Genomic DNA, 144,179 nt, shown 5'->3' with positions numbered 1-144,179 from the left:
AAAGCAGAATGACATTTTTTACCTGAATCGACAGTGATAAGAAAGTTGTCATTTTAATACAGTTTGCATCTTTCATTTTCACAGGTGGTACAGGCTGGTGGCCTATCGTTGCTTCACTTGGTGGCTTCACGGGAGGCTCGGACACCGCGTTCGGAGAGTAATACCTGCCTGTGCGGTACTTGCCATTAGACAACATTTCCCCAGCGACAGTGGACAATACCGCGGATTTTCCCTGGATGTGCTGCAACCGCAACTTTACAATGTGTAATGTTTATTATTTATGTTCAATTGAAATTAAGATCTAAAATAAAACCCAACATATATTTTAACAATGGTTGTTTTGATTTTTTAAATGAATCTAGTGTGTCTCCATTGAATAGTCTTCCTGTGCCTTGTCTTGTCACACCACATGTCTCCGGCCAGCATCCTCCCTCACGCTGGCCGCCCACCTTCAATCCACATAACCGTTGAACCCATATGCAGCAGACATACATATGTTATTTTGCGGGTTGGCATCAAGCCTCCCGGCCTTGCCTCCGACCCCAAAAATACTTACCACACCACTTGGTTCAAGCGTTGGCAATAAAAGGAAGGCCGTTGGATTTTATTGATACAAAACATGGTTATAGGTAAATAATCAATATGGTTGATCATAATAAATAATCCTTTTGGGCACCGGGTACAGAGATGACCCCCTCTGGCCCGTGCCGCCTTGCCACCACAGGCCAGCCTGCTGCTGACTAACTGCCTAGGCATCCAGGGTCTCCAGGGTGAACTGCACCCATATATTCTCCTGGGAGGGTGAGGTATTTATAAACTCACCCCCCTGCCTTCCATGTACTAGATCCTGCAGCCTGCCTCTTACATGCAGTTAGATGGCCTCTCCTTGGTGAGGCCCTGCGGCAAACGAGTCTTGTCTGCACGACCACCGCCCCAATCCACCCCCCGCCCTATCAAAGGCAGTTCGCACCGGGGTACTTGTGCTGCCAAGTGGAGCTGTCAGGGAGCGATAAAGGCCAAGAGGTGCCAAAGACCATGTACACTTCAAAGTGGTCTATAGAGCATGGGTTGTTGTTCCCATGTCTACCGCCAGACCCCGTGTCTCCTGCCAAGCATCCCCCCTCACGCTGGACGGCCCCCTGCAAACCGCATAAGTGTGTCTCCATTCACGAGTCTTCCTGTGTCTTGTCTGCACGACCACCGCCCCAATCCACCCCCCGCCCTATCAAAGGCAGTTCGCACCGGGGTACTTGTGCTGCCAAGTGGAGCTGTCAGGGAGCGATAAAGGCCAAGAGGTGCCAAAGACCATGTACACTTCAAAGTGGTCTATAGAGCATGGGTTGTTGTTCCCATGTCTACCGCCAGACCCCGTGTCTCCTGCCAAGCATCCCCCTCACGCTGGACGGCCCCCTGCAATCCACATAAGTGTGTCTCCATTCACGAGTCTTCCTGTGTCTTGTCTGCACGACCACCGCCCCAATCCACCCCCCGCCCTATCAAAGGCAGTTCGCACCGGGGTACTTGTGCTGCCAAGTGGAGCTGTCAGGGAGCGATAAAGGCCAAGAGGTGCCAAAGACCATGTACACTTCAAAGTGGTCTATAGAGCATGGGTTGTTGTTCCCATGTCTACCGCCAGACCCCGTGTCTCCTGCCAAGCATCCCCCCTCACGCTGGACGGCCCCCTGCAAACCGCATAAGTGTGTCTCCATTCACGAGTCTTCCTGTGTCTTGTCTGCACGACCACCGCCCCAATCCACCCCCCGCCCTATCAAAGGCAGTTCGCACCGGGGTACTTGTGCTGCCAAGTGGAGCTGTCAGGGAGCGATAAAGGCCAAGAGGTGCCAAAGACCATGTACACTTCAAAGTGGTCTATAGAGCATGGGTTGTTGTTCCCATGTCTACCGCCAGACCCCGTGTCTCCTGCCAAGCATCCCCCCTCACGCTGGACGGCCCCCTGCAATCCACATAAGTGTGTCTCCATTCACGAGTCTTCCTGTGTCTTGTCTGCACGACCACCGCCCCAATCCACCCCCCGCCCTATCAAAGGCAGTTCGCACCGGGGTACTTGTGCTGCCAAGTGGAGCTGTCAGGGAGCGATAAAGGCCAAGAGGTGCCAAAGACCATGTACACTTCAAAGTGGTCTATAGAGCATGGGTTGTTGTTCCCATGTCTACCGCCAGACCCCGTGTCTCCTGCCAAGCATCCCCCCTCACGCTGGACGGCCCCCTGCAATCCACATAAGTGTGTCTCCATTCACGAGTCTTTCTGTGTCTTGTCTGCACGACCACCGCCCCAATCCACCCCCCGCCCTATCAAAGGCAGTTCGCACCGGGGTACTTGTGCTGCCAAGTGGAGCTGTCAGGGAGCGATAAAGGCCAAGAGGTGCCAAAGACCATGTACACTTCAAAGTGGTCTATAGAGCATGGGTTGTTGTTCCCATGTCTACCGCCAGACCCCGTGTCTCCTGCCAAGCATCCCCCCTCACGCTGGACGGCCCCCTGCAAACCGCATAAGTGTGTCTCCATTCACGAGTCTTCCTGTGTCTTGTCTGCACGACCACCGCCCCAATCCACCCCCCGCCCTATCAAAGGCAGTTCGCACCGGGGTACTTGTGCTGCCAATTGGAGCTGTCAGGGAGCGATAAAGGCCAAGAGGTGCCAAAGACCATGTACACTTCAAAGTGGTCTATAGAGCATGGGTTGTTGTTCCCATGTCTACCGCCAGACCCCGTGTCTCCTGCCAAGCATCCCCCCTCACGCTGGACGGCCCCCTGCAAACCGCATAAGTGTGTCTCCATTCACGAGTCTTCCTGTGTCTTGTCTGCACGACCACCGCCCCAATCCACCCCCCGCCCTATCAAAGGCAGTTCGCACCGGGGTACTTGTGCTGCCAAGTGGAGCTGTCAGGGAGCGATAAAGGCCAAGAGGTGCCAAAGACCATGTACACTTCAAAGTGGTCTACAGAGCATGGGTTGTTGTTCCCATGTCTACCGCCAGACCCCGTGTCTCCTGCCAAGCATCCCCCCTCACGCTGGACGGCCCCCTGCAAACCGCATAATGCCACGGCATATACACGTCATTCATTCACAAACACACCCCTGTTTCGAATTCTTTATAACCCACTTCATATTTCTAATGAGAACTTCTTTGCGCTTTGCTAGTCAACCCGTGAAGGTGCTGGTTATCTGCTCTTCGTCTCTGTGAACTTCCGTGACCACTTCGAGGAAACTCGTCAGTTTGCAACCTGTGAACTGCTCCCTGTTCTACGACAAGAAACTACTCTGATCCCTGCATCTAACTGTTTGCTCATCAAGGTAAGGCCATGTACCATACTCATTTTGCGTCCAATTTCTTTTCGTTCAAGACAGTACATGCAAGGAACTAGTCACATGTTCTGAGTTTAGTCAAATTATTTTTCTATTTTTTTAAAGTTATTCAAATACTTATCCGCATGTGAATAACGTGTATAGTTCCAAGAACCAAAACATACCTTGCATTGAACCTTTTATGTGTCATTTAATTTTTTAACACATTGGTATTCATAGAGAATTGTTGATCTTTACTTTTCAGAACTTTCCACAATGCCTGCCTGTTCCATTGGCGGTTGCCCTTCGAAGACCCATAATAAATCTGAAGGTACTATAATGCATGTTTTCCCTAAGACAATAGATCAGATAAGAGAATGGGTCCGATATTGCGGATATCCACCCTCTGAGCTTGAAAGTAGAGTCCTAGAAGTCTTTGCGGACAAGAGGGGTGATCGATACCGCATCTGCAGCAGGCACTTTACCTCTGACATGTACTCCACATCATTGCTAATAAAGAAGAACACACCGCGAGCGAGGCGAAAATTGCTCTCAACCGCTATTCCCACTCTATTCGTCCACATCCCTCCACTGGTGAGTCAAGTTTACGTATTTATCTCTCGGCCTTGCGGTAGTGTGTAGCATTAGCTAACAATAATTTCCCCATTTATGTATCCACTCAATATGAAGGCGGAAGATTCTCCATCCGTGTCGTTATTGCAGTCATCAGCCACTTCAAGCGCCTATCGGGTAATCTTACTTGGCTATTCTGCCACTGACTTGTTTTAGGCATGTAAATCAATAGTTTTAATTGATCGTGTAATTATTTTACCTAATGGTACACCCTTGTACTCGTCCTCTAGTCTTTGTTTTCAGTTATAATTATTGTTATCCAAAATAATTCAAGTACTGTCTTTCAGGGAGATGCTGAGGAGTCCAACGTATTGACGACTACCGTTGATGTCACTCAGATGCTCGAGGTACGTTTCAGGACAGTTCCATCGATGGAGATCATCAGATCTTGCATTCTTGTAGCGTGATTGTTACACACAATGTTTCTTTCGTTTTTAGCCATTGATATGTCCTTCTGTCGTCGCCCTCCTATGTGTCTTCTTTTTTCAATATTGTGTTCATTACTAATGAAAGTCCTATGTTTCAGGGAGTCGATGGAGCATTAGTCCAAGAAGAAGGGGGAGCGTGCAGTTACGGGTCGGCGCAACAGCTTGCAGAAGTGTGCACCGCAGTTACATCGTCCCTTGATGTTCTTATGCATTTCGAGGTATGGATACTGACAGTTCAATCAAGCGAAATCATATGACGTGATTACATCCGCTATACTTCCTTCTTTATTAACGCAAGTACTATGTTTCAGGGAGATGACGGAGCTTCTTCTACAAGAACATCACCCCTAGTAGTTGATGCAGATCTCTGGGTGGTGACACTTCCAACGATCGAGCAAATCGAATCGTATTTACATATCCATTATTTATTTTAGACAACTGATCATTTGTGCAGGTCTATTTAGATGAGCCGTTCACGCCTGCACAAAGTTTCTGTTCTTTTTATCAAAATAGAAAACCATACTAATGCAATTACTGTGTTTCAGGGAGTCACTGAAGCATCATCTTCAATAATATCATCAATGGAAGTCTATGAGGAGCCCGAGGTATGGATCTTGACAGTTCCATCTAACTAGATCAACAATGCGTGAATAATTGTCGTTTGAATGTTCTACACAAAGCGTTCATTCGTGTTTTGCTATTGAGATGTACGTGGGTATTGGTCCCCAAGTACATTTTGTGTTTTCGATATTATTATGCATACTAATGAAAGTTCTATGTTTCAGGGAGTCGATGGAGCGTCAGTGCGTGATGGATGTGCTTATCATGAAAATATAGTCGTTGCAGAGCAAGAGGAAGTGGAGACATGCACACACGAGTCGGAGCAACAGCGTCCTGATGTTGAAGTTCGAGGCAAGAAAGTTTCAAAGAAAAGAAAGCAAAAGAAGGTTAGTGTCCTGGTCACTATATTATGTTGTTTTTCACTGTTAATAGTTCAATACTGTAAGTTGTGTTTAAACTGAACATCCCTTTTCCAATCTGTCCTCTAGTTGCGAGTGGGTGTACGAACTAGATCTACACAGACAGTGAAGCGAACGAGAGATGTTGCTTGTCAAACCTTTTGGCAGGGACTTGAGACTGGAGATGCATCGTGCCAATGGGAAGAATATGAAGTGATTGACAACGGAGCTATACTACCACCAGCCATTGATAGTGAATGTCCTCCTGGTAGTTCGGATGCAGTCGGAGATCAATTCACAGAATCCACACCCGCAAAAACTAAGACAGCGAGAAAGTTGAAGAAATTGTTTTATTCACCCATCTCCGGAGAAGGAACAGATGTTGCAATGGAAGAGAATGAAGTGGACGACAATGAAACACCATCAATATCACTGAACATAGCGGAAGACGATATCAGAGATTCTACCTTTCATGTGAGTGACATGTCCTCAACGTTACAGGCCGAACCAGCTGGGATGCAGAGTGACAGTATAAGGAAAGAGGCCAAATTCATTGTATTCGATAGTTGTTTGATTGATATTATTATTCGGATGAAATGTGGGCATTCGGTTGGTGGGGAAGTATGTGGGGAGCCATTCATTAATGTGACTCGTGCAATTCGAGGCACTAACCTTAAAATACATGCCACCTGTACAAAATATCATCCTTTCTCATGGTCTGCACAACCTATGCTGGGACAACTGCCAGCAGGCAATCTACTTTGTGCAGCGGCTGCACTTTTTAGTGGTTCAAGTTTTAAAAAATTAGAGTCTTTCTTTCAGTTTGTGGGAATCCATTTCATTGCGAAAACTCAGTTCTACAAATACCAAACCGATTATCTATTTCCAGCCATTAGCGAAGCTTGGAGAATGGAAAAAATGTCTATTGATAGTACATTCGCGGGCAAACGGTTCAGGCTAGCCGGTGATGGACAGTGCGACAGCCCAGGATTTTCAGTCAAGTACTGCACCTACCACTTTCAGGACATGGAAAGTAAGAAAATTGTGAGTTCGGTGGTCGTGCAGGTGTCACAAAGTACATCCTCAGTGGCCATGGAGAAAGTTGGCTTTGTAGCATCATTGCAAGAACTACAATCGCGGGGAATGGTGATCGACCTGATAGCCACGGACAGACACGTTTCAATTGCCAAGACAATGAGAGAACAGTACAAAAATATAAATCACCAATTTGACGTTTGGCATCTTGCAAAATCAATCAATAAAAAATTGTCGGCTGCAGGTAAAAAAAAAGAATTGCAAGGTATTTCACAGTGGTCCAAGTCAATCAGCAACCATCTTTGGTGGAGCTCAAAAACATGTGGAGGGTCGTTGGAAATTCTACTGGAAAAATGGCGGTCAGTAATGCCACACTGTACGAACGTTCACCGATGGAACACGAACCAACATTTCCACAATTGTGAACATGGCCATTTGTCCACAGAGGAGGCACGGAAGAAGAAGTGGTTGATTCCTTCTTCACCCACTCACAAAGCCATTGAAAAGATTGTATTTGATAAAACTATAACAAAAGCTTTGAGGGGACTCACGGAATTCTGCCACACAGGAGATTTGGAGGTGTTCCACAATATGTGCCTAAAGTACAGGCCAAAACGATTGCATTTTGGCATGGAGGGCATGATAAATCGGACTCTTTTAGCGGTCTTGGCACATAACCATAATGTTGGCCGTCAACAAAGTAGGACGACCGGAACTTTAGGGACGCTTCGCTACAATAAGGCCTTCACTAAAAGAAGTAAACAATGGGTGATCAAACCAGTGTTTGAGGATATGCAATATGAGTTTATTGAGAAACTTATTGTTGACGTCCTAGATAGGCACATAAATGGAGTTGTGAACGAACCTGTGCAGGGGACAACTGCATTGCCACCCAACATTGCCTCTGTTCCATGTCCACCTAAAGAAGAACTCATTGAGAAATACACATCACGGTTTAAATGATTGTAATTTGATTGTCTGTTCTCTCGAGTCTCCTCATGTCGCAGGCCCATTGAATATGTGTAGCTATGTATTGTGTAAATAAAAGTGATTGCTCAGTGTACATGCAATGTGTCTCTCCACCCTTGCCCCTCCCTTCACCGTGCAGTAGTGCGAACCACCCGGGTGTCACCTGTGACTTTGCTCTGGAGTCTCCTCATGTCGCAGGCCCATTGAATATGTGTAGCTATGTATTGTGTAAATAAAAGTGATTGCTCAGTGTACATGCAATGTGTCTCTCCACCCTTGCCCCTCCCTTCACCGTGCAGTAGTGCGAACCACCCGGGTGTCACCTGTGACTTTGCTCTGGAGTCTCCTCATGTCGCAGGCCCATTGAATATGTGTAGCTATGTATTGTGTAAATAAAAGTGATTGCTCAGTGTACATGCAATGTGTCTCTCCACCCTTGTTCATTTGCGCATTAAATTAAACCAAACAGTAATATAAATCATTTTTCAAAAAATATAGAATGTCTCCGTATTTATGGTTCTGTGGGGCTGCAAAGCACGCAGACAAAATGCAAAGATGGAGTGTAAATTTCAAGTCCTGTGAGACGGCCTTACACTGAATGTAGCTAACTAGGAATGTGTGCTCGTTCAAAGTGAAGGTCAGCTGCTTTGATTTTTTCTAGGGTGCCAGAATGGCCCACGACTCAGTATAAGGTTCTATTGTTATTTGACCTTGACAGGCCGGGACCACGTAAGAAACGATAATGAATATAATTTCAGAAACGAAAGCCATTTCATGTTCGTTCATTAGAAGAAATAACGTCTGCATAGAAGACGCACAGACACAATGGAAAATGCAAATATAATGTAAGTAACTCTTTAGATGAGTTTATACCGCAATTGAATTACTATACAGTAGCTTTAAAGACGGGTTAAGTTGGACTTGTTCGTTCTATGTGGCATATTGTTTTGTACCGCGCACTATCTTGGGGAGAACCGTCTCCTTTTATGGAAGCACCTCAAAACCTTCCTCTTTGCTTCTGCTTTCTCTCTCCCTCTCCCCTGCTACAACTGGTCCACTGTCTGCGATCTCGGTCCTGGGCCCTTCCACTCTCCACCTGCACTCCATGTCAACCCCTGCACTGGGGGACTGTCTCAGTATCCTACAGCCCCCCCTTGACGTTTAAAACCCAGTTGCACTGTCCTAGCTATGAAATAATTTACCGACCGAATATATAAAATGAATAATTTTAATAAAGATCTGATGGTGAGACTAATTTCATTTTTTATGTTTTTCAAACAGGTACTTCACCCATTATTGTCTGTGTCACGAGTACCAGACACCGGCGGATGGCTTTTATAACCGCCAGTTGCTTCTCCGCGTGAACAACGTTACCACCCTGACCATTTTATGGGACGATCGCCAAGTACAAGTATGCCCTTACGCGGTACTAACGGCTAGATGCAACATACAGACCGCTGTGGTGGCCTAGTGCCTCGTTGTTGGAACAGCCATGCGATTATCAGTGCGACCGAAGAGCTTATGTTATCGTAAACCAACACCCTGTGTACTGCACACGAACATCGCTTGCCTCAAGACAAACTATTTTGGATCGAGAGCAAAGAAAAATGAAAATCGCTGAATATTCTCTAAACATTTGATGTCCAATAAATGTACTTTGCCAAATGTACAATCTTGCAGTTTGCTTTTAAACCACAGTTTCATATTCCGAATTGTGGCGCTGTATTGTGAGATGATCTAAGACCCTGTGTACAGCAAAGGAACATCGCGTGCCTCAAAACGAACTTTTTGGAACCTGAGCAAATAAAAATGCAAATCGCTGAATATTCTCTAAACATTTGATGTCAAATAAATGTACTTTACCAAATTTACAATCTTGCGGTTTGATTTAAAAGTACAGTTTCATATTGCGAATTGTGGCGCGCTGTGTTGTGAGCTGATCTGTGTTGGTTTCCGGGTTCTGTGTGGAGTCGCGTAGAAGACGCCTGGGCGCGTTTGCCTACGCAGCACAGTCACGTCACGGATAGAGGCGGGGAATATGAATGTTTTGATAAAGTCTGTTTCAGGGGCGGGGGATTTGATTTAGTGCCGCAAAAGCAGGTGAGCCAGGGCGATGGGGGGAAATGATAGGATTATCAGAAAATGGCGGCTGATTTCGAGTGCGTTAATGGACGAAAAGTCGGGTAAGGTCCATAGGAAAGTTTTCTACGATCTACCGAGTTATGCTTAAAAACACATGGCCGAACCGTAGGGACAATAAAAAAAAAGTCCCGGAACTATCCTTTAAGGAGGCCACCAGAATGTTCTTAGGGTAACTTAAATGTGTCTGTACAATTGTTATGTCTGTTTACAAATGTATATTCCATTATTGCCTCAGTAAAACATAACCTTGTGTTTTACTGGGAAACACGTGACATGCTTTTAGATGCCCAATACAATTTTCGGGGGCTCTGTCTATGCTCACACAATAATGTTTATTATTCTACAGACACTGGTGGAATGTGTTGAGTCAGCCATCATAGATTTCCAGGTTCAATATAAACGCCAGCATAAGAATGTGCTTTACAGGGGCACCTTGGCATGAATTGTGTAGCTGAAACTTGAACGGCATCAATACGACATTAACTGGAGCCTTGTAGTACTTGCTTGTCAATATTCATTTGAACCTATTAGTAACCTGGTATGAGATGGGAGCACCTGCAGCCAATTCTGATAGCATTTTATGGTCAGAACATTTTTATTATATTTCATTAACTGGCACTTTAAGAATGATATTCATTAAGGGATAAAACTGCTGGTGCAATGTTTTAAAGTGGTTTGATTTCTACTGGAATAATATCGACACCTGTCATTTTGCATGATTCTTGTGATTTAGTGGTGTATTACATATATATTCATGTTCACTGTGCATCTAGTGTTCCTATCAGGCACAATGTGCTTTGATTGTCAAGTACACTATTTCCTGCACCGCAATGCTCTTGCACCCCTGTCGACCTTGCATCAAAGTTTTAGGACTATTTAATGTGTGAATATACAGAACTGCTAATAAATAAGATGCCTTATTTTTTCCACTAATACTACCCATAGCAGTGCTGTAAAATGCAGACGTACTTGAGGGAAGAAGCCTCTTCTCCCATCAACACTGTGGGGTATGTTTGGTGGTGCCAATGTGGGCAACATACGTATGCCCAGCACCGTAGACGTTCAACAGGTTCCAAAAGTGGTAATTTCTTTTTATGAGTCATACCCAAAATACAGGATCTATGCATGCAATAGAACCACTTCCAGAAACAATCCCTGATCGCCCACCCACCTTTTGAAACTATGTAAACCTATGATTGGGAGCTACGCTATGCCTGGCAGAAAACTATCTGTAAATAGTTCAGCAGTTTGATAATTGTTACTTGCATCTTTGATGTGTTCCTTAAACAGATACGTGTATTCAACCACTAATAAGGAACGCTTTCTGAAACTGTTCTCCCTTGGTAAATAGGTACCCTTCTGAAGAGATTCGGTTAGTATAGCTCAGTGTCAACGCGCTCGTCTTGGAAGCAAGACGACTCAGAGCAACACTTCTGGGTCGGCACTTAGTAACCTCTTCGGTACTAAGCGCATTATTGTAAATATGTTGGTTGTACATCAGCTTCACTGCATTTTCCCTTCCAGATAAGTAGCCAGTCAGGCTTAGATAATCGGCCGAACAAAAAGAAAATGGTCTGTCTAGCGCCTAAAGGAAATTTACATGTGACCCATTGAAAAAAAATAGCCTTTTTCAATTATTGCTGGTATTTTTCATCTGAAGCATATTACACATTTTAATACATGGCATCTTGGCACCACACACCAAGTCTTTTCCCTGATATATTTATTTTAGCAGTGGAATTTGTTTTTCTCATTTCTTGATTTAAAACTGCAAAATGCACATGCATGGCCATTTTAGTTTCAGTATTTGAAAACCCTGCTTTTCATGTAGAAGGGGCCTTTGATTTTCCTGTGCAAAAGTGAATTAAAAGCTGCTTTTTCAGTTTGACTTTTCCCTTTGTAATGAAAGATAGGAATTTTGATATCCAGTCCTTTGCCATTCACATTGCATTTCCATTGTATCACAACGTTTCCTTGTTTTACTTGCAGAAACACACAATCTGCATTACTTGGCCCAATTTTAGTGTGGGCGTTTTTGAGGGATGGCAGGTCATTTTTCCAGTGAGCCTTTCAGATATATTTGTTTGGGCTGTGATTAAACCCCATACCCAGATTCAGCCCTAAAGGAGTCCTGGCTCACACATCACTTTAACTATCCCCCTACAGTTAAAAGCACATTGTAAGAACTCAACCTCATTTAAAAATGTCCATATTTCATTTATAGCATTCTTGTCCATAGGACTGGGCTATTGGTGGCCATTGAGGGCCTGGGGAGTGTAAGGGAGAAGAGTAAGAGTAAGTAGAAGGACTTTGCTCTCCTGTTTCCTTGTGCATGCAGTCAACATGTCCAGGCTTAAACGAACATAATTTCACCATGGAGGCTTAAAAGCTTAACCTCTGCTGAACCAAAGACATGCTCATCTCCTTAAAAATTTTGCACAAAAGGACAAGCAAAGGTGTACTGTGACTACTAATGTGGTGATTTTGTGCCGTATAAAAACTCTGTAGCATAACATAAATAACATAAAAAATAAAAACACAGACAATGGGGGTCATTATGAGTCTGGTGGTACCCGTGTCGGTAAAAATGGCACGGCTGCCACCAGAGTATTCTGATAATTCCTCATTGCCGGGTGCCGGAAAATATTACTCCCCATTCCCGTTCGAGTCCCATTGGACTCAATGGGAATGGGGAGGACGGATGCACCGGCATCATTCATGAATGGTGCCGGTGCATCCGTCAAGGTCTGTGGGCAGGTGCCGCTCTGCCTGCCAGGTCAGACCTGGTGGGTGGAAAGGCACCCGCTCACAAACCTCTTAGTTTACCGGTCTGGTGACAACGGTGCTGGTAGCTTACCGGCACTGTTGTTACCGTACCAGCAAACTTGTAAGGAGGTCCAATGTTGCCAAAATTGTTTATGTTCCTAATTCTTCCAGGAATTGTACAAAATGGCAATCTTGCATTTCTGAAAACAGCCACTCCTGACTCTTGTTATTAAAAGGGTTTCCTGGTGTATGAGCAGTCCAGAGCACCATTTCTCTAGTGTGGCATTTCGTGTTTGGATCACATTCACTTCTGTTTCATGCCAATCTGTCCCCTTTAGCTGGCTGGCTCAGGGGCCCTTTAATGCTGATCTCTGGGCACACTGGTCTTCATGTTATTGGCTTGCATTCTTAAAGGTTCTCTCCCTTTTCCTCATCCTAAGCTGTGGCATAAAGTGCAGCACAAACAAAGCATGCCACAGCCCTATCCCTTAAAACCGTCATAGCACAGCATAAAAGAAGGGGGCAGACTGTCAATGCACACAGAAGGACAGACATCTGGAAGTTTTCTTCCTACCCACCCTCGTTGTTGTACATCCATCTCCACCTTTCAAACAGACTAAGTAACACACCCAGCATAGGGAGATCTGTGTACATTTTCCCAGTACAGATGGCTACGTATTCCTATAATTTGATCGCCTACTCCCAAGAAAGGCACCACCCTGTCTCACTGCGAACTAAAATAAAATCTTGCATGAGATAAAATTGAACAAACAACATCCATCTAAATACACGGTCTATTCTTTACTATGACACACTTGACTCAGATTTATCAGTCACAGAATAGACATTCTGGAGTTTGACTAGGGATACATGGAACACAGACACCCAGGCAAATCAGCCAGTAATCTTCCCGGATTGCCTGCACCCTCATGCATCCAACATTCCATTGTGTACTACCTTTCAATTCTCCAAATCTGCCTTGGAAACACAACTCAATTATCATAACCCATTAGACCATATCCACATCATCCCTTGTGCAGCAGAATGGTTCACTAAACAGGACCGAAAAAAGAAATCTGCGATGCATCCCTCCATCCATGTGATTGTGGCATCTGCTTCCGGCCTTTTCATCCTTTTATCTTCAACTGGCCAATTTTGTTTTCTATTGCAGAGTAAGGCTTGCAAGGTCTGGATTTCCCTGGTGTGGGCAGACTAGTACATTCTACCAATCAACATAGGTACTCTGAAAGGCGCAGTATTAAAGCATATTAACATAACAGGGAACAGCATTGTTTAAGTCCCCATATGAGCCTGGCATGGACATATTCGCCAGAAGGTTCTTCAATTGTTTTGTTATACACATGTGTTGTCTAGCCACCCCAATTAATTCCCATGGTTTTCACAAAATATATCACGATCAACAGATAATAGGGATTTTTAGAGCGTTTGCTTTCAGATTAAAAAAAAATACGTAATGAAGGTAGGAAGTTAACTGTCTCCAGTGAGGCTGAATTTGAATGATAATACAATGTGTGAAGGGCCATCCTCGTACCAACTGCTACTCAGTCATTTGGACAAAATATGTGGATATCCGGTAGAAATGGCACACTGCAGATGGGTGCCAGTAAACTGCATGAAATTAGTGAGTTTACTGAGGAATAGAGCCTATCTTTGCCCATCTGATTGTCTGGTTCCCCTCCAATAGGTGCTAATCAAAGCTATATTCACTGACTATCGAGCTGCCTGTCCTTTCCGTTCTTCTCATGTTGACTTACTAGAAGTAGCCAGCAACAAGACATGGAAACTTGACTAAACTCCCTCTAGCTTTGTCAGCTCTTAAACACACTTCCACTGAGTATTGGCAAATAAATCAATCATCTTAGACTTCAGACATTCATTCAACATGCTTATTTCTTCAATTAACCTGTTGGGCCCTTCACTAAGATATAGTATGTGACTACAGAAGGCCAACTGATGGACTACTGAGCTAAACAAAACATCTTAATACATCTTCCAATCAGGATTCAGTCCAGCGCACGGCATAGAAACCACACTTTTACACATGAGGGAGGCTCTCCTGTCCACGGCAGACAAAAGCGCCCAAGCTTCCTGTTTGTTTTTTGACTTGTTTGACACCTGCGACACATCGACCATACTTCCCTGCTCCATAGACTACAGCACTCCCTTGACATCCAGGAAGTAGCGTTACAATGGATATCCTCTTACCTGCAGGGCAGAACCTCGTAGTGAGGCTCAACACCTTCGGCTCCAAACCCTTCACCTCTTCCTCTAGTGTTCCACAAGGCTCAGTCTGAGCTCCTCTTCTCTTCAACTGCTACATGAAGCCCCTGACTTGCTTGAGACCTTCAATACTCTTTGCTGATGATATTCAGATCACATTCAAGAAGTGAAACTCAGTGAATTCTGCAAAGGACATCATTAAGTGTCTGGTGGCCCTCCAATACAGTAGAATTGATAACCTCCTCTGTTCAAAGGCTGCACACACATAGACTATTTTATTTTGCGGAAGAATTTGCTGCATCCTCCCCTCTGCCTGTCCCGCCTTCAAAGGCCCTATTCCAATGCCTGCTCCTGAAGCTGGATCTTTTGGCATCTTCTTTGTCAACCAACTCCCCTAAAGGAAACATAACTGAGAACTCTCTAAACTTGTCATTTCCACCTGCATATGTTAAAACGGATCCTGTCGTTTTTGCCTATGCACCACAAAGTGGAGTTTTCCATAAAAACGTTGATTGGCAGATTCGACTACTGCAACAGCACATACTCAGGCCACCCAGCAGATTGTACCCACACTTCAACTCAATCTAAAGCACATGATCACATCGATCCAGCTCTGGATGCCTTGAACTTGCTTCCAATTGAAAAAAAGAACGACTGAAAATCCCTGTGCATTATCCATAGAGCTTTCCACAGCAAGACACCAACGTACTTAGTTGCTCCATTCTAAAGATTGCACCCATCAGGAACTTTAAGGTTCTCAACTACAAATAAACAATCGCCAACCACCTTCATGAAACAATGGCTGGGACAAAGAATATCAGCCTGAGAGGGTCTTGCTTGCAGTACTCTCTCCCAAAAGACTTACAACAAGACGAGAGCTTTGTAAAATTCAGGCGGAAAAATTAAAACACAATTTGCAAGCTAGCCTACTCACCAGAATTGCTCTCCTTACCGATGGTTGTCTCATTGCCGTCAATTTATAAACAGCTGCAAGACTGCTTCCGAATTCATTTGCCAACTTTAGGACTGTGTCTGCACCTGCCCACTGCTCCCCTCCTCTTTTGGCAGTACAGTGATCTGAATGTACCAAGTCCTTTGAGCAATCAGTTTATTGCTGTTTTGTTCCTTCTTCACCTTGTCCCCTCCTTCTTCGGGCACAATGAAATTATTTTGTATTGCAGTTGGCGCTGTATAAATCAACAATAAATAATTAAAATAAATATTAAATCCTCAGCTTTTTAGTGGCATACAAATGATAACATAACACAAGACGAGTCAACACAATGCAGCACACAGCACACAATAACACAAGGAAACCAACACAGCACACATGACAGCATGACATACTATTCTAGAGGGATTTATACTTCACATCGCTGCCATTTCCATGGTGTCCCGGCGCTGTGGCCGATCAGATATAGAGGGGGTGGGTTATGTTAGGGGGGAAAGGTGGAAAATGCAAGATAGCTTTGCTGCTGTATTGATGCCTGCAGATATGAAGTACCCGAAAACCCACAGTAGCATGAAAAAATATTGCTGTGAGCAACAATAATTTTTCGGATACTTAGCATCCATCTCAACATGTTCTATGACATGTATAATAATATAAATCAACTTCAGTCCTATAATATATGGAGAAATTACTGGATAGTTGAAGAAAATTGGTATTGCTTCCCCATCAATGTACTATCCTTTCGATATAATGACTGGATACCGGGTGGCTGTGTATGGTTCTGTTTCTAGGTGGTCCCTGTAACACAATACAGGTGACTGTGATGATACAAACACAGGGCCTCATTACAAGTGAGGTGGAACGGGTTAACAGGACCCGCTAAAGGAGGCGGACCCATTAAACCCGTTCCGCCTCATTACAAGCTCCCCTCGCGGGAACCGGTAAGTAACGCCTGGTCAAACCAGGCGTGCTTACCGGGTCCAGCGAGGGGAAGAGGGAGCAAACAACAGGCCGCTCGTAATCAGCCCGTTGTTTGCTCCCTCCCCATTCCCATTTCAGCCCTATAGGGGCTAAATTGGGAATGGGGAAGGTCCGGGCCCGGGTTCCTGGAGGGAGGAATTACCGGGCCCTCTGAACTCGGAATGGCACGGTAATTCCCCATTCTGGGAACCCGGACCCGATTTTGGCGGCAGCCAAGCCGCCTACAGCGGCATAGCTGCTGCCAAAATCGTAAAGAGGCCCTCTGTCTTATTTGCTGTTGGCTAGAGGCATTTAAATTAGCTGCTCTGGTTACATTAAGGGCATTTTTAGAATGCATCCTAGAGCTAGCTCAGAAAAGTGGATACTTCGCAGATTACATTCGATTTTTAGCATTTAGCAACTGTTCTCTTTCATCATTCAGACGCAGAGTGGAATTTTGGAAACTAGGTGTATGTCTATCACTTCGCTGGGTGTTCATTGTCTTAGAACATATTTTGAAGGCTCGTGATTGGCGTGAACTGCGTGACAGGGCGGCAAGATGGCCGCTGAGTCCCTTCAGCTGTTATCAATACCACACGGGGCCTCTGCCAGGTTTTACTTGAGGTCGGTCACCCCGAGCGATAGCAGAAATGTATAAAAACCGCGCCATTACATTTTGACACTTATAACAACCCCATACATCAGGCGAAACATAAGGTATGCAAATGCTAAACAGCAAATATAATGTGCGAAACATCCACTCTCCTGAGCGATCAGGTCCAGGCCTAGCCAGTCGTGTTATTAATGGGGCCATTCCCGTGTTATAAACGATTTCTATCGCCGAGGGCAGGAAACCAGCGCACGTCCTTGGACTTTTATTGGCCACGTGTAAACTACAGGTCAGGGAAAACATGCATACTAATGTGTAATAATGTATGCACATAAAAAAGGGCAATTTTATTGTTGTCCCAAACCACTTCTAATAAATCACTTAGAGGATGTGATAAACGTCGTTTCTTTTTTAAAAGGAAAGTTGGCTGGTACTGGCAAAGAGATAAGTTTCGCTGCTAAACCAAGGGTGTGTGTATCGCTTTCTTCAACTGGATGCCTGCCTTTGAGCATTGCAAATTGCAACATACAATTTCAAAACCACGGTTTAGTTCAGTAGCTTTTAACAGATAGAACTGTAGTTGTACCGTTTTTGTTCCTAGCGCGAGAAACTGGAATGTGTACGTTTTCTATCATGGATATGTTTGTTTGTGTGAAGCATAACATCACTGATTGTATTATAATCTCCACTGTCATGTGATTTTTTGATGGCAACAGTACGGGGCAATCAAGAAATGCATCCGTTGCTTTATATTACACACAATGCCGGGTTTTAGCAACCTTTTAAGTTCTTCATTTAACATTTTCAGACCATTTTCTAAGAAATGCAAAGTGCATGCAGGAGTCCGGCAACATTAGAACGTACAGGCTATGCAGGGCCGGCCTTAAGGGCAGCAGTGCCCTGAGCGAACTGGCAGCCCCCCACCCCCGCGCTCCCCTGGTCAACAGAATCAGGGGAAGAGACGATTAGAGGTGTACCTTGAACACTCCTTATTTACTAATAAAGCGTGCAGGTTTTCTGAAGCATTTTTAAATGATTTAATTCCTCTTTTATGCACTTTTGCTCTGATGCAGAGAAGCCTTCCGTACACTGGCAGACTCTGACAGCTCGTGTGAAGGTACAGCAGTAGGGGGTGCCGCCATCTATGGGGCACACAGCGGACATGTGAAGGGTGGAAGAAATGACCTCTCAGCGACAGCCTCCTGCCGAGAGCTTTGAGGGGATACATCCGGAAACTAGGCTTCGTGTCAGTGAAGGGCTGGAGATTGTGCTGCAACCACTTATTTTTTTACCTCCTCACTCCGCTGGCTGGCAGGGGGTTAATCACTGGAATACGGCTCATGAGTGCCCTATTCCAATGCAACCAGCCTCGCTCCCGAGTCGGAGCGAAGAGGCAATCATCTGAATAGGGTGCTCATGGCACCCTATTGTTATTGAATGTGCCCCACCACTGCGGGCCCAGTTAATAACAAAGGGGCGCCTGCAGCGCCTTCTCCCACTATGCCAGCTCGGGGGAGCCCTTGAAAGACTCCCCAGAGCTGGTGTGGCGGTGGCTAATCGCGCTCTGGGGGACATGGCGGACTGGGCGGTCGCCCGGCCCGCCCCCCAAAGGCCGGCTCTGATGCTATGTGGTCCCCTGCATGCAATTCTACAGATCAGTGTTTACAAGGCATGGTTTAATCCACCTGGTACGCCTGTATCAAAATCCCACACAGACGTACAACGAAGAGCACTCAAGAGATGGAGGAGCACCACACAGAGGAGATGTTATCCCCTCTCTGTGCCCGTCCCCCACCTCGCCACTGCTGAAAAATTGAGCCGAGTGGAAGTGGAGGTGTAAGAGCATATTATGATTTGCTTTTACACTTCTGTTTCCTGATTTGCCCCATTTACAGTGACGCCATTTGTGGAACAAAGTTCACCAATTCAAACCTAACCATGTGCAAAGATTATGGGGGGCAATTTTAAAACGAGCGGAGTGAAAAATGAAAGCGTAAAAGCAAGGCATAATGCTTGTACACATTAATATTGCACTCCAGCTATCTATTTTCCCCTTTCAAGGCATAGTAGGGGAACAAAGCACGTAATTGAAACGCCTCAAATTTCACATCTGCTTGAGATTTCCATTCAGACGTAAAATAAATGGATTTCTATGGAATCCGCCTCAGATTTGCACCTGCTAAAGAACAGATGGATTTGATAGGAATTCAATAGCAACCACCATCTGCAAAGTGAAATTTGCAGTTAGCATTTACTTTTTTTTTGTTTTTCCAAAGCAGAGGGTAAAACTGAAGAGGCAAGGTTATTTTGCTTGGCTTTGCTTTCATAAAATAACCCCGTAGATGTTTCTGAAAGTCAACATATTTATAGCTTAACATTTTGATGGCAAATTGTTAGATGAACATAAAATGGAAGCCAAAGTAGCAATTGGATTTGAAAAAGTCCCTAATTTGGCCACAGGAAATTGAGTGAGGGAATTTGAGGAATCAGCATGTTTATGAATACTACTAAGGCTCCACATATCAAAGTCATATTTTAAAGAAGCTTGAAAGATGCGATGGAAGACCATGACAATATAAGCAGTAGCTTAAAGCATAGTACGAAAGCATGTTCAAATTGAAAGTATGTCAACAAATTTCAAAAAACACTACATTTCTATGTAACGCACAGTATTTGGCGTGTTACTAAAATAGCATCCCGGTATGAGACATCCAAAAATCAATATTCACCTAATTAATAGATGTAGATCCTCAGAAAAGAGAATGCACAATGCGAGAGAAGACAGACCCAGGTTTAGCTGAGCTGTCCTGAAAGCTCCAAAAAGACAATAAAAGGTCAGCCCCATTGTAGGTGTAGACCTGTGCTGCATGCCAAAAGTCTTATAACATTGTGTGGGATGTATTGACCCACTATGCTGTGCAATGTGGCATCACCCTGCTAGTTATTGTGAAAGAAACTGCAACAATGGCGGCAAAACCCTTGTGTGCAGCAAAAACCTACAAAAACCGTGTTCTGCAACACAACAAAAAGATGAATGCACAACCTGCCACCCATGGTGCCCCCCATGGTGCATGCGTGGTTGGCTAGAGCACACACTGCAGAAAATGTGCCAGTGGGCTCTTAGACCAGCAAACAGAGTGCAGAAAGAGAAGTAGCACTCTGCAATTAAAACTCCAAAATGTGCCTACAAATGACATTTGCTTTGGTGCTAAAAACTCCAAAATGCCTATAACACAACAATTCTCAACATCCAAAATCTTGCTCGGCACTAAAATTCATGTAACCTTATGAAGCATTGCAAACATACAAAGTCCTAAATGTGAAGAACAAAATATTTTCAAAAATCTGGGTGCAGAACCATGGCTACCTGTGGATGACAGCTGTCAGAGGAGCCCCTGATGAAACTGCAAAGTATTAAACTAAAATGCTGCCGGCTTAGCAAACATAAAAAGGATTGTTGCTAAAAGGAACACATATCTTAGTTGTGTTTTTGATCCCACAGATTAAAGGCTAAGAATCAATTAACCTGGCTGAGCGGCAAGAACTTGAAAAAGCAGGTTTCTCCCAGGCCTCTCAGCAGAAACTCACTGGGAGATTCTAATTGCGGGTTAGCCTAGACTTTTGTCTACAGAAAGAGAAGGAACAATGGCAGAGCTTCAGCCCAGGAAAGGGAGGTGTGAAGGGAGTCGTAAACTGCTCCTGGAAGGGGCTCCCAAAGGAGGGGCTGTTCTTGGGCTGCAGGGAGAGACAAAGGGGCAGGACCGTTTGCTATCAAGTATGAACAAAGAACAATTTTTAAAGATGCAGAACTTGTGATTCAAAGTGGTGAAAAATATACCAAGGACATATCTCTTAGTCTAATTTTTGACTGCACGTTTTAAGAGGCAGCAGAACCGTGTAACATGTTCTGGACAGGAATGGCAATATATGTGCTTTTATGTGAAATGTATTAATATTAGAATTGTGAAAATTTACACACACATCCCCATGTTGAATGCGCACATTTGTAGTAATTTGCTGGAAATTTGGAAAATGTGTTCATGGTGAAAAGGACAACATTCTGTTAAAAGGTGAAGCAAGATCGTACAGCTGCGGGATTTTGAGGAAAAGCTACTACATAAAATATGGCATCTTTGTGTGTGATTTGTGTAAAAGTGACCAATGTAAAAATATGTAATGAGGATGAAATCCGATTTTGGTACTAGTAGCTAAAGGGAGGTTTCTTAGAACTGTAAAGCAAACCATAAAATGTGACATCATCTGGCTTTGATCTAATCACTCAGGTGCAAGGCGGAGATGAGGTTTTGATCCAATCCCAGCCCACAGGGGCAGGCTTAGTTAAGCCAGCCCATACACCCATTTTGTGATGTCATTTGAAAGGATAAATATAGACAGCTGACAACACAAAGGGACTCACTGATTCACTCACTTTCCTGATTCCTGCGAAGCACTCTGATCCAGCATTCTACATCCAGCTTTAACATCTTTCCAGATCCAGATGCCAAGACTCTTGCAAAGCAGTAGAGAACTATTGATTTCTGCAAGGCCTAAATCCTCAAACTTATTCTTTCAACACAGTGAAGCACTGTGGTGTGAGAAGGCCTTTTGAACTAGTATCCTGAAACTCTCTGGCTTGCTACCACAAGGCTTGCTGGAGGAACTCGCTAGCCAGCTGATTGAAATATCCACAAAAAAGGATGGCAGATTCCGTGCAAATCCGGTGACCAGCCTAGCTGATCCGATCCCGTGCCTAATGTGCTGTTCTTCCAAGACCAGATCCAATCCATGACCAGAACTGACTGTCCAAATTAATAACTTATTGTGTAAGTATTAATAGGAAGAAAAGTGACCCTAATATATCTGCATTGTCTGATCCCTATCTCAAACCCAATTCCATCTTTAATTCAGAACCATAGTATTGCTAGAACTATCTTTGCGCTGAGTCTATTCTCATCTGTGTTCTTAAACCCTATTTCTTATTGATTGATTAAGAAAAGTAATTCCCAAACCAAACGGAAAATAGAGTATCACACATTAACTGTTATGAGCGGTCGTGAATGACCTTCCTGTGTGGCATTCTCCTTTTTGTAGTTTTAATATAGCATAAGAAAACCTATCTGTCATTTCTAAGCCCGAATTTCTGTTTCCCATTCTCGTGACTATTTTACAAAAACAACCTTTACTAAAACCTCTATAACTCCCTCAGTGTTTGTGATAGAAGCGAAATGTCAACTCCTACTTGTACCTAGCATCCTTAGCTATCCATAAAACACAAAACCGTATTGTGATTCACCCGTTATAGCGAATATCGGGCAAGGAAAAGTTTGCTGTGAATTGAAATTCTGAAAGGTCTTTACATGAGTGAATTAGCTTTAAACTGCTTCCAACTTGGACTTTGAGATTTCAAATGTTTTCTTTTGACTAAATCATTGTTTGTGATTGTGCGTAACTGTTCAAAGCGGCTCCCATAGGAATTTATAATCATTTAAGTATTTTTGACCACATTTGGTGTTTTTACCCAGTCAATTCTAAAGGAAATCTCAAAGCCATACTGAAAGCTGAAAAGTCAATTCCGTTTTTTTTCTTGTGTTTGAAGGGGGAAGGTGGGAGTGATATTCTGTTTGATTTGGGCTATTCCTGGATACCTGCCCTCTCCTCACATCTATTCATTGCCTGTTGGGGGGTTGAGGGGTGTGGCAGGAAGAACCTCTAACCATAGCACCATCTATTCCAAACCAACTCAAAGTATTCTTTTCTGTGCTGCATTTGTTTTTGTGCTTATCATTTGATTCCTCATGTATTAAAGATATTATTCAGTGTTCTGTCACCCCATTGGTGATTGTTGTTTACCTATTAAAATATATTGGGATGACATAATACATAAATAAATATTTACCTTTGCAAACTAGCCTGATTCCTGGTTCAGTGTAACCGGGCGGGGGTTCCAGGAGAAGGGTGTGATACGAGTGGTATATCGTTCAGAATATTGAACTTATAGATACAAATAAATAAGGGTTTCAATTGCGCACTACATGCTGGGCGTGACTTGGGTGTGTGCCGGATTGAAATCACTTGCAGCTGGGAAAGTGATATTACCTGGATCTGCCCTCTTGTGTAGGTCTACTTAATACACCTTTTTTGCTATGACCAATTTACAACCACATTGGCTGTGAAAGAGTTTTGGTTCCAATACAGTGAACAAAGAATCAGAACGAGTGATCCTTGGGGAAATAAATAACATCAACAATTGTCTATCCCTGATTAGCTTCAACCTCTAAGACATTTGCAGCATAAAAGCAGCATACCTGACAGCGCTGTTTCTAGCGCCAGAAAAACACAACCTTTCAGTCCTGTGCAAATCAGGCTTTCGTTCAGGGCATGGAACCGAAATAGCACTCTAGGACCTAAAAATCCAAATGGATGAAATCATAGACAATGGATATCTGGCCATTCTCCTCTTACTAGAGCTTTCTGTAGCATTTGATTTAGTTGACCACAAAATCCAATGCCAACACCTCTCTTCAGCAGCCTTTTTCTCTCCCAAAGCCATACCCTGGATAGAATCCTTCCTCTCCAACTGAAAAATGAGGGTCTTCTCCAATACTGCTGTGGATACCCCAGCCCTGGTCACTTGTGGGGTCCCCCAAGGCCCCTGCATTTCCACAACTCTGTACAATATCTTCACAAAGTCATTCTTCGACTTACTGGACAAGCAGTGTCTCCTATGCCAACTACGCAGATGACACCTAGATACTCTTCTCCTTCCCATCATGGGTAACTACAACACTAACTCCTCTGCTCTAAGAAAAATATACCAAATCATCCATGTCTGGATGGCTCAACATGGAATATGTCTAAACGACAAAAAAACAGAGTTACTCCTTGTAGTTACTCAAAGATGACTTAAAAATCGAAATGACGACTACAAATCCTTCATCCAAGATGGGAACCCCATTCTAGTCTCCAAAGAAGTAAAAACTCTGGGGGTCTACCTGAACTCATTGCTATCCCTAACAAGACACAGGAACGCAATTGCCTCTGCAGCAGCGTACACATCCCCACTTATCAATGCTTACAGACTCTTCATAACCCCTGAGAGCTGTATCACACTAGCCAGAGCACTGATTCTATCCAGGATCAACTATTGCAACACCATCTTCGCAACCATTTGCAATATTTAAAAACTCCAAGTAATACAAAACAATGCCTTAAGAGCAGCCCTGAATATTTGAAATAAGTAGCACATCTCGCCTGCCAGACGGAATGCCCACTGGCTGCCGGTTCAAGATCGCATTGTGTTTAAAATTCTCTCACTAATGCGTAAATGTCTGTCGAACACTGCTCCCATATGCCGATCGAGCAAATTCACCAAATCACAATCCAACAGACCCACCTGGGCTGCTCACTCACACCTCCACTCTGTCCTCAGATTCAAGCTGACTAAGGCACGGGAGCATAGCTTCCCAGTGGTGTCTGGTAAACACTGGAACGCACTCCTGCTTGCACTTAGATCAGAATCATCCCTCTGGGTCTTCTGCAAAAGCCTTAAAACTTGGTTATTCATGCAAAACCCTTAAACTCCTGTAGACTACCCTGCCCTATATGGTAGGCCTGTTGCTCACCCATATAAATGAAAACTCCATGGGCCCGAGTCATGGAATAATCTGCGCTGAGAAAAAAGGGACATGGGCAAAATCGCCCGCAAGTCCCCATTTGGCGATTCATGGAACACAATGCGTGGGGCTTACCCGGGATTTGCGAGGAATCTGTGACGGTCCAACACGACACTGCGAGCCGACAAACGCCTTGCGTGAGACTCCAAAGGAAGGGCCAGCCAGGCCAGCGCAGCCACCTAAAAAGGGGCAGAACACATGGAAGGAGGAAGAACAAGCAATGATGTGGATGTTACGAGGGACGTTGCAATGTCAAACAATCGCACTGCCCATACATAATCAAAATAACCGTATTCATGGAATTGAACAGGGAACGCCAGCTCACGAAAAACCATGTGCAAATCCAGAAACACCTATGCCATGCCATAGTAGGTGTAAACGTCAACGTGGACTTTAATAAAGGCATAAAAAGCATGCACGATCAACACATGCACATATATACAGCCACAATGAATGCACCATTTGTTGCAACAGTCATCCTGGGACACCGCAGGAGGAGGATGTCCAGGGCCCAGATCTTTCACCCAAGGACCAGTCTTTTTGGGATGGCTGATGGCCAGGTTTAGGGCAGGTATATGTTCCCCCCATATCAATTTAGACTAGGTCACAGAGTGGGAAGATGACCTCACATCACCCACCATGTGCTCCCAAGCACAGAGCCCCTTGCAAAAGGTGCTCACTGTTCAGCATTTTTTGGCCACTGGCTCATTCCAGTGGACCGCCACCATAGTCAGTGGCATCTCACAGGCCACCCAGTTACGCTGCTTACACCAGGTTTTGGCTGCCATAACTGCACGTCCTTCTGTCAGCTGGCATATCTATATGGCCAGGACATCAGCAGAAAGGCAAGCAGTGGTCCAGGATTTCTATGGGATGGTGCACTTCCCAAAAGTGCTAGATACCATTGATTGCACACATGGTGCTCTACATCCGCCTCAAGCAACAGAGCATATCTACCGCAACCGTAAACATTGGCATGCCATCAATGTTCAGGTTGTGTGTGATGCCAAGGGCATAATTACTGAAGTGTATGTCAACTATCCTGGCAGCACCCATGATAGTTACATCTTCAGGATGTCCCCACTACACCGGTCCCTGGAAGCTGGGAAGCATGGCAACACATTGGTGAGTCTGAATGGACATGCACATGCAAGCATGTTGCACACAGACCAATAGATACTGTCAACAAATGACAATGACAACCATTCTCACCTCTACAGGGGACAGTGCCTACCCTCAGGGCACATACATGATGACACCCATACGCAGCCCCAGCACACCTGCCCAGGTAAGGTACAACACTGCTCATATTGCAACTCGGGGCATAGTGGAGTGCACATTGTGAGTGCTCAAGTCATGTTTCCGCTCCCTTGACAACTGTGGTGGTGTGTTGCTATATGCACCACCAGTAGTCTGCAGGATCATTGTGGCAGCAAATGTCGTGTACAATGTTGCTGCAGCACAGTGTGGCGTCCCGATGGACATGGTGTTGGCACCCCATCCACACACACAGGCACCCTGCTTGCATATGACTGTGCAAAGGGCACGTGGAGAGGCTGCACATACCCAGCTTGTGCAATCTTATTTCACCTAAAATCCTTACCGTGTGGAGTGCACACAAACACGCCAAATCCAAGGTGCCATTCTATGATGACATTGGGCCAATCCACTGTGCCCACAAAACCACCCTGAGAAAGTGCTCTTGGAAGTGCACATTTGTGTGCATCTCTTAGAACTAAGACAACATTTCTTTTAGTGTTTCCAAAAGAAACTAATTGAACAGTGATGACACCACTACCGCCATGCCAACCATTTGATTAAATCACCTCTTTGGCACCAAAACCATCCCAGGTGCAAATTAACTCTAGTGGTCTTCAGGTGATCTGGCGGATCTGACTAACTAACATATCTGTCAAATGTATAAGCATTGATGATTCCTGAAACATCATGTCTGACCTGCAAGCCATACATGTCCTCAACAATTTACATGGACACAAAATACAACAAGCACAATTTCAAATAGCTGTATACATGTCCTACAGATTGCATGATGTGCACAAACAAGCCCCTATTGTGGGGTTCAGAAAGGCAGTGCGGTATTGACTCAAAAGTTACTCAACATGTCAACATGTCAAAATGACCACAAACACCATCCACAAAAGAAATATTAAAGAGAGTTAATAGACAAGTGTGACAAAGAGTACAACCCACTGGAATTACCACATTCAGACATGCACCAAAAGTATCCATTCCACAACAATCAAGATAAATGCACATCTTACCCTTTAGCATGCAGTCGCCATTCAAATTTCATCACAGGAATTAGCTCTCATTCCCAGACGGAAGGATCTGCAGAAAATGAACAAAATTAAACTGAGTGCTGCTTACACATCCATGCACCCAAAAATTCAAGAGTCATGGGCACCGCTCAGTGAAATACAAATCATGCAAACAACAACTCACAAGATAAACATCAACATGTGTCCCAGCACACATGCAGAAACACCTGCACACTGCATGAAAATCAAACACAAAACACACACTCACAAACAACATCCCCCTCACTGCCTGTCCCCCTCAATGACATGCAGCAAATGTGCATGTCACATATCCCCATTCACTAGCCAATGGCACATACACAACACATGCATCAGTCAACATGCTGCATGAAGATACGACTAAACAATCTACCCACAAGAGACAAACTAGCGACGATACGGAAACTACCAAAAAGTGAAAGATACTGCCGCTTCTGCAAAAACACTGAGGTTCCAGAGACAATTCATCATTTAGTAATGGTTTGCCCAGACCATATGGACCAAAGACAAATCTTTGGCAATCATTTCAATATATCGGCTCAGCAGTTGGATGAAGATTCCCGTTGGTCATTAATACTGAATGGCCGAGAAAAAAAACACATTTTCACAATTGTGAAATTTTTAGAACATGTTAATAGTAAAAAGGAAAACTGATTGACTAGCTATTCTAGTTACTTGTAGAGTGAAACCAAGATTTTATTATTTTTTTTTTGTCTTTTCTTTCTGCTCATTCGTTTTTTTTTCATTATCTTTAAACTGTAAATAATAACCAATGAAAAGTTTGTAATAAACTAAATCATTTTAAATAAAAAAATAAAAAAAGAAAATGAGAGGACATCAGATATCACAACACCAAAAAAATACAAATCATTCAGAGCAAAACCCTAAGAGCAGCACTGACTATCCCAAAAAATATCTCAAACGCTAGACACACTGCCCATTGGCAACACGTCATAAACCGCATCAAATTGAAGACCCTCTCCATCACACACAAGAGCATCGCTAACACAGCCCGAAAAACCTCACCAACAAAATTAGCAAACCCCACTCTGAGAGATCCACCCGAGCCATCACCTCCCATCTCCTCACCACGACTAAATTCAAATGAGCTAAAGCAGGCAGCTTCCCAGTAGTGGGGGGCCAAACAATGGAATGCCTTACCCCTCTCACACAGATATGAACATTAGCTATACTGCTTCTGCCAAAAATGTAGAACCTGTCTCTTTACACAAGACTGGTACCTTCACTCCATCAAGCTGTGCCATCTCGGTCATTGTTATATTGAATTATGCCTACTCAGCCATATCATGCAATATGCCAGTGGACAGTTTCCCCTATGTACTGTAATATGTGCCTACATACCTCTGATTTAAGCGATCTCTACAACTGGAAATAAAATAAATACAACAAATAAAATGAATATGCAGATAATCGAGCACACAAAAAAGCAGAGACAACCCTCGAAGATTAACAATGACTTGACAAGGCATGCCATCACCTGCATAGTATTGTGACAGTGCACTGGACACAGTCATGGGAGCACATTTATCTATTCATCTATGTATTGGTCACTTGTTAGGCGCCTATACAATTATCAAAACTGTTTGAAAGCACACACAGTGTATCAGGGTTGGGACAGGGGAAGTTAGACAATGAATTACAACCAAGATAAATGATCGAATTAATAGTACAAACAAATCATGAGAATAACTGGGAGGGGAGACAAACATAGTGCCTTGTGTGTGTTCAGAACCTGCAAGTGTAGAAGAAAGAGAGGTAAGGGAAAAGCTGCTGAGGTGCACATGGAGATGTGCACGGGCTGGAGTGCTAAGAAAAGAAATGAAAAGCTAAGTCCAACCTCACGTGGTGAGGTTAAGCCTGAGCAAGTGCAGTACATAGACAGTGGCTTGGATGAGAGATGTGGGGCCCGAGGATTCATAAGGGCTCTGCACATCAGTCACGAAACTGTACGATACACAGGGAACAGAGAAGGAGAAGGAAGAGGAGAAGACAAAGGTCTTGAGGATTTTTGTGAACTTGAGGAGGTCCTGCTCAAGATGCAGAGGGAGTAGGAAGCTATTATACAGAAGGCAGTCCGCCGAGAAAACTGATCGACCACTAGCTCTCTGTTTAGCAAACCGCTTCACACGCAGGGACTTAGTGCCAGAGCAAGCCTGCAGTCTTGAAGTGGAGTATTTGATCAGGAATTGTGGAAGATAGAGTGGTCCCCAGCCCCAGATAGCCTTGTCGATGATAATGAGGAATTTGAAATTAATCTGTGCAGGGACCGTGATCCAGTGAAGGCTTGTGTAGGGCAGGAGAGATGTGGTGCCTGGGCCTGAGGCCAAGGATAAATCATGCTGCCCTATTCTGGGTAAGCTGGAGGAGTTGCAGGGTGGACAAAGGAAGACTAAGGAGGAGGCTCTTGCAGTAGTCTAGCCCATTGAGAACAAAAGCATGTGTAACATTGAGTCTCTGGCGGAAGGTGTGGAAGGGTACATTTACTTTGAAAAGGAAAAGCTGAAAGTGGCACTTATTGACAATGTTATGAATATGAGGGATGAAGGAAAGGGTGGAGTCGAAGATGTCTCCAAGAATCCTGGCTTCAGAGGAGGGGGCAGGGTGAGAGCCCATGGAGGAAGGCCAGAGGTATGGAAAGAAGTTGGGTGCAGGGGATCCAATAGGGAGATTCTAGGTTTTGCCGGCCTAGAAGCAGAGGTCATTTGCAGTGCACCACGCCTGGATGGCGCAGAGGCAGTCAGGGATGAAGGAAGGTGTAAGGGTGTCAGTAGGAATTTTGAAGAAGAGTTGTGTGTCATTAGCATAGCATTTTGGGGAGAAGGAGGCCCTGACATGTTCCAGCAGGGAAATGCATATGTTAATGAGCCAGGGCTAAAAATTGGTGCCCTGGTGTATGCCAACAGTGGAGGTGGAAGTTAGGGAGGTGAAAGGGCCAAGAATGGTTTAGGAGGAATGGTCATTTAGGAATGCGCTAAGCCAGTCCAGTGCCCGCTCCGAGATACCAAGTGGAACATGGAGACTTTTCATGAGGGTGCAATGGTTCACTCTATTTTTACCCTCATTCACCATGCTCCCCCCGACCACTTACATGGACGGAACACGCAGCCATCTTCTTCTCGTTTTTGACTCCAATCCCTCCTCTCTGCTTGACTAACACCAGTCTGTGCACCCATTTCCTGCTGTGGATCAGGGTCATAGTAACCCCAGACTTGGCTGACTCCCTGCTTTCCTCCCTTCCCAATCTACCAGTTCAGGGAAGTCTGCCCTCTATCAGGCATTTTGACCAATGGCTCTTCAATGCCCTCAAACGACTCACCGCCTCCAGATCTTCCTCCCACAGACAAGGCCCTTCCCCTAGATGGATCACCTTTTCTCTCAAAACTCTCAAAGCACTCAATCACACCCTGAAACGCAGATGGCAGGCCAACCGACATCTCCAAAATAGAGCTGCTTAAGTGAGTCAGATCAGAGTCTACAAGGCAGAAATCTGGAAGGCCTAAAAATTCTTCTTCTGGAACAGAATCTCTAACACCTGTAACAGCAGCAAGGAGCTCCAAAAGATAATCTCAGAATTCACGGCCCCTCACTGACCCCTGACATATCTTCTCTGCATTGTCTCCCATCTCTTGGCTTGAATTCCTCAAGCTACTTGCTAGCAGCTGCCGGTCTGCATCCTCAGGAGATTCTTGCCATCCTGCCCTCCTCAAAGATATTCGTTCTTCAACCTGTGCAGGCGGAATCGCAAGATCTATCATTAAATCCTCCCTGACATCAGGCACATTCCCAGCAGCCTTCAAGACATCACACATTAAGCCCCTCATCAAAAACAACTCCTTGACCCCTCCATCCAGCCAACTACAGACCTATGTCTAACAACCTTTCTAACAACCAAGCTTATTGACTGGTCACTCCCAGCTTTACCTCTTCACTGAATCCAACCTGCTCCTCAACCCCCCCCAGTCTGGCTTCAGACCCCTCAGAGGAAATGAATCATCCCTCGTCTCCATCTGGCATGACCTCAAAAGCACCACAGTCTCAGAAGGTTCTGCCATACTCCTTGAGCTCTAAGCAGCGTTTGACACCATCAGCCACAGCATCCTTATGGACAGGCTGCACTCGCTCAGCATAAGGGAAGTAGCACTAAGTAGGATTTCCTCATTCCTCGTCAACAAATCACAAATCACCCTCTTTCCTCCCTTCAACTCTGCCCCTTGCCCTGTCACCAACAGGGTTCCACAGGATGCCCCCTAACCTCCCTAGCTCTACATGAGCTCCCTCTTTGCTCTTATTCGCTCACATTACCTAACCTGTCATGACTATGCTGACGACACCCAGTTCATCTTCAACCTCCCTAAAACCTCTTCCCTACTCCATCCCTTCCTCACCTCTTGCCTCACAGAAATCAGCCTTTGGGTGACAGCTAACCACCTCCCTTTCAACTCCGGAAAATCTGACATCATGATCTGCAGGAAAAAGGCTCTTTTCCCCAAACAACCCCTTGGCCACCCTCCTACCGCATCCAACGCAGTAAACATCCGGGGATGCGCCATAGAGGCCGATCTGATACTTTTACACCACATTAACTATGTGTCTAAATCTTGCTATCTACACCTCTGCATTCTCAGATGCATCTTCTCTTACCTCTCCTCCCCTCACAGAGTCACTGCCCTCATGGCTATTGTTCCCTCCCTCCTAGACTACGCTAACAACCTCTACCTGTGCACACCGCATATCAACTCAGAAAGGTCCAAAGGGTACAACACACTCCAGCTAAGATCCTCCTGGTCCTTGGTCCCAAAGAGCACATAACACCCATCCTCTGTATCCACCCTTGGCTTCCTGTCGGGCAACAGGCCACTTTCAAAGCCATATGCACCATCCACCATTCCCTCCACAAAACAGGTCCAGAATACCTTCAACAGAAACTAAACCATTACCAACGCAATAGAAATGTGTGATCAGACACCACACTCCTGCTCATGATCCCCCTCTTTGAAATGACAAGAATAAGGGGATCATCCTTCTCCGTCAAAGCCCCTTCAATCTGGAACAAAATTCCCCTTAGCATCTGCTGCATAGAGGATCACCTTGACATTTGAAGGACCCTCAAGACCTGGCTTTTCCCCTCGCATCCTGACAAACCCATGCCACGCTTCAGGTTATTTAATCACTGTTAGGCACAATTAATTATATTCAGTACCCTTTGGGAACACCACACACAATTAGGACTACAAGTGACAGTACAAATTCACCTTTGGTACAAGCCTGTACTACACAGTAAAATGGTTGCGATGGCTGAGAAGCCAGGCTTATCTCAAGAGCAAGTGATCAGTATTAATAGTTACACAAAGGACAGCAGTTACTATGATTCAAACAAACACTGACTCAAGGTTTCTGAGTAAAAGAATATACATTTATTTACACATCAGTTGTAAAACATTTCACTTAAGTAAAGCAGTTCAAAAATCACACTCTTAATACACTATACCACACCCAGTAGATTCTGGACAAGTTAGGCTCAAAATGAAGTGTGAGCAAAATGACACTATAGAAATTTAAAAGGGAGGGAAAGACATAGTTAGACAAGAATTTAGCAGCACCAACAAGTAAGTAAGCAGGGAAATGTAGAAAAAGGAACTACAGTAAGGAAATAAATGTCAAGGGGCCTGGCCCAAAGTCAATGGACCAAAGTCTTTGCTCAAGATCACACAGTTCAGGGTAGTTTGTGGTTACGTCTTTGCCAAGAGTTCAGGACGAATTTGGTCGGCAGAAAAGTGATTTTAAAGAATGGAGAAGGACAAGCCCTCGGATTGGCAAAAGGTTTCACACACTTTCACCGCGGCTGGACGAAACGAACAACCGGATTTGAACAGTACCTTAAATGGAGAAGAAGGCTGTAGCTGAGGCGAACGTTCCTGGCAGGTCCTGTAGGCTCACGGTTGACACAAAGTAGGAACACTGGAGGGTCCAGCACTGCCCAGGGAAGAAACCAGCAGCAGAGCAAAGCAACAAATAAAAGGTGTGCTCCTTAAAAGACAAGCAGGGTCCGTTCCTCCTGTCTATCCGGTTCACTGTAGGTCTGTACAGCAAATTCGACCAGAGAAGGGAGGCCTGACGAGCAGTTTGGTAAACTGGTTATTCCAACCAGCTCAAGGGGAGAAGATTCCTTGCAGATCTTCCCTGTCGTTGGAGTGTGAAGATTCGGACCTGCAGCAGGGCTTCACCGGTAGGTTCAGTCATGGTAGGGGTCCTCTTCTGTCAGCTCCTCGTCGGTTCTCTCGTTCCAGTGGCAACTCTGCCTTTCCAGCCCAAGAGAGCTGCTTTTTATGCAGATTCCCCCATTCACACAGCCTGGCTGTCAATCACACAGCAGGGTGGCTGTCCTGCCGGGACAGGCACCACAACCAATCAGATCAGAGTGCGACATGGGTCTCCAAGGAGACCCTGTGCAGGGAGTCCTAAACCCCTCCCTCACATCCTGTCCCCCCCAGACACACAGGCGCCCAAGGAGGGCTTCTGTGCAGAAGCCCACGAAAGGACGGCGAACAAAGGAACCAAACTTGGTTTAGCACGCAGAGTAAAACATGTGAAATACTTTTACAAAAAGAAATGGTGACTAAACCCAGCCAAAACCGTATAAAAATGTATATGGTCTAGCGGGTTTAAGTTCGAGGCTACCAAGATAGCCTAAAACAATACCAGGGCTATTTAAGATAACCGCGGTAGGACAAATAGGGTAGTTACCACTGCTACCAGCCAAGTCTTAATGAAAAGGGAGTGAAACAATGCTCCAAGAGAAACAGACAAAAGGGAATAAGTATTAACCCTTTCCAGAACTCTATTTAAGATAGTTTGTACTGGGTCTGTGATTTTTTAAAGAGACTAATTAAGTCAATGGCAACTTTACATGTTCTGTAGTCAGTCCCAGAAAATGGAGTCAGAGTTAGGAAGTCAAAAGGAGAACCCTGTGTCACTGCACTGAAGGTGCTGTGTAACACACAGTAAAAAGAGGATGCCTATGGAGTAGGTGAGGCTCCACAGTCTATGAACACAAGAAAATGTTAAACACACACAGCTAAATACATGTAAGAGTGGGAAAAAAGGCTCACACTCTTATCAGGTGAAAAAAGTAAATCCTAGAAATCCAGCAAAGCGGCTGAGGGACTCAGTAGGTAAGGGAAATTAGCCATTGTGGAGAATTCTCCCTAACAACCACTTCTCAGTTAGGCCCTGGCAGCAAAAAAAACACCATGAAATGTACTGAGTGGGGAGAGAAACTCCAGCAGACCACAGAACAGAATCCATGCCACATCTACGAAACCAAGAAACCAGCCAGGGCACATGGGTACGTACCACACTCCATGCTTCTGGAAGATAGCAGAAGGCACGGCCACACACCAGCATACATCTGCTATCATACACTGCATTAAGACACATCTCGCAACACCTCTGCCATAAGTATGCAACTATCCCCCTTGACAAAAATGTGGTCTAGCTGGACACCTAATTAGTCTCCTGTGCTCACATACTTTGCAGACTACCTCATAGCTCCCAACCACATGTCAGCTCGACATGGGTAGCCTTGGCCAACCCTACCTACCTTCGTATTGGCTAAAATGCACACACGCATTCTAAACTCCTCTAATGAATTTCCCATACCCTGGAATTTGGTTCCCAGAGGGTGTTCAACTACAGTGCTTTCAGGCCATACCAATGGGAAAATGCACTATACAAGTGACAAATTACATTACAACACACTTCCTTCGTCCTTCCTTTCTCTGAGCAGTCTGTTATGCTTATTCACATTGAGGACAGCTTCCATCCTGACTGTAGCATGCATGCCCATTTTCATAAGGTGCCAATGGACACTTCTTCCTTGTGTCTGGCAGGTCATACCCTCCATTTTGCTTCTACCTGGGAATTCCAGTGTTGCCTCTGGACACACCTCTCCCACAACCTCTCATCTCCCTGCTCTGATCTTGCCACTCTTATTGGCCTCTCTTAGATGCTCCTCTCTAGGCTCCATCGAGAAGAGCTGCTCCTAATGCTTGCTTTCCTCCACCTGTCGATTCACCTCACCTACTCCAGCAGCAGCACTGTTGTGAGAATACACTTTCATGGAGAACAAGCTAGTAAACCTCAGAAATCTGCTGCCCCACATAAAAGAGGCAGCACCACTCCCACCCCTGCCCTTTGTAATGCCAGCCACCAACAAATCCCATTAGGTTTCCACTACCAAGCCTCTACCACCAATTCATGCCTGTGTCTGTTACCCACCCAGTGCCCTGGAAGGTACCACCAGGTGAACTCCTCTGTTACTGCAAGGCCATCTTACTTTCACTCTTGATTTGGCTAATGTGCTTGTACGCCCAACTTTCTTTTTTTAGCTTAGCCCTCTGATGCCCCTTTCAGTTTCTGGGCCAAAAATACTTAAAGCACTTACTATGTCTGCATGTGTCAGTAAGGTTTATAAGTCCTTTTCTGTGAAGGAGAAAAGCCAGGCGCAAGGCGACCAAAGTAAAGGCAATGGAAACCACCTAGTCAAAATAGAATATAGTTCCCTGGCTAGAAGTAATTGTGCGGAGAATAGGGGAAGTGTGAAAAGTGAGGTTGAAGGAAAGTCAGTTATGGGATCATGAGAAGAAGGAGCATAACCCTGTATTATGGTAAGTGAAGAGACAGAATAAGAAGTTAGGAGAAAACAAGACCAATGAGCTGAAACGCTCATCAGAAAAAGGAACAAAACAATGGAAGAAAGGTTAGAGAAATGGATAATAGAAAGAGACAGACAGAGAAGAGTATTGGAGAACCCAGAGAGAATTGCACAATAATTAATCCAAGTGAGAGGAGAGCAAGGGAGAATCCAAGATAATGGAAAACCAAGATAAACCCAGAGAGAGGGGAGAAAAAGTGAATCACAAAAGAAGGAAAGCCAGATGGGGAGACCAAAAGAGGAAGAAGGGATCAAGAAAGAGCTCCAGTGAGATAAGACCAATAGAGGGCCAGGGAAAAAAGAACAAAAAAGAGCCCAAGAGAGGGAAGAATATAAGGGAAGACTCAGAGTAGGGAACAAGGGAGAACAAATGAAAGTGCAGCAAAAAGGGACCAAGAACAAACACCAAATAGGAGAGAACAAAAGAGAATACAAAGAGAAAGAAGCTAGCAAGGACCCAAGATAGGGGAGAACAAAAAGGAACCCCAAGAAAGCGAACAAGGAAGCACCCCAGAAAGGGGAGTACCAAGCAGAATCCAGAAGCATACAAGAATCCAAGGGAGGAGAGCAAAAGAAATAAACTCAAAAGGCAGAGAGTGGAAGTGAACCCAAATAGAAAGAATAGAGGAAAGGAATAAATGAGCCAACATAAGCATCAGTCCACCAAAACCTCTAAAGGAAAACTAAGCTGCAGTCCAGAAAACGAGAAAGGAAGAAAGAAAAAAGCCCTTCGCAACCAAAGAAGGAGAGGCCACAAAGGAATAGTGTTCTTGGCCTTTATCCACCAGAAAAATCAAAGCTGTGTAAGGATTCGGATTCAAATGCTTAAGAACCATCCTGAACAGATTAATAAATCATGCTAAATAAGACTGCAACATCCATTTCATTTGTAGCGCATCATTCAGACCAGCCTAAATTGGATTTACACCACCACAGAGGTCACCATGGCCACAGTCAGTGCTGTACCCACTGTCACAACTGTAGTTACCATCAGCAGCAACTCCCTTACTGTCTTCACTTCTGTCTTTGCCCCATTACAACTAGCCCTGCCTCGCTGCCTGTCACCACTCCTGCAGTACCACTCAGCGATGCAGCCGAGGGGAAATATTTAAATCATACACACTGATGAAGCCACATGCCAGGAGTTCCTGGCTATTTCCTATCCCTTGATTTTGCCTCCCCGATTGCCAACCCCACTTGAAACCACCGGGGAGGATCTTACCTACATGCACCATGTGGAGACTGTGGCGGTGGAGTTTGTCTTGGAGGCTGAAGAGGTGTAGGTGGCCAGCATAAGTAGGAGTTCAGGACTCCTAGCACAAACCCCATAATCATGCACTTGTAGGTGTTACTTGTACTGACACAAACTTTATGGCTACATTCCACCACCTACAGGGTGAAGAGGGGCCAATGCCATTGCTGTCAGATGACTATCAATAGGCAGTGCATGACAGCTTTGCATGATGGAGTTGAACCACTATTACCAAGAGCATGTGCTAATTCTGAGGAGCATCAGTGGCATCCACATATAGTTGTGAGTTTGGAAAAGAGTGTGACCCAGGACCTCCCATGCCAGTGCAGACTATTGGAGAGTGCAATGGTGGCCTCAAATATGCAGAGCAGGATGAGGCAATCCAAGAAGTTCATGAACACCCCTATGTATTGTCCTGAATCAAGATAAGCCAAGCTCATCCAACTTTACCAATGAGGACGCCACCACCTATCAGCTGCCAACACCCCGCCACCCGCCCAGGTGCTTTTCCACTCATACCAGGAAAGACGCCAAGGAATCATTAGATGTGGATTTGGGGTTTTTCATTGTTACTCAATGGGGTGTTTTCAGTGACAAGGCAAGGGTTGGATTTTAGTTGGAGTTTGCGATTCAAGCTATTGTGATAGGAAAGAATCTTACACATGACAATCTTGTACTTGGTCTATTTACAGTGATTGAAGGCTGGGTTTGGCACCAGTGATACATACTGTCCTGTCATTGTGTGTCCCCATAACATTTCCTTCAAAGGAACTTGTCCACTACTTCTGACAGATAATTCTTCTATTTCTTTCATCACACTGTCCAGGTGAACCATTCTCCCCTACTTCTCCTCTTGATGACTTCTTTGTGGTTTACGCCAAGCTTGTCAGTAATCGCGATCAACTCCTCAGCATCCCTGTTGATGGGGGCAACCACGTGCATGTTGTGTTTTGGAGTGCTTCTTGTGCTTTGGACGTTCATACCCTTTGTGATTACCTGATTTGACAGTGTCATAGACATGATCCTGTCAGGGGGCTTAGGGACCCCTCTAAACCTCGTTTAGATGGCCTATTTGGGTACAGTCATAGCCGTTCCTACCACAAGAGTGGCATGTGGGAGTGCTTGTCTCGCCAGAGTGCCCGAATATGTAAAGGACTATTGGTACCAATGCACCTGCCTCAATACATATACGCCAGATCTCCTTTTCTTCTTTTTCAGAACGAAAGAGGATCTGTGAACCCCTAACCCCTGAGAAGCATAAGAGGAATCCAGAAGCCAAGTAAACAATACAAAGTTACGGGAGGATGGAACCGCCACAGTCGCAATGCAGCGGGACTCAAACGTGAAAGTCTGACCAGGAGCAAGGAGAATCGAGATGTGATCCGAATCGGAATGGACTGCAATTTTTCCTTCCCCAAAACGAACGAGGAACACAATAACCAACCCGCCAACCCCAGACAAATCCCAGGGGATTACGGGATAAGAACAAAAGGACTGAGAGTAGAAAGCAACTACAGAGGAACAGTGGAGACTGAGAAACCCTACCCAACCCTGGTAGGAAGCAAAACTCACCAAAACTTGCCGAGATTCCCCAAACAAATTTGCAGCATGATCACATAGCAACCTGAAAAAGTAGGGTGGTGTCAGATTAACTCCTCCCACCTCAACCCCAAAGAAGCATTGGCGAAAGGGAACTGCTGATGTAAAGGGACAATTGGAGCCAAGAGGTACTCCACAAGAGTGAAAGCTGTCAGTGGTGGCAGAGGAGGGTGAAAGGTGTTTGGTTGAGGTCGCAAGCAGAGGAGGTGGGCCAAGAGACCAGCAAGGAGTGTGTTTTCGGGTCAGTGAGAGTTTGACTTGAGGAAGGATAGAGTAAAGGGGGGGCATTCATAAGAGTGAGAGTGTGTGTGTATATATATATATAAAGTAGAGGCAGGTATAGTGGTGGGGGTGAGAAGTGTTTTAGAGATGGAAGACCAGGCTGGAGACAGGACAGTGGGGGTAGAGAGAGAGAGAGAGAGAGCAGCAAGAGCAGGAGACAGAGTGTGGGGGGAAGTGACAGAGGCAGAGACAAAAGTCTAGGAAGCAGAGCATAAGGAGATGGGAGAGACCAATTGGAGGGTGGAGAAAGGAGAAGTGGGGGAAGCTAATAAGATCAGTGTAGGAATGCGGAAAGAGAGACAGACAGAGTGAAAAGTAGGCGAGTAGTGAGTGAACGAGGGAGAAAGAGAGAGAGAGCGAGAGAGATAGAGAGGAGTCATGGGAGTGAACAAAATCTGTGGAGGCAATCATTAAAGGAAAAGTGACAGAACAACCAGGAAACTTGTTAGGTCACTTAGGAACTTCCTGACGGAGAGACTTAGGTAAGGCCAATGCCCTTATTTTTTAAATAATGTTTTATTGGTTAGAAGTCAAATATGTATAAAACAATCATCAACTCAGAATAAACCTTTAACATTTCAGTTCCAAATAACATCTACAAACTACATCGAAATCCATTACTCTAATTCCCAAAAATATTAATATGTCCAAACAGACAAATAAACAGTTAAAATCAGCATCGACCAACCAATATTCAATTAACCCGCACCCTCCCTCATTGCTCCCCCCTGATTGGAAAAGACAGCATCTTCATCATGGCAATAACCAACCTAGTCTGGTCACCAATTAATATCCACTTCTACCATTCCCCACATGTAATAGTTGATTTCATCCATAAGAGGTCATCTAGAAATAGTTATTGGGTCTCAATCAGAGCTTCACAGTTCATTACTAGATGCTTCGGGGTTTCCACATGCCGGGTACTCTTACAATACCGGCAGTTTGCATTTTCAACCCCTACCATTTTCCTCTTGAACACAATTTCACTTGTGTGTGAGATGTTCAGACGGCACCTGCAAAGCAGGTTACGGTATTTTGTCGAGGGGAATTTAATCATAAATTTAGGCAGCTCATTAACTCTCCCCCACTCAGTGGGCAGTGATTCTCTGGATTTTAGACCACCACATCGATCCAAAGTGGTAATCCAATCTCTGAGCAGCAGGTTCTTTCTCACACTCATTGGAATACACAATAACAAATTTACAGAGACATCCTTGTCCCTCAAGAAGACTTCTACCTTATTTCTCCATTGTTCAAATGGTCCTTTTGCCACCCTCTTATCCAATGCTAAGATCTGAAAAGGTTTCTCAACACTCTCCAAGCCACATTTCCTGTATAGTGACACCGTCTTCCAAGCTACCAATGACTCCAGAGACTGGAGTCTCAATTCAAACCTAATTGTATACATAGGAAGATTATTTTGCAGATTTAGTATTTTACGCCAAAAATGACCCTCCAATTTCTCCAAGCAATCACATGAGAGGCGGAGAACCGCCTCGGTCCCAGAGGTCAAAATCTGCCCCACCTTTTGCTTGTAAAAGGTAATGATAGGTATTAATGTGAATTTATCAAATTTCCAGTGGAGAACCCTACCCTGATTGACCAACGGGATCATTCTCTGCCATAGATATGCATAGTGAGCAGCCTCATTAGCATTTCTATTGACAATAACCCCCAAGTACACTATTGAGTCCACCGTCTCTAAGGGGATTCCTCCCACCCTCCAAGTGAATTTCTCTTTCCTCACCCTTCTTGCATTCTTCATTGGGAGAACCTTAGATTTTCTTGCATTGATTTTCATACCATTGCTTTTAAGGTACAGTTCAAAAGTTTGGAGATGGCAATGAAGCCCTATGGGAGTGCAATCCAGGAAGACCAGGTCATCCGCAAAGAGGATCCAAGGTACCTGGGCTCCATTGATTGTCCGTAGAAAGGCCCGAACATTCACCTGAGATGGTCATTAGTCAGATATATAGAGGCAAAACAGGAGCGGAGCAAGAGCACACCACTGTTTCAGGCCCCGTCAGGTAAAAATGTTACTGGATAATGTTCCCCTTGCACACAGCCTAATTCGAACTGAAGTGTCAGTATAGAGGGCTTCAATTGCTTCCACAAGGTCCTCTGGAGAACCCCACAAAGGCAATTCTGCCCACAAGTGACTCCTGAGAACACTGTCGAACGCCTGTTCGAGGTCCACAAAGGACAAGAACAGTGTTGATCCCTTCTCAAGGCTCTTTTCCTTAAGTAGGTTCAATAAGAGGAGGTTTAAGGAAGTACCCACTCCCCTCACAAATCCGGTCTGCCTAGGATCTAATATTCCACTTCCTTCCGCCCATTTTTTCAAGTCATGCAGGAGAAGAGTTGCAAAAAGCTTACCCATCGCATCCAAAAGTGCGATAGAACGATAGTTTTTAGGATTAGTCCTATCGCCCTTTTTAAAAATGGGCATGATCAAAGCCTCCTTCCAAGACTCAGGAATAGATCTATTAACCATGATTTGTCTGAACATCGTTAACACGACATTTACCCAGTGGGCTTTGTTCTTTTTTAATTCATAGTTTGAAATCCCATCAGGACTAGCCACGTGGGAAGTACTCAGTTTTCCAATCATAAGGCTTACATCATGGTCATCCAAAGCAAAATTCCATCTCCCCCTGCATCGGGCTTTAGAAACAACCAGACCCTCACCCAGGTCACACAAGGACTGGTATTGGTTAATCCAATCTCTCTTCGCCACCATCACCAGCGACTTCTCATGGCGGAAGACACCACCATTATTAATGAACTCCCATGTAGATCTGGAGTCCTTTTAACACACCGCTTGTAACATGCATTCAGCATCTTGCTGGAGACGCAAATGTTGCATACTTCTACACCAGTATTTACAGGTCTGACGGATTATTCTTATCCTTTCTTTTTTACAAGGACCAGAGTCTCCCCTTATCTGTTTCATTGCTTTGCGCATACCTTTTCTTTTTCTAACTAGATCACTGTCATAGACATGCTTTTTTGACCATGGCAGATCCCCTTTCAGTACACCGGGATTAGAAAACTTTTAAAGGAGTCCCCTATAATCAGTGTTCTCGGGATCAATCAGCAATTGACTATTGAAATCTCTATTAATCCTCCTAACCTCATACACTTTCAATCTTAAACATATCCCACAGCTCCTTAATTCAACCTCTTCCATTAAGTCCTTCTGACCCCTTACTCCCCAACCCCCAAAACATATGGTCAGTAAATCATGTTCACTGAGGGACTGGGGTCTAACAACAAAATTCTCAATACTCTCCTTGAGATTTTTAGAAATAAAACAATAGTCAATGCACAATGTCAGGGTTCCACGTGTCGGGTGGCGAGGGATATCTCCCTACTTTTGTCCATTTAACAAGTGCATTTCTCTCAACTTCATACTCAACATCCATTCCTTCTCTCTTTCCTTCCATTCCTTCTTATCACATACTTTCCCTGTTTTATCCAACAATTTAATATTGAGGTCACCACGCACCACAATCTTAACTCCTTTCACCTCCCAAACAGCCTCATCAATCAAATTAGTTATGGCCTTTGTAAAATCGAAATCCTTCGCCATATTAACACGCCAATAAACATTAATCAATACCCAAGAGAATTCCACCGCTTCTTGCTCATTCTTTAAGTAGATTGCCTGTATATAAGGATTTGGGCAATTGGTGGCAATCACTGACAATTCCAAATCATTTTTTATCATCATCAATAGACCAGAAAAAGGGTGGCCCAATAGCCCATTTGGAGCTGGGTTTAAGAACACCACATACCCATCACATTGAGGAGGCTCCCTTAATGAGCTTTCTTGGAATACAAGGATATCAAAGTCATCCAGAGCCAGCATCCCACCCGCAAACAAGCTTTGAAAACCTCTAGTGTTCCAACATCCTATCCTCAATCGGTTCAACTTCTTATCCCGAGGATTTAACACCTTCCGGCACGACACAATGCCCCCGCTAACCATGACCAGGACGAGGTGGCAGCAGTAGGAGAAATTAGGTCCTTCAACTCTCCATGATTAGCAACTGTAAACTTCTGTGAATGTACATCTTTCGTATTAACAGCCTGATCCACCACTTTGGATTGCCTCCAAGATCATTCGTTACCACTTTCTTTCCTCTTTTCAACATCCCAAACTGGATTTAAAGTGTTCGGGGCCCTTGTTGAGGTCGCCGTTTTCCAGTGCATTTTTAGTTGAGCATGAAAATCCATTAATTCAAATCTGAAGGGTGTGAATTTTTCTCTAAGGGCCAACAAGGAGTCCTTTTAAGCTTGGGAGGAAAGATGTAATATAATCCAATCTGTCTTTTTTTCTTCAACAAACTCCACAATCTTAATATCCTTCGTCACAAATTTGAGTATTAAACAGCCGCACCACATTTCCTGTATTCAGCAAAAACATCTTTGAGTCGCTCTCAGTGCTTTCCAAACAGACCTTCAGACTCAATTCCTCTGTTTTTTGTTTCCGCCAATGATTTTCAATCCTCGCCGCCCTCCTGACGACCTCCCATCTCAATTCCTTATCAGGGCTGTTGTTCTTACCGGGGTTACCATTCTTATTCCTATTACTGGCCACCAAGCCACCTCTTCTCATTTCCTCCGAGGACCTCAATCTGAGATCCATTTCGTCTATAGGTCTTTGGTTGGCTTTGTCCAATCTCTCCATAATTTTAGAGGGGATACTAAGTACCGCCTTCCTTCTTTGTTCAAGAGTTTTGAAGAGCCCCAGATCCTTTTCCAACTTTTTCACACCCTTTTTAAGTTAGCTGATGCATTGCTGGGCTTCAATTTTTCTGCTATATTTTGGCCTAGCAGCAAACACTTTTCAGGGGCAGCGGCCACTGGGGACTTTTCATTTACCACTGGATCTGACAGATGCGTCCACGGCACCCTCAGTTCTGAGAGGCCTTCCATTGTTTCCCATTCTGAATTGCATTTGGCGCCCTCATCCGATCTTTCAAGTTCTTCCACTAGCAGACTCAGCTCCCCAGTGGAGTTGTCCGGTAGAGGGGGAATATCACACCTAGGTTTCTTAGGAGCCGGGAGGCTAAGCTGCATAGGAGAAGATCTAATGTTCCTAAGAAAGACTCAAGAGCCCTTCGCCTTTCTTCTTGCATTCGATGGCATATTTTTGTATTTTTTGGCCACTTTGGATTTTTGCTTCACCAGTAGCACCCCCGCGACACTATCCAAAGAGCCCTTTAAAGGGCCTTCCTCAGTTACCACCATGGTTTTAGGGTCCTTCTTTGTATTGAAAACAGAGAAGACATTCTTAGCTGCAGAGATGTTGTTAGCCACTGTCAGATCAACTGTTTGCTCTGGCCCCACTAGCCCTGATGGCGGTACCCTAGTGGGTCCGAGCCCACTTTCTTTCACGGGGGACGACATTCTAATCACCCCTTTCATCTGCGCCCTCATCCACTTACAATCTTGTAAGAGGGCTTCCATCATGAGGGTCTTATCCACTGATTCTCGACTAGCCAACTCACATAGTCTATTTTGCCAACTAAGCAAGGTTTCTGCTTCTGTATCAAGTCTCTTGTCAACTTTCATCGCTTCCAGGTTTTGCTTTTTTTCTAGGAGGACGCCAATCAAAGCCGATTGGGTTTGGAGGGACTCATTCAGATTCACATACAGCTTTGTGAAGGGCCCTAAGGATATGGACAAGGAGGCCATCACAATCTGCTGGAGTTGCATCTATCACCCCCTGTCCACCATCGTCGGCTCTTCTCTTTCTTCTTCCCCGTTGTTCATGAATACTGGGGGCATAGTCGGGAGACATACTCCACAATGATGAGGAATCCGATGGCACCTCACTTCCAGAGACAGTCAGCCGTAATTCCTTCCTAAACGGTGGACTATTTACATCCGGGGGTATATTTGGACTATTAATAGAAGTATCCACAGCTCCCACCTGGGCAGCTTTAATTGATTCTTCCCCTTCGGACTGCGCATGGCACTCCCCATCCTTTTGTGAGCAGAAGGAATCCCCTGCAACCCATTCACCAATCACATTTGACTCTAATGTGCCGTCAGCCTCCCTGTCCACCAAGTCCTCTGCTTCAAGGAGGGATTTATCGAAGAGTCTTAGACATTAATTCATCCGGGACAGACTTAGTCTTTTTTGCTTAGCAATTTTGACAGTGAGGTCACAGAGATCGTTACCCAGCTTACTCGCCAGCTCCTCATTAGCCCCTCTCGTGCCTGATGGGTGGCACTTAGGGCCGCTAGTTGCAAACAGGACCTAAACCTGGGGGCAGTAGCAACAGACTCCAGAGTCGCCTCCACAACCCTCAAGCTTCCACTACTCTTCTCTACACCATTCCCTTCAACGGGGGGCGATTGGGCTTCGAAGACACTGGCATTTTTGGAGGCATGTGATTTTAAAACAGGGACCTGAGACCCGGCCCCGAACACCAAAAGCCCTGGCTGACCACCCTCACCATCTTTCAAGGGCATCAAGACGTCCCTCATAGCTGATTTCATCATGGTATAGATGTTGGTTAATTCATTCCCTTACATAAACACACAGTCATCCACAGGAGGCTTGGACCCCACCACACCTCTCCTTACCTGCAGCCAGGTTTTCGCACAATGCAGGGAGGAAGATCTTAATTTCTCCATCTTTTTTATTTTTTTTATTTTTGGTAGTTTCCAGGAGTAACCCACCACTACACCACCTCACGCCAACTCCCACTAATTCCACTTATCTCCACTTCGCTCTGCTTCGCGGAGGAAGAGAGATTAAGTAGGAGTAGTACTTCCTGTTTGGCGGGGGGAGTGGCGGACATAATTCACAAAATCCTTAAAGTGCCAGCAGCAGTATATTTCACCAAACTCCAATGGCAGCAAAATCCAGCAAGAACCACACGGGCAGGCAGAGGAGAATGCAGCCTTTCCGCCCGCTAACTCCTTTTATCGCCACTTTGCCAGACAGTAGGGGGTCACATGGTGATAGTCTAACAATATTTGAGAAACAATGTGGTGAATAGGGAAGCTTTGGCTAGGGAGGAGGGAGCTCGCTTGGAGTTTGAGGTAAGCTGCAGGAACCACACCTAATCTGATTGCAAATAACTATTTATTTTCTAATAATAAGTTGCAAATTAGCCAGTGTCATGAAAATCTTAAAGCACAGTGTTTCACTTCACTCGATGCTTATTTTATGTCTCACCTGCTAGTTTTTAGCTTAATATGTTCTTTATTGCTTTGTTTATTAAACTCCATTATCTTTCAAATGTAATCAATTAAGTATGCATTTTTGTGTGTAATTTGGAGGCACACTATTTATGCATGGCAATTGTTAATTTCTTGTGATAATATTCAGTTTTCCAAGAGCCATTTGTAACCACAATAAACGGACACCCTGATATTGGCCTTTGCGGCAACTGTAGCAGCAACTGTACCTAGGTGGGCTATTTTCCAGAAGATCCTAGCACCAGCTACAAAGGCATCCAGCCTTCTAGACCACTGTAGTCATCCACACAAAGCTCCAAGCAGCCTCAGAAACTTCTATGTTGCCCTCTTCAGAGGAGCCACATTTCAAAGACCATCGTCACTTCAGAGTATACCTTGTTCTACCCAGCTGTCCAATCTAGTGAACTTGTCCTTTTCATGGGTTGGTGTTTGAGTTTGAGTGTATTTTATCTCTACTGTGGGCATTACCAGAGCCTAGAATGTCCCCATTTCTCTCAGTTGAGTTGAGGTTAGCACCATGGCAATTCTTTGCAAGGTTAGGAGAGGTCCTACCAATGCCTCATTCAGCTTGGACCCAACAATATTTCTTATGTCTGGATTTTCCAAGTTATTCAGGTAGGAGAACTGAAACTTAGATTCCGTCCATCCTTCCATCAAGGTACTAGGTCTTACTAATAAAAGAAAGTCTAACTATTTTGATCTTTGTCAAACTATACATGAAATAACCCATATGGCATTCAGACAGTCAAGACAGTCTTCTGTCACAAAGCCTATTGGAGTGCCCAACAGTCAGACACAGAGAAGTATAGTTCTACTAGTTACTGTATGTTTAATAGGGGTACTTAGTATTGGGCCAAATAAATGATGATAAGCAACTTACAGCATTGTCGAACAACAAGAGTCTGACTTATCCTTGGTTTCAACAGTTCTTAATTTAGCAAATCTTTATCTGGGCTCCCTTCCAGAAGAGGGTATTACGTTCATAGTCACTCACAGTCATGTTGATTTTTTCTCTTCTCCTGGTTTCTTCCATTCTAGTCATCCACTCCTTACCCATGATGTTGCAGTGTTTTTTTTCTCTTAATACCCACATGCAGCCAACACTAGGATTTGCAAGGAACAGATACTGAGGCTAGTTAAAGACTGGAACACCCCAGAGCTTCCACCCTGGAATGGGTAACATGGCTAGCCCTGCTTTGTCTTGCTCTCTTTTTTCCAGTCCCATAATCCTACCACTGCACCTGGTAGCCCTACCATGCCCTACCATGCCTTCCTCCTCCATGATTCACAATGGTGCTGTTTCTAGGGAAACCTCTCTCTTCTCCTCTGTTCTTCTTCCCACACTCCTGTCCTTCCTCCCTCCTGTCCCTTTTTTGTTCTGTTCCTACCACCTCCGTCACTGTGCCCATCCATGCCTTCTGCCTGATTTACCTTTCACCCTCCATCTTGATGCACTCTTATCCCCGTGCACAACCTCTTCCAACTCTCTTTGCAATGTCTGCTATCCTCTTCTACAATGTTCTTTCCACCAGTATCCTCACAACTCCTCGCAACCTCTTTCTCATGTCTGTGCCCTCCTCTGTACCACATCGGCTAACCTCCTCCCCATCACAACTCCTACTACTATCCTCCGCTTGAAAGTTCCCATCAAGTTCCCATCAACTTTTTTCCTTATTCTCTTACCTCCCTCTTGCCCCTTTTCTCAGACAGCCTCCTATTGCCATAGTCCTTCTTGTCTAATTGTGGCTACCATCTCCTCTTCTCCACAACCTCTGTGCTTTTTTCTGCAGCTCCTATCACTCACATCCTAATGCATGGGTTTGTTTTTTTATGGACCCCTTGATCTCCTCGCCAGCCCTATGCACTGCATTTCCTCTCAACAGGTCACCTGTGATCAACAATAGGTTTGGATAATGGCTGGTTCACTTAGTGGCTTGGTTGTGTACATATCGAAAACCTGCAGACTTGTGGGCTACAGCATAATGTGATCCAAGCCTTCATGGAGCTTCTCTTCCTTCACAGATCTTGGAATTGACATGTGTGGTTCGAGTGATAGCATGGAGTCAGTCCTCACTGAGCACTCTATCTCCAAACTGCTGCAGCATACACACTGCCATCTATCTTTCTGAAGTGGACTCAGACCTTCCCGCCACCACAGTGAGTTTTGTACTCTTCTATTTCACACGGCTGATCAGAGTAAGAAGTGGTGGCGCACCCGATATCAGAACAGTACTGCACAATATATACTGTGGCATGTTTCAATGGGACAGGTTCAGCTTGTGCATGCTTCCTATGTAAGCCCACTCCCACAGAACCAGGGTCTGATAGCTCCCTATATACTGACTGCGGTACCAGCATCACACCGCATGTAATTGAACTCAGCCCCTGTGATCACCCCAATGACAGGCAGTGACTTCATCACAACCTGCGAGTCAACCTGGAAAAACCTGTGGATATATGGAATTTGCTTTGAATACCCTTAGGTCGCACAGGACTGAATATAAAGGTTTTATGAAGCAAATAAACTGGCTGCCAAAGCAAACATATGAAGTGCTATGAAATAAGCAGCTTTGCAGAAACATCAGTTCTAGGATTCAAGAGCATCAGGATTGTCTGATTTTGTTCCTGTAGTTGAATACTACATAAATGCTGAGGAATAGCCATTACAGTGCTGCAGCCCTTCTAAGACTGGACGAATGCTTGTCATTTATATATAGTGACAATTCTAGGAATGGTGCCACTTCTCTCCCAGGGGGGAACCCTCACCTGCCAGGCCAGGGTGGTGTGGATGCCACCCAATAATCCCCTGGGGGCGGTGTAATGCTGGAGGATCTGTCAGGGGAGGATTCCCTACTTGGGAATAGGGACGTATATTCTGGGTCATCACACCCTTTCCCGACACACTCCCATCTACTCTATGCACAATTTATCATCTAAGACCTCTTTAATGATTCATGACTCCACTTCCGTCCCCGGTATTCTGGAAGAGGAAATATTACATCTGAGAAACGACGAGAGACTCAACCTTGTTTTCAACCCAGCTCAGGTATAAAAAACAAGAACAGATCAACATGGCCGACCAGCTGGCCTAGTCAGAAGCAGAAGGATGATAAAGATGGAATCTGTCAAGCCTGGCGTGTGAGAGGCCAAATCGATCTGAGGTTGGTGGGCACTCAGTACTTGAGGACTGTTAACCGGTACGGTCCTGCAGCAGCTGGACCGATAGAAATTGCAAACCTTAGGCGAGGCAGCGTGAAAGAGAACGACGGCGAGGCAGTGACATGACCACAGGTGTAAGGTGTAAGGTGGATGGACCCACATGAAAAACCAGAAAAACTTGCATTTTGTTTTCCTTGGGGTCTGGATTAGCAAAAGTGTGAACCAATTTGGCCCAAAACCAAGTGAAAAAGAGGCCAGGAGAAGGGAGTCATCCCCATGGTGTTGTTAAACTGTGAAACTAAGTACAAGAGAGACCAGGGGAAGGGAGGCATTCCCCCTTATGTAGTTGAACTGTTAAACCAAGTAATGGAAAGGCCAAGGGGATCATTCCCCCTGGGTGTGTTGAACTGTGAAGCTGAAATAACAGGAGAAGGGAGTCATTTTCTTGGCAACCCAATTCTCCCTGGCAAATCATGACCAGGACTGTGGTAACTGGTCCAGGAAAAGGGAGTAATGCCCCTTGCCCAAAAACATTGACACAACCATTAGTTTAGTTATAAGTGCAAGGAATAGAAGCAGGGATTTTGACACATGATGTTGGATGATCAATTTTCACAGATATTCTGATGACACCCATAGTATATTCGTTGAGTCAGGGAAACCCCTCTTAAAGATAGGGAAAGGGTCTGGCCACCAGGGGGCGCACGGATGAACGTCCTCTCCGTGTGAGCACCGCCCCCATGGTCCCAAAATAGCGGCATGAGCCCCCGCTAACGGACCCCCCCACTCCGAAAGTGAGAAATCTCGTGGTCTGAGGAGACCCCCCCGCCGCGGAGACGAAACCCGCCGAAAATTGGGCCCGTTTTCAGCGAGAACGAGGTGTTTCCAGGAGCGCCCGCCAGCTGCATAACAGGAGACTCGAACGCGACGGCCTCTGTGACGGGCCTCTCTGCCGGCGACGGTTCGCACCCCGGGCCTATGGAAAAGGCCAGCCGCGGGACCGCAGAAAGGTGACACCCCCCAGGACCGGCACATGAGCACGGGGTAAGTGAGGACCCCCACCGCGAGACTCCGCGGCGCCAGCGCCCGTGCCCCGGCGGCGCCGCATGACACGCGCACCTTCCTCACTGCTGGAGGTGCGTGCGGGGAGTTGTGCCCCGGGAACTGGACACGCTCCTTGACACGCTTTAGAGAAAGCAGGGCGCCGACCTCTGCAGCTGCTGCCTGCTGGACCCGGACCCCCCATACTGGTGCTGCTGCCCCCGGCGCCACCGGGGGTAGCGAGGTGTTTCTACGACACGCTTTAGAGAAAGCAGGGCGCCGACCTCTGAAGCTGCTGCCTGCTGGACCCGGACCCCCCATACTGGTGCTGCTGCCCCCGGCGCCACCGGGGGTAGCGAGGTGTTTCTACGCACCGGGCTGCGCCAGATCCCGGCGGTGAACCCTGAATCACGGCGCACGGCCCCAGACCCTCCCTCCTTGCTGCTGAGGTGCGGACGACCCCCCCGGGGGCTGGAAGGCCGCGAGACGCCACATCCAGGAAGGACACAACCCATAACACAGTCTGCATAAAAGACTGATCTTTACATGATCATTGCCCATAACTGCTGACTGCCCTGCCATACGCTCCCTGCGCCAAATGCCACACTGAAGGGACAAGGGTAACCCGCTAGCCCAGCACTACATACGGAGCAACCCCCGCCTAGACACGCTTCTGGACCATGTGAATCCTGCGTTGGGGACACCAAACACCGCCTAAACGTCGCGCTCTACGTGCAGCGGACTCCCAGTAATCCGGCAGGGAAGGCCTCAACAGAGACCGCCTAGAACGCACAAGTGACCCCAATTCTGGGTGAGCATAGCAGTAATACCCTACCCCGTGACCCCCCACATCACACGAAGTGCCGAGAACAAACGATAACACTGAGCCTGCCACCTGTGCATCCTCCCAGAGGGTAGGGCCCCCTATCCAGGGGCATGTGCCTCCTCTAACCCGGAAATCGGCGCATGGACCCGCGCCACAAACTGGCCAAATTTTCCTACGGACCATCCCCCGCACCCTCTTGGGCCATAGACACCATGGCCACGGACCCAACGGAGGCAGGTGCTGCGGCCACCAAAGGAGACATTGCCGCCCTATTGTCCGAAATAAAAAACATGAGTGCCAACCTTGGCGGCAAAATCGACAAAATCACCCAGAGAATGGACAGCTTCGAGGAACGATTGGAAAGCGTGGAGAATAATCAGACCTCAATTGACATCCTTGAAACTCAGATGGATGTACGAATCCGCAACATCAAAAAAAGGGAGGTCGAGGCAAGGCTTAAGATGGATGACCTAGAAAACAGGGAAAGGAGAAATAACCTTCGCTTTTTCGGCATTCCGGAACGTGATGGTGAAACTGAGAAAGACCTCAGAGACACCATTCACGACATTATCAAAATACTAACAGCTGATGAAGACATCGATGAACCTAAGACTGAGCGCATACACAGAGCTGGAGGACCGCCTGGTGGCCCACGCTCAGTACTGGCCAAATTCCACCGATACCAAGACAAAGCCAGAATTCTTGAAAAAGCCAGGTCTGGTGGCCCGCTCACGATGGGAGGCGCGCAAATCACCATCTTCCAAGACTTGTCTTCGCTGACGTTAGCCCTGAGACGCCTCTGCAGCCCCCTGACGAAATGGCTGAAAGACCAAAACATAAGGTACAGATGGGGATACCCTTTCTCGCTTACCTTCGAACATGGCAGCAAGAGATTGATCCTACGCTCCGAAGAAGAAATCAAAGATTGTATCGCCGATCTCCTTGAAGCGAATCAGGGAAGCAAAGAGGGTGACGACGGCGAACGCCCGAGAACGCAGTGGGAACTCCAGGGCCCTAGGCGCAAGAGGGTAAAGGGATCAAGAAAATATAGGCGTCCCAACAACACACCAGAGCAGGCCTGAGCCAAGGGACCCAGGCGAAATTTGAACCGACCACAGCATAGCCACAGTAAGCAACGCTGTCTCCCGCGGAGATCGTCACATGGCGGACCCCGCCGAATGGATGCCGCCGCTGGCGGGGCATCCCTCCGGACCGAAAAGTGATGCGAACTTCTGCGGAGGGACCAGTGCACCACACGTAACGTTGAAATTTCTCTCTTGCTTTTTGTCACTGTTGTTGAAACTGTAAAATGTTTGGGGGGGGGGGAGGAGATGGGGGCTCACCCTTAAGTAGCGATGGGAAATCTGATTGGGACCGTGGGACGACGATCCCCACTGATGGTCCGCCAACGGACCATACGTTTCCACCTAATCCGTTCCGGACGCCGTCAACGGCTGCCGACGCAGCATACCCTGTTCCTACGCTCAAACGAACGCCACCGACTATGGTGGGACACGAGAGAAGGGGAGAGAGGTAACGAACACTTGGGAAATGTACAAATATCACTGCACTCGCTTCAGGTTGTCGTATACGCGATGACACAGGGTACCAGCAGGTCTTTCCAGACTCTGGTGGCGAAGGATTCCAGTCTACAAACCACCAATGGCATCACATGAGAAGGTCAAGGGCAAGGGTCTTCTCAGAATTGGGTCGATCAATGTGAAGGGACTGAACTCTCCTACCAAGAGGTCGCTGGTAAATAGAGAATTCCGAAGGTCTGGCATAGACATTCTCCTCATACAGGGGACGAAATTTGCGAGGGGTGAGGAGCGGACAGTTCTGGGGACAAGGGGAGGCACGGAATTTCGGGGCTCTGGCCCGCTTAGAAAAGGAGGAGTTGGAATCCTCATCAAGAAAGGAGTTGGGTTTGAGTTAGAGAAGTCCTGGTCTGACGTGAGCGGACGAGCCCTCTTGATTGTGGGGAAAATTGCAAGGATTCAGGTCACGATTGCCACCGTGTATTCACCCAATACCGGACAGACCGCATTCCTCAGGAAAACGATTCCCAAAATAGTGCTGGAAACTGCAGGCCATCTCGTGTTAGGAGGTGACTTCAACCAGTGGATGGACCCATTTGTAGACTGGAGACCAGGTAACCCCGACATGCGGAACCAGCACAGAGGGGCCCGCACCGAATTCGCAGCCCTGATGGAGTTGTACGACCTACGTGATGTATGGAGAACACAACACCACGACGAAAAGGGCTTCACTTTCTACTCGAACCCTCATGGCACATTCACGCGCATAGACTATATATTCCTCTCGTCTGATCTTGCGAAGTCCACAAGCCACTCCAATATAGTCCCGATTACGTGGACAGACCACGATATGGTACTGGCTGACGTCGATTGGGCTGACCTGCCTGTCGCCGGAGGATCTTGGCGCTGCAACGAGTCCCTTTGGACTGATGTGGTGTTCAGAGGAGAAATGGAGACCGAGATTGAAGAATATTTCAGGACAAATGACAATGGAGAGGTCTCCAAACAAGTGATCTGGGAAGCTGGGAAGGCTACGTGGAGAGGTGTGCTAATACGCGAGGGCTCCTCTAAAAAGAGAGAGCGGAGGATTGTCGAAAACAAGCTACGCAGTGAAATACACCAGCTGGAGAGCGAATTGAGAGATGAAACAGAAATAGACTCCACCAAACTGGACATGGCCCACCGCAAAAGGGAAGAACTACGACTGGTTCAACATGGCTAGGTGGTGCGGAAATTGCAATTTCTGAAACAGACATACTATGAAAAAGGTGACAAGGCCGATGCACTCTTAGCTGCCAGGCTCAGAGAACGGAGAGAGGAACGCAAGGTTAAGGAGATATCAGAGCCCACTAGCCCCACGACTCACCTACCCTGCTCAATACCCGAGCGTTTTGCCACCTTCTATGAAAATCTTTATACCTCCGAGCTGTTATCGGCTCATTCTGACATAGCGTCCTATCTGTCCCCAATTACCATCCCTACAGTAACGCAAACGGAAGCCGAACTCCTTGATAGTCCCATAACTGAAAGCGAAACGAGAGATGCAATCAAACGACTTAAACTAGGAAAGTCGCCGGGCGAAGATGGCTACACGGCCGGCTTCTATAAGACCTTCGCCGACCAATTGTCACCATTCCTCACGGAACTCTTTAACGAGATAGTGAGCTCTGGGACTGCCCCAGATTCCTTTAAGAAAGCCCTCATATCTGTCATCCCTAAAGAAGGTAGAGACCCCAAATTGTGTGGATCGTATCGCCCCATTTCCCTCCTCAATCTGGACGCGAAGATCTATGCCAGGGTATTGGCCGCCAGACTAGAAACTTTAATGCCCAAACTAGTCCATTCCGACCAGGTCGGATTCATTCTTGGCAGGCAGGGCGCTGACACCATGCGTAAGACTCTGCACCTTGTCCACGCCAGACACAGTCTTCCAGACGACCCGGCCCTCCTTTCGATTGACGCCGAGAAGGCTTTCGACAGAGTGGAATGGGACTTCCTGAGTGCAGTCCTCCAGAAAGTAGGAATAGGCCCCAAATTCTGTGATGGGATACGAGCACTATATGCCTCTCCCAAAGCGTCAGTCTTCGTTAATGGAGAATACTCCAGGTGGTTCGAAATGCAAAGGGGAACCAGACAGGGATGCCCGCTCTCAGCGATCCTGTTCGCACTTTCCCTGGAACCTCTGGCACAAAAGCTCAGAGACGACCCCCGAATAGAGGGAATACGGCTGGGAGAGACTGAATACAAAGCAGCGTTGTACGCTGATGACATCCTCCTTCATCTAACCAGACCTATGACCTCAATCCCTCATGCCATAGCCCTAATAGAAGAATATGGTTGGTTCTCCGGATTCAAAGTAAATATGTCTAAGTCCATCCTCTTCCCCCTCCAAGGTATCCCGGTTGAAAATGAGGCAAAGTTCCTCTCCCTTGGGCTTAAAATAGAACACGTGACATTACAATACCTAGGTATAAAGATTACTAGAACCCTAGATGACCTCTACGAGGCCAACTTCCCCCCGCTTCTCCGAAGCTTTGAAAGAGACCTTGAGAAATGGAGTAAACTGACGATCTCATGGCTGGGGCGTATTAATGCCGTCAAGATGGTGTGCCTCCCTCGCTTTCTATACCCCTTCCAGATGTTGCCGATCGTGATACACAAACAATTCTTTGTCGAGGTCCGGAGGACCATGCTGCGGTTCATCTGGCAGGGGAAGAGACCGAGGGTCTCATATAACACGCTTATTCTCCCCACAGAAAAAGGAGGGGTGGGTCTTCCTGACTTAAGGAATTACTATAAAGCTGCCCAGTTGCGCGTCCTAATCCCACACCTTAGGGACCACAAACACCTGCAATGGGTCCAGATGGATAACCACTATATGTCCCCCGCCACAGTGGCAGAATGGCTTTGGTCCCCATACCAACGGGTGCAGAGGAAAATCAGACAACATCCAATATTGACTACTATATGGAGCATATGGCGCACTGGGAAAGAGATGCGAGAAGTCACCACCTGGCCATCCCCGCTCAGTCACCTATGGTCCCCTGGCATAAATGACCATATTCCGAACCTGGAGCGATTCCAGTCATGGTATGAAGCGGGCCTTGAAAGAGTAGGACAACTTCAGAGAAAAGACTCGTTCATTACACTACCGGACCTGACAACGGCGCTGGGGATAGGTACCTTATCGACATTTCACTTTATCCAGCTAAAAGGGGTGTTGACAAAACCTGAATGGAGAGTAAAATTGAGAAGAGACCTCACCGCCTTTGAGAAACTTCTGGACTCCAGATCAGAAATGAAAGGCCTCATATCCGTAATGTACCAAACACTCCTAGCAGCAGAAGGTGGCAACACGGAACCCCTCAAAGCCAGATGGGAAAAAGACTTAGGTGAAGAGATACTCCCCGACCACTGGGACCTGATGTGCAAAGCCGCACCCAAATCCTCCATCTCCAGCCAGTACAAACTCCATGCAATAAAGCTCCTACATAGATGGCATTATGACCCACTACGTCTCTCTAAAATGTCCCAATCCATGAGCCCGAAATGCTGGAGGAGGTGTGGAGAAAATGCCAACTACTGGCACATGTGGTGGAGCTGCCCGCACATCAAGGTGTTCTGGACTGAGGTTTTGGGATGGATTAAGGAAATAGATGATATTCACAGGGAACCCGACCCACACCTGGTTTTGTTTGGCCTTGAAAGAGATGAGGAAGAGTGGCTCCGGGTGAAAGGCCTGGCTCCCCAGCTGTTGTTGGCGGCAAGGGCCCTCATAGCGACCAAATGGAAGTCCCACCTGATCCCAGGGAAGGCCGAGTGGATCAAAATTGCTACAAATATTTATGTGATGGAAACGCTCACCGCCTCCTTGCACAATAAATCTGCGAAATGTGAAACCCTATGGATGGACTTCAAGAACACGTATATCTCACCCCCTATTGACTCCCAATCAGAGGAGCCTCAAAACCCGCCCGAATGATGCCACGTCCAAAGGACAATACAAAATACAAAAAACGAGCCACCTAAGCCCGGCCGCTAACATCTTGCAATGCTTAGCCCTGTGCCAACTGCACGATACCGATACTAATGTTTGAGGATTGTATTTGTGATGTACAATAAACCAAGTGGGGGCGGGGGGAGGGTGGGAGGGAAGTACGGCAAACAGCCAACGAAACATACTCAGGTAACTGGGACTGTCGCACGTCAATGAGACTATTGGCATCTTGTTCTGATTTGCATCTCGTGCCCGACTTGCCCTCCTGAGAGATGTACAACTGTGTTTAAGTAATGTTTGCATTTTTCTGTTATTTGTAAAACCAATAAATATAAAATTTAAAAAAAAAAAAAAAAAAAGATAGGGAAAGGTAGGTTTTCCATTTTTTTCTGACTAATAAATATCTCTAATAATCACGCTGCCACCTGTGTGTAAGTCTCCTGCTTCTGCACCCTTACAGTAGGCAGGATATCAGAATTCAATATTGAGCCATTTTAAATAGAATCTGAATCAAGTGGAGCTTGAGCAGGTTTCACATTGCAAATATTTAGGTTTGCTGATTAAAGAAAAGTACAACCTTGTATTATGGCTTTCGTATCTCATATGCAAAAACTGAATCTTAACTATGTTATGTTTTCTTTATGCTCCATTTTTCAAAGCAAAGAATATTCCTGCACTGTTGTACAGAGCTGAATTAAATTACCTTATCTTTCCTTGGTCTACGGTGGAGGGGACATTGTGGAGGCACTTTTTTTATCTACCTCAAGTGGTTCCCATCGCCACCATAAGGTTAGAACTTACCCTCACAAACATGCAAGCTATTGTTGATTGGACAACTTTATCTGTTACCTCCAAATTATTGACTCCCTTACCAAACTCTTTGTTTGTGGACTTACTTAATTTCGGCTCAACAGTGATCCTGTGTAGTTTTAACTACTTGGATTTCACACTGTTCTGCATTATTAGATCAAATCATTACAACCACAGATGATTGTGTTTCCATTGCGAATAAAGAACAAGTTATGGCTGGACGGCTGGATGAATACTTCTTTGAAGAAAAACCAATATAAACTGTTCTCTCAACTTCGCCATGAGAATAAGAGATTGAATCAGAACAAGCCCACTTGCATCTAACAGTAGCTCACCAAGGGATGGTGAAAACTCAGACCTAAATAATGCCTAGGTTCTATTGGCTAGGTGTTTTTTCTGATGTTAAGAATTGTATAGCCACTTGAGAGATATGTCGGAAGACTGCCAACACTCCTGTACCTCCTGCACATTACAAACTTTACATATATTTGAGGTCCCATTTTCCGAGATTGACATGTACATACTGGAACCCCTAGGGACGTGAAAATTTGGGATTTGCTTCATTCTTGTCTTCCTGGAGTATACAACTCGGTATCCAGAAGCCTTCCCTCTGCATAATAATATTACGCAATAACTTTTGAAACGCCTGTTAAAATTGCTCTCCAGAGTAGGATTCCCAAAATAAATCTTAACAGACCAAGATAGTACCTTTATGTCTAATCTTATAAACGAAGTAAAAGAGATATTAAACACTAAAACTTTAAGAACATCAACGTATCATCGCCAGACCGACGTTTTCTTAGAGCACTTCAACCAAACCTTGAAAATAATACTAGGGAAGCTTTTTGATGACACTCTAGGCCCTCTTTGCAGTCAGGAAGACTCGCCAAACCTCTTTGGGAAATTCTCCCTTTGAGCTTCTGTATGGACGAGAACCACCGGATGTCTTAGATACGCTGAAGCAAACCTTAGAGGGAAGGGAGGAAGCCCTAATGCCCATTTCTCAAAGTGCCCAGAAATTGAATTCTCGCATGAAGGCAGCAAGAGAAATTGTCAAAAATCATCTAGGACACACACAGGAACAACAACAGTCTGCCTGCAATAGATGTGCAGTCACCTGTACTTTTTCGGTTGGACAGCCTGTATTAGTACCTCTGCCCACATAAGAAAATAAAAGGATTGCCAATGGTATGGTTCATATAAGATCTTAGAACAAAAAGGACCACATCATTATCTTATACCAGAGCCATATAGATAGATAGATAGATAGATAGATAGATAGATAGATAGATAGATAGATAGATAGATAGATAGATAGATAGATAGATAGATAGATAGATAGATAGATAGATAGATAGATGCCATAAGACCTTGGTGTATTATGTAAATTTACCTAAGGAGTCAAAAGTAGATTTAGGCGAAAACACCACTGTTACCATAGCGTCCCTCCTTACTGACTTTCCTAGTGAAAATACCTTAATTCGCTCTGAACTGACACCCTCCCAACAGGCTAAAATTAGGGATCTGTTAGAACAGTTTCCCAAAGTATTCTCAGAGCAGCCCGGGAGCGACACTAACTGTTTCTATTTCATTAGAATACTAGCAGGAAAAACCATAAATCTCGCACCTAACAGACTCCCTGTGGCCGGAAAAAAGATAGTCAAACAAGAGGTATAAAACATGCTTAATGCCAACATAATTGAACCCTCAGAGAGCCCTTGGTGTTCCCAGACACTCTTAATAGCCAATCCTGATCAGCCTTGGTGCTTTTGCATTGACTTCCGAAAACTAAATTTCAACTACTGATGCCAACAATAGATGAACTAACCGAAAAATTAGGGTAATCTAAGTACATATCCACCTTGGACATAACTAAGGGATTTTGGCAGGTACCATTGAAACCCACAGATTCAGAGAAAACAGCCTTTTCAACACCACAGGCCCTATTTCAATTCAAGCTCCTGCCTTTTGGCCTTCAAGGTGCCCCGGACACGATTCAGCAGTTGATGGTCCAACTACAAAAACCTTATTCAGCCTTCAGTGGAGCCTATTTAGATGATAAAGTCATCCATAGCGCTGGTTGGTCTGACCATATGTTTCATCTACATGAGATCACTCCAGCCTTGAGAAAAGCAGGCCTCAGAGACAACCCAAGGAAATGTCATCTTGGCCAGTGTGCAAATAGACTAATCCAGTCCCAAATTGAAAAGGTCAAGGTGGTCCCAAAAGCACCTATTCCAAAGACCAAGAGGGACCACTGTGCATTCTTGGGTCTGACAGGTTACTAAAGGAGATTTATTGTTAACTATTCAAGCTTTGCTGCCAACCTGACAGACAAGTTGAAAGATGTCCAACCACACAAGCTGATATGCAACAAAGAAGATCAGGAAAGTTTCAATGGCCTAAAAAACATTCTCTGTAGCAAGCCCATACTTAAGATGCCCGACATTAATAGAGAGTTCATATTACAAATGAATGCTTCTAAAATGGGGCTAGAAGCAGTAGCCTCACAAGAGCATGAGAGTTGAACATCCTGTATTGTATACAAGATGGAAACTTTTCTCCAGGGAACAATCATATGCTACTGTGGAATTGGAATCCTTGGCCATAAAATGGGCTGTCACCCACTTATAGTATTACCTCACTGGCAGAACATTTTTATTAATTACTGACAATACTCCCCTGACATGGATGAGCTTACGGAAAGAAATCAATGCCAGAATAACGAGACGGTTTCCTGGAATTGCAATCCTTCTGTTTTTCAGTCGAACATCAAAAAGGGCAAGAACAAGGAAATGTTGATTTCCTGAGTCGCCTTCCTATCAGTCCAGAAGGGGAAGCCACAGAGATAATGGGGGAGTGTGATGAATCAAGGTAATTCGTCCCTTCTCCCCCTGAGCCCACTCCTCAACACCCTCCCTAGAAGTTGAGGCAAGTGGGACCTCACCAGGAGAGACACCCCTTTGGGGACAAGGACTCCTGTTCCTGTGAGGAACTTCCTACAGATGTCCACATCACGACTTATTTGAGATGTTCCACAACATCAGAAACTTGCAAGTCTCACAACTGGGACCCAGAAACTCCAAGGAGAGGCCAAAATCGTACAGGGAAGAAACTTGTTAAATAACTGATACTCGACGTAGCAAAACAAAAGAGGCAGAGTCAGCACAGTCTGCCAACCCTGCAAATTTGAAACTCACCTTGACCGGGAGACAGGAAAACTGAGGACGAGTGCAGCGAGAGAAGTCACAGAGACCCAGAGATAAAGGCTGGGATGCCAGAGCCACACCGCCTAGCCAGCATGAGAAATCCAAAGAGGAGACATCTGGAGAGAGAGACTGGGATGCTAAAGATACTGCACCAGCCCAGCGAAGGGAAATCTGCAAGGCAGAAGCCCAAATGAAGGTGGTGGCGAATCCACAGTAGCAAAGTCGTGGACAGCCCGTCCCTCCAATATCGCTGATACCAGTGTGCATCTACAGAAGCAGGGTGTCTGACGTCTCATGAAGGGACAAGGGCATCAAGGAGAGAGAGCGTACGGAGAAGTACGATGCCGGACTGCAAATTACAATGGTCGGGGACCTGAGAAGAGGTCCCAAAGAAATACGTCTCTTAGGAGCTTACCCCCCTTGTAATAGAAGTTGACAGTGAGAATGGGCATAATGGACATCTGATGTGATTCTTGTCACTTCTATCTCACAGAGCCTATCCTCCACCCCCAGCGCCCCGAATCCCCCACTAGGAGCTGTGGTAGTAATAGAGATAGATAAAAGCATATACCTGTCACTGCGCATCAGTAAAGAGAATAGGCAATAATTTCCTGCAGTGGGCAGCCATTCACATTCCTACGCACAGGAATGGCTTACTAATGTCACATATTTTATTGATGGTCAACTGCTCAAACCTTCCAGTAACCCTTTGTGTATTAATGACATCCACCTTATATAACATATCAATACACAGTACTTCTAATAGATGCCCCACACATAATACTCATATTCAAATGCTTCTGACAAGATTCTCATAAATAAACACTCAAAGAATGTCCTTACACTCTTGTGTATAGTGCAAATCTTTTAAATTATGAGAAATAAGTCATGAAGAAGAATTGCTGCCTTTATAGTCACCATATATAACATACTTAATATGCAAAAGGTTATTAATGAATAAGCAGCTACGATTTTATTAATTGTTTTGCTCTATGTCTCTCGATCAATCAGTCATATCAGAAGCATAATAACCAGTTCAACAGTAACTGTCTACCTCATCAGATCTCATAGAATGGCCTGCCCTCTCAATACCTCCCTCTCCTCTTTCCCAGTGTGATATTCAAGATGGTTAAAACTGATTCACAAACTCACTACTATCCTTAGAAGGTGGAGAGATGAGAGGTGGAGACAGGATGCCCTGAGGCCTGTGGTCTGGACAATCCTGAACAATCTAAAAATATTGACTTCAAAAACCACCTATCAAGATCACCATGGATAACAAAAAGCAGTAACAAATAAAGATGTTGTAAAAGGTTTCAGTGTCAAATGGGGTTTACAATGGTGTCATAAATAGTTAATTGTGAATAGGTGGTGAGCTGAGTACCTTAGACAGCATACAGCTCCATTAAAAGTAGTAGTTTTCAGAAGCGAGTAGCCAGAGTCAATTGATGACTCAAATGCCAACAATTCAATTTAGTGGCTTCAAAGTTCAGGCAAGGAAAAATGAGGAACTTCCCCATCCCCGCTCCATAGGAAAGAATGATTCCAGTGCTTCTCGGTGGGTGGTCCTCCCAGCCTTTATCTAGTCTGCCTCCTGTCTCTTCCAGCCCTGCCAGAACAGCTTCCTGACCCTCCCCAAAGCCAACCTTTTTATAGTCTCAGCTAACAATCAGCAAGAGCAAGATGCAGCTTAGGTCATGTCACACTATCAATGTTTTAGCATGAGCGTGTTGCTTGTCTATGTTAAGCAATGCCAACAGCAAGTTGCCTAAACCTTTCACCCAGTTATGAGTTGCCTCCTTATCGTGCCACACCTACTTCTCTCATATCCAGGGTCCCCGGAAACATTGTAGTTCATTGTAGTTCCCTAAATAATTGATATTATTAGCTGGAACATGTAGATTTGTTAATTATAGAAAACTGTGGCAACTGATACACTTCCCAGACTGTTTGGAGTGCATCCCAGAAAGATTAATTTGCGATGTGCTGCGTGTTTCATACCAAAGATAAGATTGATGCACAGCCCAGAACACCAAAGTAAACATATGTCTCTATTCTTAGTTGTGAATTTGCTCACAATGCCTGAATACATTTCAAATGCATTTCACTATGTGCTTGCCTTCGAGACTAGACAACTTGGAATATGGCTCAGTCAACATGCCCTAAACATGGCTAAAACTAAAAATACACATCAAGGCCAAGAAGGGATCATTATATTAAGCAAATAACTTGTCTCAATAGAAAACACAAGATAAAGTTCCCCTAGGAGAACATTTACATAACCTATGGGGATATAAGAGATAAGAATGATATAGAGAGAAAATAAGTGTGCATAGCAATACCCTGGGAAACACAGAGAATCATGCAACAAGGTGTACAAGGAAAACAGAATATCCAAAGGAGATATTATTGCTGAGTGTACAGAAATTAGACAAGTAAAGCCAAACAAGAGTCAAGATGACCAATTTAAACTATGCCACAACTGGCCAAGATAAAGATACTGTTCAGAATATAACGTCTTTCCAGAAATGTTGGAATCAACAAGCAGGCATTTAATACTGACATAATAATCCCAAAAGAGACTTCTGAAGAGAAGGCACAACTACAAAACACACTTGAAGAGTTACAGAGACTGATGCATATTGTCAAGAGAGACTATTTGAGGATCACCTATCACTAAAGAATCCCACAGACTGATACTAGAAGTATCTACCATAGAAGGGAATAATTATCCACCTATTAGTTAGTTTTCATAGTGGTAGGGTCAGTTAGGGTAGTTTTTGGACAACAGGCTTTTTTTTTTCTTTTGGACATTCACAACTGATGGATGAGCTCCTTAGTTAGAAATATAGGCAAAGGCCACCCATAGCGATAAGGAAAGGTAGGCCTTGTTCTTACTTTAATCCAAATATTGTGAATCATGTCCTTGAAGTGTCTGCGTCCTTCTTCTCACCTGCCACATCTATTACCTGAGGCATAATAGACTCTTACTACACAAGAAATGATGAATGATTTTGTCCATGACATGATATGATAAGTCATTTATAACGCACCTGTACACAAGTGTTTCTAGGTGTGACAAGACAGGGAAGGGAGGACAGAAGGAGGACAAAAGAACAATCTTACTAGGCCTTCTGTCATTCAGATTGCGCAAGTGCAGTGGGGCGGTAGGGGGAGAAGTGCTGGGGGGAGTGCAAAGTAACTCATAAGTGCAGAGAGTCAGGAGACTGTAGGGTTGCAGATACAGTTCCTTAACTGGTTGGGAGGCCTGGAGGCAGTACAAGGGCAAATGGTCATGCAGGAGCCTGGTCCTATAAGTTCAGTGGGTGGCCAGGTACCCAGTATGCGTAGCAGATAGGAGCATCAGCAAGGGAGAGGGAGAGAGAAAGTGGAAGGTCTTGAGTTGCTTCTGGAACCTTACGTGGTCCTGCTCAAGTATGAGGGAGGCAGGGAGGCTGTTCCAGAGTGAGGCCCCAGCCGAGGAAAGAGATCTACCCCCCACATCCTGCCTGGAGAAGGGTCTGACCCTCAGAGAGTTGGAGGTGGATGAGCAGAGGGCTCTAGAAAGAAGATGCTTACGAAGAGAATGTTGGATGTAGTGTGGTCCCCTGCCCCAGAAAGCCTAGTAGAGGATGCAGAGGGTCTTGGACCACACCCTCGCTGCCAATGGAGAGATTTCAGGGCTGGAGAGATAAGATCCCTGGGCTTGAGGCCAAGGACAAGTCTTGCTGTCCTGTTCTGGATAAGTTCTAAAGAGCGTAGAGTAGAGGCAGGCAGATTTAGAAAGAGGTTGTTGCAGTAGTCCAGCCTAGGGAGGACCAGGGCTCTGGAGACAGTGAGCTTCTGGGGAAAGTGAGAAAAGGAAGAATACCTCTGAGGAGGTGCAGCTAATAGTGTGACTTCTTAGAGATGTCAGAGATGTGAGGAGAGAAGGAGAGGGTGGAGTCGAAGCTGACCCCAATTTTAGCCTCACAGGAAGGAGCTGATAGAGGGCCCAGGGTTGGCACCAGTCGGAGAGAGTGTAGGCGGGAGCAGGTGTCCCAATGAGGAAGATCTCAGTCTTACAGGCATGAAGGCAGAAATCATTGGAGGCACACCATTCCTGAATTGCAGACAGTCTAGTATGAGAGATGGAGCAGAAGAGGCAGTGGTGAGCCTAAAGGAGAGCTGGCTGTCATACGTATTACAGTGAAAGTTAGAGCAGAAGGTATAGATGCAGTGGGCCAGAGGTGCCAGGTAGTGTTTAAAGAGCCAGAGAGAGTTGTTAAACCCCTGGGGTACACCACAAGTAGAGATAGAGATAACAGAGAGGAAAGACCCAAGTTGGACCTGGGAGGGTTGATCAGTGAGAAAGGAGGTCAACCAGGCAAGGGCCTGACCAGAGATACCCAGGATGTCCAAGAGACGATTGAGCAGGATGGTGTTGTTAACCATGTCAAAAGCAGAGGATAGATCAAGGAGAATGAGGACAGAAGGAAGGTTAGAGTCAAGATTGGAGAGCAAGTCGTCATAGGTGTTCAGGGAACATTTTCCATGCTTCTGCCTGCTCTGAAGCCATGCTGGTGGACATGGAGAAAACCGATGGATGCAGTGTGTAGATGAAGCTTGGAGATGGGCAGCTTTTCCAGTAGTTTTCCCAGAAAAGGAGTGATGGAGATCGGGCAATAGTTTGCCAGAGAGGAAGGATCAGCAGAGTGCTTCTTAAGAAGGGGTTGCACAAGGGAGTGCTTAATGGGGGAGCGGAAGGTTCCAGTGGCAAAAGAGCGATTGCAGAAATCGGCCAAGGCTAAACTAAACTTCCTTTTCAGGAGAGATTTGGGGCCTGATTTACGAAATGTTTTAATGTGGGGAAATCCTATTGAAAACATTTGTGTAAATCAGGTCCTTGGTGCCCATCTCGTGATAATCAACGGCTATTAACCCAGTATTTGCCATGATAATGTATGCACCCCACAGGTGGCTCGGACTTTTGTTTTACACTCTAAGCAAGGGGGCCCCCAACCGTCATGTTGAAATGGTCACAGAGAGTCTCTTTCCACCAGTCCAGAAATCAAGGCACTTCACTGGGACATCTCACAATTCCTGCACTTTATGTTTTTAATTATGCTGTATCTCTAGTACCCTGGTTGCCACCCTTACTCTGGGTGTGCTGTTTGTTGTGCATAGGTTGCCATTTTATTTGGTTGTGCATTGTGAAACACTTGTGTACGAGAGCGATATAAATAAAATATCATTTAATTTCATTTCATTTCATTGCATTTCAACCAAGTATAAGAAGTGCCTACCTGAATACACACGTGCATGTTTTTATTCCTGTACTGCTGCCAGTGGCAACCGTAGTGGGAAAGAATGCATGCCAGTGTGAAGGGGCAGGTGTAGTTTATGTAAGTGTAAGTTGGATGCATACATTTTCGTCCCTTGTGGCCTCCCTTTGACAAAGTCCTTACTGTTAAAATGTTCTAAGTTTCATATTGCAGTGTAAGTGTTCATCTCTGATTAGATTCACAGGCTAGTTTGGGCCTTTAATTAAGCAATATGCCACGAGCGGCGGGGGAATTACCGAGTCAGGTAATGCCCTGGGCCCATAGTTATAGGCCCGAGCGAAGCGAACCTGACTCAGTAGTGCCCGTGCCACTCGGGGCATATTGCTATTAGTACCCCAGCCCGCAAGATCTGCGAGACCAGCGTACTAAAAGCATTTTTTTCAGTCCCGAAATGCTGCAGAGTTTTGGTACAGAAACAAATTAATTACTGAGAAAATGGCCGCAGGGGAAGGGAAGGAGTCTGTTTTTCCTTTCCATAGTGGCAATCGGGAGCGGATGCGCTCGGAACACTTCTGTTCCCAGCATGTCAGCTCCCGAAAAAATTACGAGAAGAATGCAAGTGAGGTTGGGCGGTAGAGAGGGAGGGAGGGGGAAAAAACAAAGAAAAAAAAAACATATCTGGGTCCACGGCGGGCGACGATGGAAGCCACCAGCTGTGTGGAGGATTGGAGCGGGGTTGGCCCTACTTCAAGCCTCCTCATTGGCTGAGGGGCTGCAACGCCTCCGCCGGGGACAAAGGCATAGAATCCAAGTGATTCCCCACTGGGTAATGGCCCAACAAGGGCCAATCAGAATGGTTCTTCAATTCTGATTCTACCTCGCCGGGTACTAATCAATGTTCCTAACCCCTTCTGTGAGTTGTATTCTAAAAATTCAAGATGTCACTTTCTATTCTTGAACAAAGAAATTATAAGGCATACACCTGTTAAGATTACAAAACCTTCCGTCAAATATCTCAGCAGTGCAGTTTCGGCACTGCAAAGGTCAGCTTCACCCCATCTTCTGAGAGGAACAGACATTCACCTGCCCCCAGAACTGAAGGGGACATGGCCTTTCTCACTCAGAATTATCCGTCGCTATCTGACCTATTGCAGTGTGCTGATGCCCTGGCGAATAGGATCACAGAATGAGTTGTTCTTATTGGATATGGTTTTAAAACCATCAATTTGTCATTTTTATAATGCATCTTAATGGCAGTTTGTCATGTAACAGAAACAGGTGCCAAGTGTAATCTACTTGTCACAGTGACTATAACAAAACAAGAACACAGTGTGGATAGGAAAAATCAACTATAAATGACAATTTCAAAACAATATATTAAAACAGCTGCCAACAATATATAAAGTTAACATGTTTGCAAAACCTCTGCAATAGATGTTAACATGCACACTTGATGTGTCCATTAGTAAAAGTAGAAAGTAAAAGGTACAAAAATGCAAAGCTACGTCCACGCTTCCGAGCCTTTAAGAACCGAGGATCGGACCCTCTGCAGCAATGCCCTCGCAGGACGAGGCTGCGGTGTTGAGCAATGCAAGTACGCAGGAGATGCTGCCCGGCGATACGTAGCATGCAACGCTATGTCCATGCTTCCGAGCCTTTAAGAACCGAGGATCAGACCTTCTATGGCAAAGCCCTCGCAGGACACTGCTGCAGTGTTGAGCAATGCAGGTGTGCAGGAGACGCTGCCCGACGATATGTAGCATGCAACGCTACGTCCATGCATCCAAGCCTTTTCGAACCGACGATCGGACCCTCTGTGGCAAAGCCCTCGCAGGACGAGACAACACTGTTGAGCGACACAGGTGTTTGGTGGCAATGGGGTAGCAGCACAGATTATGAGCACGGGTGACTTCACCATCCATTCTGCGACCGCACGTTAGGAAGGTGTGGGGAGGGTATGTAACAATGCTACACTACACGCAACCCCCTGACCTTGCACATCTGTCCCATTTTCCCTCTTGCACACGTGTTGTTCCCCTGCTACTGTTCCACGCTTCCCTGACCCGCATATCCACCCTTCACCCCTTCCCATGCTCGCACCCTCACAACTTAGGCCTGCTCCCCCTGCCTTTCATGACACGTGTGTGCCCTCGCAACTTAGGCCCACTCGCTACCGCTTCTTTTTGACTGTGTCCCCATGAAACCTTTCACCACTCCGCCGGCCTAATGAATCCTTCAAAGCACTGCTCCTGTCATAACCAGTCCCTGCTCCCCGGATCTAGCACATCCTTCTCAGCACTGCTCCCATGCAACTTTCCCCGCTCCCCTGGCCTAGTGCATCCTTCTCAGAGTTGCTCACCACGCAACACAGACCTGGCTCCTTCCTCTCCTTCCTCTTCAGGCTCCCCTAAGCAGCATCCAGTTTATTGTTCCCTGCCTGTGTCTCACATCCTACACCCATTGTTTTGTGACCATTGTATTGTCACTCCACTGTACTGTATTCACTACTGTATTGTTAGTCCACTGCATTGCCTGCATTCCTATTTCTTCCAGGTTTCCTTGGACTACCAGTGTTTGTGTATTTTGTTTGTTGGGTTACAATTGTATTGTATATGTGCTGCATCACTTGCATTTCTTTCTTGCCCTCTAGGTCCCCTTTGACTTCCAGCTTGTATTCTGTACTGTACTTGCATTCACACGCCTTTGAGTTCCATTTTAGTGTACATTTGTTGCTTGCACTGTTTTTCTTCACTCACGCTAGAACCCTGCAAGGCTTTGGGAACTCTTGTTCTGTGGTGTACTTACTTGCTGCCCCTTTTTTGTGTGACCCCTGTGTGCCTCCCCCTGTTTGCACCTAGCACTTGACCCCCCCTCCGGCTTGGGCTGCCCCTCACTTACTCTCCGTCCACACCCTCGATGGTGCTCTCTGTCTCCCCTATCTTCACTAACTGCTATTCTATCGACTATTCTATCCCTATCACTAAGTCTGGTAGGAAGAAGCTCAAAAGGGACATCCGGATCTCCAACCCAGCCTTCCCTATCGCTGATACCTACACCAGTGCTTCCTCCAGACAGACCCTCATCGACATCGTCTTTGTCGTTCCCTCGCCAAGCCTATGGACCCCCATATGGTCTCTGTTCTCTCTCCTTTTTCCTCCTCTCCCATTAATGGTGGCACCCAGTGAGAGGCCCGCCTGGCCACCTCCCACTCCTCCAAGACCATTATTAATATCTACTTAAATTATATCATCTTGGTCCAGGGCCCTAAGGCCAATATCCTCCTTTTCAATAGATTCTTCCTGTGTCTTATCAACATCCGTTCTGCTCCTGCTACTCCTATCTACCCCTTTCTGGCTCCTCTGCTGCCTCTGTCCTCTGCCACCTCTCTGGCACCCTTTGTTGCTTCTCTGCCCGATCTGCCTCCTACTCCCTCCGCCACCTCCCAGACACCCTCCCCTGCTTTGTGGCCACTCTGCCTTCTACTCACTCTGCCACCTCTCCGGCAGTCTCTTCTTCCTCTCTGAGTACACTGCCTTCTCCTCCTTCCTCCTCTGCCCATTCTCTGGCACCTCTAACACCTCTGCAGGGCATATCTCATGCATCTACCCCTCCACAGAATTCTTGCAAATGTGGTAATCGGTTCCATGTCACTACTCTTAACTCTAGCTCTGCTTTCAAACACTCCTCAGACATCTGCCATCTCCTGGAATAGCTTCATTTGGATGTACTCAGTCTCACAGAGACATGGTTCATGGCCAGCTCTGTAAAGAGTTTTGATTCTCTCCTCCCTGATGGCTACAAGATCCTCCCCAAACCCAGAACCAACCGTCCTGGAATTGGAGTTGCCCTGATCTTCCTAGAGTGGATCCCTGCTTCTGTCATTCCTAGGCAGGGCTACTCCTTCTTTGAATGCCTAGTCTGCAGGCAGGGCTTTAAGTGGTGTAAGAAATCGAGGGGGGCCCTCACTTGGGGGCGTGGCCTAAAAAGTACGCAAATCGTAGGGTATTCACACAAATATATATAAAGTTATATATTTGTGTGCGTACCTTACTATGGTTTGTGTACTATGCAAGCCATATTTTCTAAACATAGAAATATGTAACATATTTCTACGTTTATAAAAGATGGCTTGCAAAGTACACAAACCATAGTAAGGTACGCACACAAATATATAACATTTATATATATTTGTGTGCATACCCTACGGTTTGCCTAGTTTTCAGGCCATCTTTTTTAAACATTTCAGGTTTATAAAAGATGGCTTTGAAAGTACACAATTCAAGCCATCTTTTATAAAGCTTTGACTACGGACAAAATTGTCCGTCGGCAAAGCTTTATAAAAGATGGCTTGAAATGTGTACTTTCAAAGCCATCTTTTATAAACCTCGAAATATGTCGAGGAATCCCCAGGTTCGCCGAGGGTTAAAGACGCCTCGGGGACCTGGGGAAACAAAGGGACAGTAACTGCCTCTGGTGACCTCTCACGTGAGGGGTCACCAGACGCAGTTACTATGACTGACTGAAGTAGCAGCCAGTCACAGCGTCGCTGTGGCTGGCTGCCACTTCTGTCAGCTTGCCTGACTTCATTGCAGGTGCATCATCCCGTCGCGGCTGCGGCCGCGACGGGATAATGCATCCCGCCAATGTTGTGGTAGGACGGGGGGCCCCGGCAGGGCCCCGGCTCAGTCACACTTTTTGGAGACTGCCGGGGCCCGGCCCCGGCAGGCCCCTGCCCACTTTAAGCACTGTCTGCAGGCTCTCTATCTCTCCTGGCCTCACTCTCACTGTGGCCACCATCTAGAGGCTGCCTGGCCAGGTCACCCTCTTCCTCTCCTAGTGGGTTGACCTCTCCTCCTCCCTCCTTGCCTCTACCTCTCAACTTCTCCTCCTTGGAGACCTTAACATCCACTTGGATGCTACTAGCCCCTCCTTGGGTCTCTTTCGCAAGCTCTGCGACTCTATCTAAATTCTACCCTCTGCCTGACTCACCCTGGATGTTCTGATCTCGTCAGACCAACCCCCTCTCCAATCCTCTCACCACTCCACTCTATTGTACTGACCACTTTCTTCTCTCCTCTCACCTTTCACTCTCTGCCCCTGAGGTTAAGCCAACCCCAGCACTGCCACCCACCTTCTTGGTCATCCAGCCCATGAAGCGTGTGTCAGTGGAGGCTTTTGCCGAATTCTCTTCCCCCTCCTACACCTCTGGCTGACTCACACTCTGACACAGCCCTCTCCAACCTTCATCTCTCTATCTCTAACACTCTTGATGTCCTTGCCCCTGTCACAAGGATCTGTTTGAAGCCAGCATCCAAGTGCAACTCTTGGTAAGATTCTAACCATGCCACCCTTAAGCACAAATGTAGGGTGGCTGAGAGGAAGTGGAGGGCATCTAGCGCATCCTCTGACAAGCTGGCCCATCGCCTGCTCCAAAGGCAATACAGACTCTCTGGGCCTCATTACATGGTAGGCGGTAAGGGTTTACCGGTACCGGTATTTTACCGGTACCGGTAAATCCTTACCGCCCTACTACGAGGTCCCTTTGCGGGTTGGGGAATTTAACGCCTGCTTTTTGCAGGTGTTAAAAACCAACCCGCAAAGGGACCAGTGGAGATAATTACAGTACCGCAATTTGCGGTACTGTAATTTGCGCCTTCCCCATTCCCATAGAGCCCTATGGGGCAAAAATGGGAATGGGGAAGGGCAATGGTGGAAGGGGGAATTACCGCTCCGCCAACCTTGGAATGGGGCGGTAATTCCCCTTTCCTCCAAGGCGGTACCGGTAAATTACCGGCATGAACCATGGCGCTAATAGCGCCATGGTTTACCGCCTACCGTGTAATGAGGCCCTCTGTCCTCTCTAAGAAGAGAGCCTACATCCAAGCCTGCAACTCAGCGACCTGTAACAACTCGGCCGAATTTTTCAAAATCTGCAAGGAGCTGGCCATTCCTGCTGGTGTCTCTACCTCTCCTGTTCTCGGCCAGGCACTTTGGATGCTTTGGCATTTCATTTCACCGCTAAAACTCAGGACATCCTGTCCACTCTCTCTTCCTCTACCTCCTCTCCCTCTACCAATCCTGGCCTCTCTGGGGCTGTTTCTCCTCTTCCTTTCTCCTCCTTTGCCCTGTTCACTCCCAACAATGTTTCAAGTCCAATCTATGAAAGTTTTATCAAAGCAGGTGCTTCTTTGCTCCTCCAGAACCATTAAGGACCACATCGACACCGTTTATCCTGCCTTGGCCGATTTCTGAAATCACTCTTTTGCCACTGGAACCTTCCGTTCCCCCATTAAGCACTCCCTTGTGCACCCCCTTCTTAAGAAGCCCTCTGCCGATCCTTTTGGAGAGGATCTTGTAGTTATCAGGGAGGAGAGTATCAAAACTCTTTACAAAGCTGGCCGTGAACCAAGTCTCTGTGTGACTGAGTACAGCCAAATTAAGCTATTCCAGGAGATGCCAGATGTCCTAGGAGTGTTTGAAAGCAGAGCTAGAGTTAAGAGTAGTGACATGAAACCGATTGCCACATTTGCAAGAATTCCGTCGAGGGGTACATGCATGAGATATGCCCTGCAGAGGTGTTAGAGGTGCCAGAGAATGGGCAGAGGAGGAAGGAGGAGAAGGCAGTGTAGTCAGAGAGGAAGTAGAGACTGCCGGAGAGGTGGCAGAGTGAGGAGAAGGCACAGTGGCCACAAAGCAGGGGAAGGTGTCTGAGAGGTGGCGGAGGGAGTAGGAGGCAGATCGGCCAGAGAAGCAGCAGAGGGTGCCAGAGAGGTGTTGGAGGACAGAGGCGGCAGAGGTGCCAGAGAGGGGTAGATAGGAGTAGCAGGAGAAGAACGGAAGTTGATAAGATGCAGGAAGAATCTATCGAAGAGGAGGAGATTGGCCTGACGGCCTGGGACCAAGACGATACCATTTAAGTAGACATTGATGATGGTCTTGGAGGAGTGGGAAGTGGCCAGGAGGGCCTCCCACTGGATGCCACCATTAATGGGAGAGGAGGAAAAAGGAGAGAGAACAGAGACCATATAAGGAGTTCCTGGGCCTGGAGAGGGAACGACAAAAAGGATGTCGATGGGGGTCTGTCTGGAGGTAGCACTGGTGTAGGTATCAGTGATAGGGAAGCCTGGGTTGGAGATCTGGATTTCCCTTTTGAGCTTCTTCCTACCAGACTTAGTGATAGGGATAGAATAGTCGATATAATAGCAGTTTATGAAGATAGGGGAGACAGAGAGCACCATTGAGGGTGTGAGCGGACAGTAAGTGGGGGGCAGCCCAAACCGGAGGGGGGGGTCAAGTGCTAAGGGCAAACAGGGGGAGGCACACAGGGGTCACACAACAAAGGGGCAGCAGGTAAGTACACCACAGAACAACAGTTCCGGAAGCCTTGCAGGGTCCTAGCGTGAGTGAAGAAAAACAGTGCAAGCAACAAATGTACACTAAAATGGAACTCAAAGGCATGTGAATGCAAGTACGGAACAGAATACAAGCTGGAAGTCAAAGGGGAGCTAGAGGGGAAGAAAGAAAAGCAAGTGATGCAGCACGTATACAATACAATTGTAACCCAACAAAGCAAAATACACAAACACTGGTAGTCCATGGAAACCTGGAAGTAATAGGAATGCAGGCAATGCAGTGGACTGACAATACAGTAGTGAATACAGTACAGTGGAGTGACAATACAATGGTCACAAAACAAATGGGTGTAGGATGTGAGACACAGGCAGGAAACAATGCACTGGACGCTGCTCAGGGGAGCCTAAAAAGGAAGGAGAGGAAGGAGCAAGGTCTGGGTTGCATGGTGAGCAATGCTGAGAGGGATGCGCAAGGCCAAGGGAGAGGGGACAAGTTGCATCGGGAGCAATGCAGAGAGGAATGCACTAGGCCAGTGGAGCGGGGAAAGTTGCATGGGAGCAGTGCTGAGAAGGATGTGCTTGATCGGGGGAGCTGGGGCAGGGTACGTAGGAAGTGAGGCAGAGCCAAGTGCGCTATGTTAGGTTGGGGTAGCAGGGACAAGTTTTGTGGGAAGCAGTGCAGTGAAGGATGCGCTAGAGCTGGGGCATGGGATTTTCTGTGGGAGCAGCGCTGAGAAGGATACGCTGGGTCAAGTGAGCGGGGACAGGTACACGGGAGTGACGCAGAGAGGGATGCACTAGGTCAGGGGAGCGGTGACTGGTTATGATGGGAGCAGTGCTGTGAAGGATTCACTAGGCCGGGGGAGTGGTGACAGGTTTCATGGGGATACAGTCAAAAAGAATCGGGGGGGCGTGGGCCTAAGTTGCGAGGGCACACACGTGGCATGTAAGGCAGGGGGAGCAGGCCTAAGTTGTGAGGGTGCGAGCATGGGAAGGGGTGAAGGGTGGATGTGCGGGTTGGGGAAGCGTGGAACAGTAGCAGGAGAACAACGCGTGTGCAAGAGGGAGAATGGGACAGATGTGCAAGGTCAGGGGGTTGCATGTAGTGTAGCATTGTTACATACCCTCCCCACACCTTCCTACCTTGCGGTCGCAAAAAGGAGGGTGAAGTTATCCGTGCTCACAATCTGCGTGGCTACCCCATTACCACCAAACACCTGTGTCGCTCAGCAGTGTGGCCTTGTCCTGCGAGGACTTTTCCGCAGAGGGTCTGATTGTCGGTTCGAAAAGGCTTGGATGCATGGACGTAGCATTGCATGCTACATATCGTCGGGCAGCGTCTCCTGCACACCTGCATTGCTCAACACTGCAGCCTTGTCCTGTGAAGGCTTTGCCATAGAAGGTTCGATCCTCGGTTCCTAAAGGCTCGGAAGCGTGGACATAGCGTTGCATGCTACGTATCATCAGGCAGCATCTCCTGCGTACTTGCGTTTCTCAACACCACAGCTTTGTCCTGCGAGGGCATTGTCACAGAGGGTCCGATCCTCGGTTCTTAAAAGCTCAGAAGCGTGGACGTAGCGTTGCAGGCTACATATCATCGGGCAGCATCTCCTCTGGACCTGCATTGCTCAACACTGCGGCCTTGTCCTGCCAGGGCTTTGCCGCAAGGGGCCGATCCTCGGTTCTTAAAGGCTCGGAAGCGTGGGCGTAGCGTTGCATGCAATGTATCGTCGGGCAGCATCTCCTGCACACCTGCATCAATAAACACTGCAGCCTTGTCCTGCAAGGGTTTTGTGTGATTAATGCTGGACCTATATGGTCCACGCAACTAACTACTCTTTTTTTCTTATTCCGTTCTAAACAGTTTTATTACCTTTTACTTTCTACTTTTACTAATGGACACATCAAGTGTGTATGTTAATATCTATCGCAGAGGTTTTGCAAACATGTTCCCTTTTTATATTGTTGGCAGCTGTTTTAATATATTGTTTTGAAATTGTAATTTTGTAGTTGATTTTCCCTATCCACACTGTGTTCTTGTTTTGTTATAGTCACTTTGACAAGTAGATTACACTTGGCACCTGTTTCTGTTACATGACAAACTGCCATTAAGATGCATTATAAAAATGACAAATTAATGGTTTTCAAAACATATCCAATGAGAACAACTTGTTCTGTGATCCTAGTCGCAAGGGCATCAACACACTGCAATAGGTCAGATTGCAACAGATAATTCTGAGTGAGAAAGGCCACGTCCCCTTCAGTTCTGGGGCAGTTGAATGGCTGTTCCTCTCAGAAGATGGGGTGAAGATGACCTTTGCAGAACCCAAACTGCACTGCTGAGATATGTGAAGGAATGTTGTGTAATCTTAACAGGTCTATGCCTTATAATTTCTTTGTTCAAGAATAGAAAGTGACATCTTGAATTTTAGAATACAAGTCACAGAAGGGGTTAAGAACATTGATTAGTACCCGGCGAGGGAGAATCAAAATGAAAGAACCATTCTGATTGGCCCTCGTCGGGCCATTACTCAGCAGGGAATCACTCAGATTCCACGCCTTTGTCACCAGCGGGGGCGTGGCAGCCCCTCAGCCCATGAGGAGGCTCGAAGCGGGGCCAACCCCGCTCCGAGCCTCCACACGGCTGGAGGCTTCCATCCTCCCCTTCCGGGGACCCAGATACATTTTATTTCTTTTCTTTTTTTCCCCTCCCTCCCTCTCTACCTCCCAACCCCACTTACCTTCTTCTCTTCATTTTTTCGGGAGCTGACATGAAACGCTGTAGCATTTCGGGACAGAAAAAAATGCTTTTAGTACCCCGGTCTCGCAGATCTTGCGGGCCGGGGTACTAATAGCAATATGACCCGAGCGGCGGGGGCATTAATGAGTCAGGTTTGCTTCGCTCAGGCCTATAACTATGGGCCCGTGGCATTACCTGACTCGGTAATGCCCCCGCCGCTCGGGGCATATTGCTTAATTAAAGGCCCAAACTAGCCTGTGAATCTAATCAGAGATGAACACTTCCACTGCAATATGAAACTTAGAACATTTTAACAGTAAGGACTTTCTCAAAGGGAGGCCATAAGGGACGAAAATGTATGCATCCAACTTACGCTTACATAAACTACACCTGCCCCTTCACACTGGCATGCATTCTGCCCTCCTGGCAGCAGCACAGGAATAAAAACATGCACGTGTGTGTTCAGGTAGGCACTTCTTCTACTTGGTTGAAATGCAATGCACAACCAAATAAAATGACAACCTGAGTATAACAAGCAGCACACCCAGAGTAAGGGTGGTGATCAGGGGACTAGAGATACAATATAATTGAAAACATAAAGTGTAGGAATAGTGAGGTGTCCCAGTGAAGTGCCTTGATTTCTGGACTGGTGGAAAGAGGCTCTCTGGGCCCATTTCAACATGACGGTTGGGGGCCTCCTTGCTTAGAGTGTAAAACAAAAGTCCGAGCCACCTGTGGGGTGCATACATTATCATGACGAAAACTGGGTTAATAGTTACATTTTTGTAAATCAGGCCCAAATCTCTCCTGAAAAGGAAGTTTAGATGTTCAGCTCCCTGCTCGCAGGTATTTTATGATTAGTCCTTCTTTGTCAGAATAGGTTGATGAAGACAATAAAAGGGCTGAAGGGCTCCAGCTTTTAATGTGTGCGCTGCAAAGCACACTTTTTAAAGTTCTGAATAAAAGGGGAAGATTGCCGTGTAATAAAACTGCCAAGTGCCAAAATTGGGGCAGCTGCTGGGGCCCACCAGTGGTCTGGGGCCCCTTTGAACTGATATTGTTGAAAGGCCCTGACGCCATCCCTGCTTGATTTCCAAGGTGTGTGGGTAGAGTGTGTGTAGCAGTAAGCTGGTGTCTTCAGTATATCATTTTTGGTGGCCACTTCAGAAGTGTCACCACCTTATTTTTCATTTAAATGCAAGGGAAACCATTACTCAATGGGTGCTGGGGGCCAGATCTCTCTGTAAGTGAATGGGTTGGCCTGACTTGGTGAAAAATACGCATTTCAGCCGTGACCATCTGGAAAGTTCAGGAGTGCAAGTATTTATTTGACGTCACATCTGCCTCGCCTTATTGACTGTGCTGGTCAGCTACGAACTGCTTCTTTTTGAACTGAGAAACGAATCCTTATTTTTCAAGAGACAACGGAAATTGTGGGCTAAATATATTAATGCTGTTTTTCAATATGCACAAAGTATTAACACAACAGTTTGTGAAAGGTATTACTGAGTTTATTTTGGGAGAATTACATGTTTTAATACAGATGTTCATCTTTTTAAGACAGTATCAGTATGCACCTACAATATCATGCTAAGTTTAGAAATGTGCAGAATAAAGCAGTAGAATAGGCCATTTCTCCGGCATGGGGTCTGGCATGGATTCACATGCTTATGAATATTCCCCGTCGTCAGGCTGGGAATCCTCGGTAAAGAAAAAATCAGTATCAGTTTCGTTTATGATATGACTTTCGTAGTAGTAACCAATCACTGATCTCTGCGTCATACTGACCACAGCCAATGACTGCCCTCTCCATAAGCCCCGCCTCTGGCAGCCATCTTCAGATTTTTACCGCACGTTCAAGTGTTGGGATCCTCGTGCTATTGCTCTCGAGCTTTAGTGCGTTTTTGCGCTTTTTTCATAGGAAAATTCTCTCTTTTTTCGGTCAAAAGAGCCTCAAGCTCCACCGTTTCTATATCCGATCAATGGGGACCCGTGTCGGATTCGTCTACGCCCCTCAAAGGTGAAGATTTCGTCAAACCACGCTTTTGGAGGACTCCAGAAGTTTCTCAGGCCCATCTCGGACATGGCCCAGGAGAAGGGAAGCTCGATGCCCGGAAAGCGGTTCAGGGTCTGCCCTGCATGCCAGCTTCAGAACGTCTTCAAGGAGGATGAACACTCCCTTTTCCTCTACTGCCTGCATGAGGACAAGACGCACGTGGAGAAGGACTGTGCGTTTTGCGGGAACATGTCGGAGTGGACCATGAAGGACCGCCATCTGCGTCGCGCCAACTGGCTGGAAGGGAAGAGCCCGTCAGGCGAGAAAAAGAAGAAGAAGTCTGAGCGGTCTTCTAAGACCTTTGAGGGTGCCCCGGCGACGGGGGCCCAAAAGAAGGCCAAGTACCGCGAGTCCGCGGGCACCGGGAGCGCCGAACGGTCGGGCTCTTTGGTTGCCAGGCAGGGCGCAACCTCCCCGGCGCCATCAACCACGAGCCAACGCTCTGGCTCGGGTAAGAGGAAATCCGAGCACCCGGAGAAGCTTCTGGAGAGGCCCCGGTCGAGCTCGAAGGCCCCATCGGAGGGGGAGTGAGGCGGTGATCCCCCCTCCAAGGAAAAGGCAGTGAGCGCACCTAAGGTGGCGAAAGCCTTTCTCCACCCTGCCAAGGCCTCTATCGAGACAGTCGCGGCGGCCCTGGCTCAGCCTGTGGAGGCTACACCAGTGGAGGCGACCTCGGGGCCCAGAGTCTTCCTGCCACCGCGGAGGGAGTCCTCTTTCAAGCCCATCGACAGGACCCCTGTGAAACCTCCGACGGAGAAGAAAAAGGGGGGGCTGGAGGCCATCGTGGATTCAGCCTCAACCTCTGAAGAGGAGCTGATCGAAGTCTTAAGCCACGGCATTGGCGTGGAGGAAGACCAGCCCATCGGGAGGGACCCCGACGAAGGAGACAACGAGAAAGTTGAGGGTACCGACGAGGTTCCTGTCCGCCCGTCGGAACCCCCTCAACCAGTGCCGCAAGACAACTCGACGGCCATTTTGTTGGCTATACAGTCCTTATGCTCGGAGATAAGGACGAGATTGCCGTTACCACCAACGGAGGAACCGCTCCCGAAGGGAGACCCGGAGCCAGGCCCTTCTGGGAGCCCTCCTCCTAAGAGAAGAAGGATTCATCCTCCACCTCCTTTTCAACCATCGCGCCCTTCTCAGCCCTCCTCCCCATCCATGACCCGGGGGGATGACACGGGGACGGACACGGCCGCGACGGGTACAGACGAGGAAGTTTACGGTGAGGATCTTCCGTCGTCACCTCCTCCCCGGGCTTCCCCGCCCGACGAGATTGGATCGTTTCATGCCATGATCGCGGCATCCGAGCTTTTCCAGCTCTGCCCAGAGGAGAAGAAGACAGAAGGCTTCCTTCATCAACGGCGCAAGACCAAGAGGAAGACGGTCCTCGCTGTACCTCTACTGGATGATATCTGGGATGAGGGTCTTGCCCTCCTCAAGAACCCATCCACAACGCCTGCGAGAAGGGATCGGTACGAGAAGAAGTAGCGGGTCCTGGACACGGCCCCCTTGTGCCTTCGGGCACAGCCGACCCCAGACTCGGTCGTCTCCGCGGCGGCCAGGAAGAAAGCGGGGGGGCATCGGCCTCCACGTCAACTTCCCCCCCGGACGGCGAGGGAAAGAAATTGGACACGATGGGACGCAGAGTCATCTCATCGGCAGCGATGACGATTAAGGCTGCCAACGCCTTGGCTATCGTAGCCCGCTACGACAGGGAGTTGTGGTACAAGATCGCCCCCCTGCTGGACTTCCTACCGGACGACAAGAGGGCGGAGGCCCTAGAGATCTTGCAGGAAGGAGAAGTAGCGTCGGACCACGCCATTATTGTAGCGACTGACATCGCTGATACTGGTTTTCGCCAGTTGGGCAACGGCGTGTGCCTTAGACGGCGTGGATGGCTCAAGGCAACGGACTTCCGGCAGGACGTGCAGACCAGAGTTTTGGACATGCCGTGGGACGGGAACAACCTGCAAGCCATCAAGGCGGACATGGAGACGGCCCGGGCCCTTGGTGTTCTCCAGCAACGACGGCGGCCCTTTCGGAGCACCGGAGGCAAGCAGGGTGCCTCCAAAGGTTCCGGCGGTGGATATTCCACCTACCGTCAAGCGGCCCATTCGTCATCACAGGAAGCCTACAGGGGACGAGGCAAGTCGGGCGGACCCTGCCGTCGTCACCAGGGAGGACAAGGTGGCAAAGCCTCGTCGAAGCAGGACTGAACCGGCCGTGGGGTCGGGCCCCCACCGAAGCACCCCGGTGGGAGGCCGGCTGGCGAACTTCATCGGCGTGTGGGAGTCCATCTCTACTGACCGTTGGGTGCTGGACGCCGTGGCCCAGGGTTACGCGCTCGAGTTTCTAAAGAAGTGCCCGTGCGTTCCCCCTGTGGCCAGGAAGGAACATCACGTCCCTCAACTTCTCTTGGAGGTAAAGGCGATGCCCAAGAAAGGCGCCATCGAGCTCGTCCCAAAGAGGCTTCGGGGCTCCGGAGTTTACTCAAGATACTTCCTCGTGAAGAAGAAGACAGGAGGATGGCGTCCCATCCTGGACCTACGACGACTGAACAAATTCATCAAGGCACAGAAGTTCCGGATGGTCACCCTCCAGCACGTCCTGGGTCAGCTGGAGGAGGGCGATTTCCTGTCGTCGTTGGATTTGGAGGATGCTTACTTCCATATCCCCATCCTAAAGGGACACCGAAGGTTTCTCAGATTCGTGGTCCAAGGGCGGCACTACCAGTTCAGAGCTCTTCCCTTCGGATTGAGGTCAGCACCCAGGGTGTTCACCAAGTGCCTCGCACCGGTGGCGACGCGGCTGCGCCTGGAGGGGATCCACGTCTACCCCTACCTGGACGACTGGCTCATCCAAGCAAAGACAAGGGAGCTCACGCGGAACACACGGCGAGGACCGTCCAACTACTCACGGACCTGGGATTCTCCATAAACTACGCCAAGTCCCACCTGGTGCCCGCGCAAGACGCATTGTTTCTGGGAGAGAAACTCGACACAGTGGCGCTTCTGGCCTCGCCGTCAGAGGAAAGAACGAGGGCCATCTTGGGCAAGGTGCAGCGGATGCTGGTTGCGGACGCGGCCAAGGTGAGGTCCATCAAATCCCTCCTCGGAATGATGTCTTCTTTCATTTATCTCATCCGCCTGTGCAGGCTTCGGATGCGCCCGCTGCAGGAGTTCCTGGACGCTTGCTGGATCTAGACGACGGGCAGCTTCGAGGACGGGATCACACTCGACGAGAGTTTCCGACGAGCGATCCGGTGGTGGGGCACCCGCGTGCATCTGACGGCGGGCATGGACTTCCAGACCCCGGGCCACCAGAAGACAGTGACCACGGATGCCTCCCTGGAAGGGTGGGGAGCGCACACCGAAAACCTGCACGCGAGAGGCCTTTGGCTTCCGACGGAGAAATCCCTCCATATCAACGTCCTGGAGCTCCGTGCAGTGTTTTGGGCACTCAGGTCTTTTCTTCCATCCCTCAAGGGCAAGGTGGTGAGGATCTTCACCGGCAACACCACCACCATGTTCTACATCAGGAAGCAGGTCGGTACCAGATCCCCAGCCCTGTCCAAGGAGGCGCAGGATCTGTGGCATTGGGCCGTCGCCCAAGGGATGTTTCTGGTGCTGATTCATCTGGCAGGAATAAAAAACACCATCATCGACTCACTCAGCAGAGAGCTGCGCTCGTGCCACGAGTGGGAACTACGACAGGATCTAGTGGACTGCCTCTTCCGACGGCGGGGCACACCCCAGATCGATCTGTTTGCGACGGCGACAAACTCCAAGTGCCGGAGGTTCGCCAGCAGGTTTCCCCAGCCGAGGAGCATGGGCGATGCTTTCTCGTTCCCCTGGGAGGGCCTGTTTCTATACGCGTTCCCTCCTTTGCCGTTGCTGATCCGGCTCATCAACCAGCTCAAGAGGTCACGGTGCAGGATGATCCTCGTCGCACCTGCGTGGACGAGGCAGATATGGTTCCCAGACCTTCAGGACTTGTCAGCGTCCCCGTCAATCAAGCTGCCGGTGGACACGGATCTTCTCTCCAGGGAAGGAGGCGCCATCCTCCATCACGACCCGAAGTAGCTGAACTTGCAGGCCTGGCTCCTGCAGCGCTAGAGTTTGCAGGTTACGACATACCGGCCGACTGCAGAGAGGTTCTCGCAAAGGCCAGGGCGTCCTCAACTCTTAAATGCTACAGACACAAATGGAAGAGGTTCTCTGTCTGGTGCTGCGCACAGAAGATTAACCCTCTACGGATTACGGCTCCGCAAGTACTGCCGTACCTACTGACGCTGGCCAAGGCTGGACTAGCGCACGCTTCCATCAATATTCATCTTGCTGCGATCTCCCGATACACCAGAACCACGGGACGGACGTCTTTGTGGTCTCATCGTCTGGTGAAAGAATTCATGAAGGGACTGTTCAGATCGTTCCCGCCGGTGAAGGCTCCGGCCCCGGCGTGGGAGCTCAACGTGGTGCTGACCAAGCTCATGGGACTTCCGTTCGAGCCTCTGCACTCAGCTTCGTTGAAGTTCTTGTCGTGGAAAACAGCGTTTCTTGTGGCCATCACCTCCGCACAATGAGTGGGAGAGATCCAGGCCCTTTCCTGCAAGCCCCCGTACTTGACTTTTCATGACACGAGGGTAGTGCTCAGGACGCACCCCTCCTTCATGCCCAAGGTGCCGTCGTACTTCCACCTCAACGAACCCTTGGTGTTGCCTGTTTTCTTCCCGTCGCCTTCGTCGCTGGCTGAGAGGACTTTGCACTAGCTGGATGTGGCTAGAGCGCTGAAGTTCTACGTGGACCGCACAAAGAGTTTTCGGAAGACGTCACAACTTTTTGTGAACTTTGGACCTGTCAATCAGGGGAAGGCTCTCTCAAAGGCTTCCATTTACAGATGGCTCTCCGGCTGTATCATGTACTGTCATCGGTTGGCAAACCGACCGCTGCCCGGCCGTCCGAGAGCCCATTCCACCAGAGCGATCGCAGCTAACACGGCGTTCCTATGTGGTGTGCCCCTGCTGGACAACTGCAGGGCTGCTACGTGGAGGTTGACGCACACCTTCACGAAATTCTACTGCGTCGACCGGGATTCCAGGGAAGAGTCCAGGGTCGGCCAAGCAGTGCTGCGCAACCTGTTTGCCTAAGGTGAGCCTGGTGAGGAGGTAAGAGATGCTTAATGTTGAGTTGTTGTATTGCTTAATGTTGAGCCTATTACCACCTCCCGTGGTTGTGCATGTGTGTACGGCTATGTATTCTTTTATTCATGAGCATGTGAATCCATGCCAGACCCCATGCTGGAGAAGGAACAAGTTACTTACCTGTAACTGTTGTTCTCCAGCATGGGTCTGGCATGGATTCACGTGCGAACCCTCCCGCCTACCCCTCTGCGGCTCTTCACTTGGTCATACTGCCACTTCACGTGCTACCAAATCTGAAGATGGCTGCCAGAGGCGGGGCTTAGGGAGAGGGCAGTCATTGGCTGTGGTCAGTATGACGCAGAGATCAGTGATTGGTTACTACTACGAAAGTCAGATCAGAAACTAAACTGATACTGATTTTTTCTTTACCGAGGATTCCCAGCCTGACGACGGGGAATATTCATGAGCATGTGAATCCATGTCAGACCCATGCTGGAGAACAACAGTTACAGGTAAGTAACTTGTTCCTTCTGTTGACAAGCGCACGTCACTGTGAACCTTAGTAGCAAAAACCTGGAAGATCACCTCCATTTCAGAGCCGCATATGTGTATGCAGCCATTAAATGAACACTTTGCATTCGTGCTGCCATTGGGATTAATAGGATACAGTTGGATCAGTGCAACACCACCAAAGCGCGTTGGCCCACGAGGAACCAGCAACAACCCAACCCCCATGTATACAACCCTAAGGGAACCATAAGTACCGGAATCAGGATACAGACCCCACTAACCCAACCTCAATCTTCTGCATACTTAAACCCACACAACCATCTCTCTCCCAGCAATCCACACGCACTTTAACACACTGCATCAACAACAGGCCCTCATTACAAGTCAGGCATTAAGGGGTTAATGGCGTCGTCAGCGCCGTTAACCCTTAACGCCTGATTCACACTTTAACGCCTGCTTTTTGCAGGCGTTAAAGTCCAAGGCGCTAAGCGACCTTGGTGCTAATTACGGCACTGTAATTTACGGTGCCGTAATTAGCGCCTTCCCCATCCCCATTATGCCCTATGGGGCAAAAATAGGAATGGGGAAGGGCAAATGGTGAATGGGGAATTACCGCCCCACTCACCTTGGAATGGGGCGGTAATTCCGCCATCCACCTGACCTGTAATGAGGGCCATATACTTCACCCACAGCACTCGAGGCCTCGCCCGATCCAATACTAGCACCAAAGCCCAGTGCTCGGTGTATACCGAGCTGAAGCTGCCAACAGCACACCACTTCTCCCACTCTCTTCTCCCCTCTTCCCGACTAACCCTACCCGCACTTCCTGTTTACAGATCCGCCAGAGCGCCTTGGGACCAATTCCGTTGGTGACGGTGCGCTATACAAGTACCGTAACATAAGATTAATGTGAGGCCATATTACAGAACCTTTGCATCAGTGCAAATGTAAATGCCAAAAGGGCAAAACGTGTTCTCGTGCAAAAAAAGGATTCTTTCAATGCATTTTGCACCAAGGGAAAGGCCTGGGACTATGGCACGCATTCGTGCAAAAAGGCATTGAAAGAACATGTGTTTTTGAACGAGAAGCATTTTTTGCCCTAATGACAATTGCACTTTCACCGAGGCAAAGTTACTGTCACGCCGTCCGCAGTCTTATACGGCATATCTATTGTATACGTTATACTTATCATCCCAACACATACTTCTCTTAAGAGTATTAATATGGGAATCTGTGTGTTCTTAACAATGATCATAATGTGCATAACAAAAATTGCCAAATTAATAAAAATGAATATGCGCAATAAACACACGAATGAGGAAAAAGCCTCAACATCAAAAAAAAAACTAGTATGTCAACCCCATGCGTCGAACGTATACTGTCAGCCACAAGGATTCGCCAACCTCTCCACCATGCCTTTCTGGAAAACGCTTCCTTTCACGTCAGTGAGTGACAGCGTTGTCTGTTATCATCCTTCCTGAGTGGAAAAGGGCAGCTTTGAGCTTAAGAGGAGGCACGCGTCGCACGTTGTCATTGTCGATGCGCTGACGCATGTCAGACAACTGACTGACAGATTCTGAAAAGGAAGGTCAGTGCGCAAGAGCTCTTTCTAGGTTTATCCTGAAGCGCATCTCGCGCACACTGTCCCCAGCAGGGGTTAGGACATTCATAGGCAAATAACTTGTAAGAAATGTCATTTTCTGCCTATCTTGGTTCCTTGATAAAAAAAAAGAACTTCGAGTGGCGTTCTGATGTATGTGGTGGAAGCTTCATTCTTTTGTATCGGTCTGAATATCAGTGCTACAAATAAGCCAATCCAGTGCAGCCGCCCACTGTAATACCGCTGCCATTTTGGGCCTAAATACATCAAATGTGACCCCAGTGAAAGTGAGGAGGGCACCAAAAGGGCACATTGGACCTCATTATGAGCTGGCCGGTATTGAATGAACGTGCCGGTATTAAAGTTTACCGGAACGTTTCAGCACCAACCAACTACAAGTTTGCCGCTGAGGTGGCGGGATGACCTTTAGCTAAGCTGGTGGTTATTTCGCCCCGCCACCTTACTGGTAAAAATTGCTGGTATTACAGGTGCCGGTAATACAAGCGCGTTTAATACCGGCAAACTCCCCCATGGAGTCCTTCCATGGGGAGATCACCGTCACCGGCACTCGGAATCTGGTGGGCATTCCAACAGACTAAGTACCAGTAATGGTAATACACTTTACCGGTATTCTTGCAGATTTACCTCCAGGATACCGGCAAACTTGTAATGAGCCCCAGTCTGCTGTTGCATCGTTTACACTTGCACTGACCCTGGGTCCAAATTAAAAATATGTGTATCTTTCTAGCCTTATATTAAGATATTATAGAAGCCTATTCCTGTGAAAGAACATTTTCTGATAGACATGTTTGATTTCACATTTAACATTTTATGTGGGTGCAAACTGCTAGTCTGCAAGCCTGGTGCTAGCCAGCAAACTCAAAAGTCTTTAAATGAACAATGATTTCATGTTTTCTTAGACACTGCATTGTATACTAAACACAACGGGCAAATGGTGCACATTGGCATCACGTTGTATCATTCGTAGACTATTGGAGACTTAAAAGCATCAGCAAACACAATGGCTGGGAATGATGGCTTATCAAAGCAGTCACTGAAACGAAAAACACTAGCCTACACAAGTTAGAGGCCCACATAGCAAGACATGAGAGGTAATTATGCCCACACATGAGAAACGGCCCAATAAGCATCGTTTTAGCAAAGCTTAGGTAAATATCAGAATTGACATCGTAGTTGGGCATCATCACTTTTATACTAGTGATGTAGTAAAAAAGTCAATAGGTTTGCGAGCCAATAAAAACCTCCTTCTTTAAGTCGATCTGACTAAAGGGAATGATAAGTGTGGAGAGGTATTCTTGAGGAATCATGCAATAGCCTTAATTTAAATCCATACTTCTTTACTTATTGTATTGATAACATGAATGATTGCCTTGTTGCAGTCAGCGGTGCCGGGAAAGGTCACCTGGCTTTCATCCAGTATTAAAGAGGAGTTCAGAGGGAGCGTTACAAAGTAAGAGCGAGAAATGGGCCATCAGTGGTTGCCATGATGTACGAAAAGCAGCACCCAATGCACATTATCACAATTGCTGGTGCTGGTGGACCACCACATAACATGATATACTCTTTAAAGACTAGGGCCCTGATTCATGGAATAATCTGTGTGCAAAAATCGGGATTTTACATGCCAATCTGCACGCAAATCCTGTTTCATCGATTGATGGAACTACCAGTGTAGGACCTTTCCGGGACTTGCGTGGAGTTCGCGCTGGCCCGGCACGTATCTGCGAGTGGACAAGCGCCTTGCGCGAGACTACAAGCAGAATGTGGGCCAGGCCTACGCAATGACCCAAATAGGGGGTGAAACATGCCGAAAGAGGAAGAACACGTGAAAATGCGGGCATGTTGAGGGGCGGGCCACAGCTAAGCAATCGCACGGCCATTCCAACGCAAATCCAACCGTATTCATGGATTTCAACACGGAACGTCGCATCATGAAAAAACACATGCCGACCCCGTGATCCATCTGCCACATGATAGCAGTTGCAAAGTATAACACGCATAGGAACCAATGAAGTCCTACTCGTGACACCATATGTGGGAAACTCATGGTGGCAACAAGTAAGACAGGCACAAGTGATCACAGTTCAGGGGTATTAATTGAACAATGACTGCTGTATGCAGGTTGGAAAAACACCTAAGCTAAACCTAAATCTAAGATGGGAACAAGTGTCAACTCTCAAATGAAAAATGAGACAGTCCCAGTGGCGTTGTGACAAAATAAAAGGGCCTATACTAAGAAATCTATTGCCAAACCTTACAACTAATACAAAAAAGGGAGTGGGATAGTTCTCAAGAAAAGAAAGAATTGTTCTCAAATAATATGTCAAGATGTGGTAGCCTGGGTCTACTTCCCCACGTTTTGAGCATGGGGTAAGGTGAGATCTTGGAGCACAGTACAGTCTCGGGCTTCTCCAGCATGAGACGATAGTTCTAATGGCAGCTATCAGGACCGTTGATGGCCAAGTCTTGTTTCTTTGAAAGTCTCTTTCCTTCGAGGACCGGAAGTCTTCAGCTAACCAAAACAAAAGTTCCTTTAACAAATAAAAGTTTGTTTCCAACCTTTGCTGGGTGCGGGGTTCACCCCTCGGTCCCCCTCTTCTGGGCGCTGACCCTTCTCAATTGTTTACCCCAGTTTCACCTAGGGTTATGGCTTCACCCCTTGGTACCCCTCTTTTGGGTGCTGACCCTTCTCTACTGTTTACCAAAATGATGTAACAATTTTTTTCTAAGTGACCTTTTGGGTGATAACTTCACCCCTGGATCTACCTAAGTCGGGCTCGGAACCCTGTCTTCTGCCAGTCCTTGGGTGATTGTAACGCTCACCTGATTCCCGCAGAGGCGCCGGTCTTGACTGGGTGAATGCCGTATCTTCAAGGGTGATGTGTAACACACGGTTGGCTCTTTGGGCTGGACCTCTGTGCACTGTATGTCTGACTCGAAGAGTAAGATGTCTGCAGATAGAAAATATGGGATTACTGAACTGGGGTTATTGGGTGCCTCTCTCCTCTTCCCTTTCTCTTCTCCTGTAGAACCCCAAAGGTTAACGCCCTCACCTTAGGTAAGTGAACGCCGAGCTCTCCATCTGCCTCGGGGCAGGGTGCCGTAACCAGTTTCTTCACTGGATAAGGGTGCAGGCCTCTTGACCTCAGAGGACTGCTGTCCGTCGTTAACTGCACGAACGGTAAGTTCTGGGCACTTCAAATGTCTTAAAAGTCTTTTGTAATGATATCTCTTGTTTTGCAGGGTTCCGGCGATGGCGGATGGCGGGCTGATCAGAGTTGAGGATCGAACCCGCGTGAGGAATAGAAGCGCCTGAAGCACGTAAGTAAGCGCTTGTAGCCTGCTTCACGATGCGCACTAACTGTCCCTTTTATCTTGCAGGTACAAGTTCGGAGCTTTAGAGAAGCTGAAGGGTGCTGGAATACCCACTGGATTCGGCGTGGGAAGGAGTAATGGCACGTGAGTAATAAAGTTGCCCAATGTCTTTAAACGCACCTTCTTTTGTCTTTCAGATGCGGGATGCAGCGCCGAAGGCCTCCGGAGCGTGCGAAGAGCTGGTAAGCTTTTGTCTTTCAGATGCCGGAATGCAGTGCGAAGACCTCCGGAGCATGTGAAGAGTAGGTAAGCCTTTGTCTTTCAGATGCCGGAATGCAGCGCGAGGCGTTGGTGACAGCCGATGGACCAGGTAAGAGATGCGCTGCCACTGAAGACCGTAGTGCTAACCTGTTCTTTCTTTGTCTTTACAGGTGCTGCTGAAGACTGGATTCCAGGATGGTAAGCCTTTGTTCCCTTAGGCCCAGGATCAGAAGCAGAAGACACGATGAGCGTTCTGCTGCAGAGAATGCAGAATAACGCAAAGCAAGATTCATCCATCGGGTGTGGTTTAAATAGCCTCCTGTAGTGCTTAGGTGTCTCCTTCCACAGCCACGCCTAGGTAAGAAAAGAGTTCCTGCTTTCCAGAAGAGTTCCAGTGTTCTGAACCTAGGGAGTGGCTCCTGTCCCACCCAACAGGAAAAGTAGTCCCAAACAGAAGAGGATCAGGGGTTCAACTGGCAGGTAAGTAAGCAGCATGGTCTGCTGCAGGTAAGTCCACCCAAGCATTATGAGCCCGGCGCTTCCAGCGCTGGGACTGGGCATCTTTATGAGCCTGGTGCCACTGGCGCCAGGACATGGTCCAAAAGGTCCCAATTGGGACTGGCTGGCACTCGGAACCGGGGTTATGGGTCTGCTTCCAAGGGAGTCGGGCAAGTCCTGATCTTTTGGAAGCAGAGATCATGACAGCACCCCCCCTCAAGGCCCCTCCCAAACCGGGCTTCTCCGGGGGTTTGGGCTTGTTAGGAAATGTTCGATGAAATCTTTTGATTAGACGAGGCGCGTGGACATATTCTGCAGGTTCCCAGGATCTTTCTTGGGGACCGTAGCCTTTCCAGTCAATCAGGTAAAATAGTTTAGATTTGGAGATCTTGGAATCCAGGATGCTTTTGACTTCAAACTCGAGTTCTCCATCAACTAGAATAGGTTTTGGAGATGTAGTTAGTCGGGTTTGAGGTTGCACGGGTTTTAATAGAGAGACGTGGAAGACCGGATGTATCTTCATGTGAGGGGGCAAGTCCAACTTGACCGCTACTGGATTTACTATGGTAGTGATGGAATAGGGACCAAGGTATCTTGGGTTGAATGTGCGTGGTCCTTTTAGAGGTAGATATTTGGTGGATAACCAGACTTGATCTCCTACTTGATATTGGGGGGCTTCCTTCTGATGTTGGTCTGCTCCTTTCTTGTATTGTTCTTTAGCCCTTTGAAGGTGAGAAACGGCTTCCTTAAAGGCTTGGGTGATTGTAGAATGCAGGTGGCCTACTGCTGGTGTTCCAAGATCTTGGAGTGGATACAACTCCGAGGTTTGAGGGTGACTACCGTATAAAAGACAAAACGGGGTCTTCCCAGTTCCCGAGTGGACAGAGTTATTGTAGGCATATTCGGCTATCCAAAGGATATCTTTCCAAGTTTTTTCAGTTTGTTGTAGCATGCAGCGCAAATACTGTTCCAGAGTTTGATTGGTCCTCTCGGTTTGTCCGTCGGTTTGAGGGTGGTGGCTGGTCGAAAGTCTCACATCAATTTGAGCCGACCGACAGCAACTTCGCCAAAAATGAGAAATAAATTGACTACCTCGATCCGAAATTAGAACTGAAGGAAAACCGTGCAGTCGGACGATGTTTTCGAGAAATTCTCGGGCCAGAGTTGCTGCTGTTGGTAAGCCTTTGAGTGGAATGAAATGCGCCATCTTGGAGAATAGGTCCACGATTACTAGGATCGTATTGTATCCGGAGCATGGAGGTAGATCGGTGATGAAGTCCATAGAAAGCGTATGCCAAGGGCGAGGCGGGATGTCAATAGGGCGTAAGAGGCCGGCTGGTTTTTCCTTTTGACTCTTGTTTTGGGCGCATACTCCACAGGACATTATAAAGTCTCTGATATCTTTTTTCCAAGACGGCCACCAGAAGTAGCGCTTGATCTTTTCCGAGGTCTTGGTCATACCGGGATGTCCTTCCATTAAAGAATCGTGATAACAAGAGATTACCTTTTTCTGTAAATCTGTGCTGGGCAGGTATAACCGTTCTTGGAAATATAATAGGTTGTCCTTCACCGTAAAGTCCTTTCCCTGCAGATGCCAATTCTGTATGTCTGCTGGAGTTACCAGTAGCCTGGCTTTATCCTTAACTTCCTCTATGGATTGTGTGGCGATTACACCTAGAATTCTTTGTTCGGGAATGATAGGTACAGGTTTAGGATTGATCCAATGTTCTTCCACTCCCATCCGAGAAAGGGCATCAGCTTTACCGTTTTTTGTACAAGGTCGATAGGTAATTATGAAGTCAAACTCGGCAAAGAATAGTGCCCAACGGAGTTGCCTAGAGGATTGAGCTTTTGCGGTTTTCAAATATTGCAGGTTTCGGTGATCTGTAATCACAGTAACGGTGTGTCGGGCCCCCAGAAGATAATGCCGCCAAGCCTTAAAGGCGGACTTGATAGCTAGAAGTTCCTTATCAGTAATAGTGTAATTGATTTCAGGAGGCGAGAATTTGCGGGACCAAAATGCCACGGGATGCAACTGATTGGTTACTGGGTCCTTTTGTGATAGAACTGCCCCCATGGCAAGGCTCGAAGCATCAGTTTCAACGATGTAGGGTAGTTCTGGGTGAGGATGTTTTAAGATCGGTGCAGAGATAAATCTAGTCTTCAAATTCTGGAAAGCTTGTTCCGCCTCGCTAGACCATTAAAAACGTTTGTTTTTCTTTAACAAGGCGGTGATGGGCTGGACTATTCGAGAGAATTCGGGGATAAACCTGCGGTAAAAGTTAGCGAAGCCTAACATGCTTTGAACACCTTTTACGGAGGATGGCGATGGCCATTTGAGAATTGCATCGACCTTCTTTGAATCCATACGCACTCCGCTAGGTGATAATATGAATCCCAAGAATTCAACTTCAGTCACGTTGAAAACACATTTTTCCAACTTAGCGAAAAGTTTGTGTTGACGCAATCTCTCGAGGACCATTTTCACGTGTTTCCGATGTTCAGTTTCCGATGAAGAATAAACGAGGATGTCGTCAATGTAAACAACAACACACACATCTATGAGCTCTCTGAGGACATCGTTTATAAAATATTGAAAGGCGGCCGGGGCATTGCAAAGTCCGAAGGGCATGACCTGATATTCAAATAGCCCATACTTGGTGCGGAAGGCCGTCTTCCATTCATCACCCTCTTTTACTCGTACCAAGTGGTAGGCTCCTCTAAGATCCAGCTTTGTATATATGCATGCTTTTCTGACTTGGTCCAGGAGTTCAGGGATCAAAGGTAACGGATATCTATTCTTAACGGTGATCTGGTTCAGAGCGCGATAATCTATACAAGTTCTAAGGTCCCCTTCTTTTTTTGGAACGAAGAACAAAGCTGAGGAAGCAGGGGACTTGGAAGGACGAATAAACCCATTCGCTAGGTATTGATCCAGGTATTGTCGGAGGTGAAGATTCTCAGGCTCGGTGAGGGCATAAATTCTACTACAAGGAGGAGTAGATCCAGGTATCAGGTCTATCTGGCAGTCATAAGACCTATGAGGAGGTAGAGAGTTAGCCTGATCCTTCCGGAAAACATCTTGGAATTCTAGGTATTCAGGAGGTAACTGGAAAGCCTCCGAGGAACTTGCTGCCAGTGCAACACCAGGTCGAGGGTGACAAGTAGAGACACATTCTGGAAACTGAACCGTTCTTGCTCGCCAATCAATCTGAGGATTGTGCTTCTCTAACCAAGGAATTCCTAGAATAATCTGGAACTGAGGGGCCTTGATCACATCGAACACGATCTTCTCATGGTGTCCATTTTGACTTACTAGCATCACTTCTTGGGTGGTATGCGTTACTGGTCCGGAGGCTATGTCCGTACCATCCACCGTAGTAATGACGTCCTTTACAGCCTTTGGACAAAGAGTCAGATTCATCCTCAAAACCATTTCATGATCCACATAATTGCCGATGGCACCGCTGTCGACGTAAGCTTCAATCGCATGTAATCGATCCGGATGTTCAGGGCTAATGAGGACCATAGGTATCACGAAATGCGAGGTCACGGAACTGGTTTTAACGCTCGGCAAGAGGACCTCTATTCTTGTCGGGCGAGGTCGTTTCCCTGCTCAGAGTTTGTGACCCTGGTAACTGCAGCTCCTACTGCCTTCTTGGCTGGTTTCACCGGACAGTCTCGAAGAAAGTGCCCCGAGTTTCCGCAATAGAGGCATAATTGCAGCTGTTTTCTCCTTTCCCGCTCCTTTTGTGTTAGTGGTCGTTTCAGGCCCCCTATTTGCATGGGTTCCCCGGAGTCTACTCCTTTGGTAGGAGTTGGTGGTTTGGAAAATACTCGAGCATCAAACTTGGAACGATCGGCCTTCCTGTTCTGCAGTCTGTGGTCAATTTGAACGACTAAGTCAATATAGTCCGAACAGTCTTGCGGGGGATTCACTACTTGGGCTAACACATCTTTGAGCTCTCCACGTAGACCTCTATAAAACAGCGTAATCCTTTTGTCCTCAGGCCATCGAGTTTCCACTATCAGTCTGTTGAAAGACTCAATATAAGCCAAAAGGTCTTGATTACCCTGTCGCAATGAAAGGAGCTCATTGTCCAAGGCCTGCCCCTGTGAATGTCTTGCAAACAGTTTTTCCATACTGAGCTGAAAAGCTTGAAAATCATGGAGAACCGGATCATCTTGATTAACTAGAGGGATCGACCAGTCTGCCGCATTGCCACTAAGGTACGAAAGCACGAAAGCTACCTTAGCTTGATCAGTTGGAAAGGCTGCTGGCCGGCATAAGAAGTGCAACCGGCACTGGTTAGTTAATACTGCAAACCTCTTTGGGTCACCAGAAAATCGTTCGGGCGGAGCCAGAGGTACATTCCCAGGTAGGTTGATCTGCACTGGGTTCGTAGAGGATGTTGAAGGAAGATTTGCCCCTGATGCGGGTAACGGAGTTTGTCCGGCTTGTGACTGTAGCAATTGTCTAGCGAGATCGTCTGTTCGCTCCTTGGAAATAATCATTTCCCTTCTTAGAGCATTCGTTTCTTGACGGGCTGCATGCACTTCTGCTCTTAGTTCCCCATGTAACTGGGCTAGCTGGTCGGTATCCGAGGTTTCCATAGCGCCTGGGTGGGAGTTTTGCGGTAGGCTTTGCGTTCTGTAACGCTCACCTGATTCCCGCAGAGGCGCCGGTCTTGACTGGGTGAATGCCATATCTTCAAGGGTGATGTGTAACACACGGTTGGCTCTTTGGGCTGGACCTCTGTGCACTGTATGTCTGACTCGAAGAGTAAGATGTCTGCAGATAGAAAATATGGGATTACTGAACTGGGGTTATTGGGTGCCTCTCTCCTCTTCCCTTTCTCTTCTCCTGTAGAACCCCAAAGGTTAACGCCCTCACCTTAGGTAAGTGAACGCCGAGCTCTCCATCTGCCTCGGGGCAGGGTGCCGTAACCAGTTTCTTCACTGGATAAGGGTGCAGGCCTCTTGACCTCAGAGGACTGCTGTCCGTCGTTAACTGCACGAACGGTAAGTTCTGGGCACTTCAAATGTCTTAAAAGTCTTTTGTAATGATATCTCTTGTTTTGCAGGGTTCCGGCGATGGCGGATGGCGGGCTGATGAGAGTTGAGGATCGAACCCGCGTGAGGAATAGAAGCGCCTGGAAGCACGTAAGTAAGTGCTTGTAGCCTGCTTCACGATGCGCACTAACTGTCCCTTTTATCTTGCAGGTACAAGTTCGGAGCTTTAGAGAAGCTGAAGGGTGCTGGAATACCCACTGGATTCGGCGTGGGAAGGAGTAATGGCATGTGAGTAATAAAGTTGCCCAATGTCTTTAAACGCACCTTCTTTTGTCTTTCAGATGCGGGATGCAGCGCCGAAGGCCTCCGGAGCGTGCGAAGAGCTGGTAAGCTTTTGTCTTTCAGATGCCGGAATGCAGTGCGAAGACCTCCGGAGCAAGCGAAGAGTAGGTAAGCCTTTGTCTTTCAGATGCCGGAATGCAGCGCGAGGCGTTGGTGACAGCCGATGGACCAGGTAAGAGATGCGCTGCCACTGAAGACCGTAGTGCTAACCTGTTCTTTCTTTGTCGTTACAGGTGCTGCTGAAGACTGGATTCCAGGATGGTAAGCCTTTGTTCCCTTAGGCCCAGGATCAGAAGCAGAAGACACGATGAGCGTTCTGCTGCAGAGAATGTAGAATAACGCAAAGCAAGATTCATCCATCGGGTGTGGTTTAAATAGCCTCCTGTAGTGCTTAGGTGTCTCCTTCCACAGCCACGCCTAGGTAAGAAAAGAGTTCCTGCTTTCCAGAAGAGTTCCAGTGTTCTGAACCTAGGGAGTGGCTCCTGCCCCACCAACAGGAAAAGTAGTCCCAAACAGAAGAGGATCAGGGGTTCAACTGGCAGGTAAGTAAGCAGCATGGTCTGCTGCAGGTAAGTCCACCCAAGCATTATGAGCCCGGCGCTTCCAGCGCTGGGACTGGGCATCTTTATGAGCCTGGTGCCACTGGCGCCAGGACATGGTCCAAAAGGTCCCAATTGGGACTGGCTGGCACTCGGAACCGGGGTTATGGGTCTGCTTCCAAGGGAGTCGGACAAGTCCTGATCTTTTGGAAGCAGAGATCATGACAGCGATGGTTTCATTCCTGGATCTCCCTTGGTCCGGCTCGGACCCCTCTTGACTGTCAGTACTTGAATGATGGCTTCACCCTTGGATCCCCCTCTTCTGGGCGTAGATTCCTCTTTCACAAATGTTCATGTATTTTTAAACAGTTCCAATGGACATCCCTCCGCCGGGATCACCCTTGTCAACACACTTTCTTGGGACTTTACACTTTCCCCCTTCTCCTCAGTATCCCTCAGTCGGGTTCACTCTGATCAACTTCACATTCATAAATAGTGACGGGATTCAATCCCTTTGCTTTCTCATCTGGCGGGATTACCTTCACTTGCTTTCTTATGTGACGGGATTCATTTCCCTTGCTTTCTTTATCATTCGTAGATCAAAGACTTTCGACTGTGCAGGGATTTTGCTCAACCTACTGTATGACCATTTTGACCTAACTTGGCGGCTCTCCTACAGCCTTCTGGTTTCTGTAGTTTCATTCACATGGGGATCGACCAGAGTCTCTCGAGTTAACACCCACGTGGTGTCCCCTTCCCTCTGCAGCTGGTCTCCCCTTTAACACTAGTTACAGTTCTTTTATAGTTCATTGAACTTGGTTCACATTTGCCACTTTGCGATTCTCAATCATCACAGCCCAGCTCTCCCACCGACTCACCGGCTGTGTTAAACCACTTGGCTTTCCTCTTCATTGGAGTTAAGGCTGGTACCACGGTCGCAGGAGCTCCCCTCGCTCCTGCTTATCGGCATAGGCTTACCCTGTGTACCGTTGACATCTGCTGCAAGACCCTTGCACTATTATTTGCAGTCTTAGGCTTTCTTCCTCAAAGGTTCTGCGGGTCTGGGATGAAAACGGCAATGTCACTTCTCTCCTCACCTCCCTCTCGATTCCTGACACCTTTCTCCTTCGCTTGAACTGCTGTGTCTGCTTAGCCGTCTCAGTGTACTGTCTGCCATGCTCACCTTGCTCATACTGTGCTCTCTTGCCCCAGCTTTTATCCCTATCGGGAAAGGAAAGGGCCATCAGGTGTGTGTGATTCTGATCAATTACCTGACTTTGCCTGACCCTTGTATTGGGACAAGTCAGGTAAACGGCTATGGTGTTAGTCTGTTCTCTTGTGTGTCGTGCGAAAGTGTGTGTGTCAGAAAAGGGGAATGTTTGACGGTCAGAACATCCTACAGAGTCAGAAGGTAAAGAGGTGTTATACAGAATCATATTCTTTGTATTGGGGTTTCGAGCGACCTCAGAAGGGTAGGTTTTGGAGGGTTTGCTAAATGGACAAGAATTACCTGGATGGTGAACAGAACAGAGGGGATTGTGGGAACAGTAGTGTTCTGCCATAGTGGATTGGGTGTTTGGAAAATGATAATCAGATGGACGGGATTTGGAGGGTTTGTGGGGCAAATGGGAATAGCTGGCACCATAAAATAAACAAGAGGGATTGTGGGAACTGTAGTGTTTTACCTGAGTAGGTTGGGAGGGCGGAAAATAATAATCACAGGGACGGGAAGAAGAATGATTGGAGTATTCGGACAAGGAACAGGAAAACAGGGTTTCTGGTTGATGTAGTTTCCCACGGCACTGGGTTTTGGGTTCTTACAAGGTTTGGGAAAGACAGATGGTGTATTGGCTTCGGCTACAGAAGATTTATTGGGAGGGGCGAGGCAGATGTATTGTAACCTACGAAGGCCTCACAATCGTGTTCTCTTTTCCCTCCTCGGTACAGTACAGCCCCTCACCTTGGATATACTCCCAAGCATAACCCTGGTCTCCTTCACCCAGGTGATCCTCCCCCACTGCTCCGCCCCCAGGAACTGGATCCAACAGCGATGGCTGTGTCCTAGCCACCTGTATAAGAGATTCCTGGGCTCTACCCGGTAGAATACCTTCTGTTTTTTTTTCACAGTAGTTGTTGGCTAAATGTGGGCTGGTTGGTGTTCATCATGTAGCCTACATTCTTTGTATAATTAATGTTGTAAGTGCAGAGGCAAATAAACCTTGCAGATTTGTAGTGTGGAACAGACATATACAGCAGCTGCCACTGACACTGCCATAAATCCCTCACGTAGAGATCTGTTGTGAGTGTTCCAATTAACTGTGATAGCATTGCACTGCTAGCATAGCCTGTCCAGCGTGTGCAAAGAAGAGTTCCCATGGGTAGACACAGAGGTCTTTAGGTTGTGCAGTGTCAACTTGGGGTGCACTTGTAGCTGGCACAGTGCATTTTTGGTATGATAACACTAGGTGAAATGTAAGCTGATGCTCTTGGCCATAGCAACCGTATTTCCCAGGCTCACAATTGCTCTTAAAGAATGTCACCACTAGTTGAAGAGCATGTGCAATGCAGTGGTGTGCCTCGTCTTGACAGCTGATAACGCTGTATGTACATGTGATCCATTGACTACCTCAACAAAACCCAAATGTAAACTACAAGGGGCGTAGTCACTGCGCCTCCACCTTCTCCAACTTCTTCCGGGTATCACCAAACCTTTTCATTCACAACATTGCCTGTTGCTGAACTGCAAACAATTGTTGCGCCGTTGCATTACTCAGGATTCCTCTTGACGCGCAGAGGAAGGAAACAGCAATATAGCCAATACTGTATTTAACCACTGGTTCACATGACCATGGTTAGGTGCCTTTTGGCATCTCCTGCACTGCATTATTTCCAGCTCCTCTGTAGTCATAACCTCACCATGCAATTCTGGCATTTCTTTGGGAGAGAAACAACTGTGGCCAGGAACTTTCCTGAAGTGATCGGCTTTACCCATTAGATGTCGAAATCCAGAGGTTTCAGCAAAAGCGTAGGGCAAGAGGTGCATTGCCAACATTATCGGAAGGTTAGCATTAAAAGGCAATGTCTGTCATATCATCTTTGATCATTTTGGCCATGCTCAGCTGACTCCACAGAACTGGCACTGGTACTGCTATGTATTGCTGGCATAGGAGGGGTAGAGCTTGATGTCCCAATCCCATGTGCTGACACAGCTGCAGTATTTTCAGGGATAATTGTGCAGAGAGGTGGAGGTATTCTGGATGCACCTAAATCTTTTAACATATTCCCATTTCTACCGATAGTGATATAGCATATGGACCACATGGAGGTGGAACACAAGTTGGTTTCTGCCCTCCCACAACACACTGTTTTCTATGAGATTGTGTACATTGACAGATTAGGTTTCTTTGTATTTTGTGTGAAGTATTGTCACACTTTTGGCTTTAACAGCACACAGGCTGGGCTCATCTGAATATGATGGTGCTACTAGTGGTGGTGGTGTCCTAGGTGCCAATGAATGATGTGTTAAACTTTCAGATCTGTTACAGGTAGACTGTTTCTGGAAGCAGCTGTACAAAGGAGGGGGTGAGCTACTATTACCATTTGCATCTGGGATGTCATTCGCCTCTTCCTCCATAACACCACTGCTGCTTTCCAGCACAAGCACTCATGCCCATCTCGACTCTTCTGATCATCACCCATCTCATCTTCATCATTATTGTCTGACTCATTTGTTGATGGGGTCGGGAGGCGGGAACCTCTCTTGCTGTTCAACTAGACAGTGTGTTGCCCTTCCCTCAGCTTGGGTATATAAGATCTGCCTTCTCCTCTTTCTGCACCTGAAATAATGGAAGGGTCTGGCAGACCATGTCATCTGTAGGTCTTGGTGATGTTCACTGCAGCGTTTCAATGCCTGTGCATTATTTGACACACTAACCTTATCATATGTGTTTTCTCACAATTCCCTTTTACAATTCGTTGTAATTTATGGTTTATGTATTGTTTCATGAGATTATGTTTTCCAATTATTTTTAAATCACTCTTTTTCACCTTTTCAGCCAACAGTGATACAATATAAAGTTCAAAGATGGACACTCTCTGTAAGCAGGGACTTCATTGTCACAAGTAGGGAACTTTAATGTGATTCATTTACAATACCAAACCAACAGCTGCATAAGGTATTTGATACATAAATGCAATTTAAATGTTTTACAATCTCACAAATAAGGAACCAGAAAACCTTGTCCTGATGAGAGCAGTAGCTCGAAATACATATTGGCAAGTTATTGAGTAATCAATGTTATGTTAGTAAAGGTAGTAAGTTATGAACATAGCCATGTTTCCTTGATAGCAATTTGTCAGGACAGATAGGCCACAAGCTACAAATAAAAACATGGCTTTGACGTAAAAACATACTGGCATTGTGTTCCACAATTACAGCCATGTACAAGTTGTTTTCAATTTCACCATTCACTAATGTGCCCTCAGTCATCCACTACTAATGGCTTCCCATTTACAAAACTCTGCTTGAGAAAGAAAGAAAGAAAGAAAGAAAGAAAGAAAGAAAGAAAGAAAGAAAGAAAGAAAGAAAGAAAGAAAGAAAGAAAGAAAGAAAGAAAGAAAGAAAGAAAGAAAGAAAGAAAGATGTTCAAAAGATATTTGACAGATCTTGTCCTGCCATTTCATTCTTTGAACTTGAAATGCAACGAAAAAACAAACAGAAAATCGGGAAAAGAAAATGTAAATGAGTGTCAGAATGGTGATAGGAAACAGATAACCCTGCACTCTAAAAGCTGTGCAGCTTGGGCAGTCGCCTGCTTTTGCCCTCCCAAGAACCGGCTCTGCATAAGTGTTAGTGTGGTGTTGATCCTTGGGGTTAGCCTATTACTCTTGTCTTAGGGAAACAGGCAGGTTGTTAACTGTGAAGGTGCAGGTCCAGCAACAGGAACCTACACTGAAAAAAGGGAATTTTCATAAATGCCCCATGACATTACAAAGGCGCTTGTCTAGTTTTTTTTTCTTTTGCACTATGGGAGAGGGTTTGCTTTCCCTATTCTATATCTAGGACTTTAAGTCCAAAAATGCAAAGCTGAAATATGCACACATGAGCATCTCCGAATGATGACTTTAACTGGCAAAACATTTAATAAATGTATAGTGATTTTCTTCCAAGAGGATCTTATTAGAATGTTGCTACCTGGAAAATGTGCATCCAGGTACTGACAAGGGCTAGGTGAATCTGTTAAATTCTGTTCCGCCTGGCGCGGAAGCGAAATCTGTAAGATTTCGATCCGTTTGGACCCAATCTGCCGTTCCACCACCCCTGCTTATAGAAAAGTGTGGTGCAAAGTTTCTTGTGCGGTCACGCGAACCGAAACTAGCCATGCAAACGTTCTTGTGACGCTGCTCAAACCAAGCTGGGATCCAAAAGAGTGTTATGAAGTTTATCGTGACGCTGTGTGACGCTAACACAGAACGAAAAGAGGTGTATGAAGTTTATTGTGCCGCTCCGTGAACTTTGCACGAATCAAAAAGAGCTGGATGACGTTTCTCAGGCCTCTTGATGAGGAACTTCTAGGAATTGAATAAAAAGCAGAGCAAAATTTCTTGTGTTGTTGTGCAAATCTTGTACAAATCAAAAAAGCAGCACAAAGTTTATTGTGTCACAGCGCAAACCTAGTATGATTCGAAGAAAAATCTGCCTGAGGTTTCTAGTGCCACTACGTGAACCTAGCACAGCTATCAAAATTGCACAAGATTTCTAGTGCAGCAAAGCAAAACTATCACAGATTGGGGGAAACCATACAAAGTTTTATGTGCCGCAGCACAAAACTACCAGAGATCGAAAAAGACCCGTACAAAATGTCTCATGTCTGTAAGATATTTTGTCTTCTTGGGGTAAATTCGGGATTTGGCAGTATTTTGTTACTGTACAAATATTGGCGGTAATTGGGTGTTGCATTTATATTGGGTTTGGTATCACACTATTTCAGTGACCATACCTTGTTAGCTTATATTGGTGGTGATTTTGCACTACTGAACAGATATAAACCTCCCCTGTATACTTTATATATATATAAATGAATTCACAGATGCAAAAATGACACCAAAATCATCCCATTTGTTTTAATATGCACTTATTATATTATATCTTATTCACACATCATTAAGTCTTACCATGGGTACATTGCATCGTCGTCTGGAATACAAAAAAAAACAGAACAAGCAAGTCTTTTGAAACATGGATTAATGAACATGACGAAAAATAAACATGCACTGACTTCCTGCACTGTAATAACCTCAGCCACTCATACGGCCCTCACTTAGCACATATCTCACCAAGATTAGTATTTCTTTGAAGTTCCCAGCATGACCTTGCTATATTCGCAAATGCAGGCCCAGTGTCAGCCTGAAATGATTCAGTAATCTCATGTGGGGAGCACCAGCGAGATAGCTCTCACAGCCAGCGTTCTAACCCCTTGGAACACCGTCAGTCTTCCCATCCCAGCCTGAACTAATTTTTCTCCACATTCCTTGTCCCAAGAAATCTCTTATCCTTCCCCCAGACGTTTTCTGTCTGCCTATTATTTCCCCCAGTCAGGTTAAAAAGAATGTGTTCTGTATCAACCCTCATGTTTAGAACAATGAGGGCTTTAGGCCTCCCTGAATAAATGTTTCATTCTGTTTCCTACTGCATCATTCCCTCTGCTCTGCACAAGCTAATACAAAAAAAAAACGCCAGTATGCATTTAAAAATGAATTACAACAGTGCCACTAAAACATGGATTTTCACCTCATTTTGCATATGAGACTGCATTATAATGTTAAGGAAGTTCGAATTAGTATTTTAGCAATGTTAAATATGTTAGTCAGTTATATAACTTAATGTAGTCTCCATGTATGAGGTATCCAAAAAAAATGGTGCACTGCATTATTTGACCTGGCAGCACTAAGCTTTTCTATGCTTGCATTTCATTCTCTGCAGTTTCAAGTTGGGCTTAGCTGTGTTGTAAATCCTGTACTTTGCATGCAACCAACAACACATTTACATGTTACATTGGCAAAAAAATATATATGCCATATTATTGCTGACAACAAAAATACCACTACATTTTGCAATAAAAAAATGCCATTACATTTGGTAAAATGCTATATATGTCCTTACATGTCGCTGCGTGATACTTGCACGGATCTAATAAAAACCTGTACAAAGTTTCTTGTGTTGCAAACCTAGCACAGATTGAAAAAAGACCTGCAGAAAGGTTCACTTGTCACTGCATGAACCTATCATGAATCGAAAAACTGTGTAAAGTTTCTCATGGTACTGTGCGAAACTAGCACGGTTTGGAAAAACCTGCACAAAGTTTCTCTTGTCGCTGAACGAAACAAGCCCGGAAAGAAAAGAAAGACCTCTGCAAAAAAATTTTGTCATGTTACACAAAACTAACGTGGGAGCAAAACACCATGCTCCACACGAAAACACACAAAACAGGGTGAAAATACAGTGATGGCAGAACCGTAATTCTGATTTCGCAGGACAGGCAGAAGTGTATTTCAGTACGGTTTTTGAACTTTTTGCTTTGTTGGCAAAAACTGCACTCACCTCCAGTCCTGACCATATAACGTCCCTCCAGAATCAGCTTCATTTCTCCATCCTTACTGTTAGAGGAATATACAGGGTAAGTCATGGAATAAATGTGTGCCGAAGAGGGGAGCGCAAGCGTGAAAATCCCAGCACAAGCGTGCTAAAGCCACGCATGCAGCCATTTGTCGATTCATGGAATGCGCTGTGCGTGTAAATCCTGGGATGTGCGCCAAATCCGTGGGTGGCGCACACGGGTGCACATGTGACTAAACACCATGCGCAGTGCGCACAGCAAAAGCGCACAACGTGTAGCGCACACAAGAAAAGTGGGCGGAACACGGGGCATAACACGCGGAATGGGGAACAACGCATGAAAATGTGGGCATTACGGGGGAAGTAGCGGAGGTAAATGCTCTCAATGCCCACACGCACGCTAACAACATGTATTCATGGAATCGAACAGGGGAAACTAGTGCACCAAAAAAGACGCGCTAATCCATAAACACATACGCCAGCAGGAAGCAGGCGTGGGCAGCCCCGCGCAGCATAAAAGTGCGCGCAAACAACAAACACGTATATACAGCTAGGATGAATGTCCCATTCTATGGCCCCCTAGGAGAAATGAGGTGTAACGCAACACTCAGTCACCCCAAAAAATCAAGAAAAAGAGATACGCATCCCCTGTAGCCCACGTGCATGTGAAAATCCCTGCGCACCCCCGAAATACACGTACCCAGGCCAATCGCGTGTGAAAATCCCAGCGCACCCCCAAAATACATGTACCCAGGTCAATCGCGTGTGAAAATCCCCGTGCACACCGAAATACGCGCATGCAGCCCATCCACCCTCTCCATGCCCCGCAGGCAGCACACACCACAGGTGGGACTTTTTCCACGCTATTTACCTGACGCAGGCGGGGTACACGTATTTGGAGGGGTGCGCCTGGTTTTTCACACGCGATTGGCCTGGGTACGTGTTTTCCACGCATTTTGGCAGCCACGAGCGGGGTACGCATATGGAAGGGGGTGCGCAGGGAGATTTCCATGCGTTTTGGCTCCCGCGAGCTGGTTATCTGTATTCTAGGGGGTGCGCAAGTACATTTCCATGCGTTTTGGCTGCCGTGAGCGGGGTATGCGTAATTTGTCACGCGATTACAGTGTAGCGGCCCTTTAAGCTGGTCCAGGGTTAGCGCAGCCCTTTGCGCCGTATTGGGGATTTTGATGGCTTTTCCTTGCACAAGGGTCGTTCTTGGGGGCGTAACTGGCGCTGCGAGATGTTCACTGCGCCATATTGGGGACTTTGATGGCTTTTCCTTGCATAAGGGTCGTTCTTGGGGGCGTAACTGGCGCTGCGAGATGTTCACTGCGCCATGGCTCCAAATGGCTTGGGAAATCCATGAATATGCAGTGCGCCAGCCTGCTGTTTAGCGCACATGGCTGGCGCCCGCTCCCTCTCTGCGCTGCTCGCGTGCGCTGCTTCTGCGATGAATTCTATGAATTACCCTGTATATCTTCTCATTAAAAAAGTGTTAAGGAATGCATGTGCTATTCCATTTGGGAGAAGATCAGTCCTGCTTTTTTCATTTCATTATTCACCTTATACGCCCGAATTTTCACCTTTAAATTTAAGAATGCAGTGAAAAAAACACAATTGCCAAGCCTTTCACTTTCTCTCTCTCTCTCTCTCTCTCTCTCTCTCTCTCTCTCTCTCTCTTTCACAGAGACACCACTGCACACAGCACTCCACACATAGACACCCACACACACTGATTTTTAGGTAGGTGGAGACAGCTTACATAGGTACAATCTGATTTTACCCACTGTCACACAGTTGACTTGCTTTTCTATGTGTTTGTATCGATGATTTTTCCCCACAGTAAATTTTTAGATGAATTTGTTTGCTGATTTTTTTTGCCGCAAAATGCGAGGTGTAGAAACCTCACACCACATCTCCCCACAAACCTCACCCGAACAACCCCTGCATTTTTGCAGGGAAAATTCAGTAAACAATTGAAGGAATAAATAGTGCAGTAAAGATAATCAGTTAAAGACTGGATGCCACTTACACTGTCATTCAGACCTTTAAGTTTAACTCGTGTGTGGTCTCTGAAACCCTCTGGTCTTTAGCCTGCAGTGAGCCTAGTCATGCCCATGGAAATTGATTTCACACGATGATATTCCTTAAAAGAAGGCATTGCAATTTTTCACATTTGGGAATCTATTGAACGGTTGTATTGTATCTGCAACTTTTTCTTCACTGTCAACACACACGTTATATATTTTTCTGTGATGTGCAGTACAGATGACCCACATAGGTAGCCCTGTTGGTAAACGATTATATCACTTGATTTATTCCATATCTTTTAGTGTATTTTCTATTTTAACATGTTACTTTATTTCACTTTGGCCTTGTCTTCCCCATATGGTGCATTTTCGCACGTCATTGAGAAAAAACCCTTGTTGTAATTACATGTGCCTATCCATGTATTCCTCCAGTATTATAGGCTTGCCTATACTGTCACAGAATAATACCATCCTTATGACAGCTTTCAGATAGCCGTACCTCCTTTCAGAAAGCTCGCTTACTGCTTTGACAGATTTGAAGGCACAGCTGATTTCGCCTACAACAGCCTGTCTCCACTTCACAAGGACCCACGGTAGGTCTGAGTCCTTCCAAAGAAGGAAGAGCTATTCTAACATTCTCAAACCTGTAACTCAACAGTTTTAAGTCATTTTCCTTTCCATATTTATACAATAAACCTAAGCTCAAAGGAAAATACAATGATTTTGATGACTGCTATTCAATGGTCGAAGTGGGTGGGAGCGGTTGGAAGTGGTGTTCCTCTACTTTAAAAAAAAAAAGTTGTCCTGTGGCTACACTTTTATTTCAAAAGAAGCGGTTCTGGGGTGGTTTAGTAGTATATAAAAAAGTGTAGGAAGAATTTGAAACTTGCACTTCAGTACACTGCATTCCCTTAAACAGCACGTGTGTTTGTTTGGGGATTTGGATTATGTGTGGGAGGGGGTGTGGCGATGGGGTTTGTGGGGCGTGATATCAGGCCTGCAGGGAAGATAGTTCTACTACTTTTTTCCGTACACTTTGGACAATGTGTGCTATATTATCTACATGCATATTATTACTGAGCACCTTTCTAAACAAAATGTTCTATAAATGGGTCCTAAAATCAGGGAGCCCAAGTCCACCTTCAAGTCATGCCTTTTCTAATCTCGACCACTATGTAAGTGGACTTTTTCTCCGTCATGTTTGATTGGGATCATGGGTAGCATTACAGAAACCTTGCACCAGTGCAAGTGCAATTATCACTAGATCACTAGAGCAAAAATTGTCGAAATGCAAAAAGCATGTATTGCAATGCAATTTTGCACCAGGGAAAAGAACTAGGATAAATATTGCCCTTGTAGAAAAATGCATTAAAAGAATATGCTTTGTGTACTTGGGCAATGTTTGCTCTTGATCAAATTACACCTGCACGTGAGTAAAAGTGTCTGTAATACTTGGCATGCAAACATGCACACATAGGTAAATTCTTCATCCAGATTTTTCAACAGATTTTTATTATATAATGAGCATCATTTTTCATACGAACTTGCATAGCCCAGAAAGAAAATGCAAACGAATGTATACATCCCTTACGATAGGTCCTGATTTGCTTCAATATCCCCCTGTAGTTGCTGTTGTATGTCTTTGTGGTATCTTTGGAAAGTTGAATGCCCAGATATTGTATTATTTTCATTGATCTTATGTTTGTATTTAGTTTTATACTGTTGATAAAGTAGCTTTGATTTCCCTGGGCTGATTTTATAAACCAACACTGTAATACAGTTTTCAGTGTCTTCTTTTTGTCACTGTCTCGCTGAACTTTGAGAACGTATCACAATGTTATTGGCATATATTTCCAACTTCCAAGGTTCTAAAAAAAAATTCCAAAAACAAAACTAACATTTGTATCCAATACTTCCCCTGTCTCGGCTCACCACATTTCCGGAATTTACTGGCTATACAAGGCAGAACAATAGTCTGCCTTCATATTGCAAGGCATAATTGAATTTATATCTGGTGCGTCTGGGTATGCGTTTCTCAAAGCTATCCACACTCGCATCCTACAATTATTAAAGGGTGTGCCATCATGATCATTAGTGTCCAGCTGAACCCCTGGATGCCCGACTTTTCTTCAAATATAATCTGCCTGCTCCCCGAGTAGAGCAGCAAACAAACTTTTCATATCCCCCACAAACAACATTATCCCTGCTGTCTGTTTTTCCAGGGCATAGATCCAACTCCCGGCTCCTGCAGTGAGCAAGGGTAGTGTCTTCATCAAATTATTTGAATCCATATGTAGCCATTTTCTATTTCTATTTCTATTTCATTTATATTGCGCTGGTAACTCGCGAGTCTCGGGGGGCAGAAACATGAACACAGCCATGGTACATAATGTGTGCTTCCTAGTCCATTCTGTAATACAGGGTACTGCATTCCTTTTATTTTTCTCTGATCCATCTCCGTTCCCTTTTTACATTTTACAACTGCTGCTCGGCTGCCATGATGCGCCCTGAGCCGCAATCCCCATGGTGTAACCTCTCTCATCTCTCTCAGTGCTTCCCCCTTTTCCTCATCTATTATCCATTCTCCTTCTTCTGCTATTTGTGCTTCTCTTTTGATATTCACTGAATCATAGCCTACACTACCACAGTGCCCCATTCCTTGTGCCAGAACTTCAAGTATCCCATCTAGACCAAGGCCTTCCACGCCTGGGTCCACCTTAATATCCCTAATAACAGTGCCATCAATCTTAAAAAAGATCTGTCCAGATCCCCACTTATCTTTACCTGCTCTTCCCTGTCTCCCTGTGTCACTCTTGCTTACCCAGCCTCTACTCTTTGCAGCACTTCTTCTAAACCTCTACGTGCTTGGTTCTCTACCTCCATCCTTAATCATTCCCATGTTCTTACCGTTGGAACTGCTATTGGTTCCTTCCTAGACTCAACTGGGGTGGAATACCGTGGATTGCTATATCCCACAGCAGGCTGTAAAGGGAAGCAACCATACAGTGGCGGGGCAGTAGGCATTTCTGGGTGTACATGGGTCTGTCTCACTGACTCGATCTTACCCTCAGGAGCTTTTCCTGCATCCTTGAACATTTTCAACAACTCAAGGATGCTCTGCCTATTCTCTAATTTCTTATGCCTGTATTTTGCCGACAAATAGGTGTACATATTTTCCAAAATTCCCATATCATGCATGCCCTCTTCTGGCCCAGATTTAAACATTCTGTCTTTAGTTCCCTGAGCCCACTTACAGTGGTACTTTGGGATTTTTTTCCTTATACCTTGGGAGCGACTGACGCATATGACCCAACAGAGTTTCCACAATCCTTTCCAATTCATACCTTGTTATTAATTAAAAAATGTTTTTTTTAAATGAAAACATTTCAATGAGGCTGATCCTGTGGCACTCCAGTTAACACTATAACCCCTTTAACATAAACCAACCCCCACCCCACCTTTTCACCTCTCAATAATCATTCTCCTCTTCTTTACTCACACCTCAATCAACTCAGTCTGGGCTAGTATTGGCCCACGCCAAGCACCCATATGTTTAAGACAAATACAGCATCAATAAAAAAAAACACAATGACTTATACCATGGTTCCTCATATCTCCTTTACTCGGGACAAAGGGATGTACCCCTGCATGCACCCCTTTTCATAGGGACAGGGAAGTACTGCACGTCCTTCATATAACGGAACGCAAATACAGCACTTTTCGACTACAATGCTGTCTTTCCTCGACTACGATGAGATCACTACTTGACTACCAATAAGAAAAGAAAATAAACAAATTAACAAAGAACATATAACAATTCACAATTGCATTCATTTCCTCGGCACTTACAATTACCTTTCTGAATCTTATTCAATCTCAACTACCTTTCTAACTCCATTTAACCTTAATGTCTTCTCTGACTCCATTCAATCTCGCACATCCCCATAACCCCAAATAATCATCTTTCCCTCTTCCCCCTCGGTTTTCCCGCAAAATGCACTCACAAAATATGCATCCTCCGAAGCTCTCTGAAGCTGTGTCCCTTCCAATGGCTGCCCGGGCAACAGACATGCCTTCAAACAACACAGCACCTGTGACCCACTCTTGATGTGCACGTAGACTGATCACTGCAGATAGGCACTGCAGCCGAGTGTGTAGTAACATTTCCAAGGGCTTGGGGATCACATTGGATTTGCCAAATGTAGAAGGGTAGACCCAAAACCTGATCAAATAAAAACTCAAGAAGAGAGTGAATGCATGTTGCAGGAAGAACACGTTTATTACATGCAAATGTCCGGGGATGGGAGATAGGGAATTAGTCAGCTTCGTAAAGCTGAAAACGAACGACTCCTCCTTGTGTTCGACCAAATTACAACTTTTATACACAAATATAATTTACAAAATTATACATTGCGTTACAATGTAATCCTAAAATCCCCATTGGCTAAACCCTACAAAAAGAACTAAAACATTCCCTATATTCTCTAACCCCATTGGATACATTTACTAAACACAATCCCCTTTTCACGTGGTCTCACTATGTAGTTAGCATGACATCCTGAAATAGAATCGGTCTGTTATCTCAAACAATAGTTGACCCTCCCCATTTGTCAGAGAAATTTTCACCCAGTTTGCGATGTGCATAACCTCGATAAGATCCCATCAATGAGAGGAAGAAGTGAATACAGTGGCCATTCCTTTGATCGCACAATAGCCTCCTCATTCCCCAGACCCACAGGTCCCTCAAACTGCTCGTTCAGCATTCCTTTGCAAAACCTAATGTGACTTCCATTTTAAATCACATGGCCTCCCCAGCACATATCCTGCTTATTGTCCTGAGAACACAGATGGATTCATAAAATACTGATCAAGTTCGGCCCGCGAGCATCCATTTCATGTATTTATTGACTAACCCGAATCTGACTCTCACAGCCTAACCGAACCTGCTGGCCATTGAATAACAAGGCGTTGTCTTCCTAGGAAATGTTTCCTTTGCATCAACACATCCATCTAACCATGAAAGAGAAACCTAATGGCATCCTATTCATTTCTCGCCTCCAGCAGCCATTTGATCTGCTATCGCCATTTGCCTGATGTGCCCTGCTTCCACCCCCCTCTCCGGATCTTGGTTATCCAAACACTCGCACAGGGAAGGAAACTCAACCACTGCATCCAGAAACTCTGTGGCCTATGGCTCTAGCTACGATAAGCCTGCAATCTTCCAAAAGGCTTCAGGTAAAGATGGCAAAACTATTGACACCATGGTAATCTAACTACATATTTATGCTAAGTCCCCATGTGTCCACTTCACAAGTTTACCACATCGACCTACAGCCATCTTCTCTTTCTTAAAAAATCCCTTCCCTCATATTTAGAGCCAAACCAACGTTGTTCTCTCGCTTATGAACATCGAGCTCCTTGCAACTGTAAGAGGATTCAATTCAGCACTACAGCCAAGTTAACGCCTAGTCTAGAATACTGAATGAAAACCCTTATTGATATATCTTTAGGTCCAGTTCATGCGTTCTGGATGACTACCCTTGTATAACACCCCTCTCTTGGAATCCCCCTGACCCCACTGAGCCAAGAAGTAATTCTGTTTTGCAAGTTTAAAAGGTTTATTTGATAAATTAAAATATATATCACACTTTTTAATAAATTAATAATTGAATATCACACTTAATCTGATATGGTAAATATTAACAACGGAGAATCTGGCACTAGCACACTTCTTTAATCACTAATGAGTTGACATGAAATGGATAAGGTAGCACACTGGTAAATAGGAACAAAAGTATAATGTGGTAGAGGATGCTTTATGTAGGCTCAGGTGGATGCAATATTCAATGAATGCAGTACAGAAAATACGCAATATGATTTCAACCAAACAATGTAATCACTTTTCTCTGGCTACTCCCCTCCCCCCCTTGATGCAAGGCAAGGAAATGGAAGGAAAACACACAGTTCTCAGAAATGCAATGAACTGTAATTCAGTTCAATCCAGCAAGCTTAAACAGAAGTTTGAAAACACAGGCAAATGCTTTGATAGGTGCTAGCAATGAATGAGAAATATGCTGGAAACGCTCTTAATTCCCTTTTAGAGGTTCAGGATGAGTGGTATCTAGTTAATATTAGTCCAGGCTCACACTAGCAATGATGCAGGGATAGTTAGCAGGTTAAACGAATTTCTGGCAAATGAAATCAGGCAGCAGCAGTTTTTTTACATGTGAAGAAATTGCAAATCGCGGCAAAATTCGCGGATGCGCCGAGCGCTATTACAAAGGAACCGCAAGGACTATCTCTACCGTTTTGGGGTCCTAGGAAAGCCTGGGATCTCAGCTTCCAAATGAAAGTTATTGCAAGTCTCTAGCCCAAACGGTTGCGGAGATATGAGTAATTTAGTAAAGGTCGTTTTTGGTTTTGTAAATTTTAAACGCACACTTTTTCAAAATGACAAATTTTACTAGAAATGACAGGTGACAGATAGGAGGCAGTTCTACTTAGGTTAAATAGATTGAATTAGATGAATTTAAACTAAGAGATGTGTTCTGAGTTTTGCTAAGTACTCACAAGAGATTTTGAACAGGAAAGCGACTTGGTCACGATCTTCAGTCTGGTCAGGTCTTTCCGGATTCTGCTCACAGCGCCTGGTCTGGTCTCGGCTAGGCACAGCACTGCTTTCTCTCTGGTCTGGTCTCTGCTAGGCACAGCACTGCTTTCTCTCTGGTCTGGTCTCTGCTCTGGATAGATTGAAGTCTCTAGTTTGGCTTTCTGGAGTTTGATGGAGGTAAGTATGGATTTTTCCGGCAGGGCTTCCAGCGGCAGATGAAATTGAATCTCTCTATGTGTCCTGACTCTCTGCTTTTATCTGTTTCTTGAGAATGGGTGTGTGTGTTGCATCACTAGACTTGCCCCTCTCATTCGTCATTGGTCAGGCTTCCATTCCTCCGCTTGATTGGCAAACTGAACTGTGAGTCAGATTGATGTCATTTTATGATCTCTTGAAACAACCTCCCTTATCATCTGTGCACCCAAATATATATATGATCAAAATCCATACTTCAGAGTTACACAGTTGTTTGAAATTACATATACATGGTGTGGCTGAATTTAGCCATGTCTATGTCCAAATCTGCTCATTCTAGGAGCTTGCATTCAGGGAGGGTACATAATTGACTTTTTAACTGCTTTTTCAATTTCTGACATGGACCCAACTTTACATACATGTGTGCAGGGGGTAGGGACATTAACTGATGAAGTTTCAGATTTTTAACATGCACACATTTAGAGTAATATCCACTTTTCCGCTAAAACCCCCCTGAACATACCACCGGTTCCTACCACGTCTTAAACTGTGGGCAGAAAAATCACAAGAATTATGGTATCATTTATAAAATGTTCACATGTCCGCACTATGAATTATCCCCCTTTTTATAAAACCATATTCTTGCTGCAGGGGTGTGTCTTTTCAGGTCACATGGTACAGAAACCAGTCTTTCCAGTTTCTGCCAAACCAGCTTGCTCTCACAGGCAGTGCCCCTCCCAGCTTCTTCAGGAGGAAGCCACTTTTTACGACGTCTGTAATAAAAACCTTTGCCTGAGTGGAGAGGGCTTTGTTCACTCTCTGGCAGAGCACAGGAAATTCAATTATCAGATAGATGGCATATCCTTAGTGTGGGCAGCAAAAGGAACATTGGCCTGGGAACATAGTTGTGACTCAAGTTTCACTCCTGATGGGATCCGTTGCTAGGCAAAATCAAGTTCCTTAAGCCAGACCTTCAGCTAACTTTTTGTTGCTTTTAAAATAACTTGTAATTTTACACATGCAGCTAGAATGCTGATTCTAAGTGCAAAACTATGACATTTCAACAGTTACAAAGGCATGTGACACCAAACATAGGTCACTCATTTAATTTAACATTTTCGATTTTGGTGGTTTTAAATCCAGTTGCAGTTAGGCTTAAGCTGCTGACTCCATAGCATTTTTGTTATAAGCATTGTTTTTGGGCTCTTCATTTCCCAGATTTTGTAGGCACACAAAACTCCATTCTGCCAAATGTCTGCTGGTGTTCAGTGAATATTTTGCACATGTTGCAAGGTTTGAAATAGGCATTTTGCTTGCCTTCAGAAAAACACACAGTGGGTTTTAAAACGCCGGCTTTTGGATAGTGGTGAGTACTGGTACTGCACCCATTTTTGGGATTTTCTTGGATTAATGCATTCTAAACAGGAATGGTTCTTACATGGTAGTAAATCCTTGCTTAACATTGTTTTGATGGGGCTCCTTACAGTAAGATGGTTATGTGGAACCCCACAAAAAGGGTTGAATCTTTAAAGTGGTCCAATGAGTCACGATTTCAGCAACTTTTTGACATCAGTAAAAGTGGATTTTGTTAACAAAGACCTTTCTTTACCCTGGTGGGTGGCAAGTTAGGTAACCATTTTGGTGTGCGCACAACTGCGCAGCTTTCCTGGATTTCGGCGCACATGTGGGTTTTCCGCCATCTTGAATTTCCTAAGCCCACAGCACCAAATGTTGTAGCAGGGTAGCTTAAACGTGGGTCAGGACACCCTACACAACTCAATTCTATGCGCTACAAAGTTGTAACCCACATGATGACATTGTTGCTAATTATGTTGCTACATGATGTAAACTAAAATGTATTCAAAACTAGATAATAAAGTAACACATGCAGTGAATCTCAAAACTACACAGAACACACGCTAATTGCATCATTACTAAATTTTAAAAAGCCACGCTGTAGGCTAATATAACTTACGTAGCCTAAACCTCTTTCCTCTAGTGGGATGTTGTACGTGCATCCCAACAAATGTTTAATCTAAAACTAAGTCAATGATTCACAGATTGATTTCTAGGTAGATAGGGACCAGGCTATCAATTCATTGAAGGTCAGTATTGGATTAAAGGTGGTAGGAGAGTGGATGGGGACTTGCTGGCTTGTTCTCAATAAGGTCTAAACGAAGCTACTCCTGGTTCACAGGTCATATACAGACTATTCTCATCAGTGACCATGTTATTGCAACCAAGAGCAAAGTAAAAACCCTTGAAGCCACTTTTGAATTCACTCTATTTAAAAATCCTCACATAGCCACTGTTGTTAGCTCTACCAACTATCATGTGTTAGTTAATCCAATGTTACCCTTCCTCTCTGAGGCTAATTGGGACACCTTTTCCCATGCAAACATTGGGGTTGAGTTAGAAAACAACGTGTTACTTGTCTGAGGCAACCTGGAAATCTGGTTAGAATTCCTTGGCCAAGATATGGCCCTTTAAAAAAAAAAGAATACATCTGCTGCCCCATTGAAATAGTAAAGAATTGAGCCTTACAAGAGAAATATTACTTTGATTATACATAGGTGAAATCAACGTTAATAGATAGGAATTATGATAGAGGGAAGATGTAATATATCAATGATTTATCACCTGCAGCAATACCGTACAAATACAATCAATAAAAACCCAATTACATCTTAACTGAAAGCCCTGTATAGATACCGAAGTGGAGACAGAGGGCACATGGCAGATCCAAGCTTTTCTACACTCTTCAGCACTCAATCTTGCATATATAGAATATTTACAAGGATGGGTCAGATCTTTGCACAATTCCTCAGAAGTATTTGTGGTCTTTCAAGGGCAATATAGAGTTATAAGCCCCTACACATTTAAAAACAACACTTTCTTGATGGAAATGTCTAAGATAATTGCATGAGTTTACTGAATTATATAAAAAAGTTACTATGTAATGGAGATGGTTGTGTAAAAATGATTTTGTTTAATTTATGTATATTAACTGGACTGACCACTATGAAATACTTTTTTAGCTTATCACTTACCCAGCAGTGAAAAGGCGCTGAACTGAGGGAAGTGAATGACTTCAGTCTCATGATGCCCTTCTATGGTAGGGGTCTCATCTGAGCATTGGTCATCTACTAGGGATCGAACAATTAAAATGTTAAATACAGGTTAACTATGGCATTCTCCCTCTTCAACCAGTTATCCTAGGCCACCCATGTCCTGGCTGAATATGGGCACCAGGTTTTAAGTGCATGTATGTTTTTAATGATGAGATATTAGTTAGGTTGGACCAATTCATTAACCAGACTTAAAAAAGAAATATTAAAAGCAGAGCCTCAGTGAAGATGAGCTTTCTCTTGCAAAAGAACATTTCAAACACCCACATTACAATTCCTTTTCATAATGAGCTGAGTAAAAATCATAAAATTATTGAGAGCATTGTTGGAGTTAATATTAGTTAATAGGTTCAAATGAAGTAAAGACTGCAACTCCCATGATGCACATAGTGGAGATTTGGAAACTCAGCCTTCCGTGCAACCTGGGCCGCAGTTGTGTTGGAAAATGCTGCGGTTTTTCTTTCCAGGTTTCTCAGGCTCCTCCAGCTAGGAGGAGCCTGAGAAACTCGGAAAGAAAAACTGCAGCGTTTTCCAACACAACTGCGTTGTTTCTGCCTGAATCTGCTTTACCATTTGGGGCTCTCGGGCTCCTCACGGGGAGCCCGAGAGCCCCAAATGGTAAAGAAGATTCAGGCAGAAACAACGCAGCATTGCGGAAAACAACCGCGTTGTTTCTACCTGAATCTGCTTTCCCATTTGGGGCTCTCGGTCTCCCCACGGGGAGCCCGAGAGCCCCAAATGGGAAAGCAGATTTAGGCAGACAACGCAGCATTTAGCATTTCCCATTTGGGTCTCTCGGGCTCCCCACGGGGAGCCCCAAATGGGAAATCAGCTGCAGGTAGAAACACTATGCGGCATGTAAACATAACCGCGTGTGTTTCTGCCTGCTGTGGCTATCACTTTGGGTCTCCGGTGCTCTCGGAGCACCGGAGACCCAAAGTGATAGCCACAGCAGGCAGAAACACACGCGGTTGTGTTGGAAAACGCTGCGGTTTTTCTTTCCATGTTTCTCAGGCTCCTCCGAGCCGGAGATTGGTCTCTGTCCTGACTTACAGAAGTGAGTATTTTATTTTTGCAGAACAGAACTTTTCTTGGAGTGTCCCTTTTGAGGAATGCTTCACAGCGTAATGCAGCGTGGTGATCCGACCGGGTGTATGTATCCCGTCAGTTAGCACACTGTATTAAGCTGCACAACTGGTAAATCTAACCCAACGTCTCGGCTCGAGCCCCCACTTTGTAAGAGGATTCAATTCAGCACTACAGCCAAGTTAACGCCTAGTCTAGAATACTGAATGAAAACCCTTATTGATATATCTTTAGGTCCAGTTCATGCGTTCTTTTCCGCTAAAACCCCACTGAACATACCACCGGTTCCTACCACGTCTTAAACTGTGGGCAGAAAAATCACAAGAATTATGGTATCATTTATAAAATGTTCACATGTCCGCACTATGAATTATCCCCCTTTTTATAAAACCATATTCTTGCTGCAGGGGTGTGTCTTTTCAGGTCACATGGTACAGAAACCAGTCTTTCCAGTTTCTGCCAAACCAGCTTGCTCTCACAGGCAGTGCCCCTCCCAGCTTCTTCAGGAGGAAGCCACTTTTTACGACGTCTGTAATAAAAACCTTTGCCTGAGTGGAGAGGGCTTTGTTCACTCTCTGGCAGAGCACAGGAAATTCAATTATCAGATAGATGGCATATCCTTAGTGTGGGCAGCAAAAGGAACATTGGCCTGGGAACATAGTTGTGACTCAAGTTTCACTCCTGATGGGATCCGTTGCTAGGCAAAATCAAGTTCCTTAAGCCAGACCTTCAGCTAACTTTTTGTTGCTTTTAAAATAACTTGTAATTTTACACATGCAGCTAGAATGCTGATTCTAAGTGCAAAACTATGACATTTCAACAGTTACAAAGGCATGTGACACCAAACATAGGTCACTCATTTAATTTAACATTTTCGATTTTGGTGGTTTTAAATCCAGTTGCAGTTAGGCTTAAGCTGCTGACTCCATAGCATTTTTGTTATAAGCATTGTTTTTGGGCTCTTCATTTCCCCCCCACGTGACTGCACTTTGAGTTTGGGTCGATGGGGAGTCGCGTGCCCAAGGGTTTTGACCCACGCACCGGTCTGTCCGCATAATCTTCTTCCTCTTCTGTAGATGGCACAGTTCAGCATCTTCTTCTCCATCCGGTCAGATCGATCAGTTCTCCTCGCCGGTCCTGATGGGAAGATTGGGCGGTACCCCGGGCCCGTTGTGTCTTTGCTCCCGGTCTCCGGATCGTCCTTCTTGGTCATCCTTCATGGTTTCATCTCTCCTAGGATGATAAAGGAAGAGCGGCAATATCTACTCATAGACGATTTTTTTTTCCACCACTGTTGAGATAGTGGGGCAGCATATGCATTTCATCGTAACGAAATATTACATTCTTATTTTGAAAAAAAAAAACAGCACCACTAGAGACAGTTTCATGTAAATCACAATATTTTAGAGACTAGATGTGGTAGGTTTTATGATTGGAACTGAATTAGTCTGATACAGTACCCGCTAGGATTCCAGAGGATTCCTCCAGTTGTTGCAGAGTGTGCCTGGGATGGCAACATTTCAACTGGTTTATGTGGACCCACTTGTCTTCCCCCTCTGCCGAACCACCTTTGGGGATGCGGATCTTGTAGGCCACAGGGGAGATCTTATCGACGATCTCAAAGGGTCCCTTCCATGTAGGCAAAAATTTGCGCTGCTTGGCCTGGTTCCTTTGGAAGTTGTATAGATAGACCCGGTCTCCCACCTGATATTCCTTCCTGGAAGTTTTCAGGTCATAATGGGTCTTCATGCTATCAGTCGATCTTTCTAGATTCCGCTGAGCATAAGCAAAAGCATGTTGGAGGTGTTTCCTTAAATTCTCTACATACTCATGAGTAGTGGAGGCATTTATCAGTGTCTGCTCTTGGGTCCTATAGAGCAAATGCTGAGGAAGCACCATCTTGCGCCCAGTCATCAACTCAAATGGTGACATTTTGGTTGCAGATGAAGGGGTAGATCTGATGGCCATTAGGACCAGAGGTAATCGGATATCCCAACTTGGCCCAGAATCTGCCACAAACTTCTTTAATATGCTCACAATTGTCCGGTTATATCTCTCTACTGCCCCAGAAGAAGCTGGTCTATAAGCAATATGCAGCTTTCTCTTGACCCCCAGTATCTCCCACATCTTTGTCATTACTTCACTGGTGAAGTGGCTACCTCTGTCTGACTCAATCCTTTGAGGTAGACCAAAACGGGAAAAGATGTGGTTAATCATCAAGGCAGCTGCAGTTTCTGCCTTGCAATTTGGGGCTGGGAGACATTCCACCCACTTGGTAAACAAGCATGTCACGGTCAACATGTACTTATTCCCCCTAGCCGAGCGAATCACAGGGCCTACAAAGTCGATTTGTAAATCTGACCATGGCAGTGTCATTCCCCTCTTTTGTAAAGGCGCCCGGTGTGTGAGGGATGATGGCTGAAATTGTGCACACACAAGGCAACCCTTCAGGTACTGGTCGAGGTCCTGCCCCATGTGTGGCCAGTATGCAACCTCTCTTAAGATTTCCAATGTTGTGTGAAACCCCCTATGACCGGCAGTGGCCGCATCATGGGCGTGACTTAACATCAGGCTTCGGAATGAGGTAGGAACCACCCACTGATCGTGGCCAGCTTTGGATTTCCTTACCAACAAACCGTCTTGGATCCGGAACATTTTGGGACATTTCATCAACACTCTTAGGTCCTCTTTCCCAATGTAATCGGTATCCGTCAGGGGAAAGTTCTCAGGGTCCTCAAGGTGCTGGTAAAATTTACCAATTATTGGATCCCCCTTCTGAGCAGTAATCAAATCAGCATCAGGGGTCTCCTTACTCCATTGTGCAATTGAGAGGTCGTTGTGAGCATTTGTCTGGGACCTAGTGATGGCAGTGACCTGGATTTCCCCCAACAGGGACTCAATCTCAATTAGATCCCCTTGGATGGCCCCGGTTTTGGCCAGCTGATCAGCTAAGTCATTTCCAGTTTTGTCTGGTCCCTCTACTTTGGAATGACCCTTGATCTTCTTCCAATAGATGGTCATCCCATTCGAGGTGACCAGATCATCAATGTTTTGGATCAACTTCCCATGTTTCAAGGGTTTGTTGTTAGCACATACCATGCCTCTGGTCTTCCAATTAACCAGGTGCTCCACGAACCCGTTCCGTACATAATCCGAATCTGTGATTATGACCAGTTCGTGGAGTTGATGCTGGACAGCAGTGAGGATGGCCTGATGCACAGCCATCAATTCTGCCACCTGACTACTTCGGGGACCAATTTTGTATCCAGCGGAGGGTTCTGGGGACTCATTCACCCATGCATTCCCTACGCCGGCCACCAGTTCTTTCTCCCCGTTGTTGTCGACATGGTAAGAGCATCCATCCACATACACAGTGGGCATTCCCTCACACTTGTCTTCTTCAAAGACTTTGTGGGGGGAATTAAGGTATGCCTCCATGTTGTCCTTTATTTTTAGACTTTCGTCCTCGAGACAGTTTTCTCTGGCACAATCATGCAAGTCAGCCAGACCTTGCGCGAGGGGACTCTTCTTGTTTTGGCCATATCTGACCTCCACAGGAAAGCCTTGCATTGACAGAATCCAGGAAGTAATTCGGGAATTACTCACATTTCCGGCCCGGATTCTGTCACTTTGGAGATATTGCAGAGGCTGGTGTGGAGTCTCCACTATGATGTGTTCCCCCTGGATAAACGGGCGGTAATTCTTCAATGCCCACACCGTTGCCAGGAGTGCCTTCTCACAATCGTTGAATTTTTCCTCCACAGAGGATAAAGTTTTGCTCGCATAGGAGATTACTTTATTGACCTTGTCATGCTTTTGATATAATACTGCCGTCAAGCACGTATTAGAGAACCCCGTCTCCAGGAAGAACTCCTTGTTTCTGACAGGGTAAGCTAGGCAAGGCGCTTGTGAGAGGCTTCTTTTGAGTTGTTTTACTGCCTCGGCTTGTTCTGGACCCCATTCCCACTTGACCCCCCCCTTCAGGAGATGAATCAGGGGTCTGGTGATCTCTGCGTAGCCCTCAATGAACTTTCTGCTGTAATTAGTCAGTCCAAGGAGGCTCCTTAGTTCCCGCAGAGTTGTGGGGTCTTTCAGTTTCTGAAGTGCTTCCACTTTCTTTTCCTGGGGACAGAGACCCTGAGGAGTAATCTCATGCCCCAAGAAATTAACACGGGTTCTACACCACTGTGCTTTCTGAAAGGAAAGTTTTGCTCCGGCGGCCCTCAACTGTGTCAGAACATAACGGATCTCTGCTATGTGTTCCTCCACAGATGAACTTTTGATGAGGACATCATCTACATAAGCCAGGTTACCCCTCGTACCCAGGTCGGGCATGGCCTTATGTAGGAAAATATTGAACTCATTACCGGAGTTAAGGTATCCGAAGGGAGTCCGGGTCCATGTGTACTGCTGGCCCCCAAAGGTAAAAGCTAGCTTGTATTGGTCCTCCCTACTGACAGGCACGGTCCAGTATCCATTGGTCAGGTCTATTGCAGTGAATACCTGTGACCCCTGAATCTGGGCCAGCCCTTGGTCAATGTAGGGAAGAGGCCATCGGGAAGTGTGGACCCGTTTGTTGAGCTCCCTGAGGTCAGCGCAGAGTCTCCACTGGCCGTTTGGCTTCAATATTCCCAGCACCGGATTATTGAAGGTGCTGTGGACTGGACGGATTATTCCCCGGGACTCAAGGTTCTTAATTATTTCAGTAAGGGACTCCATTGATGCGAGAGGCAAGCGATATTGCTTCACAAACACTGGAGTCATGCCAGGGTCCGTGGGGATTGTTGTGGTGTGGATGTCGGTGCGACCACAGTCATATGAGTCTACCGCAAAGAGATCTTGGAAATCCAAGAAAACTTGTTTCAACTTTTGCTTTTGTTCCAGAGTCACACAGGCATCAGCTAGGTTGACTCTCTCTTCCACCATCTGCCTGAAGCCTGGAAAGACTTCTGGTTTGGCTATCTCCGCGGCCTCCTCCAGCTGGGTGGAGAAGTCCCTGGTCAGAGTGCTGATTTGGACCGGAGGCTTCAGGTGGGAAAGGCAGCCCTCATGGACCTGGAAAATCACCTCATCCCTCCTGAAGTCACAGGTCACATCTTCCTTACCATAGGGGCAGGAAGTGTACACCAGGAAGTTCCCCCCATGCCGGGTAAAAATCCTGTCTGGTGTTGCGTTGTCATCACTGTCACTGTCAAAACAGTCCTTGGGGATGGGTCCTAACAGTTCATTTACAAGATCAATGGAGAAATGTCGGTCATCAACCGCCATTCCAATAATGGTGCCTGCGGCTAGAGTAATACTCTTTAAGTCGCTGTTATCCACCTCTATTAGAATGGGGTCATGTTCTATGTTGACTAATGGAGTCGGGTTTACCCCCAACCCTTGCTGTTGGAGAGAAGCATTTAGATGTATGTAAGCATCAGGGTTTTTCAACTCTTGTCCCCTTTTAACTTTCACTTCCAGGGAGAATTGTCGGGTCCTTTCTGGGATGGTGACTTCCTCTTTAACCTGAATTTCAACTGCATAAGGTAGCAATTGAGCTGACCTAAATGCTTTTTCTGGATCATCAAAGCCCATGGGATTATCCGCTAATCGGGACCAAGCTTTGAAGTTTATTAGGTCCAAACTAATGGCAAAGCGATTGAGAATGTCACTGCCTAAGTAAAAGGCGGCAGTGACGTCTCGCACGACCCAACAATTGTGGACTATGCTCTTGTTGCCAATGGAGATTTTGAGCATACACCTGCTTGGCAGGAGATGTTTGGAATTAGGTGCTTCCAGGTCCATTTCCCATTTGTCTATCAGTTTGAAGGTGGGAATGGCTGGATCTTTTGGGAGTTGGCGGAACATGGCTTCGCTGATGAAGCTCTTACCGTTGTTCACACACACTCGAGCGAGAACAGAGTCCTTCCCATCATTTAACTGAACAGGGATGAACAACTGCTCTCCAATTTGCTGAATATCAGCCAGGCTTTGAGCTGATTTCACATCTTTCTGGACTATAGGAGTGGGAGTTTCAGGTTGTGGATTGGTATAGAATTTCAGAGTGTTTCCTTCCAGCGTGGAATACCACTTTAGACTGGAAGGAAGGTTGATTTTCAGAAATAGAGAGGACCCCCCATCACCAGTCTGTTGTCCTACTGCTATTACTGTCACGTCTGGAATTTGGCTATTCTGGAAGTGAAATTCTACTTGGTCAGATTTTTGTTCAACCATGTGGCAGGTGCCGTTTAAACTAACATGGTTGACACTCTGTTTTAATTTTATTGGTCGGCTAGTCTGGGTCCAGAGGACCTTGTTTACACAATCTATTAAGGGTGACAACCTCCTCAGGAGGTCATTCCCTAGTAAACAAGGGGTGCCCTCTGGGGTCACAACTATGACCGGGTGTTTCAACTTGTGTCGCCCGATCTTAATGTCCAAGTCTGCAGTCCCCTCAACGGGAATTTCCTTCCCGTCAAAGTTCTGCAGTTGTCCAGGAAGAGAGGTGAGAGGAATTTGGTAATCCTCTCCCCTTCCTGCATTCAGTTCATCAAAGGCCCTTCTGGACAGAAGGGTAGCTTGAGATCCAGTGTCCACCAGTGCCGAGATTGTACCCTGCCCCTGTACTTGTACCGGGGCATAATATCTTCCCTCCTTCTCCTCAAGGGGGCACAGATAATGTACATTTTTGGACAACTGGTGGGCTAACTTTCTGGTTTTGGACATCGCGAGAGAAGAATTTTGGGCAGAATTCTGTGGAGAGCCTTGGGAATCTGAAAGAAAAAGTTGGCAACTGGAGATCAGAGCCATTGTGGGTTCCCCTGGCTCCGGTTCTGGGCCGCCCCCCCCTTTTTGGAGGCAGTCACCAGGATGGGTTTGAACCAGGGGATTTTCTTGCTGTTGGTTCTGGGATGAGATGGTGGGCGGCGGTAGCTCAGTCTCCACATCTCCCCAGTCTGGATTTGCATCCCTAGGGACCCATTTTTCTTTGGGAGGAGTTCCCCCCTCTCTGAAGGAGAAGATCCTTTTCTCAGGATCCTCTGAGGATCCCTCTCCCTCAAATTGGAAGATCTGTACCTCCTCCTCAAACTGAGTCTGTTTGGGTCTTTTGTTTCTCCTACCCCCCCTCTGCTCCTTAGGAGGCAGACTTTCAGGGGCAAGAGATTTTGTTTCCGGTTCCTGGGTTTCCAGGGGCTGTTTACAAGTGAGGAAGGAAGCTTCCTCCAAGGCTTTACACCCCCCTTCCCTTTGTGCCTCCTCCCTGGGAACCGGTGAGTTATCGGGGTGCTGCCCCCGTCATTGTTCTGGAGCACCAGGTCCAGAGTTGGGTGCATTCTGCGCTGGCATGCCGATCTGAGGGTTCTGCTGAGCCCTCAGTATGTGACCCAGATCCCGCGCCATGTTTTGAACCTGGCGCTCTAACTGGGAAACCCGCTCAGGCTGATACGGGGCCCTGTTTTCTCCCCTGGGCTGATCCCGGGAAGGGTAGCTGTCCCTCCTCTGGTAGTACCCCTGGTTGGGAAGATTTTGGTACCCCTCCACCCTTGGCCTCCCCTCTCCCGGATTCAGTGGTCTGGGCTCAGGGAATTGAGGAAAGAAGGATGGATGATTTTGGGGTTGGAAGTCGGGTGGATATCTGGGGAAAAAGTTCTGCCCAGGGTTTGGTAAATTTCTGCCCTCCTGTGGGAAGTTTGGAGGGAAGTTCCCTGGGTTAGGTGCTTGGCTGGATCCCCCCCCTTGGGCTGGAGGAGTCCACACATAACCCAGGATGGGTCTGTTACCTTTGTAGCGAGGACTTACATAGTCAGGAGAGCGAGGGACCCCATTTGTGGGGCTGCCTCCCTGGCTCCCTGTCTGCGACTGGCCCGAGGATCTTCTGGGCCTAGCATTATTAGGTGCAGGTAGGTTTTTAGGCCCCCCCATCTCCAAATCCAAAACGGGGGTGACCTTTACCTCTGCCACCTTGGCAGCAGCAGGGGTGCTGTTGGCTTTGGGGTTTTTCTGGGCATTGCTTTTATTTTCAATGGGCTTCTGCACCTCATAGATGCAGGTAGCCTGTTCAATGACCCAGTCTAAAGATCTTTTCTCGTGAAAATCCCTCACGAGCTGGGTCATGATATATTTGGGCAAGGCATGGAAAAACGTGTTTATAAATTCACGGCTATCCGTGCGCACCCTTCTTGTGGTCTGTGCAAAAGCCCGCTTTAACTCCTGCACAAATTCTTGTGGGGCCTGATCCTCCCCACATTGTAAATTGTAGGCTGCCTTGCGAGCCTCTTGAGGATTTCTGTGAACAGAAAAATGTTTCAGGATGGCCGCCTTATAGGTGGACCATCTTAAATGATTTTGGTCCTCCAGCCCCGCAAAGAAACTGGAGTATTCCGGGGAGAAGGTCCACTTTACATATTGAATGCAGCTTTGGCTGTCCTTCAAATGGAAAGTCTCCATCATTTGTTCAAACAACTCTAAGTGCTCCCAAACAGAATACTTAGCGTTCTTATGGTAAGGCGTGATGACGCTCCTGATCGCCTTAATCTGCTTTAAGGGGTCCTTGAGCAAGGCCCTTTTTGCCTTATTGGCCTTTTTGGTTCGGGTAACCCTTGTCCATTCTTCGTCGGACTCAGAGGCACTGCTCCCAGAGGTTCCCGTCTGTTCTTCCAGGTTTTCCCGGATTCTGCGAGCCTGGGAATGGCTGGCAGAATGTGGGGACCTGGTCTCCTGTGTCCTGCGCAGTTCAGAGGAGTCTTCAGATTCCTCCTTGCTGTCAGGATTTGATGGGTACCCCCTCCACTGACCTAACTGGGCAGAGGTTTTCAGGATGCCCTTAATGGGCCTACTCTCCTGGGGTTCCCCACTGAACTGTATTGTACTTGGGTGCCCATACCCGGATGCCCACCCCTCCATTCCTGGATGGTACTGGCCTATGAGCCCCATGCTTCTGGCTGGATAGTAATCTGCCATCCCTGTGGCCCTGTGCTCATGTGCGCCAGGGGACATGGGGGTGGCAGAGTCCAGGGACTGAGAGGTATGAGGGCCTCTGGTACTAGGGCTCCTGAGGTTATGCTCCGGAGTTTCCATTTCCCAGCGAACCTCATCTCTATCCGCCCCTGCTCCCTGTTGCAATGCAAGAGCCTGCATTTGTGCCTTCAGTTCCTCAGTTAAGGCCTTACTCGACTCTATCAGTCTCTCCTGCATCGCTACCTGCTGTTGGAGCCTATCATTGTGTTGACAGAGGGCCTCATTTTCCCTCTGTACTTCCTGGTTGGTCCTGGAGAACTGGGCCAGTCTTTGCTGCAGGAGGGTTACCTCCTGAGCTGTGTCCCTATTGGCCTGCTCCTTTCTTGCTAGAGCATCCTCCACCCTCCTGGTGTGCTCTAGCAAGTTCTGGTTTTCTTTTTGGAGGTCACCCAGTCCCTGGTGGGCCAGGTGATTTTCTTCCATTTTCCTTTTTAAATGGCAGACTTCCTGGCCTAAGGCGTCTCTTTCCTGACTAAGAGCCTGCATTTGTGCCGCCAGGTCGTCCCTTTGCCTTTGGAAGGCACCAGCTTTCTGGCGCTCCTGATCAAACTCTGCCTGGGTATCCAGGTCTTTCAGGATCAGTTTATTGCTCTCCTCTTTCTCTCTGTCTAGTTGGATTTGCAGGGTGGCTACCTGCTCTGTGCATGCCCTGTTGAAATTGATCTGTTGCTCCAGCTTTTTCTGGCTCTGCAGTAAGGAGTCCAAACTGTCTTGGTGCTCCTTCTGCAGGGCCAGAAATCTAGTATCCTGTTCTGACTTTTCCTTTTGCAGCACATCCATATCCTCCTTTATTTTAGTAATGTACAGTCTGCTGTCATTTTCTGACTCCTGGCTCCTCTGCAGCCTCTGCTCAGAAGAGTCCAGATCAGATTGGACCTTCTGTAATGCCATCTGTTGCCTATTTGCCAGATTTTGGCTTTCAGCACATCTATCCTGCATGTCTCCCATATATAGGTACAGGTATGCTGCTATCCTGGCGATCTTATTGTGTTCCTCTTTGGCTTTAGGAGCCATATATAGTTCACTCAGGGCCACATGTAAGGGACCCTGATCTCTATATATATCTGACCCTGTTTAAGTGACCTGTTGTGTGATGGCCTGCAACCACACATCCTGGCCCTGTTCGGTCCATTCACCTCTCACAAATAGCTTATGCAAGAGGTGCTCTCTGGCTATTTTCATGTCTACTAAGGTCGTCATTCTAGAGATTGGTCTCTGTCCTGACTTACAGAAGTGAGTATTTTATTTTTGCAGAACAGAACTTTTCTTGGAGTGTCCCTTTTGAGGAATGCTTCACAGCGTAATGCAGCGTGGTGATCCGACCGGGTGTATGTATCCCGTCAGTTAGCACACTGTATTAAGCTGCACAACTGGTAAATCTAACCCAACGTCTCGGCTCGAGCCCCCACTTTGTAAGAGGATTCAATTCAGCACTACAGCCAAGTTAACGCCTAGTCTAGAATACTGAATGAAAACCCTTATTGATATATCTTTAGGTCCAGTTCATGCGTTCTGGATGACTACCCTTGTATAACACCCCTCTCTTGGAATCCCCCTGACCCCACTGAGCCAAGAAGTAATTCTGTTTTGCAAGTTTAAAAGGTTTATTTGATAAATTAAAATATATATCACACTTTTTAATAAATTAATAATTGAATATCACACTTAATCTGATATGGTAAATATTAACAACGGAGAATCTGGCACTAGCACACTTCTTTAATCACTAATGAGTTGACATGAAATGGATAAGGTAGCACACTGGTAAATAGGAACAAAAGTATAATGTGGTAGAGGATGCTTTATGTAGGCTCAGGTGGATGCAATATTCAATGAATGCAGTACAGAAAATACGCAATATGATTTCAACCAAACAATGTAATCACTTTTCTCTGGCTACTCCCCTCCCCCCCTTGATGCAAGGCAAGGAAATGGAAGGAAAACACACAGTTCTCAGAAATGCAATCAACTGTAATTCAGTTCAATCCAGCAAGCTTAAACAGAAGTTTGAAAACACAGGCAAATGCTTTGATAGGTGCTAGCAATGAATGAGAAATATGCTGGAAACGCTCTTAATTCCCTTTTAGAGGTTCAGGATGAGTGGTATCTAGTTAATATTAGTCCAGGCTCACACTAGCAATGATGCAGGGATAGTTAGCAGGTTAAACGAATTTCTGGCAAATGAAATCAGGCAGCAGCAGTTTTTTTACATGTGAAGAAATTGCAAATCGCGGCAAAATTCGCGGATGCGCCAAGCGCTATTACAAAGGAACCGCAAGGACTATCTCTACCGTTTTGGGGTCCTAGGAAAGCCTGGGATCTCAGCTTCCAAATGAAAGTTATTGCAAGTCTCTAGCCCAAACGGTTGCGGAGATATGAGTAATTTAGTAAAGGTCGTTTTTGGTTTTGTAAATTTTAAACGCACACTTTTTCAAAATGACAAATTTTACTAGAAATGACAGGTGACAGATAGGAGGCAGTTCTACTTAGGTTAAATAGATTGAATTAGATGAATTTAAACTAAGAGATGTGTTCTGAGTTTTGCTAAGTACTCACAAGAGATTTTGAACAGGAAAGCGACTTGGTCACGATCTTCAGTCTGGTCAGGTCTTTCCGGATTCTGCTCACAGCGCCTGGTCTGGTCTCGGCTAGGCACAGCACTGCTTTCTCTCTGGTCTGGTCTCTGCTAGGCACAGCACTGCTTTCTCTCTGGTCTGGTCTCTGCTCTGGATAGATTGAAGTCTCTAGTTTGGCTTTCTGGAGTTTGATGGAGGTAAGTATGGATTTTTCCGGCAGGGCTTCCAGCGGCAGATGAAATTGAATCTCTCTATGTGTCCTGACTCTCTGCTTTTATCTGTTTCTTGAGAATGGGTGTGTGTGTTGCATCACTAGACTTGCCCCTCTCATTCGTCATTGGTCAGGCTTCCATTCCTCCGCTTGATTGGCAAACTGAACTGTGAGTCAGATTGATGTCATTTTATGATCTCTTGAAACAACCTCCCTTATCATCTGTGCACCCAAATATATATATGATCAAAATCCATACTTCAGAGTTACACAGTTGTTTGAAATTACATATACATGGTGTGGCTGAATTTAGCCATGTCTATGTCCAAATCTGCTCATTCTAGGAGCTTGCATTCAGGGAGGGTACATAATTGACTTTTTAACTGCTTTTTCAATTTCTGACATGGACCCAACTTTACATACATGTGTGCAGGGGGTAGGGACATTAACTGATGAAGTTTCAGATTTTTAACATGCACACATTTAGAGTAATATCCACTTTTCCGCTAAAACCCCACTGAACATACCACCGGTTCCTACCACGTCTTAAACTGTGGGCAGAAAAATCACAAGAATTATGGTATCATTTATAAAATGTTCACATGTCCGCACTATGAATTATCCCCCTTTTTATAAAACCATATTCTTGCTGCAGGGGTGTGTCTTTTCAGGTCACATGGTACAGAAACCAGTCTTTCCAGTTTCTGCCAAACCAGCTTGCTCTCACAGGCAGTGCCCCTCCCAGCTTCTTCAGGAGGAAGCCACTTTTTACGACGTCTGTAATAAAAACCTTTGCCTGAGTGGAGAGGGCTTTGTTCACTCTCTGGCAGAGCACAGGAAATTCAATTATCAGATAGATGGCATATCCTTAGTGTGGGCAGCAAAAGGAACATTGGCCTGGGAACATAGTTGTGACTCAAGTTTCACTCCTGATGGGATCCGTTGCTAGGCAAAATCAAGTTCCTTAAGCCAGACCTTCAGCTAACTTTTTGTTGCTTTTAAAATAACTTGTAATTTTACACATGCAGCTAGAATGCTGATTCTAAGTGCAAAACTATGACATTTCAACAGTTACAAAGGCATGTGACACCAAACATAGGTCACTCATTTAATTTAACATTTTCGATTTTGGTGGTTTTAAATCCAGTTGCAGTTAGGCTTAAGCTGCTGACTCCATAGCATTTTTGTTATAAGCATTGTTTTTGGGCTCTTCATTTCCCAGATTTTGTAGGCACACAAAACTCCATTCTGCCAAATGTCTGCTGGTGTTCAGTGAATATTTTGCACATGTTGCAAGGTTTGAAATAGGCATTTTGCTTGCCTTCAGAAAAACACACAGTGGGTTTTAAAACGCCGGCTTTTGGATAGTGGTGAGTACTGGTACTGCACCCATTTTTGGGATTTTCTTGGATTAATGCATTCTAAACAGGAATGGTTCTTACATGGTAGTAAATCCTTGCTTAACATTGTTTTGATGGGGCTCCTTACAGTAAGATGGTTATGTGGAACCCCACAAAAAGGGTTGAATCTTTAAAGTGGTCCAATGAGTCACGATTTCAGCAACTTTTTGACATCAGTAAAAGTGGATTTTGTTAACAAAGACCTTTCTTTACCCTGGTGGGTGGCAAGTTAGGTAACCATTTTGGTGTGCGCACAACTGCGCAGCTTTCCTGGATTTCGGCGCACATGTGGGTTTTCCGCCATCTTGAATTTCCTAAGCCCACAGCACCAAATGTTGTAGCAGGGTAGCTTAAACGTGGGTCAGGACACCCTACACAACTCAATTCTATGCGCTACAAAGTTGTAACCCACATGATGACATTGTTGCTAATTATGTTGCTACATGATGTAAACTAAAATGTATTCAAAACTAGATAATAAAGTAACACATGCAGTGAATCTTAAAACTACACAGAACACACGCTAATTGCATCATTACTAAATTTTAAAAAGCCACGCTGTAGGCTAATATAACTTACGTAGCCTAAACCTCTTTCCTCTAGTGGGATGTTGTACGTGCATCCCAACAAATGTTTAATCTAAAACTAAGTCAATGATTCACAGATTGATTTCTAGGTAGATAGGGACCAGGCTATCAATTCATTGAAGGTCAGTATTGGATTAAAGGTGGTAGGAGAGTGGATGGGGACTTGCTGGCTTGTTCTCAATAAGGTCTAAACGAAGCTACTCCTGGTTCACAGGTCATATACAGACTATTCTCATCAGTGACCATGTTATTGCAACCAAGAGCAAAGTAAAAACCCTTGAAGCCACTTTTGAATTCACTCTATTTAAAAATCCTCACATAGCCACTGTTGTTAGCTCTACCAACTATCATGTGTTAGTTAATCCAATGTTACCCTTCCTCTCTGAGGCTAATTGGGACACCTTTTCCCATGCAAACATTGGGGTTGAGTTAGAAAACAACGTGTTACTTGTCTGAGGCAACCTGGAAATCTGGTTAGAATTCCTTGGCCAAGATATGGCCCTTTAAAAAAAAAAGAATACATCTGCTGCCCCATTGAAATAGTAAAGAATTGAGCCTTACAAGAGAAATATTACTTTGATTATACATAGGTGAAATCAACGTTAATAGATAGGAATTATGATAGAGGGAAGATGTAATATATCAATGATTTATCACCTGCAGCAATACCGTACAAATACAATCAATAAAAACCCAATTACATCTGACTGAAAGCCCTGTATAGATACCGAAGTGGAGACAGAGGGCACATGGCAGATCCAAGCTTTTCTACACTCTTCAGCACTCAATCTTGCATATATAGAATATTTACAAGGATGGGTCAGATCTTTGCACAATTCCTCAGAAGTATTTGTGGTCTTTCAAGGGCAATATAGAGTTATAAGCCCCTACACATTTAAAAACAACACTTTCTTGATGGAAATGTCTAAGATAATTGCATGAGTTTACTGAATTATATAAAAAAGTTACTATGTAATGGAGATGGTTGTGTAAAAATGATTTTGTTTAATTTATGTATATTAACTGGACTGACCACTATGAAATACTTTTTTAGCTTATCACTTACCCAGCAGTGAAAAGGCGCTGAACTGAGGGAAGTGAATGACTTCAGTCTCATGATGCCCTTCTATGGTAGGGGTCTCATCTGAGCATTGGTCATCTACTAGGGATCGAACAATTAAAATGTTAAATACAGGTTAACTATGGCATTCTCCCTCTTCAACCAGTTATCCTAGGCCACCCATGTCCTGGCTGAATATGGGCACCAGGTTTTAAGTGCATGTATGTTTTTAATGATGAGATATTAGTTAGGTTGGACCAATTCATTAACCAGACTTAAAAAAGAAATATTAAAAGCAGAGCCTCAGTGAAGATGAGCTTTCTCTTGCAAAAGAACATTTCAAACACCCACATTACAATTCCTTTTCATAATGAGCTGAGTAAAAATCATAAAATTATTGAGAGCATTGTTGGAGTTAATATTAGTTAATAGGTTCAAATGAAGTAAAGACTGCAACTCCCATGATGCACATAGTGGAGATTTGGAAACTCAGCCTTCCGTGCAACCTGGGCCGCAGTTGTGTTGGAAAATGCTGCGGTTTTTCTTTCCAGGTTTCTCAGGCTCCTCCAGCTAGGAGGAGCCTGAGAAACTCGGAAAGAAAAACTGCAGCGTTTTCCAACACAACTGCGTTGTTTCTGCCTGAATCTGCTTTACCATTTGGGGCTCTCGGGCTCCTCACGGGGAGCCCGAGAGCCCCAAATGGTAAAGAAGATTCAGGCAGAAACAACGCAGCATTGCGGAAAACAACCGCGTTGTTTCTACCTGAATCTGCTTTCCCATTTGGGGCTCTCGGTCTCCCCACGGGGAGCCCGAGAGCCCCAAATGGGAAAGCAGATTTAGGCAGACAACGCAGCATTTAGCATTTCCCATTTGGGTCTCTCGGGCTCCCCACGGGGAGCCCCAAATGGGAAATCAGCTGCAGGTAGAAACACTATGCGGCATGTAAACATAACCGCGTGTGTTTCTGCCTGCTGTGGCTATCACTTTGGGTCTCCGGTGCTCTCGGAGCACCGGAGACCCAAAGTGATAGCCACAGCAGGCAGAAACACACGCGGTTGTGTTGGAAAACGCTGCGGTTTTTCTTTCCATGTTTCTCAGGCTCCTCCGAGCCGGAGGAGCCTGAGAAACTTGGAAAGAAAAACCGCAGCGTTTTCCAACACAATAACGTTGTATTTATATTTGCGGTCGCTTCAAAAGCGACCGCAAACATAAATACAATGTTTTTAAAGCTGCAGTTTTATTTCTAAGTTTTCCGGGCTCCTCCAGCCCGGAAAACTTAGAAAAAAAAACGCACCTAGTGCTTATTTTTTGTAACAAAAATAAATAGCACTTACTGAGATTCAGCTGCAGCTTTCCTGCTCTGGTCTCCAGTCCCCGTCCTCCGCCTACAGCACTAATGAAGGGAAAGCCACCCAGCGGTAGCCTTTGTTTACTACAGCTGGCTGGCTTTTCCTTCATTAGTGCCGCAAAAGCAAAAGCCAGCACAGGAGGGCCTCCATTTCACAAAATGGATGCGCCCATGTGCTTGCTTTTGCAAATTTTGACCTTGAATAGCTCAAAATTTTACATAGGAAGTTTTAAAACGGAGAATGCTAGTATTTTTTTTTTTATGTTGCCTATCTATTTTTTAAATAACATTTTTTACTAGACCATCCCTTTAATGCAGGTCGGAACTGTATTGGAGTTCAATGAGGCATTGACAAATTTAGTGATGAGAGGGGTCAGGGTGTGTGCACAGGCTTTGACTAATTTGGCCGGGACAGTGTCTCCTTTGCAGTTGGATGCTTTTAGTTTGGAGATTGTGTCGAGTACGAGGTCGTGGGTGACTGGTGTGAATTGAAAGGGGGGAGTGGAGTTGTCACTGGAAAGGGTGCAGGGATTAGGGGAGGGGGAGTTTTTGGTTGCTAGGAGTAGTTTTTTGGAATTGATTTTATTTTGCAGCATAGTGATTTTGGAGGCAAGAGCGTCTTGTATGGTGGTACACCATTCTTTACTTGTGTTTGTGGGTGTGTCGGTTGGAAGTGGATTTTCAAGTTCTCTAAGGATAGAGAAGAGCTCTTTGGAGTCTGATGCTGCATTGCTAATGCGAGCATTGTAGGCGTTTGCCTTGTGGGTGATAGCTGATTTGTAGAGGGTATTTGCGTCTTTGAATGCTTTGGCTGCGTCCGGGGAGGGATGTTTATTATGGACATGCTCGAGAGGGCGTTTTTTCCTTCTAAGGGCGATTAGTTCCTCGTTGAACCAGAAGTTGGATTTTTTATTGAGGCGTCTTAGTTTGGAGGTGACAGGTGCTATGGTGTCAATCGCTGTGGAGAGGCATTTGTGGTAGTACTCAGCGATGGTAGTTGGGTCATTGCTGAGGATTGAGTGTGTATCTAGCAATTTGTTCAAGGTGGGGTCGAAGTTCTCAACTGTGAGCTTTTTCGGGTTTCTAGTTTCAATGGTGTCCATAGTTATATTCTTGGGTGTGCAGGGGTCGTCACTAGTGATAATAAATTCTATGCAGTAGTGGTCTGTCCAACTAAGTGGGGTAATCGGGCTTAGAGTGATGTTGGTGTTGAGGGAGAGGATCCAATCAAGGGTTCTGCCCTTGGTGTGAGTGGGGACATTGAAATGTTGACAGAAATTCATGTCATTTAGTGCCAGGAGAAGGGCGGTGGCTTTGGTATCTTGGTTGTCATTAAAACCGAGATTCAAGTCACCAATGATGATACATTTCGTTTTGGGTTTAAGGAAGGGCGCCAGTATTAGTGGGATGTCTGTTTCTGGGTGGCTGTTTGTGCTAGGGGATCTATAGATGACCACTATGTTAATTGTGGTGTTTTCATTCAAGGTGAGTTTGGCGAGCAGTAGTTCATACCCTGCGATTATTTCAATGGAACTTGATCTAAGTTTGATGGTATTTTTAGTAATGATTGCAACACCGCCTCCTGGAGTGGTGGTCCTATCAGATCTGAGAATGGTGTAATCTGGTGGGATGGCCAGTGCTAACAGAGGACCTGAGGCTTGGTGTAGCCAGGTTTCTGTGATTACTAACAGGTCTAGGTCGAGTTCGATGATGAGGTCATGAATTTCAATGGCATGGGCTCCAAGGGAGCGGGCGTTGATGAGTGCATTGTTTAGACTAATGGGGGGTTGGGATCCTTAGTAAGAGTATTTTTAGTTGGTGGGCAACACGGTGGAGTAGTTTTAGTTACTGTAGGCTGAGTGTGTTTATTATTTGTTGTGTGGGCCGTAGGTTTGGGTGATCTGGATGGCTGGGACCTGGTAATGGTGTTGTGGTGTGGTAACCTTGTGCGTGCTCTTAATCGGGGTGTTCTCTTATATCCTAGGATAGGGTATGTTTTACCATTGATTGAAGGGTTGGGGAGTACATGTGGATCATTGATGATGGCCGGGGTGGGATGGTGTTCCTTACTGGTTATGTAGGGGTCCTTGGGACTGGGAGTGAGAATGGAGGAAGATGGGAAAGGAGGTATGGTAGAGAGGAAGGGGGTAGGACCAGTGGTCGAAGTGGGGGAAAAATAGTAGTGGAGCTATGGATTTTGTAGAAAAATTGGTGTTGTTTCCAGTGACGGCTGAAATCCCATATCTAAATTTTACACGTAAATTACTTTCGACTACGCACGTCCCCAATAAAGTAACAAGAAGTTTGAGATAAAAGAGGGTGGCCAATAGCTTCCAGTTGGGGGTAGCTCTTAAGTAATGGGCTGCCCTGCAGCAATGGGGATCATGCAGTGTATTCCGCATGCACGTTGATCAGACTCCCATCAGCACATCACGACATGCATCCATTTTCAATTATGTGTTCTTTCATTATTTACACAAGTACTCCGTTTTGTAAGCTGCTGTCCTTTTAGAACGGGTTGTGTGAGAATGCTATAGGGGTGCACCTAGACTAAAATTTCAGGGTGGGGTGAACTCTTCAAATATTGGAGGAGGCGCTAACTTCAGAGAGGGTGGAGGAGTGGCAAACTTACTTGTGTAGGGGCCTCTAACTTCATGACTCATTGTAATGAGACTATTCTAGTGCAGCTTCAATGTTACAAACAGCTCTCTCCTCTATGTCTGAAAACACCCACTTCTTGCAGATCCTGAAGGTCCTAGAAAGTGTGAGAATGGCAGATGGTGTGCAATGAAAGACTCAATATCATAGCATAGCAGAGTGTGGGGCAGTACTCTGGACGAACCAAGCAACTTCAGTGGCTGGGAGCAACAGGGGAGAGAATGTAATGTTGGTTCAACCACAGTTAGTCCGCTATACTAGAATCTCTGGTGCGCTGATTGGCTGGTGAGACTATGTCTGCCTGTCAAATCAAGTCCTATTCTAAGGGTGTAAATGTAATCACTTATACACACATTTTTGCAGTTGAAGCCAGGGTGAGATTACATTATATGCCCAGGATCACACACTTAAGCTAAACAGTAAACAGGGATTTTAACCCACTGTGCTATTAGGGCACGGCCATCTTCTTCCATGTTTTACTTGGAACAAATATGTAAGTTTTGGGTGTCAATCAAGACCTACAATAATACTGTCCTATAGAGTTTACTTGCAAAATACACAAATTGCACAGTAAAGCATCATGACAACATGTACATTCGTATAGCAGCATGTTGGGCCAAAATAATATCAGTGTACCTTTTATTTTCCACATCCTAAATGGAAAACAATAAGATGCAAAAGGCAAAATATCTATTTACCGTCTTTATTTTCAGCTATTTAAGAAACACTCACAATAAAATAAGTTGTGTCATAAACTCACTTAGGTTTGGAGATTTGTCACAAACCTCCAGCATGACGTGTTGTTATGTATGATTTTAAGAATATTCAACTAAGGATATCAAAGCAAGCTTTAGTTTTTAGCATCAAACTAATAGACATTATGGGTGGCCTGGCTGGCCCCTGACCTCCTGCCCGCACCCTGCCAGGAAGAGGCTGTTCATCCCAGGAGACGGGGTTGGCGCTCTGACTTGGGAGGCCTTGGATTAGTGTCCTCGAGGGCAACACAAGCAAACTATCTCAGCAACCCCCCCCCCCCCTAAAAATGATTCTCATTCTACCACCTGTATGGGACCAGATTAAGGTAAGAATCATTTTCCATTTACAGCGTACTTTGAACATGTTTAATAAACATTCACTTAGAGCTGTACTGTATTTCCCATTATATTGTAAAAAAGTGGTGCGGGGGTTGCTTGTGTTACCCAGTGCAATGCAGTTTAATTATTCGCCTGTGTGTTTGTTCTATTTTTGAAGCATTTTTATAATACCAGGTTGCTGGATAGCTTCTAGGCGCCTGGCTATGCTCGCATAGGTAAGAAAAGCAATGGATGCCCTCAGTCTGCGAATGCTCTGGGTTCATGTGGTCTCCAGCTTTACCCATCCGCTCTCAATTGTATTCATTTTCCCCCACGGTCGGACTGGGCCATAAAATTGTCTTGGGCACCAATGAAAAAGTGGCCCACAGTTGCAAATGGCAATTCATTCTTTTTGTGACACTGTTTACCCAAGGGGGAGGTATTTATTTTAAATGGGACAAAAATTGTGCATTTTAATTAATATTTATTCAGCAACACTGGTCAAAACTACTATCCGCATAGTTAAGTAACTCATAAAACTGGCCCATATTGGCCCAAAGTCTCTCACTGCCGCAGACGTGGAAACACGCAGCTTCTGGGTGCTATCCTCTGAACTGAGACTACTGCAGTGCAGTACAATATGTTCGGGTGAGGAGAGAGGGACAGCACTGACCCGTCCTTCTCTCCCGACCCAGCACCTGGCCTGGCCCTGTAACCTCCCGCCCGCACCAAAACGAAATAAAAAATGCTCAGGTCGGGAGAGAGGGACGGCACTGAACCATCCCTCTCTCCCGGCCCACTAGTCATCTGGCCTGGCTGGCCCCTGCAATCCTGCCCGCACACTGCACTGCAGACATATTGTACTGCACTGCAGACTACTGCAGTGCAGTACAATATGCTTGGGTCGGTAGAGAGGGACAGTACTGAACCATCCTTCTCTCCCGATCCAGCACCTGGCCTGGCCTTGTGACCGCTCTCCCGCACCAAAATGAAATAAAAAATGCTCAGGTCGGGAGAGAGGGACGGCACTGAACGTTCCTCTCTCCCGACCCACTAGTCATCTGGCCTGGCTGGCCCCTGACCTCCCGCCGCACACTTCACTGCACTACTGCAGTGCAGTACAATATGCTGTTCGGGTCGGGAGAGAGGCACAGCACTGAACCGTCCCTCTCTCCCGACCCACCACTACACTCGCCTCCGTCTGTGTCCCCCCTTTACCTACCTGTCTGACAGCGCAGCCTGCAGGAGGTAAATTCTAGGCCTGGTGCAGTCCAACTCTGACAGAGGCTGCTAGTCACTGGGCCAAGCTTGCGCATAGTGAGGGGCATGTGCAGAAATTAACGGCACTGCACCTCAATGCGCAGGTGTGGGCCAAGGCTCTGCCATCTGACTAATGTCTGCAGCCTGCATCAGACAGTGCAGTGCTGCAACCGTTCCTATACTTTCACTTTAAAAAGGAGCGCTCCGGAGCGGTTTTTTTTAAAATAAAAGTATAGGAATGGTAATGGAGAAAAAAAAAAAGTACAGGAGCACCGCTCCCATCCGCTCCCCCTCACTTCGATCACTGGGTAGGACAGGGGATGGGATGGTGTCTTGGGCAAGCTAGTTTGGTGAGCCCATTACTGAGGGCGAGGAAGTGGTTGCCAGTGCATGGGGTGTCCACTGGGACAAGGCAGAAGGGGAACATGATGCACAATATCCAGTTTATCATAGCTAAGGATGTGGGGGTGGTGTAAGATGAGGCTAGGCTCACTTTGTCTACACCAATAAGGCTAGATACCGTAGTCAATAGTAAAGTTCTAGTAGGCTGGTAGCAATAATCCTAGGAGGGGTGCAGTTTAGGCTAGTAACATTATCATACATGCAGAGGCATAAGGCTAACAACAATAATCCTAAGCGGGACACGAGCTAGGCTAAATATCATTAAGGCACATGGGACAACATTGGGCTAAATGCGGTAATCCTAGGTAAGACACAAACTAGGCTAAATACCATTGATGCACGTGGGACAGCGTTAGGCTGAGAGCTGGGCTGTAAGCTACAGTATTAGAATACAGTGTAAACACAGGATCAGAGTGCCAATTGGGCAAGAGCGGCACAGGAGAGCACTGGCTGTAAGTACAATGCTGCAGTGATCTGATCAGGGCAGTCAGTGATATAGTCTCTGGTGGTACACAGGCAGTGCAATGGGGCACAATGAGGGATTAGCTCTAATAGGAAGTACGGTGCTGGCCGGGTGTCAGCAGATTATACAGGTGAAGCGTAACTAATAGTCATTGATCTGCAAGCACAAGTGGCATGGCTAGCAACCAGATGGGGCTCTCACCTTTTGCAGACTAGTAGTAACTGGGCGAGCGGTGGGATGTGGTGGTGGAGCTAGATGACTTAGTCCTTGGAGTCGGAATAGGCGGCTGGCGGCATCCACCGGCGAACAACGGCAAACAAGGCCTTCGCCTCCTGGCCGGCATTTCCGCCTGCCGGCAGATGTTTCCCACTTAGATGGCCTTCGGTTGCCTAGCAATCAGGCCACGAGGCTGGAGCCTCGTTTTCATCCCGCGCTGCGCCCGCAATTGCAAGGTCAGGCGGAAAAATGGGACAAGGTCAGGCAGGGATTTCAAGCAGGCAAGATGAGCGGTACGCTTACTGCTCAAAGGGTGCACAGGGGCTTCGAATGCAGGGTGAACAGGGGCTTGTAGATCTCACCCTGGATGATAGTAATCCCGTGCTGGTGGATGTGGGATCTCGTGATGGGCTGCTCACAACAGCAGCTCCTGGGTGAATGGTCGGTGCGGGCAGGGGCTCCTGCCCTCTCCCTCGGATGATCGTGGCTGCAATGTTAAGGTGCTATGTCAAGGTGCTTTAACCAATTGTGAATGACTAGAAGACACCTAGTTGTAAAACGAGCATGAAAACAGAGAAGTATGTCCAAATGCTGCTCTTAAGTACAGTTGAACAAATCCCACCCTTATTGGGATTCATTTTCAGGTATTTGGAAGTCATCCATCATTTCATACCTGAGAGGCAGGCCTGCTCCTAGAAATAGTCCCATGTCCCCCACTCTAGTAGTGATTTTGAGATACCTATATTATAACTACCAGGTAATATACATCACAGTAGAACACATCCATAGAAAACGAATAGTTTGAGATCAAATGTATTTAAAAAGCCTGTAGATGCTCAGTGCACTCACCAACAAGCCTAAAGAGAGCCAACTGTTTTGACTTTTGTGTAGGCATGGGAGAGACGTTTTCCAGGCAATGGCATAATTGTACTACCTGGCAATTAAGATGACATCTGCTGGAAAAGGATGTGAGTACCTGGGCAAATTATGTCAATTTCTGGCAAATGGCTATGTAATATGTGTAGACAAGCCATCACTATTGGCTTTGTCAAGGGTTCTTTGCAACAGAACTTCAGTGCAAGGAACAGAACAGTATTGTTATTAGACCAGGAAGCTTGTGTACAATGTATTGAAATAGCACTGGCAGGCCCTATACAGCACAAAGGTTGTTGATACTGTGTGATAGCGCTAGCTCAAAGAGATCCCAGGATGGTGTGTTTTGAGCTGGTAGTGTTTGAGAATGGATTGACCATAGGTGGTGAATGGGTGTGGCAAAGGCAAATAGCCACAAGCTTTGTGTCCATTCTTAGACCTCAGCTCCCTCCTCTGCCTGCCAATGCAATAGTTTATTGCCACCTAACAGCCAAGACTAAAGAGTAAACACGTGCAATCTAGAAGGGAAAGCTAAGCAATGAGATCTTTGATGGACACGTCTGGCTGCCTATGATGGTCATGTTATTCATGATTATTTCTTATGGATTGTGCTTCCCGGTGGTCAGGCCCTGGCTTTAAAGTTTCTGTTGTTGGCTTTTTATGCATCACTTGCTCAACGGACCATACGAGTTTCACTTCCCATGCATGAAAGCAGGGCCATCTTAAGCACTTTTGGGGCCCTGGGCACAGACATCTTTGGGACCCCCCCTCCACCAAACCAAACGAATTAAGGGATCAAGAATAATGGTTGCGCCCCCCACCCCACACCCGTCGCGCTCACACCCTATAGGTTGATATGATGTCTTGCAGCATAATATGCACGTTTACTCCCGTTAAGACCCCTTGCCCTCTTCATTCTTGCTCAAATCAGAATGATAAACAAGTAGCATTTGAAGACAAGCATTAGCAGTCTACAAAGGGGTTACTGTTCGAGTACCTACAGGATACCTTTTATCAATAACATCCAGTAAGGTAGATGTAGTATTAATGCAGGACTGTATGTAAAAGGTACATGTAACCTATATTAGACAGAGAACTCACATTAGCTGCCTCACAGAATGCAAAAGTGCTCATGCATGGATAGAGACCACCAATTGGAAGGAAGGAGAATGCTACACATACCGTAGCATGGATTAGAAGCTACCAGGAAGGTGTCTTTATCCAGACTGACTGGGATTAGAAGTGGGTATAATTTTCAAATAGTGTTGCCATTGATATCAAAGGAACAAATGCCTGTGGTGTGCAATATAAATATGCTCACTATTAACGCAGTGAAACCATGAATAAGGCTTTTATGAAGATCATACCATGAGAAGCAAACCACTCGGGAGGGCTCACAATTTTGAAAGGTTTAGGGACTGGCAATATTTAGAGGTTAGGCAATACATGATTAAATGAGATGCCCAGGATCACACATTGGTTAAGGGGTGAAGGGGTGAAGCTGGGATTTGTGCCAGCTCTGCAATTTCTGCATTTGAACACTTTCTTTTCCAGTTCTTACCATGAACTAAAACAATCTAATTTTATTAAAAAACAGACTTGGAAAGTACTCAAATCACATGACCAAACATGACCATTTTTAAACAAAATGTTATAGAAGGGTTTTATGCAAAATCGGAATGCTTCTAGCTTCATTCTCTCCATCATCAAGGGAAGTATGTAAAAACCAGCATACCAATTGATGTGATTTAACAAATTAACCCCCTGATTCATGGAATTATTTGCGCTGAAAATGCAGATTTGCGCGCCTTTCTGCCTGAAAATCCCTGTTTAAAGTATGGGGATTTTCGGGCAGAAAGGCACGCAAATCTGCATTTTCAGTGCCAATAATTCCATGAATCAGGCAGTTAATCTGGGTTTGTGTTTTGTATTTTAAAGCTTTAAATACTTCCAAAACAATGGCTTGTGACATTTTCATTTATAAACGTGCAAAAAAACCTTTGACTTTTACCAAAAAGCAAACTTTTTTTGTGTCAAACATGCAGACCTTAAAATATGCTTGCCTGAGGCCTGCAACATATGGTCCGCTCCCTTCTGTCTACCAACCCTTCCACCCAAATGGCCTACATAAGAAGAAAGATCAAGTAATGGCCTAAACGATACCAGCCAAGGCAAACCTCACAGAAGACAGCACAGTAATGTAAGAGATATTAGATGATTTAACCAGGATCACTGTATCGTCTGCTGGCAAATCCAGGATACAAATATGAACGCTGTTGTTCCATAGTCTTGAATTTGGATACTTATTCATCTCTTGGACTAACAGTTTAGGCCATCTTTGGAGGCAAGTGCCTAGGTTTTACAACACCCCATTTGAACAAACCAATTTCTAGACATTCACCATACGAATGATATGTTTGTTTTTATAGCAACCCCTATCTGATGCAGGTACATTGCTGATAATAGCAGATGTTGTTCTGCAAAATCAAGTACATATGCAGGTAGGTTTATAAACTTCAGACATAGGAAAGGCTCTGCCAGCCTGGCTGGGATGTGATATTCTAATTTTTCATATGAACACATATCTCTGCAATGAGTGCTTCACACACTGAGCTAACTTCTGAACAACCATTGTGGCACTCTGTTTATCGATATGCATTTTAACATTGCCTATTGCACATGATAAACATAATTGCCACAGGAAGGAAAGAATGCTACAGAGTTGTGCCATAAGGAACACTCAAACTACGAATACCACAGTGAACACAGAAAGCAATACACGATGAATTGATCAAGGCAGAATGCACTTTCCAAAACAGAAAGGCAATGGGTTTAGAGCCTCAGCAGCACCCCATAAAATATCCTGACGTGTGCTAATTACGACTGGTGAACAATTGAATCTTACTTCTTTAGATCAGCTAGGCTTGTGGGGCCCCTCCAAGGTGTGGGCCCCGGGCAAGTTCCCCTTTTGCCCTCCCATAAAAACGTCTCTGCATGAAAGAGCCCTTCGTTTTCACTTTCTATGCATTGCAGGCGATTCAAATCCGTTTCCTATCATGGTTTCTGCATGTACGCATCGACTTGGAAAATGGAAATACCGTGTAGATGTTAACACCAGCAAGCCATTCTCTACGGAGTCCTGTTTGGATAATGGGCAACACATATGATATTCAAGCTCCTGGTGCAAATAACAAGGGGGGTCCTGGGAGACTCTCTGCCAGACATGAGTACTGGTTACAAGGGCCTTACCAAGAGTCTTTAGCTCACTTTTTTTTTTTCAAGGCTGAAACATGGCTGGGGATGCTTGTGGTCTCGTGCAGAAGGGATGTGACCTAGCAGTTCGGGCTGGGCTGTCCCTTTTGGGGTAGGACCAAGCCCGATTTGCATATGCTTTTTCCCCTTCTGTAATGGCATGGCAGGCTGAAAAACGATGGTCTGGAGGGTTGCCCAGAGCTTTGCCTGTGGTTATGATTAATTCAAAACCTTACAGCCATCTTCTTTCTGTTTTGCTAAAGTCACCCCGATTGGGACGGATATGCCCAGACGTGGGTCCCGAGTCTGCCGGGCCTAGAGACTCAAGCTACTCCTCACTGATGACGCCCAACAAGGCTGAAACATGTCTGGGGATGCTTGTGGTCTCGTGCAGAAGGAATGTGACCGAGCAGTTTAGGCTGGACTGCCCCTTTTGTGGTAGGACCAAGCCTGATTTGCATATGGTTTTTCCCATTCTGTAATGGCTTGGCAGGCTGAAAAAACGATGGTCTGGAGGGTTGCCCAGAGCTTTGCCCATGGTTATGATCAATTCAAAACCTTCCAGCCATCACCTTTCTGTTTTGCTTACAGGAAGTGGTGGCTGAACTGTGGAGAGAGGCTTGTGGCCATGGGTGGACTGGGCCCCAAACGAGGCCCTGGAAATCAATTTCAAAGTGGGCCCATATTATATATGTTCAACAAGCCCAACCCTTTTCCTATGGGAAAATGTCAAAATACCACACACAAGAGGCCCAGGGTGAAGAGGCCTGGCAGGAAATCTCCAGAGTTCCCTATAGGCCAGTCCAACCCTGCTTGTGACGTCCACCGGGACATCTCCAGAGTTCTCTATAGGCCAGTCCTACCCTGCTTGTGACGTCCTTCTAAAGAAACAGGCAAAACAATTCGAGCATGCACTCCAGTAGGGCGAGTTCATTCCGAAGCCAGGACATAAGAGCAATATGAGCCCGGCATCCATCTTAGGACGAGAGAAGGGGCTGGTGCGTACACACGCTCACATTTGTGTGCCACAATCCTACCGTCACAGAAGGCACATTTACTTGACTTACTGCCACACTTAATCCTCTGGCAAGCCCTTTTGGGTTCCATAGAAAAATTGTTACCACCTTGAATTGTAAATTCTCATTCTCCGCACAAGATATAGCATTTGCTCTTATTTATTCATCGTTATGAATTGCAACTGCAGACAGCTTAATGGTGAAGATGGCAATAAAGAAAATGGGGGAGAAAAAAAAAACCTCTTTTGGTATTAGTTTTGTTTCAGTAAATTAGAAAGCTGTGATTTAAGTTTCCGCACGGGGGATTGCCCCTGTCTCTCCCAGGGACGATATAATCAACAAGACCTACTGCGGCTTTCATTTCAAGAGAAAATGGATAAAGCCTCAAATGTGTTTTGCATCAGGTTAAGCCAAATGCGAACCCAGCTCTGTATTTCTGCGCCAAGATATAGATATTGTTTTGTAGCAAAACTGTGGAGTCAAAACTCCCGGAGGCAGAGAGAGCTGCTAAAATTTACGGGCTGAAAACAAAGACAACGGATTAATGAAACTTCTTGAAATTGAAGGTGATGCAAAGTGAATGCTAATGGCCCTCCCTCACTACCGTTCTCAATATCCTTTCACGAGATGCCACGATTGAAATACACGTTTTCCCGAAAAGCTTTCAGGCAGGGTGCGGAATTCTGAGCGATTTATAATATTCGATCCAGCAGCAATAAAAAAACAGGATTGTATTTGAAAAGGCTAGTGGGCTTTGGTGAAAATATTGCTAAGCACAAAATGAAAATAATGAAGAATTTTGAGTTTA

This window comes from Ambystoma mexicanum, chromosome 3p (genome assembly GCF_040938575.1).
Source record: "Ambystoma mexicanum isolate Mex_15411 chromosome 3p, UKY_AmexF1_1, whole genome shotgun sequence".
NCBI lineage: Eukaryota > Metazoa > Chordata > Amphibia > Caudata > Ambystomatidae > Ambystoma > Ambystoma mexicanum.
The sequence above is the reverse complement of the archived record's forward strand: the minus strand, read 5'-3'. Positions refer to the sequence as shown.